Source organism: Glycine soja, chromosome 19 (genome assembly GCF_004193775.1).
Source record: "Glycine soja cultivar W05 chromosome 19, ASM419377v2, whole genome shotgun sequence".
Classification (NCBI taxonomy): domain Eukaryota; kingdom Viridiplantae; phylum Streptophyta; class Magnoliopsida; order Fabales; family Fabaceae; genus Glycine; species Glycine soja.
The window spans coordinates 46,953,032-47,058,784 of record NC_041020.1 but is presented as its reverse complement, the minus strand read 5'-3'; the positions used below and the strand labels follow the sequence as shown (position 1 = coordinate 47,058,784).

Below are 105,753 nucleotides of genomic sequence, written 5' to 3'. Positions count from 1 at the left end.
AAAGGACAAAATTTCGTTGTAATTATTTAAAAACTTTTTTCGATTTCATTTTGCTCTTCTTCTAGAATAAGAAAAGGTATAGTTTAGAGATGAAGTACATTTATATTCACATGCAAATTAGAAAATAAATTATTAAGGCTGTTATTAACTGCAAAATTTTATTATATTTGTACTTTATTTTTATTACAACCTCAATAGTTATTGACTTAATGTAAATACACTTTACTACTCATTTGCTCCTTGTTTTATATTAAGAAAAACTAATAAATTGATTAAGGAAAATAATATTTTTACAAAAATAACCTTATCATCTTTAATTTATTTATTTTTTTAGCCTATATCATTCATATAATAAGAGATACAAGTGAAAAAAAATAATTAATATTAAAAAATTAAGATAATAATTATTTTGGAACAATTTTTTTTACATGAAAATTATAATAGAATTATAATAGAAGGGAGGAAATATTACTCACACATATAATATATAATTATTTTTTAAGGTGTATATCATACAAGAGTAGTTTTTGTTTAGTAAGCTATGTTTATATTTAATATAGACTTTTATCGCATAAGCAATTAAAATAAAATTTTAATTTTAATTAAATAAAAGTATAAAAATTACAAATAATAGTGCAATTTTTTTTCGAAAATGTTTGTTAATTAGTGTTGTATAGTTGTATTCCCTCATGCCTCATCCCCTTACCTAATATGGAGTATATGTGCATAAGATAATACTTTTGCAGACAAGAGAAAGTATGCTTTTTTTTTAAAACGATTAAAGTACCATGTACACCCATATAAAGACACATTATTTTATATGGCAAGATTAAAATATATATTAGTATATAGATGAAATTAATTAAATTGGATATATATTAAGTACTATATAAATAAAATATGCACACGCATACGTCTGAGGGTGTTTTGGGCGGGGAATTTAACCGTAGTTTTATATATGCCGGCGGCGAATTCAGAATCTGGGGTCAGTTTAAATCTTTTTTTTTATTAACAGTGATGATCGTATATATGAAAATAAAACTTGAGATTAAATAAAATATATTGGATAAAGCGTAAAAATATCCCGAAAAAAATTATCAGCACTTACAAATTGGAACCAATGAATTCAAATTATCATATCAGAGGGAACAAAATGATATCAACAATATATATATATATATATATATATATATATATATATATATATATATATATATATATATTCTCTAAGGTGAGGGTCTGAGGGAGTGCATATGCAGCCCCTGAAACATATATAGGTTTGCCCCGGGTTTATGCAAAGACCAAATAGTTTTCACTAGTAGTGTGCATATATGAAGTGAACTAGGTACATCCCCCTGGACCGCCTCATGTCCTCTCTTTGTTTAGCATTCTTTTTCCTTTTTGAGCTTTGCGATCTTGAAAAGAGAATTCAGAGAGCCTTTTGCTGTAGGTTACTTGATAAGAAGAAGCAAAGAAAATGTCGACAAATATAGGAAAAAACGACTGTACAAAGTTATTAATTAATTAAGGGGAAAAAGAAGGGTGGACTTGTGTCATTACAGTTAAAAACTCGTAAGAATATGATAAAAAAAACTTGCAAATTTATCATGATTGCTTGATAGTTTATAAATCTTTATATTCTTAATGCATTCTTAATTAAAAAATTGTAATTAATTATAAAAATATAATAACTAAATTGGTGATCTTAACCCTATACTCTTGAGAAATGAAATTTGAGATTTAAAAAAAGAAGAAAAACAGTAGGTTAATCAATAAAAGTCTATGTTTACCTATAAGCATTTTAAAAAATAATTTGAGGAAGAAAAAAAAGTTAAACCAACTCAGGAGCAAACTATTCACATATATATATAAAAAAGGAATATTACAATCACATACAAACGAGTGATTCGTTTTGGGTTTAACAGGGAATTTATACCAAAGCGAGGGTTCACAAGTAAATGAGATTATACCCCATTACCGATCTAGAAGGAAGAGAATATAATAATAATATATTAAAAGCCTTTGGCTTTGAGGTTTTCTACTTTTTATTTGGCATATTAATGGGAAAGAAGCGGTCGAGTGTTAGTTGAATACTAAAGAATATATAGACGTGTACTTTTCTTGGTAAACCGACCATATCCGAGAGGGAGGCTACACAATGTTTTGGAAGTTTTTTCGGTTTGGAAAAGTTTTTCCACTCAGATAAATAATTAATCTCTTAAAGTATGATCGGATGTTGAGAGAGTAAGATAAGTTCTAAAATGGAATCTATAATTACATGCTATAAGAGTAGTGAAGGATAGAATAAAAGTGAGACTTTTGATTATCTTAGCAGACCCTAATTCAGTGAAGAGGTAAAGATTGTTTTGAATCAAATGCACCCAATTATGGCAGTAGGACCGGATGGTTTACTTTTAATTAATTTGTTTTATCAGAAATACAAGCATATTATAGGTAGTGATGTGACTAAGTTGGTGTTTACTGTGTGCTGAATAAGAAAATGGTCCAATAGAGACATTGATGAAACTTTTATATGTTTGGTTCCTTAAATTAAGAAAAAAAAATTCCTGTGATATTTGACAAATTAGTTTGTGTGGTGTTATTATGAAGCTGGTTACAAACTGCATTGCAAAACGAGTAAAATTCTGGCTGAATAACATCATTTGTGAAACCCAAAATACTTTTGTACTTGGAAGGTTAACCATATATAATGGCACTAGTGGGATTTGAGGTTATTTCTTCAATTCTATTAAAAAAAAAGGAAAGAAAGGGCTTATGACTTTTAAACTTGATATGTTTAAAGATAGGAGTGGAGTTTACTTAAGGAAGTGTTGCTTCCTTTTAATTTTCCAACAAATTTTGTTGATATCTAATAAGCTAATCTTTAAAAACGCATCTTCAATGCAATTGCTTAATTAAGTTCTAGGTTAAGCAATGATGTTTAATTTGTTTTCAAAGTTAAGATGTATATAAATTAATATTGTAATTTATAATGAAAATAAATTTAAACAAAAGTATAAATATGAGAGACTATTGTGAGATGTACTAATTAAAAGTTAGATTTTACTATTGAACTGAAAACTATTCTTAAATTTTATGTGGGAAAAAGGAGTTTATTAAAAAAACAGTTAAAACCTCAAATTAAATTATAGGAGTGTATGGGTCGATTTGAATTAGGTTTGACTAAGTTCACGACTCAATTCATGTTAAATTTAAACAGATTGATTTGGGTCCATTTTTCAAAAAAAAAAATTTAACCTAAATCAACTCATTTGTAAATAGTTTGAGTTGAATTGGATCAATATATCAAAACATTTAATTTGATTTATTCTTTTTTTAATACAATATTTTTTATAAGTTCAGATTTTTATTAAATAAAATTCCATAATGCATTACTTTTAATTGTCAAGTGTAGTCAAATGTGAAATAAAAGATCAAGGAAAAAAATCACATTCTTGTCAATTTATTACCATCATCACATAGGCTAATATATTATATTAAATATGATTTAAAAATTGTAATATAATAAACAAGCATCACACACACAAAGCCTAAAAATCCAAAAATTAAAATTATTACATCATAGTTTGAAATTTTCAATGTTCTCAAATAGTCAAATGAGTAATGTACTAAAATTTCAACCAAAACTAAAATAGTTTGAAATAAATTAAAGAACAAAATAAATGTTCTACAACCTGTTCTGCTGCAATAGACGTTGAAATCAAACACAATGTCGATGTTCTGATGTGGTTGAGGTACGTTTGCCGTTGCCGATTGCAAGTTGGATTGAGTGAGATGGGGGATACGAAGGAAAAAAGATTGGAGTTGAACCCTAATTTTCGTAAGAGACCGAGGATGAAATTGTGATTTGTGAATTGTGAGAATTGAGTGAGAAAAAAAAGAGAAGAGAGTGTTGGAGTGGAGACCGTCTCTTACTCAATCATATTTAAATTAATGTTTGATTTTTAAAAAAAAATTAAAAACATATAAAATACATATTACATATAATAATAATAATTTAATATAAACTAATGGATTAATAAATCTAGGTATCGAAATCTATAATCCAATTTAAAACTCAACGAATTTGATTAGTTTAATTTGATTTAATCCAAACACAAAAATGATTTAACGCTAATTATTTAAGTTGATTTAAGTTAATTTGAGTTCACGAAAGATTCAGACACCTGAAAATTATTACATTAAGTAAATTGAATCCCACAACTGATGAGTGACTTGTACAAAGATGGGTTTTACAGTTGACAGTGAAGTTGAAAAACATATGTTGAAATAGATTCTATTCAAGCAGCCAATATTATTAATGAAAAGTCTTGTCATCCACCGTCTAAGGTTGATTGCTTAGGGATGCATTTGTGTAACTTATTTTTTTAATTATTTTTTCATTTCACGTGTTAAAATGACAACGTATACAGTGGCTCGTAATATGGTTTCGGTAACTGTGTAATTCCATAGTTCTGTTTAGTAGGAGATGTCCCATCCCAAACTTTCTGTAAGTCATTACTTCAAAACGTTTGATTTCATAATAATTTTCTTATTCAATTCTAGCTTCAAAAAAAAAAAAAAAAAACACATGTTTGTTGGTTTCAAGATTTTTATCATACACATATATACTTGCCAAGTATAGAAAAAAATCTGAAACTATTTCAATATGGTTTTTATCTTTCAAACACTATTTGATCATTAAACAAATATATTTATTTGTTAAATCATAGTACAAAAACCACACTACTAATATTTGAATCATAATTAAAACTTAATAATATGTTAACCCTATTATGTGTCGAAATATTAAAACAATGTTTAAAATTATTTTTTAAACCCGAAATGACGGAACACACTTTTAGGAACCACAAACCGTAAGTTGCACACCATATCTAGCATAATCTGGAGTCAGTGGATAAGTCTGTTTTTTAAATGACTTCTCTATCAAATTACATTCTTAGATACGTTTCTTCACCAATTCAACGCACACACGCAGGAAATAGAGAGATCATGCATAGGTAATCACTGATCAGTGATGCGATTAAAACCTTTAGCAGTATGGAAACCCACAAAAGGGGGGGAAATTACATACAAATCTATGGAACTCTTTCCGCAATTCTTCTCCTTTTTGTGATGGAAAAAGAATGATACATTCATGCACCTGTAGTTTTTAGTGAACCACGTGATGCATGCTCACATATATAGTGCCGTGCAGGTAATTAATAATTTACTCCATGAAATTTATTTTAAATGAAATTTATTTTACAGGAAAGATTATCATAGAATTGATTTTGATTAAAGTAAAAATTATTTCAACTCTATCATAATTTTTATACATCATAATTAATTTACAATAATTTTTTAAAAAATTAAACATATAAAATTTAGTCAAAATTAAGATTGACCTACTTCATTATAATTAATTATGACTTTGGAGACTATCCAAACACATAATTGTAAATATACGTAAATATCTCTAAATGCATAGCAAAGTATTCATATGTGGTATAAAGAATCCATACTATGGAAATATTGCTAATTAAATTAGAAATAGCTATAATATTTTGTTGGCCATACACATGAACATTTTCACAAAATGAAAAAAAAAAATCGAAAAGGATCTTATAACCTGAGGAACATTTTCTATATATTTTCTTCTTCTTTGTTGGGCTAGTACATTGTATTTTTGACACTTTCTTCTTCTTCTTCGTATCAGGAAATACTGATCTTTGGAGTAATCTGCAAGGAGTAGCTTCTCTAAAATGACACTTTTTGGCGTGGTGGTACCTGCCTACGTATATGCCCTAAAAAATAGCCACGCCCTTTGGTCCCCTGTCTCTATTTCATCAACCTAATGGGACCCCCTCCACATAGAGCCTACATGTTTAATGGTAGATTCTAACTTAATTTCTTAGACGGTACATTTTAAATTAATATTTTAGAGATTTCTATTTTTTAATGGATGTCATAACATCAATCTATCTTTTTTTCCTTAAATGATAAATCTGATTTTAGGATTTTAAATAACTTTTTATAAGTCTCACTTAAATTCTACTTTTAAATATTTATTAAATTAAATATAATTGATTAAATAATTAAATTTTATTTAAACATGGATCCCACTTTTTATAGGTGACCTTCACTTTTTTTTTTTTTATTCTCCTCCCTTATCCTCTCTCTCCTCTTCTTCTTCCTTTCTTCTATTTTCTTCGACCCCTCCCCCTCTCCCTCCCCCTTCTTCCGTCTTCCTTCTGCCGCTCCCCCTCCTTAGCCTCTAGCTAAGTTCATTTTTTTTGTTTTTCCTTTTTTGTTGTTTTTTTTCTTTCATTGACTTTCTTCCCACGTGTTGTTGTTGATTATGCAGAGATATTTAGAGTTCTTATATAAGAACTCATTTTCACCTTAAAAATTTTTGCTACACCTTTATTTGTAAGATCCACAATATATCAGATCTTGAATTCAAGATCTTTACTTAAAATTTGATACTAAAATTATTCTAATGATTTTATTAAATTGAAAATGACATTAACAGCAGGAAGACAAAAGAAGAAAAACAATTATGTTTATAAAGAAGATATTATTATTAGGATTTTGCTAATCAGTGTCCTTAGATATTAATTAATGAATTAAAAAGAAAAATATTTATTGTATAAATTATAAGAGAGTGTAAAAAAAATCATAAATAACAAATTTTCACCTCTTAGTAAAAATATTTATATTTTAACTTCATTAGCTAATATTCTTGAAATATTAGTTAACATTTGCCTTATTATTATTAGCCTCGGTTCTACATGGAGATCAGGGTGGGGATGAGACTTTTATTCCCTGCTCCAAATCACCACTACACAAATTTATTGCCTAATTTCACCCACCATATTTAAATAACACAGTTGGGATATAACTATATAATAATATTATAACATAAGCGCTCCTTACTTTATATAAAACAAAAAATAATTAATTTTATATCGATTAAGAAAATTAATTGACATCATTTAATTTTACTAGTCTCAAGTAAAAAAATAAAATTATTTCTAAAATATTTTTAATTGTAATTTAATATCATGGATAAAAAAAGTCATTAAAAATAGATTTAAAATTAAATAAAAAATATTTTAAGAATAATAACATTAAATATAACAAAATTAGTTAAATTTAATTATATTTAAGTCCAACATATAACATCATATTTTTTCTTATATATAAGTATTTTAGAAGAAATATGCATGATTGTTACTAAGATTTGGTTGTCTAACTTTTTTAAAATGATATTAATGTCATGCTTTGATCGGAAGAAAAATCAAATACTATATGATCCAAATAAGTTAATATCTATTATTTTCTTTATTTTCGCTTTAAAAAAGTCGGGGAAAATGTAGTTTAATATTTCTTGTTAATAGAAATCAAATACCGATATAATTATCCATGTGTGAACATTTGATTGTTTTAAGAGAAATAAAATTAAAATTAACAATATACATGTCTAAGTCCATCAATATAGTATTTACACCATTTAGGTTATAGGATATATTTAAGTCCCTGTAAGCCCATCCTACCAAAGTATAAGCCTGTTTGAATGTATATATAATGGCTAGATCATAGTTTTTTATTTCTCAAGATTCACAGAATAAAATAATTCATGATGTTGTTTTTAAACTACTGTCATACTATCTCCTATGATTTTCACCCAAAAATTCATACCGCCAATGCAAAGATGTAGTCATGAGACGCTTTGGGAGAGTCAAAATCCCTGACAATTTAACGTCTTTGGCTTTAGGAGATAAGACGCTTAAAGACAGTGAAAAGGAAAGGAAAACAAGGAAGTGTGTGAAGTTTGTGGTTGCACGTAGTTCATTTTGAAATTTGAAAAGTCACAAATTTTCACATTGATTAAAACAATAACAGATAAAAATACTCTTTTTATATCAAATATAATTTTATCTAATGTAAAATGTGTTTTATACATCGATTAAATTACAACTAATGTAGAAACCTTTTAAAAAATTGCAAAATTGTAAATGGATTTTATATACATTGATATCAAATAACCAATGTAAATTCTTGACATAGAATGCCTTTTTTCGTGAAAGGCTCAAGTTTGATTTTGTTTAGCTAATACTACTATAAACTAGTCTTTTTATGGCGCCTGCCATAGCTGCCTTTTTTAAAAAAAATGATGACTTATACAAAAACTTATTTAAAGGTCTATTATATGTTGTAACATTCTATAAATGTGTCGAGTTATTTCTTAAAAAAAAATATCCACCCATGCTTGCAAGTTTTGTAGGTTAATAAGTATGGTTCTATTAAATAAAAAAGCAAATATTTAATACTCTTCACCATCGAATAAATACGAAATTAAAAAATAAACAGCTAATTAATATTAGTACATGCCTATAACAAAAAATATTATTAGTACATGCAAAATGTAAACTTGGTTACAATGTGTTATTTAGGGTTGGCTTATCTGGCTGCTTCACCCTAATAATACATATGCCTAATTGGGTGAACCTAAAATATTCCTCTATTGAGCTATAAACTCATTTTTAAAAATATTAAGATTTTAATTGGTTATGTTTAGACAAGACATTTAAATTAATTTTTAATTTTTTTATTAATCAAAAAGTTTGTTTAAAATGTTAACTTTTATTTTTTATATTTTATTTTATTTTTATCCTCAATGTATTTATCAAATTTTCTTGTTCTCCTTAAATAAATTATTATTTTATTATTTTTTGTTAATTTATATTTTTTAATAATTAATTTTATAAAAAAATTATAATTTAATAAATTAAATTATAATTTTTAGCTTTTAGCTAATTTTTTAATTTTCAACTAATTTTTTTCCGTATTTCTCCAAGATAGTCAATATTTGTCTAACTTGTATAATATTATCATATCCTTCATTAGTGTGAAAAGGTTTAAATGCAAAACATATTATTCAAGTAAAAAATCGATAAAGATTAAGATATTTTAAATGATCCACATGGGAGCTCCTTTGGAGATAGAAACACAAGCCAGGATACACGGTGTCCGGCCTTTACGGGGTGATGGACCCCTTCGTATCTAACTCCTCCATGCATGCGCGAATGTTGACCTGGTTATTATTATTTTTTTCTTTTTTAAAAGCAAAATATTTTCATAACCAAAATTTATGACATTAATCTTCCACATTCTCTTAAAAAAAACTTTCACATTTAATATTAGATGGATAATTAATCATTTAATATATATTTTTTAATTTATTAAATAAAATAATCTAATTATTTGATTACAAGTTCTATGAGATGAGTTTTAAACTCTCTGACATTTGGGTATAAAAATTATATAAATATTAAAATTTAATTTATAAAATAAATTATAATATTTTAAATTGACAAATTAAAACCTACTAAAAAATTTAATGACTTAATTAAAATAAATAAATAAATAATTTTTAAAATATATATTTAATAAACTGAAGACATTAATAAATTATTTTTATCTCATTTACTAAAATTTAATACAAAATTTATAGTATTCATTCCATTATACAATAGACTATTAGGCTATCCTTTCCAAACGTGGTTTCAGTATGCACCTTGTAAGTTATATTTTTTTTTGGAACAAATTACTTAAATTACACTTATTCTCCCTCCTTTCTACACCAACATTAGGGGAGGCCAAAAAAAGTTCCATTTGTCTTCAAGACTCTAAACGATTTTTTTATGAAGCCTCTAAATAAATATACAAATATGATATTAACTATTTTACTATCAATGGGCCTAAGACAAATGTCTAATTCATGTATTATGATGTATTGATTTTAATAGTAATATTTGTTTTACAATAATTAACTTTTTTAAGAGAATAATAAAGATGGTTGTTTTATTATGGACAACATAAAACTTTTTATTATAGTGCATACTTATTGAGTTATTTAATTAATATTTATCTTTAAGGTCCATGTTAAGTATTTAAAAGTGTAATTTTTATGACAAATAAAATATTTATTATACTTTTTCATTTTTAATACGACAAGTTTTTTTAATAAATATGTTATAGTTTTAATTGTTTAAAATTATGTCAAAAGGACTCTATAATTTCCGATTAACACAATATTTTTAATTAATAAATAATTTTTTATTACAATTAAAATTAATAATTTCTTCCGACTTTAAAATGGAAGAGTTTCATGTTAGGCTACTTTTCTCCCATCAAAAAAGGAAAACTTGTTGTCTTGTTATGAAACGACATCGTCTCCTGTATACAAATCCGACTCTGAATGGGTCCCGCGGCAGAAGAATTGACCTGTTTCAAGTCTACGCTCCATGTATAATGAGAATAGTTTGTTTAAATTTTTATATGTTAAAATAGGTATTTATTTTAATAAAATAAATGATTTTTTAAAATTATTTTTGTTTAAAAATAATTTTTATTTATTTTAAGAAATGAATCCTAACTGGTTCTTAAAAAACGTTAATCTAAAAAGTATTTTTTAAGAACTTTTTTTAAAATTTAAATAAACTCATCTAATATTTCTGTCACTTTATTTATGTCTCTTTGTGCTCGATCAATTTTATTTATTTATTTTAAATATTTGCTTATTTTCAATATTATTCGTCATATCTCTTAGATAAAGTATATATCCCAATTAAAAAGAGAATACTAGAAATAAATATAAAAAATATAAGAGTCATTTTATTGTATTCCCCTAATCCATCTTCATTTATTTATTATAGTTGCATGGAAATTTAAAAGTATTGTAAAACACTATAAACTGGTGGGTTTAAAATATATTTCCTTTCTTGTACTTAATTGTATTTCTATTTTATTGTTGTTTGTTTCAAGTATGATATACTCGATCATGAAATAAATCCCTCCTATCACTAGTTGACATTCCCAGTGGGTATCCACTAACCTCTTAAAGCATGACGAACTTATCCTTTAATAATTGAATTAAATAAAATAAAATAAGAAATGTATTTAAAAAAATATATTACTAACAATAAAATAACCAATGCAGCAAATCTTTACTACTATATTCTCTTTCAATCTGCGGGGATACATTCTATAAGATTGACGCAAATTAAGGGAGCATATACTACTGCATTTAACGTGTAATAAATCAAACTCGTGGTTGTGTGAGAAACTTCCCGTTTTGCATGGAATCTTTTGCCTTTTCTGTTTTTCTTGTGAATAATCATTAGCTCACCCAGTTGGCCTTTGAATGAATTAATATTCAAAACCTAATAATAAAGTTGAAATGAGGATGCTAGCTGCACATGGAGATGACAGCAAGAATATATATATAAAAACCATTTTTAGTTTGCCCTGTGTTTGTGTTCAAATTTCTACCTACACATACCTCAATCCATGAATACAATATTATATATATCTGTTTGTAATTGGTGACTCCTTGGTGGGAGTCAAATAGAATGAAACAAAGATCCGAACATCATATATTATTATACTCCATGCCGCAATAATCTCTTTTTCATTTCTTCGTTAAATATTTGAAATCGAATCATCACGCCCTACCACCATCCCTTTCTTCTGTATTCTTTCCGCGTGGCTTGGAAAAATCTTACTATAAACATATTAATTGGAATTGTAGCTATAGCCTATAGGATAGTCCTATCTACCCTCATATATGAACTTTCTAAGAGATATAAGATTAAGAAAATAAAATTACAAATTTAATTTATATGCTAATAAATATTAATAATTAACATTTATCATAAAAAAAGACTTACTCATGATATGTTTTTGGAATAACATGCAGTGAATCAAATTCGATTTTAAAATCACTCTATCTTTTAAGCTATTCATAGATGCTTCAGAAAATTCAAATATTTTATGTGATTTGTTTGCATTCTTTATGTATTTTGGAGGTATTCAAACACACATAATTTGATAGAAAAGAAATCTCAATAAATTCTGATCCATCAATTTTATATAGTAGATATCAATTTAAATATGAAAATACATTTCAATTATATGACAAATTTTATTAGATAATTAATAGTGTGACGTTTACACCAACCAAAATAATTAAGTTCTTTAAATGTGTTGTTAGATATTTGACTCCTAGTCATTTGTATATACTGTAAAAGACTCTATTTAGAGAAATAATATTACTCACTTTGATAATTTTTATAACTTAGAAAAATTAATCTCCAACTATGCATATAGGTACTAATTTTTATGTAAAAAAATGTTACGTCGACATTCATAATTAAATTTGATTGGTCTCTTGGGATATATTTTAATGGAATAATTTTACGCTTTCAGCTGATTTAGCTCTGAAATATAACATGGAAGGGGGAAAACCAATAAAAAGGGAATAGTTGTCAACTGAGGGTTGTCATATTCGGTATGTGATTATAATGACAACAATGGTATCCTTGGTTTTGGACCACACGATCCTCTGGAATTGGGAAATAACAGCATATTGGTGGAGCTTTTCAATTGGAAAATAATGAATGGGTTTAGGCGGAAGTCTCGAACTAATATTGAACTCGAAGAATGCTTCAAAACTATATATACTCTAATCTCTCTCTCTCTCACACACACACACATCCTGAACTAATGGATAACAATGAAATGGTATTTGTAGTTTAAAAGGAACTTTTTAAATAAATAATCAAATAATTTTATTTTAACGTTTTTATTTTAGGCCTTGATTTTAAGTCATTTTTAAGAAAGAAAAACAAGATAGCCACATACTAATTGACCAAAAAATGAAGCTACTAAGAGTGCGTTTGGATAGAAAATTTTAACTGAGGAAAATAATTTATCAAAAAATTTGAATTTCTGTAATTTAGAATTCATTGTTTAGATGTTTTTTATAAAGAATTTAAAATTTTAGAATTTTAAAACAGAATTTTAAACAATTAAAATTCTGGAATTTCAATTTCCTTCTAAAAAGTGAGAAATTGAAATTCTCTTCTTACATTCTTCTTCAAAAAACACCGTCCGAGCTCCTAAAATATCGATCGAGTGTGAACATAGAGGAGGAACACGTATAACTAGCACACCAACCATATTTTCTCTTTTTTTATTCATTTTTTTTATTCTTATAATTTTAATTTTTTTTATCCAAACACAAAATTTTGAAAATAAAAAAATTTCGATTGAAGTATTTGAAATTCTTAAAATTTAAAATTTCTTAAAATTTTAAATTTTTTCATTCAAACACACTCTAAAGTATTTGATTGAAGGTTTTTTTTTTTAAGAAAAAAGGCTACCGATTCAAATACTTTCATAGAGTAATAAAAGTAACATAAAACCTATAAGTTAGGAATTACACGATTTTTTTACCCCAAATGTGCCCCAGTTATAAAAGAATGACAACCTTTTTATCATTTCCTAATTAATATTCTCAATTTTAATAGATTATATGTGTGTACTTAGTTATTTCGTTTTTTCTTTATAAAGCATATTTTACCAAATAATAATAATACATAATTTTACCATATATATATATATATATATATATATATATATATATATATATATATATATATATATGCCCCAGTTAATAAATTTTTAACAATGATATCAAAATATATTTTTTATCATGTCTTATATATCGATCATTTTATATCTAACAATTAATTAATTAAATAATTTATTACATACTTCTAATCAACTATACAACTTTATCAAATTTTAAATTTTACTCCTAGCTTTTAATATTTAATAAATTTTAAATTTTTAACTTATCTTTTACTCCCTTTTGGATTCATAAAATAAAAAAGTCAGTTTGCATATTGAATTTAAATATAAGTAAATTTAATTAATTTTATTCTAGTAATGTTATTATTCTTTGTCTAATTATAATTCTATTTTTAATAATTTTTTATTTATGATAATAAATTCCAATAAAAAATATTTTATAAATAATTTTATCTTTTACTTGAAATTAAAAAAATTAAATAATATAAATTAAATTTATTAAATAATATAAAATTAATTATTTTTACCTATGAATTTAATGAAAGTAATTATTAACTAACTAACTTGTCAGAGTAACATGCCAAACCAAAACTACACACACACAAAATATGATGTATAAATCGTTACTTGATTCAATTGATTGGTTTTAGCTGTAACTGTGCATTAAATGGATCATAATCTTGTGTGGTACATAAGACCCACTTGAAATGCGATGTGGCGTTGGAAATGTTCCATATCCATGGCTTTTAGTGACAGATTAGACAATACTAACATGGGAGAGAGACATGGTGGTCACGTGACATTGTCACCCCGAGATTTATCATTTACTTATTTATGAAACAGAACACTTCTCCTTTTTAGGTAAGGAGAATGATAATGATTATTAAAAAAAATTAAAATTAATTTTTATCAGTTTTGGAAAAAAGCACTTTTTCTTTGAGCTCTGGACCTATATACCAATTCTTAACAGAATCCTGATGCTTTGAGAATCCAAATATTACCTATAGATATAATTTAATTTTAATCACAATCCAAATATTTTCTCCGGTCCCATTGCTTCTTCTTCTTTCTTTTTTATCAGTCGTTGAATTCCACACAATCACCTTTTTCTTCTAGCCTTACTAGTGTATCACGTTTGCTTCCTTTTTACAATCTAGAAGGCGTAACAAGCAACCAAAACAGCACAGAAAAAAGAAATAAAACGAAAATGTTTTACAACTTTCTCAAACTTTGACCGTAGGCTAGTTTAGATGCTGTCATTCAGGGGATAATAGGAAAAAGAATCATTTAAAATCCCCCTGTAACAAACTTTATTAATATTTTTATTTTATTTTATAAAATAGTAGGAGAGTTTGTAGAAGGATATAAAATTACTTTTAAAAAATGATAGCAACCTTTAGTTTAACGTCCATATATATATAACTTGTGTATTAATAAATGAAATTTATGTGAATTTTATTAAATGAAATTAGCATTTTCTTGCACTGTATTGGGTGTCATCAAAAACTTTGAACCCGGAGAAATTCATCAAAATTAATATCTTCTGACATTAGTTGCCTTTGCTTCCATCTTTTTGAGGCTTTAGCAAGCATGCACGTGCACTTCTAGTACCGTGGTTCTGCATATGGCCCATATGGGTAATTCACTAATTCAATTTTCGCCCATTGAATTGAACATGTAAATTTTTGGTTTGTATGTTGTATATGATAAATATTTATTTTTATATAGTCATAATTAATAATAAATAAATATTTTAAACATTAATATTGTATTTTAAAATTATAATAAGTATTTAAATTATAATATATAAGATTGAATAAGTTACACTAATCACTCTTGAAGTTTCATAAAATTATATAAATACTTTATTTTTTAAACCATTATAGTAACTTTTCTTAATTAAAGGGAATGAGAGTGTAATGTTTTAAAACATTAAGTGAGTGTTAAATTTAGTGTAACATACAAGGAAATATGTTTTCAAACATAACATAGGTTAGTGTAGGAATAAAAAAATATTATTATATGTAATTTAAGGAAATTAAGTGTATTTTGTTCTATAAGATCATTTTTAAATTAAAAGAAGTAGTTAAAAAATTAAGTATATAATTTTTTTAAAAAGAAGATAATTTGAGATAATTGAAAGAAATATTTTTTATTAATTGCATAGAAAGTATGTAAAAAGTACCTCTTAAGAAGAGAAGAGTGAATTGTCAAAAAAAAAAAAAAGAGAGAGAGAGACAAGTAAATTAGCTAGCCGGATGCCCGGATTGCTTGTGCTAAGGCATTGTTATTCCTCAAGTCTATCTATTGACTATTGAGTTATCCCAATGAATTGGACCTTTTTTTTTTTTACCACAAAGGATTGGACTTTATGTAAGTGAAAGTCCATAATTAACCTCATAATGAATTGAGTGAAGCGAAAAGAAAATATAATAATAAAATATCATTTTTATTAGGTTTAGTTATAAATTTTTACCTCTAACTTTTTAATTTTTGATAAATTTTACCCTCATTTGACACATTTTACTTCCAACTTTTTAAAAAACTTACAAATTTTAGTCTCTTTCATTTTAATATTACTCTTATTTCAATACCTACTACACTGCCATAAGATTTTAAAATTCATTACCACATGCCAATACCAAAGACTGAAATCAAGAACTGTAGACGTAGTTTAGGTCTTTCATTAGGGACATTGGGTTGATGTATAGAATAGAAAATTACACGAAACTCTCGGATTTAAAATGTAGACAAAATTTTTCTCATTCTTTCTCGTACAACTTTAAAAAAAAGTCTAAATCTAAATTTAGTCTCCTTATTTTTAAAAATCTACAATTTTAGTTTTTTAATTTAAAAATAAAAACATTTGGTCTCCTTATTTTTCAAAACTCACAATTTTAGTCTTCTTATTTTAAAACAGAGAATTTAATCCTCTTGTTTTATAAAATTTATAGCTTTGATCCTTTTATCAAATTTAAAGAGTTGATCAGTAAGAGATTAACTTGATGAAATAATGTGATCCAAATTTAATAATGTGACATAAGATTATTTGTTTAATGTATATTCATAATTAACATTAATTTCTTATCAATCAACATTTTAGTTTGATAGAAGACCAAAATTACAAATTTTATGAAATTAAAAAACTAAAATATCTTTATTTTAAAATAAGGGATCAAAATTGTGAATTTTAAAAAATATGAAAATTAAATATAGAAGACTAAAATTATGAATTTTAAAATATAGGTGACCAAAATTGTATTTAAACTTTTTAAAAAATTAGTCACTGATTTTTCATTTTTCAATATCTTTTTATGAATATTCTATAGAGAATAAGTTCCTGCAAATGCTTTTGTTTCTAGTTTCAAGGTAGCGTTTAACACGAGTCCAGCACAAATCCCCAACTTCTTTGCTATCTGAAAGTCCAGGTCCAACCAAAGATCTGGCCGTAGAGTAGACCCAACCTGAATTCGATAGGCTCAAAAGTAAACCTTCATGGGCTACCCTCCAACCCATTTTTCCCTCCCCAGGTTAGAAGGGTTGGCCACTTAATTAAATAAAATATCATACATGGATTCAAATATGAGTACTACAACCATAAATATTAAGTGTCAAAATTGATCTGACGTAATGCACTGGTTTGATGGCACACTGGGCTGGGCTCTTAAAATATAGGTCTAAATTTGTCTTAGTTTGACGGGCCATGGGAGACAGAATGATCTGAGTAAAAGTAGGCCTAAATGGAATTGGACCTATTTGGTATAATAATAATAATAATAATAATATTTGATAAATATGTTTTTTTAAATAGTTTCTAATTTTTTTAAGATTTTATTTTAAATATTTTTTTTAAAAACCTAGTTTATAACTTTTTGGTTTTTATATATTTTTTTTTATTCTTATAATATTTTTAAAATTTTCTTATTACTTTTGTTTCTTTCAATTTACATAAGGTAGAATTTTATTATTATTTTTATCTTCTTACACTGTTTATTTAAACTAGTATACTATTTATTATATTATTTTAACATTTTACTTCAAGATATTTTAATTATTACACTACTCAACATAATAAAAGTATAACATATAATTGAGTGTATGTTAATTTATATTTCAAGGTATAATACAAGATTAATGGTAAAATGAATAATACGAAAAAGAAAATATTATATGCATCAAAAAATAAAGTTAGCTTTTTAATCAAATCAGCTGGTTAGTTAAAACTGGATTAGCATTGGTGGTCTAACAGGTCCCACTTTTGCATTAATATCGTCATGAAGTTGGTGGTGGGACTTGGGGACTGGAAATCAGATAAAACCGACCACGGAAACTCATCTTTTTATAATTACAATAACTAGCAACTTTTCGTGGTTTGGGGGATGATAAGAGCTTCTGGTTGCTTCCTCTTGGCAAGATTTGAGGGAGAACTCAAGCACCGACAAAATATAATAGAACGGTTGATCCATAGAGCTATTGTACACGTTACTACATAGCTCACAGGTGTTGCTCGCTTGAAATATCAACCCAACAATTTCTCATGTCGTGAACTACAAGAAACTATAGATACTTTGAGGAAATTTCCTCAATTTTCCATTTCTAACTTGCGTGACACTTGTATCCGATAGCTCGGTGCAACACGTACTAGTACTCAGCTCGACAATTGGCAACAATAGAATGCAATTCCGATATATCCTGCTTGTACTGTCTTGTATATATCTTAATTATGGTCCTAGAAATATAATACTACTATATTGTTGTGGTTGTAACTGCCACACTAAGTTAAGTAATGCTTAGAAGACCAGAGGTTGGGAAACACTTGGATCAATCACTGTTAAATAAGGTTATAAATGAAAACAATGCCATATGAAATCACTATGTTAGTGTAAAAAAACAAATTCAGATACTGTTAATGATAATTACATTTTCAATGATAATGTTTAATAATTAATTAAATTCAATCCTAAATATACAACTTTATAATATTTTAAAAATCAATGAACTCCTTTTTTTAAAAAAAAATCAATGAACTCAAAATATGTTTTTAAAATACATTTTGTGGATTTTCTCCATTCAACATCTACATTTGATCACATACAATTACACAGTTAAATACAGCAGTAAATTGAAACAGAACTCCAACGATGGAGAACAGGGCATAGAAAAGATCCTGCAGACTGACCGAATCAAAGTTATACAGTTTTTAGGTCTGATTTTCTGTGGGTGTAATTAAATTTTTCACTCGATCAAGAGGAAAGGAACATTCACACAAAACTATTAGAGTTTTCTATCAAATAATCAACCTTAGAATCCTTTACATCACTATTGAGTGGGGATAAAGCGATTTAGAAAAAATTCAAAGAATAGCAATCTTTCTCGCGTTATTAAGTGTCTTGAAAAAGTTAAAGTAGCCACTAAGTTTGTTCAAATGTATACATAAATGGTATGAACAGGTTTTATAGTTAAAAAAATTTATTTTTTCTAATTACAGGGAGACAGCATACAGATTAAAAAGAACATACACTACAGAGTCATAAGCTACGCCATAAATTGTTTATTTTCTTGGTATGTACGCAAGAGATGTGCATAATATTAATGTAGAGAGCGAAGAGATTTCACTTCATGTTTATAATATGATATAGACAATACAAACGTTATTACATTAAAACAATCAGATTCACTTTACTAAAAGAAAACGAGCTAGTTTCCAATTTTTTAAGTGCAACCAGTTTTTGCTATAAACAACATTCAAGCCTATCAACGGTAGAACCACAGGACAAAACCTAGAAGAAAATTGCCAAATCAGAAACCCCGCCATTCTCTTCAATCCAAGCAAGGTTGAGAGTGAGTTTTCCATCAGGGAGCCACTCAAAAGCAACATCAGAACCATTCAGTTGGAACTTCTTTGGAGATTCACTTGAGTAAGCAAGGAATCTCCCATCACCCTTAACCTTAACCTTTGCACCCTTCTCAACACACTCCAATTCTTGAATTGTCCCTCCACTGTTGAACATGTTTGTGAGCCCAATTGGTGCAAATTTGATGCTGCCACCTAGCTTTTCAACTGGGACAAAGTTGTAGATCTCAAAAGTGGAAGGTTGAATAGTAAATTGGAGTGGTTCAGACTTTGGGGTCATGAAATGCAGTTCCTCAGCCTGATTGAGATACACGACATACTCCTCTGCCTTACCCATGTGAACTGCTTCTTTCTTTTGGTCCCATTCAACCTCAGTTACATGCACAGTACAAGAAATTGGCCTGTAGCATTCAGAGAAACCCTTGATCTTCTTCATCTTAGGGTCCCAACCAGCCCCTTGACAGTTGAAAGCACCAATAACTCCTCCATACTGTTACATGAACAAATTTGTTGTTAACCTAAATGGCAATTTTGTGTAAAAAATGTATGTGAGTGACATAAGTACCTTGTTGAAGTTCCAAATTTTGAGAACGGTTTTTTGGTCAAAGAGAGGGTTCTTGAAAAGGCAATCTCTTGTTGGAAGTGCAAAATGTATGCATTTGGGCACGGTACCATCAGGGAACACAAGCATCTTAATGAGATCAAAGTCATGAGAGCCCACACTGTCACTTACATAGACAGGACCGCCACAAATAGCCCTCGAACCCGCATGAAATTTGGCACACACATGATCCGATTGGAACATGTCCCAATCGGGCTGAATCATCTGCCCCATCCACAAACTGTTGTAGGCACAGTGAATCATGTGCACCCCTTGTAACCAGAACACTCCCATTGGGTCCCCATTGGGGTCTTGGAACCAAAAGTCATCCCCTGTAGCCAAATTTTGTTAATTTCTTAGTCCTTGCATCTGTGTGAATAAAACAATAAAAATGCATCTATGTGAATAGAATAATACGCTTACCAACTCTTCCCATGGGAATTTGCTTGGTTCCAAGGAAGAAAAAGTCGTTGCACTGCTGCATGCTAGCGATGATTCCACTTCCATTAAAATTCTTGACAATAGAGTTTGTCAACCCATCGTAATAAGCCTTTGCAAGCTCGACTCTGCCTCCATATTCCTCGCACACATATTCAAGACTCTGCATGTACAATCAAAGTTAAACGAGTAGTGCTTGATTACAATAGACACCAAAAAGGGTAAATTTCACACTATCATCATATCCAATATTTTTGCCATACATAGCAAGTTTATTAAAAAAGCTTACTTTATTTTAATACTAGAAATTAAACTCCAAAAAAGGAAAAATAAAATAAAACTCACATGAAAGACGTCAATTTTGACTCCGGTAACACCAGATTGGGCAAGATAAGAGTGCATGGAATCGTACAAGTCATTAGCTTGATCAGGATGAACAAGTCCTATGGAACCTTCCACTATTTTAACCACAGCAAGATCTTGCATGGTCCCATCAAGGCCAGGGGAGAGTTTGCAAGGTGTTATTTTGGAATTCAAGTGTGTGGCTCCTGGCCTCACACCACCCCACGAGCCACAAAGGGCATGCCACACATAGACATCATCCAAACCTTTGAATTCAGTCCTCAAGTCCCTTATGAAAGCCTTAATCCCACCACACTCATTTGCTTTGCAACAACACCCTCCACATAATTCTTTGTTCTCCTTTCCCTCCCCACCAAAGAGATCATCAATTTCCTTTTTCACCTTCACAATCCTCGACTCAATCTCGGTCAAACTCAAATCAGAAACCCCAGACGAAACAGCCTCATCACGCAGCTTCCCCAAACGCTCAACTTCTATCCCCTTCGCAATCAACTCCTTAACCGTCTTTGGGTTAAAAGAAGGAGCATTAGGACCCAAAAGGAGCCCCTTTTGGTAACTTCCAAACTTGTCACATTCTTCAAATCTATGAAGCCTCGCAGTCATTTGTTCCCCGCCAAGAACAAGATTCTTAGCATCCACGTTGGGGTCATCACCATCAAAATTCACACTTTGCCAGCCATCATCAATGATAACAAACCTCGGAGCCACCCCACCCTCGGCAAAATCCTTAAGCCCATGCCAAACCCCAACAGGGTTCACGGTTAAGTAGAACGCATCCCAAGTGCACCAACCGAACTTGTCAGCAATTTTTGGCACCGTTTTCTCCTCCAACAACCTGAACGAATCGAGGTGAACCCTGAGAACACTATAGGCTTCTTTCATCACGTTGTAAGGGTTCTCAGAAACGTGGACATAAGCAATTGCACCGAAACTCGATGCTTTCACTTGAGTTGAACCACTCTCAGCACAAATCATGACATGGCCATCAGAGCCAGGGTGAAGTGCGGACCTGAAAGATTTTTCAATGATGGGAATGATTACAACATAGGATTTTATTTCGGGGATTTCTATGAGGACCCACTGGGTTTCCATTTGAAGGTCTGAACCGGAATTTCCTACCCACTGGGTAGACCACCATGTTTTGAACCTGAAGATGCTAAGGAAGTTTCTGCCACTGAAACTACCTAAGGAGTTTGTTAATCTGTCGGAGGGAGAAACCTGGGAGAATCCGAAGAAGCCACCTTTGTGTGACACGGCAATGACACGTTGAAGGATGGAAGGTGGGGCGTCACGGGGTTCACAGATTGAGGAGAAGGAACTGAAAGTGACGTTATTGGGTACCTGAGAGAGTAATGGCACACCTCTCACGGTGAATTTCCCGTCACATAAATCAAAAACCTTTTCCAGTGACTTAAATCCCAAGGTGGAATTCACTGGATTGTTTGGAGGAGCCATGGAAAAATGGGCAACAAGAAGAAACAAGAACAAAAAGAAAATGATTCAAAACTATATAGACGACAAAGACAAGAAATTAGCCTTGCTTTGAAACGTGAAGAAAACTATCAGTTATAATTATGAAAGGACAGAATACAAATATGGAATATTTAACGATGTGTGTGGAAGGTTTTAAAAGAAGAGAAAAAAATACTTTTAGTTTAGCGGTTTCAATGAAAGAAGATTATAGAATGCGGGATTCAAACTGATGTGTGAGTCACGAAGAACATGAGAGTAATGAAGAATAGGGATGGTTAACGTAGTTTATGAAGGAACGCTCGGTTTAAAGGTGTACCTGAAAGACGGGGTTTATGAGAATATATATAGGCCAAAAGTGGAAATGAATTGTCAGCAAAATAAAATTTAATTAAAAATAAAAGCTAGAGATATGAGGCGGTTGTTGGCATTCGGTGACACTGGCTGAGTGATGAGTTCAATGTTTGTCTGGACTTTCTTTTCTTTTGATTTTTTTATCTCTTTTCTTTATCTCTTCTTTTTGTTTTCATTTAATCTATTTTAGTAGTATTACTAGTAATTTCTCTTTACTCCTACAAATAATTAATTTTACATTGATTAAGAAAATTAATTAATATTATTTAATTTTATTAATCTAAATAAAAAAGTATAATTATTTTTTAAAAATTATTAAAATTTGATATAATAAATAAAAATCATTAAAAATAAAAATAAAATAAATTTATTTATATTTAAGTACGTTATTTTTTTCTTATATATTATATATTATTTAATAGAAAAACTAAAAACTTATATGTAACCGTTGATTTAAAAACTAACTGTACAAATCCCTTAGATTTAGGGAAATATGGTAGCCAGACAGATTTTATTGATATATAATTGTGTGGATTGTGGGTTTTCTTTATTTTTTTTCCCCTATCTTTTTCCACGCAGACATGCTGCCATCTTTTCCTAGCCATGCATAATTTCATAAAGATTCATGTGGGGGCTCTCCCTATTTTAAAAAATATAAAAGGAAATTTGACTCTTATATATCAACGGTTATGTTATAGGAGAACTGGAAAGTTCTAATGGAGAGTTCACACGTTATATCACTATATAATGCTATAAGTTAAGCTGAGCAATCATTAAATATATTTTAAGGACATTAAATTAATTAAATAAATAAATTTGAGAATTTTTTATTATGCATAGTATTATAAAAGTTAAGTTGTTGTAGTTTATAGAGCATTGATTACTTTTAATGTATACGTTAAAAGTAAATTCCGGAAACAAAAAACACGAACTACGCAGCACACTCCATATTATATATAATAACTCATGAGTGTAATTTTAAATATTATTCTTTAAAAAAATATATATTTTAAATATTCTAGCATGTTCATCATTGTTTGGAGGGAAAAGGAAGAAAAGAAACCCTTCGCCTTTTTACACGTAAGAAAAAAATGTCTTGAATCTATTACTACTGTCATTTATCAACATGCGAGTTAACCATTCGGTTTTGATTTTATTTAACAATTGTAATTATTTTCCTTCTAATTAGGGTTAAAGAAAGCCACGGTCCTAATTTTGATTTTTTCCCTCAATGCTTTCAAGTTTCAACTTAGGGTAGGGTGGGTGAGGAAGGAGAATTTGTGGTCTTATATATTGTAACATCCTCCGTTAAACAAAAAAACCATATTAAAATAATATAAAATATCAAAATTTATAATAATTTAAAAATATTTCTTGTATAATAATTAAAATTAAATAAATAAATCTTCACATAAGTAAAAATATTATCCTCAAAATATAGACATTTGAATTAAATGAACACTAAAAATATAATGAGAGTGATCGCATTCGACGTTTTCTGTAACTTTTTTCTCGTGCTCACAATACTTGTAATGAGATGATAATCTATTGAATAAAACAACCAACAGAAGTTCATAAAAAGTATTGTTCCTAGTCGGTACAATAATTCAGAAAACCAAGCATAATATCTGCAATGAATCTAATATAAGATTATATCTATATATTTACACACCAATAAAAATTGTATTAAACAATCATAATTCACGAAATTTAGAATAAATACAATATTTAAATAAACAGAAACACTTCAACACATCCAAATAAATATAACAGTCACAACTTAGTGATTCCCAAAATCATAAGATTCAATTCTTTGATTTTTGGAACTAGTGTAGATCTAAGATACTTCAAAGGGTGTATGAGTTCATATTTCATATAATGACATCTCACTGTCTTTACCATCATAGATGAAAGTATCCTAAATCTCTTCCCCATCCAGCTGAATGTATCTATAATAATCTCATCATCATCCCAAATGAAGGTATCTATTATGTAATATTATAATAAAATGTACATCATCATCCATTCTGAGGAGGTGATGATCAACTCACAAGGTTACAAGAATACCATTATAAAAAACCCTATCAGCGGACTCTCTAATTTCATGCACATAATATATATCAAGAAAACACATTCTCAAGAATTCATACATGAAGTTTTAGAAAAAATTGTTTTATTTATTTCTTGGAGCAATAAATTCGTATTCTTTGTTATTCTTTTTCTCTTCTACCAATTATATCGAAAGAATTTTCTCGCCTTCTATCTTTTTCTCCGTTCTTGAACAACCTACTAATATCAAGAGAGACCCTTTATGTGCGTGATTTAAGAGAAATAATTGTCTACTCTTATATAAGAATTATACGTAATTTAAAATTTGTTTAAGTGATATTTTTTTATTTATTATTTCTATTATCTTTAATTATAATTATCTTTAACCAATTCAATATATTATTATATTTCAAAATAAAAATAATAATATAATATTTTAAAATAATTTAATCTATCTTTTTCCTTATTTAAGAATATATTTAGATATCCTTATTTAAATAATTATTAAATTATTTTTGGATGTTACACTCCTTGTGAAACTTGTCCCTTGAAATCTCATGTCTTTTCGTCTTGGACCTGCTTCATGGCATTGCATACATATGGCTGTTGTTTGTTGTTTTATGTACCTCTTCAAAATGTAATTGAAGCAAAAAAATAAAATAAAATATGTAGGAACTAACTTGAAGGTGCAGAAAATAACAGCCCAAATATACTTATTGTTTGTCCATCTATTTTTCGTCCCAAACATACGATGGTCATTCTCTCCTTTTGTTTATTTATCTTTGAAATTAGAAGAAATATATGTCTAAATGTGTTATTTTTTTATCCGTAAGAATTAAAACGACAAAATTTTTGTTAATAACACACATATCATAATCAATCAATTGAATTAGACTTCTTTAATTAATTTAATGTGTCATATGAAAAAGATTATGTCTTAACTATTCTTATTTACAAGAAATTTCTATCACCCTATAGTGTGACATATAAGATCTTAATTTTCTTTTATAACAACTGAAACTTTAATCATAAAAGTTTATAATTTACCATTATTGTTACATTCAATACTTGTTATAATAGCACTATTAAGCTTACTAAAATACTTTCTCCTCCATCAATCACTTGATTAATATTATTCTTTCCCTCTCCTTTGTACTTATTATAGCATTACAAACACCATTTGCATTAGTACCTCTCCTTATGCTGCCTCATCCACCAACACCAACACTTCCTCTTGCACCCACTCCTCCCGCACTTGAACCAATCCCTGTACCTCCACTTCCACCAATTCTAGCACCTCCAACTCCACCAACACCTCCTCCAACACTTACACCTCCACCACCACTTGCTCCTCCACATCCACCAATTCCACCACCTCCTTCTGCACCAACACCTCCACTTCCCCCTGCACTTACATTTCCACCACCACCGACACCAACTCCTGCACCTCCACCACCACCACCTCCACATCCACCAATTCTAGTACCTCCACCTCCACCTCCTCCTACACCTACACTTCCACCTGCACCTCCACCAATTCCAGCACCTCCTCCTGCACCAACACCTCTACCTGTGTCAAGACCAGCACCTCCACCAGCACCTCCTCTTGCACCCCTCCACCACCTGTACCAATTCCTGCACCTCCAGCTCCTCCTACACCTCCACCAACACTAGCACCTCCTCCTACACCTCCACCAACACTTCCACCACCACCTATGCTACCTCCTACATCTCCACCAACCCCAGTACTTCCACTTCCACCTCCTCCTCCACCTATACCAATATTGTTTCCACTTCCCCCACTTTGAACACCATTTTTATCACTATTAAAACCTCCCCTCGCTCCTCCACCACTTCCTATACTACCACAATTTTGAACTTTTCGTCCTTCTACTGTCCCAATGATTATTATCATCAGTAAAATGATATGCATTGTAACATTACGTGAAAATATGGCCATATTTGTTCGACAGTGAAAATGAAAATGTCAGAGAGATTATGTTAGGAGAAAAGAAAATTTATATTTTGGCGAAAGCTTGTAGTTCGATGGGTTAGTTTCACATCGTATTTATAGCATGAGTTTGGAATAGGATGTCAATGATGTGGCTACTGGCACCTAAGTTGCCCGAAATTTCTACTTGCTTTTATGAATAGTTGATGACCACGCGTGCTACCTCTAATTGCACTGAAATCCTCAACCAGATTTAGTGCATATGCCGCCGAACGTTTATCTATACTAAAAAAAATACGTGTCAATACGCCCTTAAGTATGTATAGTGGACTGTCATTTATCTCTGGATGAAATTTTAAGTGATTATTCTATCTATGCCCTTAATTAGCACCGTTGATTCTCCATTATAAGCTTCAGCAAATTACATAATAAAACGTTCCCCTGATACTCGTTTCATTTCAAAATAAGGATTTTGTTTACTCTCGATCAATAATAGCAAGTTTGTCAACCCATAGTGCGAGGGCCCCACCATGTCCATTGAAGCTTTCCAGTAGTACCATGTCTCTTTGCAGTTGGCGATATATTTGAGAATGTTCGTATTAGTCACACATTACCGGTGTTTGAAGGATATATAGGAAGTATATTGTCACAAGTTACGCTCATGGGAAACCATGGTGTGACATATCCATCATATGTATTCTACCCATGTTAGTTTACACACAAATAAATTTAACAGAAAACTGGTACATACTGAACCTGCAGATTTGGGAGGGGGGAGGAATATGCTGCAGCGCTATATAACTTCTCCATAAGCTCCAGTTTCTATAAGCTTGGCACAACAATAACCTCTAACTATTTAGAAGAAAGTTAAAAATATTTGCATAACAATGAACATGCATGGAAACTGGAAGCACAAAAATGGGTGAGTTGGAGTGGCGCATTTCGTTAAATTTCCAGCGCATGTATTTTATTCTGAAGGACATATATATACCTTGTTTGTCACTAACAGTAGTACTTATTAGCATGCATGGCCTGCTTTTTCTAAAGCAATTGTCAACCAAAACATTTTTAGGATCAAACCTTTTGTTTTTTTTACTTCGTCATGGTTTACACAGCAAAGAAAGAAAAATGAATATATATGAGATTTTAAACGTATACTTGTTTACTTTTTAGAAAGAGTATAGTATTATGAGATAATCGAAGTTATAATTTAATAAAAAAAAATTGTAAAAATATAAGTAGATACATATTAGCAAAACCTTGACAGGTTTGTTAACGTATACCTTCAGCTAATTTAAATTTTAGAAAGAATATTTCAGCAAGTTACATTTTGAATATATTTTAAGAAAATAAAAATATATGTTAATTGCTAAACTATTCATTCTAAAAAACAAGAAGATAATTAAGCCTATCACAATCTTCTTCTTTTAATAAATTAATAATCATTAGAGATAAAAAAAACCGCTGTAAAACAAAACCAATACCGCTGTTCCTTTTTTATATATAAGAAATATCGCTGTAAATAAAACAAGGAAAAAAAAGCTATAAATTTAGCATAGTTTGAAATATAAAAAATAATATTCATGTAAAATATTGCTACTATTATAAAAAAATAGTAAACTTAATCACAGAATATTTCTATAATATTTTTCAGTACTCCGGAATTAAATGGTGATGAATTAATATGATATTCTTATGTTCGTTTATATCTATTTCATTAAATATAAAAGCAAGAAAAATAATACTTCAATAATAACTAAAGTTTATCGTAATCTTGTCATCAACATATAAAAAAATTAGTTAACAATTAATCAGTACATAATTTCTAAATTTGCAGATATATTTCTTCATTATTTCTGTAAATATATAAATTGTTATACGAATAACGATACACGTGAAATAATAAGGACTGTTTTATGATTTAGTTTACTAGCATCAAAGACACAGGACTCGAAGGTTCTAGTTGCTACGCACTCGCTCGAACTGAAACGTCAACTCTACATTCGACAGTTGCATACCAATAAAATGCAATGCAAAACAAGTGGCAGCATTGGACTGAAGAATAGAAGTGAACATTTAAAAGCTTTTAAAAAGTAAGCTAAGAGCAGAATATGTTTTCAACACAAACATGTAAACTAGATTTTATAATTATCAAAGTTGTCAAATTAAGTTCAGAATTGAGACTGCTGTGTGTAGTATAATTTAGTTATTTACTAGGTTTTAGATTTGAGTGTTGTAGGAGTTTGTCTAAATTTTGTTTTTAATATTTATAGTTACTTCTTATATGTATATATGTAAACAGCTTATTTTTTTTAAATAATATTTAGTAGTATATCAGATATAATTACATTTATGTTAAGGATGTTGTCTTAAAAACTAATAGTAATGCAATATCTATATGAAATTTATAAAATAACAATGATATATTAATTTCATAAAAACATGTTTTAAAAATGTTCCAATAAATATTATATTAATATTTAAAAAGAATAACTGAATTATTTGATATAATATTATTCCATTCATTCCCTAGTTAAGTTGCATAACCTAGTTTCGTTGTATGATAAACAAATCAGGCACTTCCAAATAGGGTCAAAACGTTCAAGCTCAATACATTTGGCTGCAAAAAAACAAAATAAAACAAAAATTCAGAAGCAACAAATACATATTGCTTCTATTCACGTTTTCTCCTCAGCCAAAAAGTAAAACCATATTATACCAACAATGAAGGAACAATTATTAATTACATCCTATCTTGCATTTTGCCCCACCAGATAAATAAAGAAAAACATCCAAACCTATCAGAGAACGTGAAAGCTATCAAAGTAACTCAACTAAGACTCTCAAGAGCAGTTATACTACCGTATGACTCCTATGGTTGGAAAGGAGATTTAATAAGTCTTCTTTCGCAACATCGGCTTCTTCACGTCTTTTCTTGAAACCGCAGTGAGTCCTGGTGTGGGTATGTCTACCGTGGCTTGATACAAATCCTTCAATCTTCATATAGGGATAGGGAAAGGAGACCAATAAGGATACATGACCATATAAATCCAAAAGTTGCAGTTAAGTTGACAAAGTAGGAAATATCAATCTTACCTTGGCATGCTAAGAAATAGTGCAACAACTAGAAATGCAACTATAAGAGGGAATACTGGTGCCGGAGTCAGCTCCTGCAGTGTACAAGAAATAAGAATTAAAAATATATATGCCACGGCAACAGAAGAAAACAGAAAATAGTTGATGGCGAACTTGGAAAAACAAAGGCAGACAAAAATAGAAAGGGTGGAAACAAAAGAAGAAACCTGCTTCAGCTGATCTTCAATCCAGTATCTCAGTGGGCCAACATGGATCTGAACATTTTTCTCCAAGTCGACCTCAATGAGATCAGATTCAAATTTAAGTGAGCTTGATGGGAGACCAGATTGAAGCTTTAGAAGGTGTCTGCCCTTTGATAAGCCCTTCACTTGGAAGAAGTTTGAAATTGGTAGGGGGAAGACTGACTCTATCTTGTTTAGGTCACTAGCTGACCTGATTTCTACCATCAGGTGTTTACGTAGTTCATCTGTACCATTTCCTTCAACGTGGCAACTTATAATTGTCATTTCCGGCTCCTCAAAAACTATAAAATCCAATCCCTTGATATCCTCAGTTCCAACCTGGGAACATCAACCCAAGCTTACAACAGAGCAGAACATTGACAGCAAATCTAAAGCAGATAGCTACCGGGAACTAACCTTGACAGCAATAGAATCTGGAGATGCACGCTCTATATTAGAACTGCCCACGTCCCTTTTAGCCACTTTAACAACATAGTCAGTATCAGGCAGTAGTCCTCTCAGACGATAATTTCCAGAAGAATCTGTCACAGTTTCCTCAAAATAGCCTTTTGACTCTGACCTTGCTTCAACCGAAACTTCTCCTTTGGGTTGACCAGACAAGAGAGTGACTATACCTGTAGCACTGTAAGAGTTGATTTACCTCAGAATCTTCCAGAGTAAAGTAAGCTCAAGTGTAAAAGGGCAATCACAGGAAAAGGCAGAAAAGGCTACAGGGTGTCCAGCGATTTAAAATAATTACTTGGTAAAAAAATATAAATAATGCAAACATGTCCATTGCTCAATTTGCTCTATAGTTTGGTACTTCGGTTGTATGCAATTACCCTGGACACCAGTTTTATATTGTCTGTGTACCCTATTCACCAGTATAGTTTAACTGTTTTAAGTGTTTTTATATAAGGAAAATTACTCGTTTTAAATAACCTTGAAATGCTGTGTGTCTTCAAGTCTAAGGCAATGTCTAGCAGAAAAGGCAGTATAACATTACACTTTAATCATGCATACTTGAATAGATATGATTCCATCTATTAAATCAACTGCCAATTCAAATGGAATTTACAAAAAAATTCAGCATTTAAGGAAAAAAATATTATGTACTACGTGAGGTATGTGCAAAATCTGGATTATTTAAAATAGGTGAAGTAGAACCAGCCTGACAAGCAAATGCAAAGAATGTGTTATGTGTAACATTATTACTAAAAATATACTTTCATGGAGATGATATCTGTTGTGTGGCTGTTTTATCCAAATTCCACAATCAACACAACTATATCTGATGTGTGGCTGTTTTATCCCAGGGCTTCAGAATGAAGTCTCATTTAAACCAGTGGCGGTCCCTCTCACTTCTCTTAAATGAGAGATGTCCTTGTTTTAAACAGATTACAGTCTATTTATGTATGTCTGTCTCAATTATTTAATATAACTAGGCCTGTCATTACTGAAAAAATATCATATCAATAGGAAATAAAACCTGTAGGCTACACGTGTGGCCCGGAAAACTACTTCTTTGAACTCCCCTGCTCCAAGCTCTATTGCCTGTGCTGGAGGTGAGAAAGCATACTCCTAGGAAATAAGATAATAATAACATACACAAATAAGGAAGTTGGCAAAGATATAACTTCAGCAATGACCAACATACTTTTAATCATCAATTCTAAAAAATCCTGATATTTACAAACTTTGCAACTTCTTATCCTAATATCCTTTATTGTTGAGTTGCACACAAGCAGAAAATTACTAATAATTTAGTACAGGCATAAAGAGGTGACCTACTAAATCTGAAAAGAAACACATGAAGATTCTGGATAAGCAAGCAAAACGATTAAACATGACAGTGAAATGCAATAGTTGTTCTTTTCTTTTTCACGTGTTTCTTTTTGTCAATCAAAGAAAGGCTTTTACACCCTTTGGGGGTAGAGAAACTATGATGTACAGATACAATGGGTATCGGATATGATACTTACCCAATTTGGTGATGTAGGATGCAATACATGCCAGATATATATTTAGATTTGTATAAAAATTTATAAAACATAATTAAATATATAATTACAATCCTTCAAATCAAAATTAACAACATACTTCTTCAACAATACCAAAAACAAAATTATATATATATCATTGTCATCATAAATGATTGCCTATTGCTTACAAATAGGAATAGTACCGATCTCATTCCCTTCTTGAGCATTATCCTTAAAGAGGATAGCTTCCATTTGTAGTTCATCGAGAGACAAGGCTTCAACATTTCTATCTTATACACCTTTCATTGTCTCATATCCAACTCAAATATTTTTTAAAGGCTGTGATGCTTCACAGATACGTATCAATGAAATATCCAAGATTATTGGTATCAAATACATATCTGATATGGATACATGAAAAAAATGCAAGTATTGGTGCTTAATAAGAGATATTCTGGATGCATAATCAAATAAAGTATATTGTTAACTTCAGGTGCAGTAGCATGTGAGCCAGAGTTGATTGATAAAAAGTTGCATGTCAAGGACATGACAAGCAGTACAATGCAACATAATAACAGTTATGTCCAGCTACAGTATAGTACCTTCAAAACAGGACGCAAATAAAACATTCCAGGAAACAAATTGTCAAACAGGAATGTCCCTCCAGCTCCTGATACTGAGTTGTTTCTATAACCATTGTCACCACTCAAAGACAACAGAACAGAAGGAATGGGCTCTTTAGCATCATCTTTGTGATGTATGTGTACTGAAATTTGACTAAGCTTCTGACAAGTAAAGGAATGAGGTGCAACTTGTTTTAAATGATATCCAGGCTGCAAATATAAACAAGAAACAAATAAATCAAATAATGTAAGAAAACAAGATGGCAACAGAAACATCACAGATAAGTAGATAAACTGTACAATTCCCTTTTAGTATTTTTAAAACAAGGCATTTATTTTTTGTTCTGAGAAAGCGACTACCTTTGAAGCCTCAACATTGTAACCAATATCATTGTACAGAGGACCTGCCACAAAGGAACCATCAGTACCAGTGGTCGTTTCAAGAACCAATTCACCACTTTTAAGTGTACTAATGCTGCTGTCTCCAGCAGCAAAAATTCTGATATGGACGCCAGAAAGAGGAGGTGAAACTGATCCTTCAATATATGCACCCAGTTGACAAGAAAATGTAGGAATATAAACTTGACAATTATCATCTGTGACTGATACCTAAGGAAACGGATTTTGCAAATGAAACTCAGTTAGTCCCATAAAAATATCAGTAGAAAAACTAATTTTGATACTTACTTGATGTTCTCTAGGATAAAATAAAAGTTTCTTCTGCCCATCACTCCTGTAACCAAACAAGAACAAGTCAACTATAATTGGCAAAATCGTAGTGCATGAATTAGTTTCATTTCAAAGTTACAGAGACAGGAGGTAAGGGGTAGGAGAAAAGATATTAGTAATTGAAGTATTAAACAAACAGAGTACCCGACCCAACTTCCTAGAATCATAGAATTATGTGTATTATATGCACCAAACACTAATAAGCAACACAGAATCATAAAAAAATGGCAAGCTAATTAAAAAGTTTAACCTTACAGGAAAACTGGAAGCATATAATATAATGTTAAGATTTATAATTACTTTTTCAAGAAATTGGGTGTAACTCCATAAATTCAAAATGGTACAAAATAAAACTTTTGAAAGAGTTTGCATGGAACACAGTTAGCATAAAATGGTATAAGTCCACTATACTGTATTGTATTATTTTACAAGCTGCAGGACAAATAGGCAAAGTTGTACAGAGATAGTAGCATTTGTGTATTTACACAATCGATTTTCATCCCTTATCCAATCTGCTTCTACAAAAGCCTTATAACTAAAAAAGATATTTAACTGAAATTGTTTGAACAACCAGCTAGAATAGATAGATGTACCTTGAGTCCTGAGGAACAAAGGTAAGCTTTTCTCCTAGATTGGCCCAAACGGAATACTCAAATATAGCAGCCCCCGTTTCATCTTTCACATGGGACTTAAGTATGGCTGTAGCATAATCAATAACACCAGTTCTATCATGTTTAATATCAACAACTATACTATCAGGCAATGCATCAAGTGAGCCAGACTGCACATTTATTTGTCCATTGAGAAGATACTTCTCTCCTGTTAGATGGATGGGCTACAAAAAAGAAAAAGTTATGGAAGATCCTCAAAAGAACCAAATATGATAATACATGAAGAAACTGAAAAATATAATCATGGATTTCTGAATTCTCCGTACTGATTGATCAGATGTATTAATTTTCACTGATGAACTCCCAAAGAAGATACACGAGTCAACAAAATGAAATTCATGTACGCCAGGTTGTTCTACACATATATGCTGAGAACCTTTCTGCAGATAAGACCAAAAGAACAGAAATGAATTTTGTGAAGCTGCAATTTACTGACATATTTGGATGGACTATAATTGTTGTACCTGAATTTTAAAATTCACATTTGACCCATCGGGTTGAGTCAGGTAACCATCAACATTGTGAGTGGAGATAATATTGACCCAGTAGCCTTTTTGAACAAAAAGGATTCCTTCTAAGTCCTCAGCACCAACATTTACATCTATGAAGCTCTGTTCCCAGCACCAATTATCTTCCAAGGTCACTGATTCAGGGGAACTATGTTTGACCTAAAACAAATATTATTACAGTGGGGAAAAAACAGGTGAATCAGAACTTTCCAGTAAAAAACTGATACTCAACCAGAAGTAATTTTATAGAAATTTCCAGGCAATAAAACTCAAAACTAAAGGAATTCTACTTAAAAAACCACAAAAAAAGGGAATACAAAAAAAGGCCAACCTCAAGGCTGTATTTTCCAGGAATAACATCTGAAAACAGAAATTCACTACTCTCGGTGGTCAAGCTAATTGTCTTTCTCTCTTCATTGTGTTTATCAACCTGTCTCACCAGAGTAACGGATACAAATGGGCCACATTTCTCCTTGCAGGATACAGCACCATGAATATTGACCAAAGCCTACAATCATGAAGCACAAAATCAGAATAGAACAATATAAAATTAGAGCCTATATCCTGGTCTTTGTGAGGATAAGGTCATAAAAATTCCCAAAGAAAATGAAAAAGCAAAAGATGTTTAGAAGAATTAAATAAAAATTCAACCATATAGAAAATTTATAAACAAATAAAATCTGGGTTAGAAAATAGAAATTCTATTCTAATATGTTGAGATCCCATATTCCCATATTGACAAATATGGCCAAAATATAATAAAGACTTGGACAATCCTCATTTCATGAACTGGTTTTTGGAGTTGAGTTAGGCCCAATCCAAATTCAAGATGGTATCAAAGCCCATTATAGATTTGATATTGGGTCAACCTCAGCTGTCCAAAACTGAACCTGGCCACACAGATTTCCCAGGGCAATCAATCAGGCCCCGTCGATTACCCAGTGCACCTGGCCATGTGGCTTTCTCAGTGTGAAAAAAAAAATCTATAATCTTCATTCTCCAAATGGCCAAGGTAAAACTTATTAAAGCTTGGGCAATCCTCAGGTCATGAACTGGCTTTTGGGATTTAAGCCAGCCCAAATTCAAGTTATCAAATGAATCTTAAAGTTGTGTTTGGATAGAGTTATAAAATTTCATAGAATTTGAAAAACCATGAAATTAAATCACAGTAGTTCAATGTCCACATTTGTAAAACCTACTGTTTGGATAATTATACATGAAATTCAATTTTGGAAATCTGTCTCCTATCTTCTTTGCTTACAAATCTGCCACGACCATAACATTGCATTCACTCTCCGTACCTACCCTCACACTGACAGAAACACCATAGATGACCCACATGTAGCCACAGAAAACATCATTGAGAATGATATGAAGTTTATTTCTCACAGAAAAGACCATTTATACAGTCATTTTGTTTGATCCATCCTTGGTGAGACTATACACTACTATACAGGAAAAGGAACACTTGAAGGCCAATTGTTTTTCTCATTGACAACTGTAGAGCAAGGAGAGCAACTTGATCATTCTTTATCTTAGGAACTCAAACCCCATCATCTCCTGAACGAAGGCATACATAGCCACCTATAGTAGTAGCAGCTTCTATGATCATTTCAACAGCATTCTGAGATACTAATATTTCTGAACCAATCATGCAACCATATAAGACTAATCATCTCATGCTCAACTATGTCGATAAAGGACTCTAATTTTGATCCCGTCCCTACAGAAAAAATTGAAGGGAAAAGGAAGAAAGAACCAAGAAGCATAGATAACATATAGCTATTTTGGGTGAAAAATTACTTGTGAAAATTCAATATTCAACAGGGGACTTTTGACCACAACATCAATATAAGATGGAGCAAACATGAGTCCAGCACCATTCTCAGGAGTAGCAGCAATGGCTGACAAGCGATATTCACCAGGAGGAACCTAGACATTAAACAAACAATTTACACATCAGTGATAAGAAATGAACAATCAAACTATAGCAGATACTCTAGAGACATCATTAAAGAAAGAAGCCATAAAATTATTTTAACACTTGAAAAAATGAGAACTCAAGACATGATTTGGATAGCTATGAACCATCTTCAAACACAAATTCTTCTATGAACTGCAGATGCTGAAAATTGGCCTTTTTCCCTTGCATTTCAACTAAAATATTTGATATAAAATAGTAAAATACTGTGTACCTAGCCCAAACCCCTTAATAACAGCTTCAACTCAAACTGTTCAAACAAAAGACTATATTAGAAAAATCATCTCATAGGCTTAAAACTGCAACTAAAAGTTTCCGATTTTTGCTAGTATATGGTTAATATACTAGCATAAAAGTATATCACAAAATTTTATAGTTCCAAGGTTCAGAACTTTCCTCTCAAAGCTTGTTAAATTAGATAGATTCGATGGTAACATGCTGCTTATTAAATTAGCTAACACTCCCAGAGCATATGGTAAATCCACCACCTCTTCTCTTTCAGCTTAAGTTATTTGTATCCACATGATATTAAGAGATACTGCCAACATTACGAAATGGAAAAAAATGATTGATTTATTCCACTAAGCTAACATACCTCAAAGCAGAAGTTTCCATTTTCATCTGTTTGCTTCTTTTGTGGTTTCACATTATCAGGTCCATGAGTCAAAGCCACCTAGTATATTATCAAAAGACCAACTTTAATTGTAACATGAAATTTTTACTAAAATAATACATTAAGAGGAGATGCATACCTTCGCTTTCAGACCACCACTAGCCATCCTAACCAAACCACAAAGATTGTATGAAATGGCATTGATGTCTTCTATTGAAGCCATATTTGGCAATACCTGAGCAAGCAAACAAAGTTTGAAACAAGAGCTAAGCAGCACCATTTTTCATTATTACAAAATAGGTAGCAAGTCTAAATTCCGAGCTTCTTTCAACCATCTAACCAATTTTGACCATCATACTAAAAGAGAAATATACTAAACTAAAAAATCTGCTAAAACTTTTATGATATATTTACCATATAATTCTCCAATTTCTTGAATTTGTAATGCTCCTTTTGGGCCTCTATGGTATAGTGCGTGGATGTAACCTAATAAGAAAGAGAAAAAAAATATAAATGTTAACTGCAATCAATTGAAAGATCTCAGCATCAGCACAATCTAAAATGAGTTTAAAAAAAAATACACTGGTCTAACTATGCCCTTATTAGTATCCAGGTCCAGGAAAGTTGAAAAAACTCTTACATACTCAGAATGATAGAAAAAGTCAATCTATCCAAACGAAGAAAAGCAGGGAGAGAAACATTATTGAGACAAAAGTAAACGAAAATTCAAAGTATTGCCAATGAATGTTCTAACTGAGGCACATTTACCCATACCAATACCTGATCAAGCTTGTAATATCCTTGATTGTCAGCAATAGACCTTACATGACCATCAACTATGATTTTGACCCCCTCCACTCCCATGCCATTTCCATCAACTACACGGCCTCCAACAGAAAATCCAGTTACCTGTAAGAATTGACAATGATAGCAGATAATTGAGAAAAATAACATACACATAACCACAATAATAGACAGGTATCAGTAATATTACAATATCTTAGAATGTGGGTTTGGGCCTAACTCAACCCCAAAAGCTAGCTTGTAGGGTGAGGGTTGCCTCCCACTTATTTCTATCTTAGCCTTATTTTTTAGCCGATGTGGGACTTGGGTTTTTTCCAATACACACCCTCATGCCCAAATTCCAAAAGCACTATTGGGCTTGGTGCGTGGATGACATGGTGGGTGGCCCGTTTTAATAGATCTAGGATAAGCTCTAATACCATCTTAGAATGTTGGTTTGGGCCTAACTCAATCCCAAAAGCTAGCTCATGGGATGAGAGTTGCCTCCCACTTATATATTCTATCTTAACCTTATCTCTAGCCGATGTGAGACATGGGTTTTTCCCAATACAATACAATAATTATTATTGAACCAAACTTGTTTAAACATACCAAATATTTATAACTTTTTAAACAGGAAAAAAATAGTTAAGATGGTTAGCATGTGAAACATTTTTATCCATATAATCTACCTGAAACTTTTGAGGCACTGTTGCATGCTGGTGCTTAACATTAACTGAGACGCTGGGTGGCGAAACATCAAATACTGTATTTTCACCCTTATAGTAGGGCACAAGTTCATAACTTCCTGTACATTGATAAAAATGTGAGCACTAAAATAAGCAAAATAGGTTCTAGCAGCACGTAATAAGAAGCAACAATTTTCAAGCAGAATGATAAATATTCAATCCACAAAAAAATGAATAGCAACTGTAAAGTAAGCACAAATACAAAAAACCAATTTGAAGTGCAATTTAATATGATCAATAACAAGGAGAGACTAATTGCAGTACATATGAGAAGGGTGAAGTTCCTAGACTTTTTAAAACTAAGTTTCATACATATAATTGCAAGTTGGCAGTGTTTGTTTAAAAGTTAAAATGCACAAACTACAAACATGACAAAAAGCTCTGGGAAAGAATATTCCTTTTCTGTGTATATAGACACCATAAATTCAACACTCCCCATGGGACATGTTGATAACATGTTTCAGAAGCTCCTTAAAGAGCTCCACTTCAGCTGAAACACACACACACACACTTTGACACATCGGGAGGGGGTAGATGACAGAATAAGCACTCAAAAAAGTAATTACCACAAGGTATTGAATTGAATGTGAACTTCCCATCAGCATCTGATACAGCATGACAGAGAGCTACTCCTTGTCGTGGACCATTAGCAGAACCTTTCAAACACTCTACTTCAGAAACATCATCTGAATGTAAGAAAATATAAACTCCTAATATTGGATTTCCCTGGAAAAGGAAGAACCAAAATGAAAGGCATAACTACATGAGAAAGGTTTCAATTAAACAAGTTAAAAAATAAACCACATCAATCTATTTTGGAAGTTTAAGCTGATTGAGAACAGAAGCATCCTTTAACAATCTCATAAAAATGTGCATAGATGAAGCAGTTGCTGCAAACAAGATTTACTTTTTGTTCTGTCACAGACATTGTCACCCGGTGGGATAAAGCTTTGTTGTGGTTGTTGTATGTCAACTATATGGATCTTTTAACTATATTATCAATTTTACAAAGAAAATGATGTAGCAATTAAAAAGGAAAGTGAAATTTTAAGTAAGATTTGTCACTTCAACAAACATTACCTGAGCAACAACAAATCCACTGATACTATACCCAGGGACAAAGAAAATATCATCAACTACCCCATTTCCAAAGCCCAATTCAACCTGCGAGAAACACAACATAAGAAAAATAGAAAGCACAATATGCAACCTCATTAAATGTATTATGAGACTAAAGAGTGACACAAAAGAAATGGGTATGAACTCAAAGCAAAATGCTGAAAGTAAACACATTATTTCAACCTGTGTTGAACCTTTAACTTCAACTTTCATATCAGGATTTGAAGCGCGTAGTTCATATTTTCCTGCACATCACAACAGGAGTGTCCATTTGTTTGAACAATTTTGAGGAGGAAAATAGCAAATAATGAAAAATTGGCAACAACAAATGATTTTAAACCAAACCCATGGAGAACATCAACAAAATTCATAATTCTAGACAGTATTATTACTTGTGAGAAGAGGGAAACAAAGATTTTATTTCCTAAATTTGCTAAAGCGAGTATCACTCAGCAAAGTGATCTATTTATAATAATAATGATGATAACAAAGATAATTACTACTACTAATTTCAAGAGAACAATTAAAATATCACTACTTCCTAAAATACATTGAACTCAGCTAAAAACAATAACTAAGCTACTTGGAAGAGTAATCATCATTAAATGCTCCTATTCCCAACATTACTCATTGCAAAGTGCAGAATGAGAAACTTTTTACCCATTAAACCTAATTATCCAACTAAACTTTCATTCCATTTTATTTTCTTTGGATTTAAACACAATTCTGAACAACATATAATATTATTTAGAACAATCTTGTTCATCCTCAACTACTTCTCAACCAATTAATCCAGTTTGCCTCCTGTTAAATCACATTCTTTTTAGGTGGAAACTTGAAATCAATTTCACTTATCTGTAAACCATATGCATTTTTAATACGCTTCATATCTTCATGTCACATAAATATAGATCCCATATACATGAATCTACGACAACTACTTATATGTGGTTATAATTTCCACAATAGTGTAAGAGGCTCCCTACATAATAAAAGAATTTAAAACCCAAGAACTTTCCAAAAGTAAACATAAACTCCCCTACCTGGAATTATATTTGTAAACAAGTAACTCCCTGACGATGAAGTTAAGACTGAAGAGACAAGATCCCCCGAAAGGGACAAAAGTTCAACTTTTACATTTGAAGGACCTCCATTTTTAACTGAACAACTTTCTCCCCCAACAGCTCCCACAACTCTACCAGATATAGTGAACCTACAATATACAAAACTTAGTAGTTATTTTCAAAATTTAGAGTATAAGCAAAGCAAAGGATGCAACAGGACATACAACAACAACAATAGCCTTATTCCACCAGAAGTTGGTTACATGGATTACATGACGCCATTGGGCTCAGTTAAAAACTAAATTCTCAAGAATACTATCATTCGCCATAAGATTCCTTTTAATAAGTTCCTCCAAAATCAAAAATCACAAAGTTAAAAAAAATAGAATAATAGCCTACCCTGTGAAACGGAAGTTTATATCTTCATTGCCATTGCAACCATTATTGTCAACCACCACAGGAACCTATAGGTACAAGAGGGGGAAAACCAAAGAAAGTGTCAGAATTCATAAGAATACTTTCAGATTATCTCAAGATTCAGGAGAGAGAGATTGCGCTTACAGATAATAACTGAGAAATAACTAACCTTTTCTGGATCCCATGTCCATCCTGGAGGTCCATTAATTTTAATTACAAAGGAACCCTGGAATGAAAATAATTGCATTGAGAAAAACTGAATAATATATTCACATCTAAGGCATATATATGCCATTCTGTATTTATGAAGACAGAAGTTGCCCAAATATGCTTAAATGTGCACAAATTCAAGTAAGTTTTACCTTGTCATATACTGGAATAAAATAGTATCCATTTGGAGCACATTGTGTTCTATCCTTTACCAGTCCATCCACAGTTTGAAGCTCAACCTACAACAAATGGATCAATTGTCATTGAATCCAAGTTGAAACGAGTGCATCATATCTAATAAACAAATAGGAATTCCCTTGGATGTGTAACACAGCATCCTCCTCCCAGTAAATTACCACAAAATAGTATATAGCAAAAATTCAAAAAGGACATGAAGAGGCTGTCTTATGCATGTCTTGTTTTTCTATAGTATCCCTTTTCAACAGCAAACTTTAAGCCAAGCCAGTAACATTATTACAGCTATTGTGCAGAATAATTAGAGTTCAAAATCAAATGCGAATCAAAGGTAGAGTAAGGGGGTCTTTGAAAGAACTTATGGGGAGCTTATCTGAGTTTATGAAAATGGCACATGACTCTCATCGGCTCTTTTATCTCTTTTTAGCTTATCCCAATAAGTTTCACAGTCAAATCTATGGCATAAGCCCTCATGTGTTAAGACCCAATTGAATAAGTACATAAGTTTATTTTAGCTTATTGGAGAAGCTCAATAATATTTTATCTTGTATTTTTCTCCTAACAAGTGTTTATGCAGAAGTTTATCTAAGGTCTTAATTAAGTTATTTACACAAACACACCCCAAGTTTATTGGTGCAACTTATCAAAATAATCTCCTTTTAGCTTATTAAAATAAATTTCACAATCAAATTTATGGCAAAAGCTCTCAAGTGATAAGGGGTGAGTTTGCTTAAACTTAAAAAAAGCAACTTTAAAATAAGCATTTTTTTAAGAAACAGATAGGATTTGTTTCTTAAAACAGAAAACTACTTTTTTTAAGCAGAAGCAGTTTAGACAAACACACTACAAAACAGAAAGCTGCCTATTTTATTAAAATAAGCGTTTATTTCAATAAATAAGTTTAAACAAACTAGTCCAAGAACTAACTTAAGTGGTCAACATAAACTCACCCCAAAGTTTACAACTGGCGTGTACTGATTTTTCTCATACTTTTGGTTAGCTAAATAACTGTTCAGTGCAAGTAAAGTTGATGAAAATATTTACAAATTATAAATAACTAAAAAGAATTTAACATGCACTTACCGTGACATCGGAATAGTCCAATTTGACATCAGTTTGTTTCCTCGACTTCACCAACGATGAGCTCGCCTGCGGCAACTCAAATTTGTAAGCAAAGATAAGCATCGATCCAATATTACAAAAAAGAAGCGAAAAATAAATAAATAAACAAATATCAAACTAAAATATACAACCGAATTCATCATAGATAGATGTAAATAGAAAAACAGAAATCACAAAACGTCAAACGAATTAGAGCACAAATTTCAGATCCGTGCATTTTTTTTCTCCCAATCCGAATGCCTGAAAATCAATCTCGCAGTTGCTGAGGAGAAAGTCAGATACGAATCGCGTTTCAATTCTTTAAGTACGTTTTTCACTACAGAAGCTGATAGAAATGTAAATTACTTTACCTCGACAAATCCACCGCAGCCATAGATGGAATCAGCAGAAGCAGCTGAAATCGAACAAGTTGCTATGAATAGTAAGCATAGAAAAGCATCTCCGATCGACATTTCGGATCTGATGCTCGGCGATGAATTCAACCTAAGGTGGATGAACAGATCTGGAGAATCATACGAATATTTATATTTTTCTGTATTTAATGGAGCCACTTCACTCCCAGGTCTGGGAGGGTTTATGGGATTTTAGAACGAAACAAAAAACAAAAGGACCTCAATTACAATAAAGCAAGTTGGAGTAATGGTGTATTTTTTTATGACATTTTTAGTTTTATTTTTGGAAAATAAATACTTTTAAGAACTATTTATTAAATTACGATTTTTTTAGAAGATGGAGTATTATTTTTAACTTTTGATAGATATTGAAATATTGTGCTTTCTTTTTTAAAAAAATAATATAAATAATGCCTTTTAATTTTAAAAATATTGAAAATTCAAACAAATAAGATCAAGACAAATACAGGCCGTCACTGTTTAGTAAGTAATGATTTACCATGTCTTATAATGTTTTGTAGATAGATTAAAAATGAAAAAAAAAAAAGAGAAAAACATTTTTAGATGTTTGAATACACTTTTTACTTCTTTTATTTTAAAATATACACTCTTATTTTCTTTAAAGATCATTTTAATTTGTTACATGTAAGTTCATTTTAATGTAAATGAGTATTTAAGAAAAAAATATTGTGCAATTACCATTTGATGATTAAAACATTCATAATATGCAGTAATTTTTTAAAATGAAGATTATAATAAACTTAATATATAAAATAATTTAATTTTAAATATAAAAAGAAGCTAAGAAACAAAATATCGAAAAGAAATTTTACATTTTAAATTAAAATTTTATAATTTTATCAATTGTAATTTTAGACCACCATATTATTAATACAAAATATCTATCAACTTTTAACACAAATTAATTCCTAAAAAAAAATTAACTCATCATCTTTAATATGATTTCTTAGATTATATTTTTTCATCTACTGAATTTATTTTTAAGATTTGTATAAAAAATTCAAACTCAAACTAATGATATGTTATTACATTATTGATAATAAGAAAAATATTTAAAGATATACAGGAAAACATTCGGGGGGAGAAGTGAGAAAAAATTTACATCACAATAATACAAAATATCTATTATTTATTTTATAAAAATTAATCTTCACGTATAATTATAACTTTATCTATCATGTTTAATAACGTTTTCCGTATTTTAGTCACGAGACTTGAATCCAACAGTTTGATTAAGAAATTTAAACTCAGCTTTAATTGGTACTTTATCAATTATATGAAGGAAAAAATCATCATATGTTTATTTTTTAAAATATTTATTTAAAATTTGAGATTTTAATATAAAATAAACATTAATTCTAAAATTATAAAAATTAAATAATAATTTAAATTTTTTTTAAAAAAAACATAAATGATTAGTTATACCATTTTTCATAGATAATTAATAACTACAAAATCATATATTAAATACATGATATTTAAATTTCAACATAATTTACACCCATGGAAATGCTGTTTATCAAAAAATAAATATTTTTTACTAATAAAAGCATACAATATTTATAAATTCTCTCTCTCACACACACAAAAAAAATAAAAATTAATTACCTTATCCATACTAATGATTATCCATTTAATCGAAACGTGCTTCGTAGGATAAGAGGCATTTTAGTTGTGCAATACTGCTTTCAAAAACAAAAATAGAATCAAACAAACCTCAAACCTTTCTACATCTTGGAAGCTAAAATAATATAGGTGATTGAAAACTGGAGCATTATTTATACAAATAAAATCAATTCTTGACTTGACCTAAATATAGGAACATTGATACATTTGACAGTGGTGTCATTCAATGTGACAACAAACTATCTATCCCAACCTGATGGCCTCCGCCTTTCTTTAGGTTTAGAACTGCAGCCAAAGAAACAAGAATATCAGCAACCAAATTATGTATTAAGATAAGCATGCAGCAAGTTCAACTTAGAAAACTGACCTGTTCGTGTTCTTCTGACCAGGATTTACTCCAGAAACTTGACTGGTGGAATTTACCGCTGATGTAGCAGGATTGGGTGAAGCAGTATTCTGATAAGTATTTATGTCACCGCCAATTGATCCACCGGATACAAAACCAGGGAGTGCTGGTCTCTTATTAGCAGCCATGCTTGTATTGCTACCGAATCCTTGATTCTGAGAGTTTGATGAAGCAGCAACAAAGTTACTCTTAAATTGTGACATCATTCCTGTTCTCAGAGAATTTACGGCAGCAGATCGACTGGGAGCTGTGGTAGATGGTGCGTTATTTGACTCAGAATTATATCCAATACCCAAGCCAAAATCCACTCCTCGCACGCCTCTGCCACCCCCACCTCTACCTTTGCCTTTTTTTCCACCTGCATAATAAAAACCATGTTAAGAGACAGATTCTCCAAACAAGCACTTGCAAATATCATGACAAATTCATAAACTGGTGTGTGCAGCAACATCATATCTTTTCTACATCGAGTTCTTGCTCAGCAAAATTATTATTCTACAGTCATAATAATGCAAGTCACATCTTACCTCCTTTTCTTGCATCACGTTTTGACCTGAATCTCCCGTCCTATTGAATTACAAGACAAAATATCATTAAATAGAAAAACTAATTTCAAATAGGCAAACCCAATAAAACTAATATATTTAATTTTTACAGAATAGAATTGCGGGGAAGAAGATATGAAAATGCAAGGAAGGACTTGAGTAATAGAAAACTGAAAAAGTAGAAAACCAGAACAACTTAAAGAGGTTATGATTTTTTATCAAAAACTAAAAGAAATATTAGTTTTGAAAACAAATTTAAAAAACTAATCTTATCAAAGTTCAAACAAGGTTTCTTTTTTTTGGTTTTCTTGCTTTTAAAAATAGAAAACAGTTTTCAAAAAATAGAAAACAAACAGTCCCTTAGTTTCTGATGAACTTGGCCTCTTAAACTACCTCAACCAGCATTAATTCAACTCATAACTTTGTCAAGTAAAACTTATTAATAATTAAATTCTTGGCATGCAAATAGCATTATTATACAGACACTCACAAGTCACAACAAACCAACAAATAAAATCTACAAAAGTATCACACAAGGATGAATAGAAGATTCTAAAAAACCTACATTAGCATGAACCAGAAAAAATTACATAGATAGGATAGTCTACAAGAAGTAAATAAGTTGCATAGGCATCAGTACAGATTGATGAATCAAAGAATATCATGGAAGGCATTGTTACCTTCATAGCAAGATCCATCAACTCCACAGACACATTCTGACCAGCAGCAACTAAGCTATTGACCAATTCACCAGCAAACCGTGCTTCTTTCAGAGTTATAAGAGTGTATGCAACCCCATCCTTGTCACCAGCACGGCCTGTTCTTCCAATGCGATGGACATGCATGTCCATATCTTTTGCAATATCAAAGTTTACCACTGACTTAATTGACTTGATGTCAAGACCACGGGCAGCAACATCAGTTGCAATTAGCACATGGTAGAGGCCAGATTTAAACTTCTGTAAAATATCCATACGAGAAGCTTGATCTTTATCACCATGCAAGGCAGCAACTTTAAAGCCTCTTTGAGCCAATTGTGATTCAATTTCATCCACAGTAGCCTTTTTTGAAGCAAAAACTAGGGTATCACCTTGATCAATCATTTCAGGCAGCTTTTCCAGAAGCCAGGGCAATTTCTCAGAATCGGAAGGAATTACATGAACAACTTGAGTAATATCTTCATTTGCCATCCCCACCTCTCCAACAGTTACTCTAATAGGATCAGAAAGGATTTCCCTGGCCAACTTTTCAACTTTTCGAGGCATAGTTGCAGAAAAGAGTAAAGTTTGGCGGTCCGGCCTAATCTGCCCAACAATTGACCTTACTTGCGGCTCAAACCCAAGATCAAACATCCGATCAGCCTCATCAAGCACCAGGTAAGTTGCTCTCATCATCGTCAATGCCTTCATTTTCAGCATGTCTATTAATCTTCCTGGTGTAGCAACAACTATCTCACATCCCGCCTTCAGTTCTTTGAACTGTTCAAGTTTTGACATTCCACCATAGACAGCAGAGACACGCACCCCATATGCTTTTGCAAATTTCTTGGCCTCCAGATATATTTGATGCGCCAATTCTCTGGTAGGTGCACATATGACCCCTATAGGCCCCTCCTCCTTCTGAAGCTCAGGCTGATCCATGATATGCACAATCATAGGAAGCACAAAAGAAGCAGTTTTACCAGAACCAGTTTTTGCTATACCAATGATATCCCTGCCCGAAAGCACAACTGGCAAAGCCTGACATTGTATAGATGTTGGCTTCTCATATCCTTGTTTTTTAATAGCATTCATAATCTGCGAAGGAAACCCACAGTCCTCAAATGTCTTTATTGGCTTGGGAACATCAAAACCCGATACACGAATAGCCAAACTCTTTCTGTATTCACTTACATCCTGCTCACTCATACCTGGAATTAAATTTTAAAAAAAAATGCCAGATGTTCAATCTCGGTTAACTCAATGACATTCTCTTCCATGCTCACAGTTCCACAAACAGAACACGTTCTAAACCACTAAAACTTCATAACAAAAGAGTTATAAATTATAACAGTGCGATTCAGTGTGTTTGAGTGAGCATTTGCAAAATTGATTTTGAAGTGATGTAATGTACATTTGCATGTTTTTATTTGAAATTTGAAAAGCAAGTTAATAGTTAAACTTAAATATTTTTTTTTCCCGCAAAAGCTACATAAGTTGCTTCACCTCAAAATCAATTCTAGACCTATAATCAATCCCTCAACATAAAACCAAACATGTAAACATTTATCTAAAATCACTTTATTGGGAATTTGAATGTAATTCTGAATGAAACGTGAATCCAAACACAAACTAAAACTAAAAGACTTTCAGGGTTATAGTGGAAGTACCTGATATTGAAGGTGTCTCCTCATAAAAATCCTTATTGAAAGGCTCGTAATCAATGGAAGAGTGATCGAGAGCAGGAATGGGTTCAATTTTCTTCTTGTCAATAACAATAGGGTTATCATCAGAATCATACTCAATCATACCAGCATCCACAGCTTTGGCAGCAGCATAAACCTCCTCGTCGGAATCATACCCAGCGTGCAGCGCGTCGGACGCGAGAGTCAACCCTAAATCCTTCTTCGCCTTCAGAAAGCTCTCCAGGGGATCGTCGTCCTCGTCGTCGCGGTACCGGTCCTCCGCCTTCTCCTTCGGCGGCGGGGCAGCCCGCATCTCCTCGTGAATCCCCTCCATGAAGGCATCCAAGGGGTCGATTTCGTCGTCGTCGTCGTTGCCGCCACCGTTGTTATTCTTGCTCCCGTCGTCGTTGTTGTTGTCGTCGAAGTCGATGTTGTCGATGTCGGTGTCTTCGTAGTGGTCGTGGCCGTGGCGCGCGGAGGGAGGGACGTAGAGTCGCTGAGGGGGCTGGGATCGCTCGAAGCTGTAGGTGGATTGGCGGTTTATGCCGAACCCTTCGAATCCGAACTTCCTCTTCGACATGGTGCGGTTAAGGAAGAGGAAAATTGCGACCAGTGATTTTAACGCACCACCGTGGTGAGTGAGGTGTGAAGGAGGTGGTGAGGGGGAAAGTTGAATAACGGAATTTGGGGATTAGGGTGAGTGAGGTGTGGGTATTGTTGGGATTTGGCGCTTTCGCGAGTGGAACGTTGCGACCAGTGATTTTAACGCACCACCGTGGTCGATTTCTGGTTTAAGGAAGAATTTGATGACGACGGGTGCCCGAACCGATGGAGCCCGTTAATTTGGGGAATACGAAACTGGGCCATCTCAAGGATCGCATTGTATTTGGGCCTGCCAGTTTGCGCCCAGAATTACGATTGTTGTTTCCTGCTCTTATTGTTTCTTGTACTTCCTATTACAAATTACATTTCAGAATAGATTAGGAAAGTGCAGAAAATTTTACCCCAGAATTACGTTAGGAAAGTGGTGCTTCTTTCACTTTCTTTTCTCTCTTTAGACACTAATTTTTTAAATGTATTTTTTGAAAAAACGTGACTCGGAATCACTACTACATTATGGAAACTTTTCTATAATGTAATTTTTTGTTTGACAAATGTAATTTAATTTTACAATGGTGCAATTGCTTGAAACAAAGAGCTAATGCAATAATTTACATATTAAAATTGTGCCTAAAAACACTGTTTTACAAAAAGCAAGATTTTGGTTACCTATGCAAACTCGGTTTACAAATTTTGATCCAAACATAAACATATGTTACTTGAGTTGTGTTCAGCGGATTGTGTTGAAGATTACCCAATGTGCAATGCATGGATCGGTTTCGGAATTAAAACAATTTCAGACAATGCATGTACTTCTTTAGGTGTAATTATGTTTGAAAGTTTGAATCTAGACATGGGGTTATTCGATTATTCCATTTAAAGCTTGTCACGCACGATATATAAATATTTTATCTTTTCTTATTTTAGCAAGTGATTTTTGCAACTCAACCTGAATGGTTCCATCAAAAGCATTGCAGAAACTCACCAAAGCCAATCCATGCCTACTTCTGGTCGGAGTAAAAGAACCGAAGAAGAAACGTGATGCCAATGACAATTATAATGTTAATTATGTTATGGCATGTATTTGTTACCTAATTATGCCATAGATGAAACCAAACTCAAGTCTCAATCCATTACTATTATGAATGCACTACCGACACCACACCGCGATATCCCATCACGCAGCAGCCTAGTCAATAGTCAAACCCCACTCTCATCTCTGCAACCAAAAAATAAAGCGAGGCCGAAAACCATTTGAACCCAATTTATTTATTTATTTAAAAAAGAGAAAAACCCACTCTCTGGACTACCCACTGGAATAACGACATCTCCGCTCGAAATCACGGTTCTTCGATTCGACTCAGCTATGGCGAGCTTGACTCGGAGATCACTGTCTCAACTCGGAACTATATTATCGATGAAGAAAATTCCGGGTTTGGATCCACCTTTCTTTTCAGCTATTACTTGCTCCTAGTGTTGCTTCAGCCATCTCTCGCCGTTGATTTCGTCCAAATCCCCTAGATCTGAGCCGTTAGGGGGCAATCAACGGCGTCTGTCATGTCAATTGGTAATGATACGTTTTCGCCTCTTCTTCCTTTCTTTGATTTACGCTTTCTTTCAGTTTTTTACACGAACGAGTATGCATTGGAAGACGCTAGATTATGGAATCGGAGCTTTGTTTTGAGTTATTTGGTTTGTTCAAGTAACTAAGAAACCTGAGAGAGTTACAATTTGAAGTCTCGCGTGTGCTGTCATTTCCTCTTGAGAAATGCTGCTCAATCATCAATAGGCGCTTTGGTTTCAAGTTTCAACTGGAAATTGCAACAGGAAGAGTGTATAAGTTTTTTATTCTGTGCTGAATGGACTAGAGCTTGTTCTGTAGTTAATCTTGTAAAATTTGTTAATATGGTGCAGTATAATTGGCCTTGTCAGTTGCCGCTAGATCCTGTGAGGCTGTGATTGAAGAATGCGTAGAAAACCAATTGTTGAAACTCGGATAACCAGATACAAGATTTGTTTTACCTTTTAGATAGGATCTACTTGAGGTTCTGTTCATTCTATAATCAGTTCGTGCTAACCATCTTTTGATATTTGGATCGAGGGGTATGTGGAAGGGAGGTTAAACTTTTTCAATCTTGCAATTAAGAGAGTTGTAATTTTTTTAGTTTTTATAAAGATGAGGGAAGAATGACTGGAAAGATTACATGGTAGTATCTCATTTTGTTCCTTTCATTTTGAAAAGTATTTGAATGGTAAAATAGTTATTCAAATTGAAAATTTAACCAACCCAAATTCAAAGGTCACCAGAAGGAGCGAAATGCTAGAACCTGGTCAGGTTATTTTTGCATGTGCAGGTTAATGACGAGCTCAAACTTTGGAACATTATCCTGATATTAAATGAAATATACTTATTATACAACTTTGCCTATTGTCTGCCTATTGTCACTGATTTTAATTGAGAAGCAATCACAATTCAGTTCAGAGCCTGCTTTTCTAAAGTGATTTTTATTTTTATTTTATCTTTTTTTTTTTGCACTTTGCAGTTAGTGAAGTGTTCTTAATAGTTGGTTTTGTCCTTTTGCTAATGATGCAGGTATATTGAAAAAGGTTCAAGGCTTGGTGCAGAAATGGATGCTTATATTATCTTGCTTGGTATTTGTGATTGAGGCTGGTGAAAATGATAAAACAATGGAGCCCCCTTCTTTATATGATTCTGGATCACCTTTGCCCTTTGTTGTTGTTCATGATCTACCTCTACCAGCAAATCTCCATGTGTCGAAGCATGTGCTTTCTCATGGTGCACCAATTGCTGCACTGTCACCAGTCAAGCCTCCTTCATATGGTCCTTTCACAAGTAATGGTCACCCCCCTGCAAGTTCACATTTATCCATACTATTCAAGAAGAGTGAAATGAAACCTCCAATTTCTGGCTTTAAAGATATTCATATTGCTCCTGTGCATTCTACTGCAGCTGCAGGCCCTTCCGCTTTGGCCCAGCCACCATTGTCTCCTTATGCTTCTAGTAAGTCATCACTTTTTTTCCCCTTATAGAAAATCTAGCATGTCCTTAAATAGCAAATTATCTTGAATATAAACATTAAAATATATTTAGTGGGATAAGGCTTTGTTGTTGTTATAAACATTACATTATATTTCATGATTTTTGTGAGCTTTGGAACCTGAAATCAATACTGACACGGTTGCTTATTTTTATTTGCCAGATTGTTGTAAACAAGACATGGTGCTGAAAAGGGGCAGTAAGGATTGCCAATGTGCATATCCCATAAAGCTAGACCTTTTTCTTTCAAATGTCTCTCAAAATCCTAATTGGAATGATTTTCTTGATGAATTAGCTACCCAGCTTGGGTTGCGAAATACCCAGATTGAGCTGATAAACTTTTATGTACTCAGCTTATCAACATTAAATATATCGATGAATATTACTCCACATAAAGGCATCAGTTTCTCTGCCAATGAAGTTTCTAAAATAAACTCTTCGCTTTCAATGCATAAGGTTCAACTAAACCCTGGATTAGTGGGTGGATACAAACTTCTCAATTTAACGTGGTTTGAACCACCTCCTCCTTCTCAAGGTAATTGAGCCTTTGTATTTAGACATGTTATTACTAATCAATGGTGCTTTGGTGTCCTTGATCACTGGAAATAACCGAGAGATTATTATTGTATAGATAACATAGGTAGTCTATATTTGTATTTAGTATAGATAACAAATGGGAGATGTATAAATCTTTTTGTTAAAGCTTCGCCTTTATTCATCTCCACTTGTTTTTATTTCATTATTTCTGCCAAAGTGATAGGGAGAAGAGAAGTTATGTTTATGCTAAAGGGGTCATCTTTTTTATTTCATCTCCACTATGTTTATTTCATTTTTTTACTAATGACATTTGATAACTTTTTAAACAAGTCCTCATAGATTTTATATTTTACCAGTGAACAGAAGACAATGTCGATGCTTTTGAAAATCTTTTGCTGCTTTGTTGAATGTGAAATGTAAAGAGAAAATTATGTTTATGCATAAAGGGTCTGCTTACTCTCGACATCTGATGACTGTTGTATCTACATAATTCTTCATAGATTTTGTATTTTAGCAGTGAACAACAGACAATGATGATGCTTATGAAAGTTTTTTTTTGCTGCTTTGTTGATTCTTAAATGTAAATTTGAATAGTGGTGTGTATGTTACTAAAAGGGTGTACTATATGTAACCACTATTTATGTGTTTTATCTGTCTATATTGGTGGATTACATATGCAGTTTGAATTTAATATTTAATATTACATACACTTCAAAGCCTTTGTCTTTATCTAATTTAATGTCAGATACTTTTTTCTACTTTTATTTGAACCAAGAGAATAAAGAAACAAGTCCCTTGTGTATATTAACATATCTTTCTATGTTTCAGCTCCTACTTTAGCTGCATCACCTGTGAATACACCTTTGCATCATTCACCTACTGCTACATCATCATCGAGTTCTCCGAAAAGAGGAAGGCATTCAAATTTGTTTCTTATTCTTGGAATTGCTATTGGCATAATCTTCATTGCTATCATATCTGTACTTATATTCTGTTTATGTACGTTCCTGCCAAAAGCAAACACACCTCCTATAGACACTGGTAAATATCTATAATTTTAGTTCTGTTTTTATATGACATATTTTTGGATTCCTTAAACAACCTAGTAATGATGGATAACTGTGGATTATGTTTTGCTATCTTTGTACAATTTGGATATCATAGCGCCCGTAATTACAGAACATAAACATTAAATATAGGCAAATTAATCCATTTAAAGGTAAAACTACGTGTTATAGAAAAGGAAAACAGGGGGAGAGAGTATTTAAAAGATAAAAATTACTTAATTGAAATTATTGAGAATCTCCTCCTGAATTAGGCCTACAGAGTTTTTTTTTTTAATTTTTACTTTGTTGAGAAACTTGTTTCTTCATTAGGATTTCATCCTAGATGTTTATACAATGAATATTTCCAGTTGTCACCACTCTCACATTTTGAAGTCTGTTTGGAGCAACATCAGACATGACATATACACAAACATTTTGACACCACATATGTGCACACACACAAAGAGAGACTTTAATGAAATGAAATGAGTAACAGAACAAGAGATCTAAATTGATGGAACATTCACCTTTTAAAACCAACCTTCTATGTTTTTTCTATGATAACAAGCCTCAAAAAAAGCCAAGAGACAATATTTTTTAATATTTTATTTTATATTTTAAGCTGATTTATCTAAAAGTTAAAAATGAATATTTTTTAATAATATTAGTGTGTGTCCGTCCATATGAAGGTATCGGCTCAAGTGTCCAAGTTGTGTAGAGGTATCAGCCTAAGTGTCCAAGCCAACAAAAAATATTTTCTTAATTAGGCGCCTAATTAGAAGTGTTTTACACGTTCAGACAAGTGTCGCAGAGTGTCGGTGTTGGAAACTTGTCTGACACTGCGACACTTTAAATAAGAGAGGTGTCCATGCTTCATAGGTTTCATCCTACATGTTTTTACCTTTTGAACAATAAGGTAGTATGTAAGATTATCTTGTGTGGCTTCTATATTGCACTTGTCCCTGCTACTAATGTTTTCTCTCATGCAGAAAAGCCAAGGACAGAGAGTGCAATTTCAACTGTGGGTTCTCTTCCCCACCCAACTAGTACACGTTTTATTGCTTATGAAGAGCTTAAAGAAGCAACAAACAATTTTGAAGCAGCGAGCATACTTGGAGAAGGAGGGTTTGGTAGAGTTTTTAAAGGTGTCTTAAATGACGGTACTCCTGTAGCAATTAAGAGGCTTACCAGTGGAGGGCAACAGGGTGACAAAGAGTTTTTGGTTGAGGTTGAGATGCTTAGCCGGTTGCATCATCGTAACCTTGTAAAACTAGTGGGATACTTCATTAATCGTGACTCATCACAAAATTTACTTTGCTATGAGCTTGTCCCTAATGGAAGTTTGGAGGCTTGGCTTCATGGTAATGGAATTTTCCGAATCATGGTTTCAGCTTTTTAGCATTGAATGTTACATGTTTTTTTTGTTCTATTATTGACTTATTGTTCTTAGTATAGTTTTCTCAAAACGTGTTTTATGCCCTAAATTGAAATCGGCCTTGATTTGGCCCGGCAGGTCCCTTGGGAATCAACTGTCCTTTGGATTGGGACACCAGAATGAAGATTGCGCTGGATGCTGCGAGGGGACTTTCATACCTGCATGAAGACTCACAGCCCTGTGTAATACACAGAGACTTCAAGGCATCCAACATACTGCTTGAGAACAACTTTCAAGCTAAGGTTGCAGATTTTGGTCTTGCTAAGCAAGCACCTGAAGGAAGATCTAATTATTTGTCTACTCGTGTCATGGGGACATTTGGGTTAGTCTTGATATATTCTATCTTAGACTTGTTATTTGCATATAATTTAATTTTGTAAGGTTAAATTAAACTTCTATGTAGGTACGTAGCTCCTGAATATGCCATGACTGGGCACCTACTTGTTAAAAGTGATGTTTATAGCTATGGTGTTGTCTTGCTGGAACTGCTTACTGGTAGGAAGCCTGTGGATATGTCACAGCCAACTGGACAAGAGAACCTTGTTACTTGGGTTAGTTCCATACCTTGTTAGTCACATGTTACTTATGTCAAATTCAGAGCATCTTCCCATGTTTGCTATATTTATACTAGGAAATGTCGAGGATTTAATTTAATTCAAATCCATCCTTTGAAACTTTTAAACTTTTACATTAAGTAGGTAGTTAATAAGTTCATTTTTCCTTTCAGGCTAGGCCAATCCTTAGAGATAAGGAGCGGTTGGAAGAGATTGCTGATCCAAGACTTGGGGGAGAGTATCCAAAGGAAGATTTTGTACGTGTTTGCACTATTGCTGCGGCCTGTGTTGCTCCGGAAGCAAACCAACGACCTACAATGGGTGAAGTGGTACAATCACTTAAAATGGTGCAGCGCGTCACAGAATACCATGATTCTGTGTTAGCCTCATCCAATGCACGACCCAACCTAAGACAGTCCTCTAGCACTTTTGAATTTGATGGAACGTCTTCGATGTTCTCTTCAGGTCCTTACTCTGGTCTAAGTGCCTTTGACAATGACAACATTTCTAGGACCGTGGTTTTCTCTGAAGATCTTTGTGAAGGACGATGAAAACTGAGAAAACTTGGCCATTCAAAATGTTTTTTATTTTTTTCCCATTTTTGTGAGCACTTTCAAGCTTTCAACCAAAAAGTTTTTTAACCTCATGAATCATAAGGCACAGAATTTCCAAATAAATTTAAGCATTTTGTTGGTGAGTGGAATGGTAATGTGAATGCAATAATTAGTAGTTAGCTGATTATTTATTTAAAGATGAGTTGGTAATAGCTTGTATAAATAGAATAAAATTTGCCAAACGGCTCACTAGTTTTATTTATTCTTGTCTTGAACAAAGGAAGATATCACTTGTATTCTTCGATTGGGTTGCTTGATTTCTTTTAGAGAGGATTCTTTGTGACTGCTTTTGCCATCCTGTTTTACCCCAGGAGACAGTGGTTCCACACGCGGATCAAATTTTGTATATTTGCTTTGTAGTTGTTTCTACTTTCAAAGATTGACTTTCAAAATTTCCCCTCCAAAGTCAGGTCTGTTTTATTTTATTTTATTTTTAAATTATTCTTCGTAACTTCACTGTTATTATATTGAATATGCTTCCGTCCTTCTTAGGTTTTTTTAAATGTCAGTCCGAACCTGACTTTTTTTTCCTTTTTTGGATTTGCGGAACTCATTTTTGGAAACATAAAAGAAGATTTGTTGGAATTGAAAAGTGAGAACACAACTTGGTAGCACGAAAGATCTACTTGTTGGAATTTTAGGGGATTCTTAGCGGAATCTAAATTCATAGATGATTTTTTTTATCTATATATTCTTCTTAAGATGTGTTACAGAATACGGTACAGATAATGGATGATCATCCAGTTAACAACATAATCGGATGATTTCATAATTCTTCCTCAATCGGAATTTCTTTATTCTTCAATAGGACCTTTGTTACATTGGCTCCTTATAGCGTGTTAACCTGATAGATTTTCTATTATTCCTAATGGGTCGATATTGCTTATTTAAGTTCATATATCATCAATAAAATTTACTAATGATAAATAATTAATATAGTTGTCTTATAATATTAGTTCACATTAAATATTTAAATAAAAAATTTCAACTTAATAAAAAATAAAAAAAACCACGAAGCACATTCCATTTTGGGTCCCTGTTTCATTAGTCTTACCAAGTCAACATCTTGTTTTCTAATTATGTAACCTTCCCAGCAATGAACACATAAATAAACTAGGTCTAACATGAACCATATAAATGAGAACCCTGCCAAATTTTTCCACAACAATTACCCCACATCCAATTTTCAGCACCCACGCTCAGAAATAAAAATCCACCACCCTGCTCCTTCATTCCAACTCAAGGTTCACATTCCCTTCCCTTATGACTCTCTCACCGTGTATCAACTTGATGGCAGTTGCTTGGCCATCATGGATAGGAAAGTTAATAGTCATAAAAGTTATTTGTTGCCTTGATTATTTATTAATATTATTGTCTGTTCTATCGTCGTTAAGGTTGTTTTTGTGATGTTAGGGGAAAAAACACTGCAAGAGGTGTCATGGGTTTTGAATTTTTGTTGTGGGAGGAAAAACGATGATGAGCGTACTACATGTATGTAGGTATGGTTGGATCAGGAGCTGCACTTTCTGCAGTTTTATTCATTAATGGCAGAGGACACGTCTTTTATATACGCATGGCTTTGATTCCGTGCTCTACACGTCTTCTTTAAATTTTTATTTGATGATCATATGCATGTTTGTTGTGGGCGTGCATATATGTCGAATGTTATGTTCTTAATTTCTTGCGTTAGGTCAAATTTGTGTTCATTTGGAGAAATGGGCTATTATTGCAGCAAAGCAAAGCTTGAGACTAAAATTTGCAACAAAAAAAAATAGCATAAAAAGTATAATTATTTTAGCATGTCACGTTAATTCAACTACCAGAGATAAAATTTATAAATATTTTAAAAAGTTAAAAATAAAATATATCAAACTAATTTGTCTGGAAATATATTTGTCAAAAAATAAAATGTTCAATCTCATGGAAGAAGGGACATAGAAGAAGAGAAGGAGAGTAATTTTTTCCTAAAATAGAAGTAACTAAAATTATCTTCAATCTCATGACATTTTTTTTGGATAACATATTTTTTGTCTTTAAATATGTTTAAATTTATAGTTTTTTCCCTAAACCTTTCAACTAGTCTTAATTCTCAAACTTTTATTTTCTGTGGTGTTTTAACCATTTTCGTCTATTTTGGACGATAAGTAATGATGTGGTGCTTGTTTTATTATTCTGATTATTATTTTATTATTTTTTCTTTATTGGATTTTTGTTATTGATTTTATGTATGCCTAGTGTGTGATGGCATTCATTGTTGTGTTCTGTCTCATGGGATCTTTCGTACAAGAACCAAATTTACATTATAAACGGGGGGGGGGGGGGGGGGGGGATTCATGCGTTCAAAGATTTGGATGTAATAAATGCACAAAATTTATTGATCAAATTAAAGCCCTCATTAGTGAAAATTTGTGAAAAATAATTTTAATAGCTTATATTGACCAATATAATTTGTTATCAATGAAAGTCATAATAGAATCCATCTAGACTTTGTTTCTATTGTGTGCCATCAGTCCATAAACACACCAAAATGCTAGTTTACTAAAACACCAATTCCAAAAGTACCATTTTTCTCTTGCACAAATTCAATCTAACATTAAACATAGTAGCAGAACAACATACGTTTATTACTTCCACAGCATGGATCACATCACAACAAAAAAACTTATGACACGAAATCAAAACACATTATTTCTTCTTTTTTAAAAAAGGAATTTAAAGGAAACACATTACTTCTTTTTTTAAAAGGGAATTTAAAGGAAACACATTACTTCTAAATCCATCAATCTTCTAAAATATATCAAACATCTCTATTGTTTAAACCACAAAACATCAACCTAATCCTACCCAATGCATTTCACAACACGTCAACCCAACCATTACTGTCACTAGCCACAACATAATAATCACCCTTATTAGCACTTTCCCCTTCATTCTTTATTCACCTAACCTTTTCAGCTTCATAATTGTATCCATTTCGCCAAATAACTCATCCATAGGTTCTGCTTAATTGGTAACAATATCATTCATACCTTCCTGTTTAGTCCTAGGTAACTATACATCACAAACAACAATCATAGGATACACAAAAAATGCTTCATCTCTAAAACATTAGAACTAATAAAAAAAATATTATCCCAAATTGAGTAAGAAGACCAAATACACTTGTTAATTAGGGCATCTCCATCAATAAAAAAGTAGGACATCTCAAAAACATCCTTTCAAAGTTATGTGTGCTTCTTGCATTGAGAATATTTCTCTCACCACATGCACAACATCTCCACCTTTTAATTGATGAAGAATATAACTTGTATGCAACTTTCCTCTTCTTTGTATCTGATAATGCCAAAGCTTGACCATGGAGCAACATATTAGGGAATAGAGATCACAGAAGAAGGAAAGGCTAAGGCAAACATTTAAGTGAACAATTTTTCCAATTAAAATTTGATGTTTTTTGAAAGAAAAAAATATAAAATCCAACTCATAATACTTGTGTTCATGAAAATTCAATTTCTTACATGACACACCACGATAAGATGCAATTAAAGTTCATGTCACCACTTAACACAAAAAATATGAATTATTGATACGGATAAAATTAGGAATAGAAATTATCTAAAAATTTATTTAGATACTAAAAACATGGAGATTGCATAGTTTTAGAGAATAAAACTTAATTAATCCTAAAAAAATCAAAATGTTCATATTTAATATATAAATTATTTTAATTTAACAATAAATAATTTAACTTATGATATATGTTATTTTCCAAAAAAAGAAACTATTAAAAATAAAGTCAAAATAGATTAAAAAACACGTGATTAGAAAATTTAAGTATATAGATAACTATAACAAAAAGTAATCAGAGATGGTAAAGAGAGAATTTTATTTTGCTAATATGAAATTTACACTAACAAAGAGAAAAAGAGGTGTTTAAATGTTTTTGATGAGAAAAAGGGATGGAAAAATGAAGTTTTGTTTTGACGCATGCGGTTTTTTGAGTGTAATCGGTCTTCCAAATATGGCTCCTTGAGAAGAATGAGTAGCAGATGACCCCTTATTTGCTTCTATTACAATTACAAAAGCTCATCTCCGTTTTCGTCATCTTCCCCAAACCCTCGCCGCAAAGGCCAAATACTCCCACACCCAAATTCCTCAACTTCAACACACCACACAATAATAACGGAATCCCTTCTTCCGCTTTGATCCCACTCCTATGCCCAAAAGGGTTAGCGCTAACAACAGAGAAGGAAAATAAAATTCGCCCCAAGATTGAGGTCTTTACCAAATTCGCCCCTCGCATATTCTCAATTTTACTGAATCTCCGTCTCTTATGCGTTTCTTTTTCCTTAAATTGCGTGCTTAGGTTTCCAATTTGCTGTTTTTAAATGAAGGATTTCGTATATTTCGATTTTGACTGTGAATTGAACCGCAATGTTATGCACAAGTGCCGCCGCGTCACTCCTACTGATTCGAGTTTTGTATTCAATTTTTGAAGCCGTGTTAAAGAAAATAATCTTAATTGAAATTCAACTTTGAGTTTGAGTTTAATTCACTGTGTTCAAGTCTTTTTTTTTTTTTTGTGAAAAGTGGAAGAAAGAAGTTATAGTTAGGTTAAATTGGCAATATTGTGGTTTTTGGTTTGATTTGTTTTGTTTTTTTAGAATGATCAATGTGATTGCTGATGGTTTCGTGTAACTCAATTGCAGTTGAATAAATAGTGGTTTGTGAGGGTTTTCTCTCGGGAGTGATTGGAAGTGCATCAGAAGGAACCTGTGCTGTTGTGTAATAAGAACATTTAATGGAAGATTTGGGAGGTACCCGGTTTGATGGCCTCAGCAATGCTGTGAGGAGGAAGAGGAGTCAGACTTCGCGCAGGCCTCGGCCTGATTCGCAGCATGCTTCTGAAGGTCAGGAACTGTCTCCCTTGTCTTCGACACCTTCGGAGGATACTGGTAAGGCCTCTAGTGATGAGAATGTTGGTTATGATGCAAATTCCAAGAGAAAGGAATTCAATCTTAACCATTGTGTCTCTCAAACCTCCTCTGGTACTGGAGCCGAAGATGATAAATCCCATAAAAAGAGTAAAAAAGATGAAGGATTCCACACGTTTTATAATAATGAGCCTGTACGGAGCGGTTTGAATAATAAACGCTGTAGTGAAGGTGTTCTTGCTCCAGCAAATTGGAAAGGCTCTAGCAAAGTGAAGGATAGCTTGGATTCAGAGTTGAGAAATGCAGATTTGTATGGTGGAAGGAATCCTGAGAGCATGGGTTTGGCACAGTTTGGTGGCTCTCAGGATGGATTGGGGAATGAGAACCGGGTTAAAAAGGTTAAACTCAAGGTTGGCGGAGTGACACGCACTATTCAAGCCAATTCAGCAACCAATGGTGCTTCGGGAAGTGGATCAACAATGAAGAACTCTCGTTCATCAGATGCCTCCAGACCACGCCAAAAGCAACAGGTATTTCATTTTGGACACAACCGTAGCTGATATCAGAACTTATGTTGTCATCTGACTCCTCAACATTTATAGTTATATAACATGTTAGAGATATAAAACCATTCAAATGCTTCCATATACAAGCTTAAACTTTTAGGAGAATTGGTCTTTGACTTGTTATCTGAGCCTCTATGGCCAAGTAGTTATGAATTTGATCCCTTTGTCCTAATTCTTCTTAATTACATAAAATTTCAATGAAAGATACTATTATGGGCACATGCCTTGTCAATGTGCCAGGCCCAAAGAGCTCTTGTGTGAAGGAGAGTGTTAGATTTAGAATTATTTAAGTACTTCCACCCAAAAGCTTAGTTTCTCTGAGATACCTTATATGGGTTTTGGTTAGAGGATATTTGTCTTTTTTATAATTAACCATTAATAGGTGAGAAGTCTCTATAAAATGTTATTTCATGGGATTATTGAGGCATATCTTATCTAATTTGTCTGGGAATGGGAGGTTGGTACCAGCTTTTTAGATCTCACTCTTATGGAAGTGTATCTGTGATCTTGATTTCTTATATAAATATTTTCTCATTTCTTTTTTACTTATAGAATCTGATTTGATCACTCTCATCAATCTGTTTTATTACAGAGTAATTCAGACGATAATAATTCTCCTTCTGATAAGAGGAGTCGTCTACAAGGTGTTCCGTGGAAGGATTTCTCAAGGGGTGGTTTTGGTCTTGGGAAGGAGGAATCATTGATGGGGAAGATTTCTGGAAAGAACACATCTAGTAAGCTGGGAGACAAGTCTGAACCAGTTCGTAAGAGCAAGCGAGTACCAAAGAGACGTGTACTTGATGGGGAATTTGGTGATGATGATGATGAGGATGATGAGATTCGGTACTTGGAAAAGCTGAAAACGTCAAAAGTTTCTGCAGTCTATAGAGATGAAGAAGAATTAAGCAAGAAACATCGAAGGCTATCTAGTGTCTCTAATTTGGAAAATGCTGCCCCAAGGTCAGCCAAAGATGGTAAGAAAAGGTCTAGATCTGATAGAGTGTATGAGGACACAGATTATGAGGATGAAGAGGAGTCAGGGTCTGATGGTGAGCTTGAGGATAAGAAAAAAAAAAAACAGAGGAAGGAATCTGTTGACGTATTGATGGACAGTAAGAGGGAAATGACTCTTACGACTCGTCAACGGGCCCTTCAATCAAGCAAAGATGCCTCTGCATCTAGTTCTAGTTTAATTGAGTTTCCCAACGGGTTACCACCTGCCCCACCAAGAAGTGAGCATTTATCTGTACTGTATTTTTTTTTTTATCAATGTCATACTCAATCATTAACCATGTTGCTTAACTACAGAACAAAAGGAGAAGCTTTCAGAGGTCGATCAGCAATTGAAGAAAGCTGAGGCTGCACAGAGGCGTAGAATGCAAGTTGAGAAGGCTGCCAGGGAATCTGAGGTTTGTTTTTGTTCTCTCCAAATTACAGTTTTTTTCTTCTCAATATGTTTGATTTTACACTAACAAGGCATGTCCATTTGATTTCATTTTGTAGGCTGAAGCTATCAGGAAAATACTTGGTCAAGACTCCAGTAGGAAAAAGAGAGAAGAGAAAATAAAGAAGCGCCAGGAAGAACTGGCACAGGTATTGCAATTTCCTACTATCTTCCAATTTTTTTGTATTGCTATCTGTTTTCTTATATTAAATTACTCTTTGCAGGAAAGGGCAGCCAATGCACTAATGCTTGCATCGAATACCATCAGATACACAATGGGTCCGACTGGAACGTTTGTGACTTTTTCCGAGGAAATGGGGCTTCCTAGCGTATTGAACTCCAAACCCGTCAGGTATAAGACCATGCTAATTTTATGTATTGGACCTGTTAGACCATCTTCCTGACAAGTTGCTTATATATTTTTGGCAAATAAAATGAAAAAAATGAAAACTGATTTTAAAAAACTGTTATATCATAAAGAAAACTCAGTGTTTGGCTTTACCTTTTTCTATGATTTGACTACAATAATTGGACATAAATTAGATATGCATGCATCTATCACGCTTTGTTAATTTGATGTGTGGGTCTTTGTCAGACTGGCTTCCTTAGAACTCTCTTTAGAATGCTTGACCAGTAAAATAAGGAGAGAAAATGGATATTAAAAATTTGTGCTGTTTTATCAATAAAGAAATCTTAGCAAAGTACATTTGGCTTTAGCTGTTCGCTGATTTTTACAACTACAAATGCTGGTCAGAAGTTTGAAACTCGTGTTGTTTGTTTGGCAAACACATCAAAACTTTTCTTATCTGCTAATGATATCACTGCGTATTGTTTCAGTTATCCCCCACCTCGTGAGAAGTGTGCTGGTCCATCTTGTACAAATCCTTATAAGTATCGGGATTCAAAATCAAAGCTTCCTCTTTGCAGTCTCCAATGCTACAAGGCTGTCCAAGAGAAGGTGGTGGCTGAAACTACCTGTTGATGTTGTCAATGATCTTCTATCACTGGCTTCTTCCAGTTAGTTATATGGAGCCATTGATGTTTTTATCTTTCACAGGGGCTTTAGCTAAGCAACTGTGAGTTGAGCGTTTGGTAGAGAGCTCATATTGCCGATTGTGTATTTGCTTTATTATACTTTTCTTTTTAATGCTGATATAATAGGTTGTGATAATGGCATGCAGTTAATTAGGAATGATACATATATAGCACAGACAAACCTTTCTGGTTATTATTGCCCTGGCTTTTTTATTAGCAATACTAGACGAGTCATTTTGCCACTTGCCCCAGTAATTTGCAAAAGGGAAAATAATAGAAACTTATATGATTTGTGATGAGTGCATGGTTACTCCTTATAAAATAGTCAATAATGCATTGTTAATTTGTTATGTTGCTTTGATGTTGCCCGTGATCCTGTCGGTATGACAGTATCACTGGCTTATGCTATTAAGTAATATGGCACATATTGCTTAATCACACTTATTTTAAATGCGGATGCAAGAGTTTATATGATCCTGGTAATAGAAATGGAGGGCATACAGTCGCACATGTTTTTTGCGTCTTAATGCTCTTTTTTGCTTTTCTTAATTTAAAGGATTGCATAACAGCATCACTGACACTGAGGTGGGCTCAAATAAAAGCTTGGCATTATCTTTGGAGGAGCGGAGAGAAAAAAAAATTGAAAAATTTGAAATAGATAAAATTTTGATATTTTTATTTCTTAAACTTTAAAAAATTATTTTCATTCTCGTCGTTTGAAACTTTGAATATAGGATACACGTATGAAGGCAAATGGAGAAAAGTGATGGTAGACTGAAATGTGAATTTTAAACTTGTTCATTCCTCTTGTATGTAAAGAAGTAAAAAAAAAATAGTCTAATTTAGTTGATTAACATAGAGTATATGACTTATTGTAAATTTTTTAATATTTGTTTTTTATTTTTACGTATAAAAAAAAGTCTCAGAAGTATTTATTTGATAAATATTTATCAAGTATATGCATTATTTATAATTAAATAAGAAATAGAGTTACATTAGTTTTATATAAATTATATATTGTTTTCACAAGATAAAAGAGCTTATTAAAAACAATTTATTAACAATCATTAGATTTTTTTTACTATAAACGAATTTTTTGAGATTATGATTAATATATTATCTTTCAATTAACTTTTGTTTCTCCATTTTACCCCCAGTATTTGTTTGATTTAAATATCAAACTAGCCATTATAAATATCTTCATACTTTTTCTTTGTTATTTTATTTATTATAATTGTTTTTAGAAAATATATAACTCAAAATAAGTTGTAAATAAGTTTTTCCAAAAAAATTATATGAAAAATTAGTACCTAATTAGATTAGTTTGGATACTTTTTAAAGAAAATATTTATAAGAAAATAAATAAGAGTATATTGATTTATTTTAAAAAATATATATTTTAAGAATGTGCAGAAAAAACATTTTTTTATAGAATTTTTATGAAAAGTACATTTTTCATTATAGCATTAAAAGTACTTTTATAGAAAAGAAAGTGATAGTTATAAATATTTTAGAAAACAATCAAAGTAATTTTTTTCAAAATAATTGGAAAACTATATTTTTTTACATTTACAATTTTTAAAAGTTTAAACTAATATATTTAATTTTTTTAAAGTGATCTTTTATGAAAAAAAAAGTTAATAACAATAATTTTGTTTATAAATAAAAAAAATATAACTCTATTATACATTAAATTAAATTTATATAATAAATTATCAAGTAATTTAAATTTTTATGAAGGCATGTAAACCTTATTTTTAATAAGAGTTTTTAATTTAATATTTAGTTTATTAAAATTATACAAATGTTATTTTTTTGCTTTATATGTAACAAAGTAACTCTAATAAAGAAAAATATTTGCGGATTATTCCTCCCCTAAATTGTAAATTTGAAGTAATAATTAAAATGATTAAAGAAAATAAGAATTTTGCATTTCATTCAGTATAATCTAGTAGTATAACTTAGCTTTATATTAAAAAAAATCTAAAATAAAAAGAATTATATTAGTAGCTTCTTCATAAAATTGAAGCAAGCAAAGCAAATAGTAAAAATGGCGAACGCACCCTGCCTTCGTTGCAGCTCTCTTGCTCTTCACTGCTCAACGCACACTTCTTCTTCCTCTCACTCTCAGAGCCTTTCTCTTTCTTCACACACTTCTCGCCTCTCCTGGTAACCTATACGCCACACAATCTACATTTTACTTTTCGTTTCCATTTTTACGTCAACTCAGGTTTAGGGTTTATGAAATAAATAAAAAATTCATCATTTTTCTATTCTTTATTTGCGCATAAATTTCTACAACAATCCCTCCTGCAATGACTTGCTGGAAATTGATAGGGAATAAATATAGTACTAAGAAATCTCCTGGGAAGGTGAAGGCCGTGTATGCTAATGAATTTTGGGCGCCTGAGAGGAGTTCACGTCAGGGAATTTGGTCTATCAGGTGTTTTATTTATCTTATTTGTTTTATGTTCTTCTGTTAGGAATTTAGGATAATTTTTTGCACTTGCAGGAGAAAAATATAAGGGGGTAAGATGAAATAAGTTACCCTCACAAGTTAAAAATAACTCATGCATAAGCTAATTTTAGCTTATAGTAGAAGATTAATTTATTTTGTCTTCTTATTTTCTTTTTCTGTAAGTGTTTATTGAAAAGTTTATCCAAACAGTATTTAAAGTTTTAAGCTTTTCAATATGCACAAGGACATGGACCACCACCTATGGTGCAGGAGCGGTTCCAGAGTGTTATTAGTCAGCTTTTTCAATATGTAGGCCCTTTTTCTGCCCTAAGGTTGAGTGCTCGCCTTCTGTTTAGTCTGTCTTTCAACTACTAACAATATGTTTTGATATTTAGAGAATAGTACGTTGTGGGGGAGCTGTAGATGATGATATGTCTAACATCATAGTTGCCCAGCTTCTTTACCTTGATGCCATCGATCCTAACAAGGTTTGTTCTTCATTTTTAGTTCTTAAAAACTCGTGGTTTATCTTCTTATAAAGTAGTTCTTTTGAGGATGACATTCAAATTTCAATACTTATATTTTGGTTTTTCCTCATTTTTAATTTGATTATTACCCTTTGTCTGCTTTAATCTTTTTGTGTATGCTTTGAACTCAATTTTGGTAGTGCAAAGACTTAATCAACTACTAATTATGTTGTTCAGGATATTGTCATGTACGTAAATTCTCTGGGAGGATCAGTTGCAGCTGGTAATAATTATTTTTTGTGAATCTGCCCTGCATTAGTTTACTGTATTCAATCTATGCCTAGACTTAAAAATGCAATGCATTATTTTATTTTAAAATATGATGTGCTTCACTTTTCCTTTTTGTCAGCCATGGCAATATTTGATACGATGAGGCATATTCGACCTGATGTGTCCACTGTTTGCATTGGACTTGCTGCTAGCTAATGTTTAGTTTTTTTTATGGCAATATCACCTTAATTTCCATAGTTACCCCCAGTAAAATAGTCATCCCTTGATCTTTATGTGTGGCAGAATAACTTGTAATCTTAACACACTTCCTCGCGGTATTTGTGGCATGATGTTAGAAAGGAAGCCAATCCTTATTTGACATTGGGTAGAGTCACTTATTTCATTCACTGGGATCATAATGTTCACTTGGAAGGGTTCCAGGATTTCAAATTCCTCATTAGATTAGCATTGACAATGCAACAACCAAGCTTTTTATTACTAGGTGGGGTTGGGCACATAGACCAAATGATGCCATAATATTTTATTGTGAATCATTGACCTCTAAATCCCTTTTAGTAGTTTTTCTATAGTATTTCATAGTTTCCCTCTACCTCTAGTGATAGGGCTTTCCTCTATCTAATCTACTCTCCTTACTAGGGTTTCTATACGACTTATCCACACACTCCCAAATCATCTATGGTGATATTTTACCACTTCTCCACAATAAGTGTTACTCCAACTTTCCCTTTGTTGCATTCATTCCTAATCTTATCTTGTCTCTGCTACATTGTGTTTTCTCTACTGTTGGCCTTTCACCACCCATTCCTTAGTTCCATACACCATCATAGATCTTATGCTTGTGTCTTGAAGTTTCCCCTTAAGCTTAAGCGGTACCTTTTTGTTGTTAGTCTCACAGTCACAGGTAATACTAAAACTGTCCTTTATTTCATCCACTCCCCTCTTGAATCCTATGGCTTATATTTCCCTCTATTTCTTGTTAGCATTGATAATATGACACTGAAATTGATTTTTAGTTGATTGTACACTTGGCATTAAATCTTTCACGTATCCATACTTATATCTATTGACCTTTTCATGAGCAGTATGGGTGCCATTCTGCTTAGCGCAGGGACTAAAGGTAATGATTCTTTTAACTTGCAGTCATTTTGTTCCTTATTTTTGTTTTTTTTTTTTTTTTTGGTGTTTCTCATTTCCCTGTTTTCTCGATAAAAGAAAAATGCTTCTTCTAAGTTCTAATTTTATATCCCTCCTTACTTCTGAAGGAAATAGATATAGCTTGCCAAATTCAAGGATAATGATTCACCAACCGCTTGGTGGAGCTCAAGGAGGACAAACTGACATAGATATACAGGTATAGGCTCCATTTTCATTTTTCCACCTTATTTTTTTACATAAACATCTTTTTTTGTTTCTAATAGTTTATATACTATGATCATTTGAAATTAAAGCATGTCTAGGTATTTGAAGCCGAGTAAGTGTTCTGGTAGAAAGACCCAATTTCTTTTTTAATTGCGCTTGATGAAATTCCAAAATAGAAGTGCATTTTGTTTATGTAGCAAATGGACCAAATTGGTCCTTAGCAGTATTTAAGTTCTGATGTTTTCAATCAGAAATGACTTGACACTGTGCCAGAGTTATTCTCTTTGTGACAGCTCACTTTAAATTACAATTTACAACTCTGAGGTTTGTTCCTGTGGTTCTAGTACAATAAGCTAAAATGCTGAGTATTGGATTAAGTTGCTGGTTACATCTTGCTCTTGATTATCTTATTTTGAGAAAGTCTCTTGGAATTGAAAAATGAAAAACTTGGGTCTGTTCAATCAGTAGTATAGTTTAATGCAATTTTTGCATTTTCACCAACCAAATCAACCTAATCAGCTCATGAAAAGTATAATTTATGCAATCCAATTGTGATCTGATGAAGTTCAAATCCAGTACCAAATTAGTTTTTTGTATATGTAAATTTTTTATCAGTAAAAGAAACCCTAAAAACCCTATTATAGTTTTTCTTTTCCGTTCCTTACCATTATAATGTTTTGGTTTCAGTAGGATTTTTGGTTACATTGAATTCCAATTTGTTTTGAGCATCTTACAATTAAGCAGTGATAACACCCATGAGTTTACCCAAGGAGGACCTGATGGATTTGATAGTTTTATTGCCTTTTAAGTCAAGTAATTCTTATTAGATATAACTGATTATCAGCCATGATCCTCAGGCAAATGAAATGCTGCATCATATTCTTTGGCTTCTTATTAGACCGTGATTTTTTCTTGAGTGCGAAAGAAGCCAAAGAATATGGATCTCATAGACGGTGTTATCATGAATCCTCTCAAAGCTCTCCAACCATTGCCGGGTGCAGCAGAGGGTAATGATCGGGCTAGCATTTGAACTTGAGACTATTGCTTAGTATTTAATAAGAACGATCATTTAGATGCATGTTTGGGAAAATTGGTGAGGCCAAAAGTAATTTTGCCAATAGATCAAGACCATTGCTTTTGTGTTCATTTTGTGTTGGACCGTTAGATTTGTGCATCACAATAAAAGCAACGGAAAACAAACATACCCTAGGTTGTCCACTCTAACTTCATTTTGTTACACAATAAATTATAAGTAACAGGGGAAAAAATGTGTTGAGAAGAATGTGTTTTAGAGGTTCTGTTAGTTTACCACTTTCCATCCTTACTTTTTTGGCGGCTCCTAGTGGATAAGTTTGAGGGTAACATTAACAACTAATTTCGTGTTTTTAACTAAGAAATCTACATCCTTAAAGTCTTTTCGTATGTATCCATAGGTAGAAGTAGAATGGAGCCGTGCACGTGTGTTTTGGCCTATGTATTCGTGTACGTCTGCTTCGGGATTTGGATTCGCACGGCTATTGGATAAGGTCTCTGCAATTGGATTCCCTCATAATAATAATAATGGAAATGATGCGAGGCAAACGTGACCTTTTCTGTGCGTGTTCATGTAACCGGACATTAAAGTTACGGGATATGATAATAAAATCTGAAAAAACGATTAGGTTAGATTAGTTACGTATACTTACTTTAAAACTAGAATGGATATGCATCAATAGTTAATGTAGTCGTGCTTTCTGGTACAACAAACAATTAATCATACAAGAAAGGCAAATCATGAAACGATTTGCTTATAGGGTGTGATAAAAAGAATTATTATTTAATCAATAAAAAGCAAGATTACTATTATAAATGATGAACTTAATTAGAATATTCTCCGTGTAAATGTTTCCGATAAGATCATTAAGTTTCATGATAATTATTTTGAATGTTATATTTTTTTAACCCTTTGATGTATCAAAAGAGAGAGTTTATCTGGAGTTTATTTGAGAAGTAACTAAAGTCCGATCAAAATTATTATTATTATTATTATAAATGTTTTCGATTAGATCATTAAGTTTGATAATAATTATTTTGAAAGTCATATTTAAGATAATTTTTAATTAATTCAAAGTTAACAATCTTTATACTAACAATGTATTAAAAATAAATTCAAATGATTTTTAAAAATAAAATATAGTATTGGGTACATGGATGATTAACACAATCAATAATTATATGAAAACTCATACCTAAAATGCTTGTCGCATTGCTTGTTTTTAGTTCCCACATATTTTCTTTTGAAGTGAATCATGTTTTTCACATTGACATCCAAGAAAAAATTATTATTTATGATAAATTTATTAATTTTTATAATAAATTATTTTAAAAGTCACTTATTTCTTTATCTTAGGAGGTAAGTAAAATCTAATAAAAAATTATTTTCGTGTTAGGTGTCTAAACAATTCAATCTTAACTTAAGTACATTAATTACTTGTATGTAGTTTGATTAAAAATCATGTATTTGTAATTCTTGTTGAGGGGTTAAAAATATATAGCTTTTATTTATTTATTTATTTATTGAGAAACATATTACTTTTATTGAAAGTAAATAAAAGAACAATGTATTTTCAAGTACCAAAGGCATACATTTAATCCGTGCTAAATTATTCTGTATTTACATATGTATCTCGTAATCTAGTAATGAATGATAATTTAATCCCTTTTTATTTTTATTATTTTTATATAAATATTTTAGAATATTTTTTTTAAAAAAATAAAGTGAAAGTAACATAACATTTTTATAATTAAAAATAAAATAAAAAAAATTCTCATTCGACCTTTGAAATTGTTTCATCAAACTGTGGTCTATGGATATTGATTTCAGTTGTATGAGATAGATTGATTATCAATGAAAAATTTCATCCCTACAAACCGTGAAAGCAAAGCATACACATTAAACGCAGAACCGCAACGAACTTAGTAAAACCATGTGGGTTTTGGCATCTTGGGTAATGGAACTTTCAACTTTTAGAGGATCTAAACTTGAGTACTATAGACCTTTTGGAAGCATATTTCTCCATCGATGATGTTAGTGCTACCAAAACGAAAATAGGGTGGCACTGGCAACTGTTCCACGAAACGAACCACTCAATATTCATGATAGCAAAATATACAATAAATAAAATAAAGCATGTCACAACTGCCGAAAGAAAGCAACCCAGGTTCTGCTGAGTGCTCCTTAGACACCAGCACTAACTCGAGAACCTCGTGCCTTCTTTTAATACAAGTAAATGACAATAATCCCCCTACTCCTCAATCTTCTTCAGTTTCCCTTCCAAACAACTTCATTACCACTTCCGTGGATTATGATCCTTTGCACAACATCTCCACCCTCTAAATTTTTTTTATACGATCAAATACAAAATCATTTCACTATTATATAATTTTTTTTAAGAGACAACATGTACACAATACTCATGATCTAAGCGCAAATAATTTCCCGCTAGTTAATTTTCACGTTCAATGTTACCATAATTGGTACATGAGTTAAGCTGTTAGAAATATTTTTCATTAAACAAATATTATAGCAAAAGTTTTTTTTTTTACAATATGTTTTTTTTTATGCATGTAGTATAAAACATTAGAATTTAATAATAAATGTACTGATTGTAAAATACTTTTAAAATAATTATCATAAAAACTAACAAAATTTATCATACATAATGAATAATAGTTGAATGATAATATAAAATATTATACAACTATTTATGTATAACACTTTTTCTCATTATTGTATGTTCTTTTTTTTTAGCATCTATTGTATATTCACAAACATATAAGAAACTTAAAATATAAAATTTATTAAGAAATATTTATGTATTAATGTCAATATTAAGATCATTCAGTAAAATGTATTTTTAAATTTTTTTACACTACATCAGCATATAACAAAAAATGGATGCTAAAAAAAGAACTTACAATAGATAGTTCCAGTATCAAAATCATGAATATTATGTATTACATGAAAACTTGTTATATTCTACCTAGCTAATGCATAATATAGAAATTGAATACAGAAATAAATTGTAAGTCAAGCCATCATTCTTTAACTACAAAAGCTGATGATTTTGTCTACACACTAACTCTGCTCATGCCAAAGTGATGAACTATGCTTAGTTGTGAACCAATAAAAGTATAAGATATAATCATATAAATAAAGGGTACAAAAGAAAGAGAAAAAATTCCGAATTGAAAAACTAGATGAAATTAATGGATATATAACATGGATGAAAACAATACATAAACTAGCAAAGCAAGCACCGAGAAAACAACACTTGAATCAAGAAGGGGCAACGGGAATCCTTTCATCGGAAAAAATGTTTCTCGTAAAGTGCAAGAAAGATGAAGACATGGGTAACTCCTCAAGCTCATCGAAAAAGTCAAGCTCTTCGTTTTTGGAAGCAGACAAGTTCTTAAGCTGTGCAAAACAAAGAGGCTCTTCCTCTAAGAGGAGATCCATTCTGTCATGGCTTTTCTCCGTGTTTAGTTTGAAAGGATCTTCTTGTTCTATAATGATGTCTTGGCCGGAGCAACGTATAGGAGATTGCAAGTAATGAAAATTTTCTTCATTTGTAACTTCATCACTGGGCTTATTATTATCCCTTTGCTCTTCTTCTAGTTCTATATGTTCTTGGTCTTCCTCCTTTGTGGTAGCTGAGAGGTCTTGGGTGGTTTCGGATTCGGATAATTCTTTTGGTTGTTGGGGTGAATTTGTGGTGATGGCAGTGGGGCATGGATGGTTATGTGTAGAGGTATATGTGATTATGAGCATTGAAGCATCAGTTCGGCATCTCTCTACTTGCTTTTTGGCGGAACAACCTTTGGATGTGCTGCACTTGTAATAGCCCCTGAATAATTGTAGCAAAAACAAACTTATAGATCTTGCAAAAATTTAGTAAATAATTGAACTTATTTTAATTACGATTTGGAGACCGGCTCGAGTCAAGTAGAGCTATTATACATGTTAAAATTCTTTTTTCACGCGGTTACATATTCAGAGTCGAATTCGAGACCATGTTAAGTTAAAATAACGTCAATTGATCCATGTGATGGATGGTTAATTAGCTTGTGTTTAACTTAATTGTAGTGTGAAAGTAAAACAAAATAATTAGATTTTGCTGCCTCTTGGGTCTCAGGGTCTGTGAGTGTGAATGTAGTTAGGTGGATATCCTAACCGAGTGATTCAATTTGACTATAATGCAATGAAATGCAACAACTAACAAGAACTAAAAGGCACAGACACTAAATTGATAAAAAAAAAATTCTTCTGAATTATAATTTTTATGTGGGTTTGGAATCACGAGGAAGGACAAGCAAAGACTGTGAATATGGACTATAGACCACCATCTTGTAGCAGAAAGAATGTACACCTTGGATATGGAGACCCTTTGATCGGTTTTTGTCCATATTTCCTCCAAGACCAAAAATCCGAAGGTAGCCCTTCATTCTTCAGCTTGCCAACATTCTCTCCTGTCCTCACTGCCACAACTGTTTTCTCAACCATTTTCCTGTCACATGCACAACATATATTATATATATAAAACTTCCAAGCACCAGTTTAACAAAATTAGAAGAAAAAAAAGGTAGTTTGAATATTTCAATTTGTTAACCAAGTATTTAACCCACCTTTTCTTTGATGTTTGAGTTTCTGATTTGTGCTCAAAAGATGCTTCTTCTGACTCAAGTTGGGAGGAGGCACAAGTATTATTGTCCATAGCTATGTATGTATTTCTATTTTTTAATGTCTTCGTGCAAGCTTGATCTGAGAAATGGAGGTTTCCGGGGTAAGTGTATGAAGATCAGAACTATGATTGATTAGAGAGAGAAAATATAGTATAGTAGGAAGAAGGACAAGGGAAGAGATAATAGCAAAGCCTGCAAGTTGCTTTCTCGCTTTCTTTTCACTCATTTAATATAAAGTTATGAGCAAGTATGCACATATCACTAACACCACTCTTACAATGAAATTCGTATATATGGGTATTGGTTTAAATTTGTCTCCATTTTGATAAGGAATATCTAAGTTGACTGGATTCAGGTTTAGATTTTGAGTTTATTCGATCGGGGACGGAGATGTCACTACTCATTTCATACTCATCCCGTAATTGCTTAGTTATTGAAATTATTAAAATTTTATTAATTACTTGTCAATTTTTTTTATAATTTTTATATAATTTAATATTTTGTTTCTTAATGATTTTTATAGATAAATGTAATGTAAATATAAATATTTAAAAATAAATGTGTAATAATTATTTTTTTTTAAATAAGATTTTCAATAAAAAAATTTATAAAAAAAAAAAACTTTTTTATAAATCTGAACCAAGGAATGAGTAGGGATGGAGATACGCAAAGGATACGAATTTTAACCCATCAAATATCGAAAATAGATATGAATATATATCAGAGAGTCCAAATAAGAGATTGAGAAGGTAAGGCAATACCTATTCTCACCATGCACCGGTTGTCATGTCTAAACACCGCCTCCCGAGTAACCCCACTGACAGCCTTAAATAAATTAATTTAAGAGATATTTTCCAGAATTGGCTGCACCAAGGTTGGCCATGCTCGTTACTACAGAGAATACACAACTGCCACGTGGAATACATATCCTATGTGAAACCAAAAATGCAATCCCATTTGTGAGGAAATAAGCGAGAGCTTTCATTCAGTCACATACTAAAACTATGTTCGGTGGCTACACTAGTAGTCCAAACAGTCCCATTTCTTTTTTTAGTTTTCTTACATTTTTTTAACGTAATTACTTCTTTAACGTAAGTTAATTTAAATGTGTACCGATAGAATTGATTGTTGATCAATAATGGGTACACCAGTGTTGCGTTGGCTTGACCAAAATGGGATGAAAATGTTATTTTAGTAATTTATCAGTTTAATTATATTAGCATTTATTAAGAAAACAATTTATTTTAAAAATTAATCAAATAAACTATCTTTTATATATATTATGAAATACTTATATATAAAACACGTATACAATATGACAAAAAGTAATTTCACCTTCCTTTTACTTGGGCAACTTTTATGTGTATTGTGCGTTTAAATGTATTATATTAATTTATTATTTGATATGTTGTATAATATTAAAATATTAATTACTGTTGATTTAGTAATGATTCAATTACAGTTAAATCAACGTTTCATAAATTTTAACTCATTTTTTTAAACTTAAAAAAATGTGGGATATAAGTTTTTATACTTTTTAAGTTAATATTTTTAACTTTTGGGTTAAATTTTTTTTAAGTTTTAATTTCTTTTAGAAAAAAAAGCTTACATAATTATTATAAGCTTTTATTGAATATTCCTTTCAATAAAAGAAGATACAAAAAGACCTTAAGAATTATTCTAACGAAATAAAGAATTCTAATGGAGTAACTTTCATGAAAATTAATCGAAAAGAAATCTATTATTTCAACACAATTCCAAAATAAAGTCAAGCGACACCCAAAACGAGAATCTACTTTCCGTTTAGGAATTTCCAACCTATTTTAGGAAGAACTTGGTGTAAGTGAAGATAAATTAAGATAAAAAGATAAAGAAAATTAAAGGCAATAAAGCTCAAATTAAAATACCGTGGAGATAAATACAATAAGAGAATTTCGAAAGTTGAATTTGATCGAAGGTCCTTTCAACATATCGTAAAGATTATTTATATAAAATATATTTAAGTCTATTTTTTATATAAAATTAAATTAATAATATCTAAGTTATATTATTATAAAATATTTTTTTCAAATATATTATAATTTTGATTTATCATCACATTTTAATATTTTTGTAATTATTTTACTTTATCAAAGTTTTTCTTAATTTATATTTATATTTTATTTAAATGTTTTATAACTATTATATTTGAATTTTAAAATTTTACATATCAATATTAGAATTGTTAATTATATAATACATGGACAAGCAATTTTATTAATGTAAAAAATATACTACTAATTAAATAAAAAACTTATTAGTATAATTTTTAAAATAAGATAATAATTATTTTTAATTAATTAAGATAATAAACTTAAGTTTATTATCTTTATAATAATTATTTTAAAAATTATACAATAAGATTTTTTAATTAATTAGTAATATATTTTTTACATTAATAATATATTAAAATTAAGCTCTATAAACCCCGTTTCAGTATGGGGCTATCCTGTTTTTCTTGGATTGGAACCTCATTCATCTTTGTCTCAATTTCCAAAGATCCAGTGATATGACAATTGAATTTCATGGAATATATATTATGATTAGGTGGGCCTACTTACTTTTGTGGATGAGAAAGCAGAAAAGGGCCTAGCAACACAACTTGGAAGTCCAATTTAGATTGTCAGGCTTCAAAAAAATGATTAACCAATCCATAACCTCTTGTCCCAAACAAGATAGAAGAAAATAAAATAATTCACCACTCCAATCCAAGGACTCTCTACCTTTGTTCTATACCAACTGCCCACCTTTTTAAATTAATCCATTAGCAGTTAAAACTTCACCCTTCACCTGCTGCTCACAGTCACTTTCCATCGTCAAGAGATGAGTTTATTTTACTGTCGATTCAATTTAAAATTTTGATAGTTATTTTATTCAAATTTGGATTCAATTCAATAACAACTCATAATATAGGAAATTAGATGCAAGTCGATCGGACTTATAGACATTATATATTATTTTTAATGTTATGTATAGCTGAATTATAAAATAAAGTAAATGATATTAATATTCAGTATATTTTACGGTATTAAAATTTGTAGAAGAATATATAATACTAAGACGGATGAGAACAACTTAAAATGTATTTTGAGTTCATTTCAAAATACACTGGTACTGTGATGATCACAAGTTAAAGGAATAGTCAATATCTAACAGCAAATTTATAATATTTAATATTTTATTCTAATTTACTCGTTTCATAAATATAAGGTCCACTGTTTTAGAATTATTATATTGTCTTGTTCTAAAAACAATTAACCTAAAAAATAAATTATTAGGACTTTTTTTCTTCCCTTAAGCAGTAACCAACCAAGATATGTAGTACCCAGATGAAGAGATTATCAATATTACATTTACAGTGACACCTATATTTTCTCCTTATGATTATGAATTATGAATTTATGATAACGGAGGCTCAATCATTCACTTTGTCACTCATCCTTCTCTCTCACTAACCGCAAAATGTGTATAAAAATACCGAATCGTGAAATAACGATCCATCTTCCGGTTACTTTATATTAAAAAATTCTAATATTTAAAACACAGAAAAGATTAATTATGGATGTGAATTTTGGATCAATCTTATATATTATTGAAAGGTGGGAACCACATAACTGTTGATAATCGTTAAATATGAGTTATTTTTTATAATAAAAATATCTTTAAAAATATTTATTTAGCAGTTATTTTTATCTTAAATGATATGAATTGATATTTTTCTTATTTATGACTTGTAAATATGAAAAGGAAACATTAAAATAAAAAAGATATAGAAAATATCAAAAATATAAATAATGAAGATTTTTTGCATTAGCTCCAAGTTTACCCCATCAAGTCTACCTCATCAATTATATAACAAGAGAGTCAAGCCAACTCCACTCTAGCAATTATAAAAAAACAAGTTAAGTCAAGGAGAAGAAACACACGAAGTCTCCGATCACTCAGAGAATTCTTTATTCTCTTTCATTATTCTCTATTCTCTTTTTCCATCCCTTATTCTCCATTAGTTCTTATACCCCTCTTCTAGTGTAAGACCCCTTATAGATATGAGAAGCTAAACCCTTAGTTAGGGTCTGACTTTCCTATTATCTTTTTTTACTTTTAATTTCATACATCATTCATCCTTGCATCATTTTTAAGGGTTAGGTGTTCAATAGAGGATAATCTTTAATAGAAATACAAGAAAGGTCCTGCATGCATCTGTTTTAGAAATTAGTCATTTGACATATGATAATTTCTAATAAAACTAAAAAGAAGGGATATATTAATAAAATCATTGCTAGACATAGACTGACTGCATTATGCCCATGCATCAAAACAAACATATAGAATTAGAACTTCATGCATTGCATCTATTAATTCTTTGCAAAGACATTTGACAGATAGGTAGATAAGATAAATTTATCATCATGAGACACTAAGGGCGAGTATGTTAATAGATGTGGGTAGAAAAAATTTACTTAATTGATAGAGAAAAATCTCAAATAATATATCTTAAACAAATAAGACATATTAGGTTCTAACATTTATATCAACACTTACTTTACTACTTGAGACAAATTGATACACTTAGTAATGAGTTAAGAGACATTCTCTACATTTCCAAATTGTTGATTCCTTTGTCCCTCAAACTACGTAAGTATCGGTGAGATCACGTTGCTTTCATATTTTAAAATCACTTATATATAATTAAAAGGGACTCTAGCAGATTATTATACGTATTTTTGACAATATTATAATTCATTTTTTAAACAACAAAAATGTACATAAATTCTAGATTTTTTTTTCTTGATAAGAAGACAATCATATTCGAAATATAATTAGATCTTTAAAGTAGATATTTCTCTTCCGCTAAAAAGTAAGCATCTAGAATTCAAATTTTATTTCATGATGTCATAAGTAACTGCTTCAGTTAAACTCAACTAATTGGTTTATGAAATTTTAACATTATCAATTATTTGTCAAAAATATTAATTTCCTGTGATTTATAATCCTGAAAATGCATATAGGATGTGCATATTTCTAATTTGAAATATATTTATAGTGGATACAAGTTGCAAAACACCTATAAATAATTATAGGCCTACATTTTGTAACAAAACGAAGACAAGTTTTATTTAATGAATAAAAAAAAATCACAGAATCGATCTGGTGACAAAGCAGAGATTTCCAAATGGCAGTTTCATTTATGTTTTTTTTTTTTTTGTGTGTGACAATGGCAGTTTCCTTTTACCCGTCAAAATTGGAGCCAAACAGCTCGAGTTGAATCGATATTCCACAGTACTACCAAACCAACGCGCAAAAGATATAATAAAAAGAATGAAGTTTATATATTGGTCTCTATGGACAATGATCAATTGAAGACCATGTCCTGAAAAATGTCAACTGAACAAACAACGGACGTGGCAACCACTTTTAATTCCTTTTCCAGCAACAACTAGTTGTTAAGTCACGTATATAGAGATTAGAAAGACACACCTCAATAATATTGAACTTAATCTATCCCCATACGTAGCTTGTGAATAAAAGGTGGTGTTTAATTTGTTGCAAAGACCCACCCACTAATGGTTGCTATGGGTAATCTGCAGCAAAAAGCCAAAGAGCTCTTCAAGTTCAAGTGCTTAACTCCAAAAGAGATGTTCTACCTCATCACCTTCACCCTCCTCTCCCTCCTCTTACCCCTCTCGTTTCTTCTCCTAGCCAAATTCTCCGATGCGCAATACTATCTCCAAACCCTCGCTTGGTACCATTCACCACAACACTTTCCCTATGTTTTAACTCTCGCCCTTCACATCAACCCTCTCATTCTCTACGTTCTTGTGTCCATTATTAGCATGGCTTCCTTAATCCACGGCTTAACGGGAAAAATCATCATTTTGAGTGACTCGTTATCATCATCAAGCACTTTTCTTCAACCTCGTATATTGACTGCGTGGATTGTTCTTTGCACGTTCCAAGTTTGCGTTGGTTTGGGCATAGAGGGGAGCATTGAGGCGGGGCTCTATGACTCTAATGATGAGTCGATGAGTTTTAAATTTGGTGTTGAGAGAATCTTGTTAAGCAGAGTTGTATTCCTCTTGGGGTTGCACGAGACCATGCAGGTTTGGGCCAGGATGGTGGTGAGGCCCGTGGTGGACGACACCGTGTTCGGCGTCGCGGCGAGAGAAGAGAAATGGGTGGAGAGGGTGGTGGTGGCGGCGAGCTTAGGTGCATTGTGGTGGTGGAGATTGAGGGAGGATGTGGAGAGTTTGGTGGTTATGGTTGAGGCCAAGACAGAGCAATTGATGGATGTGAGAGTTAGTGATTTTGTGGGGTGGTGGCTTTATTATCTTACTCTTACAATTGGGATAGTAAGGGTTCTAAGGGGTCTTATGTGGATGGTCACTGTTTGTCTATGCAGAAGAAGAAGAAGAAGGGCAACAGGGGTTTCAACGGTGGTGGAACATTGTCAGATTGATGATAAGGTGTAATTTCTTTTTATGCATGTTCTTTAACTTCGATAAAGTGTAAATTTGATTTCACCAATGCTGCTGTAATTGTATTTATTTATTTTATTAATGTACTTGTTTAGCTGTCTCCAACTCACTAATTAATTGTCATTGTAGTCTCTGTTTAGAGACATTGCAAGATTGCATTTACACTTTCTTGAAATTGTAATGAACTGGTACTCAATTTTTGTATTGACAGCACGTGCATAACGTTATGATAATTTAATTCAACAATATTACTTAATTATCTAAGTTATGCTTTCTTCTTGGATACGTCATAAATATTGTGACTGTGGTATGATTCACAGGTCACATGGCAAAGTAAAAATAGAAACATGAGTATTGACTGTATTGTTACCCGTACATCATCTAACATGATAAATGATTGTATATCCACATGACAGGGAATTGTATAGAGAAAATGATGTAATAATTTTCTTTAACATACTCTAGTAGTATTTGTTAAAATTTATTAGAAAAATGTAACATTATGTGAAAATTTTATTAAATAAAAAGTGTAATCGAATTTTTTTTGAAATTTTTAAAAATAAATCAAACTAATAAAATATACATTTAAATTTTAAAAAAATATTACTAAATTTTCTGATAAAAACATGACTATTGTTGTTTTCACTCTCCATTGCTAATCCGTGGCCAATGTTTACACAAAGGTTGTTGAAATGATAAGCAAGCCCCAAACAATAGTCCACCACAATTTGGATATGTTGGCTGAAATCCATGCTTGTTCCTTTTTAAAAGCTTCACCCATGAACTAACTCATTTTCATACCCTATTTTATTTTCCACTCCGGGGCATACTAATCAAGGTGACTAGAGAAAAATTAGTTTATGATAATTTTTTAGTAATTTACATTCATACAAGGGAAAAGCAAATGACTATGTGTAAGAAAAAAAGTTCTCATATCAGAAGAACATAAGAATTTTTCATTATTCAAAATATGGCATAAAATGAAACTAGATTCCGAAAAAATAGAAATAGAAACAAGTGGAAAAAAGAAAAGAAGATCCTTTTATAAGTGGAATTGCAAAAATTGATAAGAAGGAAACACTTTATTTAAAAAAATATTATTTTTAGTCATTTGAAATGAAAATAAATCAAATCACTTGTCAATAACTTATTTAACATTATATTCCTTTTACAGTTTTTATCCCGTAGTTTCATGAGCAAAGTTCGAAGCGAAGTCCCTCGGAATTCTCATAAAAATAATACGGGGATGAAAAACTTAACTTGACTAAGAGTGTAGTGTTTGTAAAGAAGCAAGTGAGTCACACTCACACATACACAGTAAGAATAAAATTTTGTTGTCGCCTTCAACCCTTTTCATAGAGTAGGTCCTAAATTCGGGTAAGTTGTTTTAGGAGATTTTGATCTCAATCCAATTTCGACCTGAACTAATTAGGTGAATACATCTTTTTAAGTGAAAAAAAATAAGTGATCATGTGAGGTATCACAATCTCACCATTTATTTATTCTTTCAAAATTAAAATTATAAATATATTATGCTTATAACATTTAGAACAAATTATATTAAAAGTTCCTGATTAACACTTATTATACAAAGTTCCTGATTAAAATTTGATTCAACAATATGGGTCCAATCCAAATGAATAAATTAAGTAAGAATTTGAAAAAAAAAATCCAAAGTGTGTTAGTTCAACCTGATTAGACCCAACCGACCCACCCGTAATCTGCATAATCCGAAGACAAAAAACGGTCAGAATTAGGCCTATTTTGTAACTTATCGGATTGGTCCGGATTGCCTGAGTTGGACCCGAACCCGACCCATGCTCGGCCCTAACTGACGGTGTAATTAATTTTGAATTGCCCATATTAGCCTTATCTGAGTGAATTTCAAAAGCCCCAATTTTATGTGTTAGGGTTTGCAAAAATGGTAGCTCCGATGGCGCTATGTGAACCTTGAGGAGGTCTTCGACCCTTGATCCCGAAGTGGTGCGACGCCGTTGCTATCATGTGGTGGTGCGACGACGACATTGTGATCTTGGTTCTACGATTTTGGGTTCTGCGATTTTTTGGGCAGTCTCGTTGTGTGAACCTTGAGGAGGGCTTCGATCCTTGATCCCGAAGTGAGGTGACACAGCTGCTATTGTACGGTTGTGCCACGAAGACATTGCAATTTTGTGTTCTGCGATTTCTTGGGCGATTATTTGAAGGAGTTTGTTGGTAGGCAGTAGTGGTTAGAGATTTGCAAAGGTGGGGATTTGTAGCTGGTTCGAAATTTGGAAAGGAGAATCGTTCATCTAATGAACAAATCACAAATCAAAGCGTGCTTCAATGGAAGAAAAAAAAAGAGGGAAAATGCAAATCTTAAACTTGACTACAAACCTTCAATGTGCCAAGAGACCTAGCTCAAGTAGTGCTTCAGAACAATCCTTCGCCTACAACAACTTGAAATCCACGAAGAAGAACCAGTCAGTCATGCGCACCAATTTTTCAAGAAAACATTGTTGAATGCTTTTAATGGGTAAAGTGAGGAAGATAAAGGTTTTTTGTCCTAAAATTAAATTAAAGAATCACGTGCCTAGCATGTGATGGGTTTGAGTTAACGGAAAAATTTACTTTACAGCACACGGGGTGTATCTGTAATGTAAAAGGTAGAAGAAATTTGTGTAGGGATGTCCATGTAATAAGTGTTAAATTAAGAGGAGGTCGGTCTAATTTGTTCAAAAATTTATTGAAGGATTAAGATCTTATGTATCGATAAAGTCACTTTGGTGTTACACTGTTGTTGGACTCCCTTGTTTTCTTGGAAAAGGCCTATTTCTCATTTTATTTAAATCCCTCCTTCATTTTCTTGGACCGTCTAATCAACCTTGGCTGAACTTCTTATGAAAACCTTTCAGATATAACACTCCAGATGCTTACCATTGTTTCCACAACAATAAAATTATTGATAATTAAATACTAATCTGTAATTTGTCATGGCAACGTTTTTATTTGATCAAGATATTGCTGGCTGACGACTGTAATGAAAATATCGAGGACATCACCATCAAAGTTACACGTTTCAATCACTTTCATAAATTTCGTCATGTTGAGTTTTTTATTCAATCATTTATACGTTAAAGTATTCTTTTTCCACCTTGAAACATGATTATGAATACACTCACCTCGATGTTTATCTAGATACGCACGCTGTCTTTAGTATAAATTGCTGAAACCTTTCTTGATTTCTGTTGTAATCTGAAATAATCTGAAATGGAAATTGACCAATTTTCTTCCACAGATTTAAATTTCAAAGGAACCCAGATGGGTTATGGTTCTACACAAGAGGATGTGTTCCAAGGTAAAGAGAGTCTCTCTGGAATGGAATTGCTGGGAGAGATTGATCCTCTCCCTGCTGAGAATGGAAAAGGAGTCAAATTGTTCAAATATCAAGATCAGAAACAGCTACAAGAACCCAAAGCTGATAACTTGATGTTGGAAGAGGTCAACTTTGACCCTGATGTCCAAATGCAACCAACACAACTATTTCAGGAAACTGAAGGACTAATGAAACATGGTGTGGCAAGTACAGAACCAGTTGAATACAATAAGCAGGTGGCACCAACACCATCATTAGCATCTTTAGAACTCTTGAGAAATTACGGAAGCCGGTTCAAGAGGCTAAGCGAGCAAAATATAAGCACCTTAAGCAATATTGAAACTTCCTTTGATCGCCAGAAGATGTCAACTGAAGAAATAATAAGAGTGGCTGGAGCAAGGTATTGTTGCATATATTAGTTGAATTGATTAGGAAGCTATAGTTGGATAGTTAGATATGGTTAGTTATGGATAGTCTATAGTTGTTATTCTCCATTAGTACATTAGGCACATATAGCCTAATTGTATTTTCAATCAATAACACATTTTTAATAGGACAAAACTTATGTGTAATCTATATAATAAAAGTTTGTATTAAATATCAACATATGCCATTACAAAGGTAAAATTTCAATGCTTATTGACAAACAACATAAATAACACTTAAAGAACTATATATATATTTTGTTCAGTATGATATTTCTCAATATCTCTCTTATGAATCTTAGGGCTTTGCCATGCTTCTCAACAGGTATATCCAATATTCTGCGCATTGGAATGATAGTTTTTACATCCCTATGCATCCATACGGATTGGATCTTGGTGGTTTGTCTGAGGAAGAAAATAGAGACATAGAACTTGCTCAGTTTCTCCTAGCTGCAGCCGAGAGGGTAGGCTGCCAACAATTCGAACGTGCAAATGGGTTACTTCTCCATTGTGAATGGAGTTCAAATGCCAGTGCAAACCCTGTTCAAAGAGTTATCTTTCATTTCGCTCGAGCACTTCGAGAGAGAATATACAAAGAAACAGGAAGGATGACAGTTAAGGGATCAGGGAAAAATGAAGAAAGGGAGTTACTTCAGAAGATGGACACCAACATTGCCCTTAAATGCCATCTAAAAGTTCCTTTCAATCAAGTAATGCAATTCACTGGGATACAAGCTATAGTGGAGCATGTTGCATGTGAGACCAAAATCCATCTTATAGATCTTGAAATAAGAAGTGGTGTACAATACACAGCTTTGATGCAAGCACTGGCAGAGCGCCGGGATCGCATAGTGCAACTTTTGAAGATAACTGCCATTGGACTTAGTTCATTGAAAACCATGATAGAAGAGACTGGCAAAAGGTTAGCTAGTTTTGCTGAATCCTTGAACTTACCCTTTTCATATAAGACAGTTTTTGTGACCGACATTGCGGAAATAAGGGAAGATCATTTCGAAATTGGAGAGGATGAAGCTGTGGCAGTCTACTCTCCATATTTTCTAAGGAGCATGGTATCGAGGCCTGATTGTATGGAAAACTTGATGAGAGTTATAAGAAATATCAAACCAGTTATAATGATAGTCCTTGAAGTAGAAGCAAACCATAACTCGCCCTCCTTTGTGAACCGCTTCATTGAAGCATTGTTCTTCTACTCAGCATATTTTGATTGCCTTGAAACCTGCATAAAACATGAGATTGAGTGCAGAATGACAATAGAAGCAGTATTATCTGAAGGGATAAGAGACATTGTTGCTATGGAAGGAAGGGAAAGGACAGTTAGAAATGTGAAGATAGATGTTTGGAGAAGGTTCTTTGCAAGGTACAGAATGGTTGAAACCGGGTTTAGTGAGTCATCTCTGTACCATGCTCACTTGGTTGCCAAAGGGTTTTCTTTTGGGAAATTCTGCACTATAGAAAAAAATGGAAAGTGTCTTATAGTGGGATGGAAAGGGACCCCAATGCATTCAATCTCAGCTTGGAGGTTTCTTTGACAAATAGCATGTTTGTGTTACCCTTTGAAAACTTTAAAAGTGTGTTGCTTCTCTCAAATGGACAATGAATATGTTTTCACTGGCTCGGAAGGGTAATTCAAACAGGCATAAAGTTATTTAGAGATACTGGCCGTAGAGATATTCATTCATTTGTAAAATACAATGCCAAGTTCCCTTCTTATTTCCTTTAATCGCTTGTGTGTGATTTTAAGGATCTTGTGCAAATTATCCAAACCGTACAAGGCCTATTCTGGTGACTACTTTGATGATACTGTAGCTTGTTTGTTGTACTCATTTTATAACAAGCTTGTCCCAAGTTGTTGATCTCATTTCCGATTTAACCTGTTCTTTACTTGCAAATATTTTGATTGCAGAATGTCAAGTCTTTTTAACAGAATTAACTCGTCTAGGTTATAGGTCGTAAACAATGATTTAGCCTAATAAAGATAATGGTTTGAGACGCAAAAACATAATTTTGTCAAACAAAACTATAATTTAGTCAAATATTATTGTTAAGCGTCACTTTTATTCGTATGAAATATAGCTAGGTTTGATTTTGATGTGTATCAAATGAAGAAAATTTCATTACTCTTTTTTAAAAATAATTTATTTACGTAAAATATTGTGGAAGTCAAATTTATTATTAGCGGTAAAACCTAAATGTCAATTTCAACAATGCTTGCTGGTGCATATCCAAAGAGAAGCAGATAATTTGGCAGATTCTTTTCCCAAAGCTGGTTTAGATTTGTTATGTGATGTGTGTTTTTATAATTCTGTTGCTCTCTTTGCTGAACACTCCTTGATGGAGGATGATTATGTAATTTCCTCCCAATTGGGCATTAATTAATTTTGTCTGGGGCTTTTTGCCCAGGCAATCCAGCAAAAAAAAGCCTACTTTTATGAAATTATATCGAACAATACAAAAAAGAGGAAGGGTTTTAGTAGTGACTAAAATTAGAAATCGTAAAAAAAAAAACTAAAATTAGACAAAGTAAGGATGATAACAATAATAATAAGAATTTATGAAATTCATCAATAAGGAGACTAACGGAAGGTGGAATATGAGGTTCTTAGGATTGAAACTTTTTATTAATAAATTTTACATGTAATAATGAAAACATTATTAAATTCATTTTTCATTTGAGAGGAATAAATAATAAGCTAAATTTAAATATTAGTTTTGTGACACATTTTTATATAATTAATTTCTATATCCTCTAGTAAAGTAGACTTGAGAAGAAATATTAAATGTAGCATTTAGTACCATGGATGTAATATTATATAATGTTTAAATATAATTAATTGTAGTGATATAATTAAATATTATATGTTGACCATATATATTTATTAAAGTTAATAAATGTATGGCTTTTGACACACATATTAAATAAAAAGTAAACAATAAAGAATGCAATACCTGAACATATATTTCTACGTATAAATTAAAAGGAAAAATCTATTTTTAATTTCGGTTAAATGTGTTTAAGATCCTTTGGGTTTCATATTAATGGATTTCGTATTCAAACTTTTAAAAATTATGTAGATTTAGTCTCTTATAACTTTAAAAATTGTGAAAAATTCTTAAAGAGAAAGGACTAAGTCCACATATTTTTAAATATTTAAGAATCAAATTCATGGAAATGAAAGTATAAATATACCTTGGTGAATACAAGGATTAAAAATATTTTTTTTTTCAATTTAAATTTGCAATACTTATACTGTTGTTTAAAAATTAGTTCAATATACATATTTAAAAATATAACATTGTATATTATAAATTATTACATTTATTTAATATATTATTTCATTAAAACATATTCATTACATCTTAAAATAAGTGTCATATTTGAGAAACATTTGTCTCAAAATAGATATCGCATTGACTTTTCAATATAACGTTAATTGATTTTATTTTCATAAATATCCCTAATAAAAAATCTCATTTTAGTTTTAGAATCCAATATTAATATTTTTATCTTTCATCTATTTAAAAAGGTTAATTTTGTAAATTTACTATTCTTTATCTATTTATTAATATTTTTTGTATGTATAGAATAATCTAAGATGAAACTTATTTTAGGATGAATTTTGTTCCCGTACATTGTGATGTTTCATATTGCTTAAGAGTTGAGGCTAAATATTGTTTTTAAATTATCTCTCTTATCCAGGCATGGATCCATAAATTTTTAGTCGTGGAGACAATATTCATATACATAATTAAATCACTATTTTAGTTTATGGGTCATAAATAATAAATGTATATTTTATAAATTTAAAATTTAAATAATAAATAAATATTTTTAATATATAAATTATATTATAATTAATTTTATAATAAAAATATAATTAAATAAATAATTTATAGTAAATTACCCATATCTCCCGTGAGATTCAAGGAAATTACAGATGCATCATCTCCCTTTTGTAAAACCTACATATGTCTCTCCTGAAAATTAAGAGAATTACACATGTCTTCCTTCTATTTCTAAAATTTACATAAATCCTCTAAAAGTCATCTAAATAGTTGATGGTAACAAATCATGTGCTTTGAGAATTTTGATTAAAAAATGTCAAACTATATTTATTATCATCATAAATATGGAAATGTTTAGAATCCACTACTGTACCAAAAAATCTATTTTTGTACTCATAAAATTTAAATTTGTTACTTTTTGTTTGAAGTTAGATTTGGGTACGTACATCCCAGTCTATATGCATATTGTTGTAAAAAGTGAGGTTTTTAAAACTGTTTTACATTGTTTTTAAACCATTTTTTCATTAAAATTTTCAACAAACATGACTTGCTATTATCAAATGCTTAGATAACATTTAAGAAAATTGTGTAAGTTTTAAAAACAAAAGGGAGGTGTATGTAATTTTTTAAAACCTCACGGGAGAATATGTAATTTTCTTAAATTTCAAGGAAATATGTATATGTTTTTCAAAAAGATGAGAGATATGTGTAATTTACTTAATAATTTATATTTTAAATTTACACCGAAGAACTTATATAAATTATGATTTAAGACTATTTAAACTATTGATAGTTTTATTTTGAAAAAAAACTATTGAAATTTGATTAAATTATGAAGATAAAAAAAGATAGATAATTAAAAAAATTCAAATATTATATGTGTGTGCAAATAAAAAGAAAGGTAATATAAGATGAACAAGAGAGATTTCTTTTTATTAATTACAAATATAGTATGTAAAATACACATAAAAAATAAAAAGAAACAATAATATAACATTTAATTGGGAATATAAAAAGAGTGAGAGTAAAAATAAATTTGTGGGGCAATATTTATATTAAGAGTAGACTTGCTTTATTATATTTTAAATTATAAGGATAAAAAATAATTATGCATATCTATTACATAAATAAAAACTAAAAAATTAGTGGTGACAATTATCCCTATAATGGTGAATGTGCATTCGTGTGTGCTCTTAATAGGGGTGGGAATAGGTCAGGTCAGGCTTTAAAAGGCCTGAGCCTAGCCTACGATTAATTTTTGAGGCCTAAGCTTGACCTATAACTTATCAAAGGCTTTTATTTTGGTTTGGCGTGACCTTTTTAAAAGCTTAACTTGACCTGATAGCCTTTTCAAAAGCATTTTTATATTTGTTTGCTTTGAGGTAGGAACGTAATAGGAAAGTTAATGGAAAAGGAAACGTTAACTACAATAGTAAAACCAATAAAAATAATGAGTAATATAAAGGGACACATGACTTACGCCTAAATTGTAATTAAAGTCTTACTTGATTATAGGAATGAAAGTTATGGAGCAGTAATATGTAATCAAAGTGTGTTAGTTTCAAAAAAAAATTAATTGTACCCAAATCAAAGTCTGCTGGTTTTAAAAAAAAAATTAATTGTACCCAAAAAATAATATAAGTATAAATTGGTACAAAAAAATAATATAAATATATATACATATATATATATATATAGGCCGGCCTATGAGGCTTATAAGGCTTTTTAACAAGCCTAAGCCTGATCTATTTAATTTAATAAGTTTTTAAGAAAGTCTGAGCCTAACCTTTTAATTAAATAGGTCAGTTCAAGTTAGACTTTATGTAGGTCAGATCGTAGACCCCTGTAGGCCGATCTGACCTATTCTCACCCCAAGCTTTTAACTCACTTAGATGTCTTTTAAGCAAAAAATTGTGACAATTTTTTTTATTAGATACTTATGTGACAAAACTTTATATTGAGGGATCATAATTCTGTTTTACCAAAATTTTTAAGTATCACACTTATTTTTTAAATGAAATATTTTAACAAGAGATGTATTTTTAAGAAAATGAAAATTATAGCTTACTAAAATATTTTTTCTCAAGAAATATGAAGGTGTATCTTAACATAAATAAATAAATAAATATATATATATATATATATATATATATATATATATATATAATAGACTTGAATACAAATATTATATATATAGAATGTTATTAACGTAATATTTATATAAATAAAAATCCTTTACTTTATATAATATTAATAATTTATTTATTTAATACACCTAATGTCATTAAATACTCTATCATTAAATAATATAATTAAATTTAATAATAACATTAAATATCATCAAAATTTGAATAATAGCATTAACTATTATTTAATACATTTAATATTATATTATTTCGTAACATGAATACATATAACGCATATAACATATTATTAAATCAAAGCTAATTGTTACATTATTTAATACTGTACCAATGTGTGTATAATATAATATACTTTCTTCGTTCTTAAATAAGTATCGTTTTCAGGAAAATTTAATAAATAGATAAAAGATAGTAGTAACTTTACAAAAATTAAGAGAATAATATTAATATTAGTTTTGAAAACTAAAATAACATTTATTATAGGTATGAATAAAAAAATGCAATTAATATTACATTAAAAATTTAAATGTGACACTTATTTTGGGAATTTTTTTTTCAAATACAATAGTTATTTTGGGATAGAGAGATTAATATATATTAAAAGTTAAGGAAGATCAAGTTATTTCAAGAGTAATTTTAAAGATTTATTCTCTATTGACATAAGTGATAATAATTTGTATTTTTTAACCGAGTGATTCAAAATTCAAATTTTAACATTGGGTATGAAGTAAATTATATTGGAAAAGATCCATTTTGTGTACATTCAAGATCGCCGACAAACATTAGTTGACAATGAATATTTCTTACTAATATTATGATTAAAAAAAATTATTCAATATTCTCATTATTCGTTTTCTTGTAATATAGTAGTTTTATCAAGTTTCTCACTTTTAATAGTTCAATTGAAAAGAACATGAAAAATAGGAATCAAGTTTAACTCTTTTAGAAAGTAAGAGTAACTTGATCTCTCATCTTAAAAGTTTATTGACTATAAAAATAAAAAATATTTATTATAGATAATAAATATATAACTTTTGATGATATATATATATATATATATATATATATATATATATATATATATATATATATATATATAAAAGCAAATGTTAAGAAATTAAATGCTTAAACATATTATATATATATATATATATATATTAAATTATTTATTTTTGTTGATAGTGTAAATTTCTTACAAGAACGAAACATAAAAATTAAACTCTCGTTGTTTTTCTTTTGAGGGCAATCAAAGCTGATGTTATAAATATAATAAATTTAAATTTATTTGTTTTAATAAATATTTAATTTTTAGAAAAGACTTTTCAAATAAAACATGCAATGATGAACATAATAAATTAATATGTTAAATTTATTAAAACTTTATTTACTAAAAATTCCCATTAAAGTATCCACACAAAAGCATCCCAGATCAGCAAGTTTGACGGAGACACATCCTAAATCTTAAAAACATTAAAAAAATACTAACAACGCTCTTCCTAATACATTTTTAATGCACTTTTTATTCTTAGAAAAAATATATTAAACATCCCAAAATTATATGAACATCACTTCTTATTTAATAAATCCTACTCATGAATTTATAATTTTAATAAATTTTAACTAATAAAAATGTGTTTAATGCAAGTGTGTAAGAAAATGTTTTTTTAATTTTTCCATTATATGAAATTCTTAGACCCAATATAAATAAAAGTTAATCTCAAATGTTAAGAAATATTTCCATTGAGAGCGATGATCCCCATGTAATATAAAGAATGAAAGAATAGTAATTTCCACATAAATTATAAAAAAATTGACTCCATTATAAACGGCGATACTCTTAGTTCAACTCACTCACTTCGTCCTTCTTTCATTCACTCATCCCATCTCCGTCTCCTTTGATTAAATTGAGTGTGCAACCATGGTGAACAAAACTACTAACTCCGCGTCCAAACATCAAGTTTGTTTCTCTTTCCTCTCTCTTGTTCCCTTGTTTTCTTCATTTCCTTTTCACGTAGATGTTTTGTTTTGTTCTCAATTTTTTTCTCTCATTCCATTTCTTTGAAACATATCCCATATTTTTTCTTTATTTTATTTTAGGAGAAATATGCATAAACTTTAATTGTATGATAATATTGACAGAAACGACATGAAGAGGCAACAAAAGATTCTACTAGAAGAACCTTGAAGACCAAGATAAAACAATTGACAAATCAAGTCCATGCGGAGCGAGAGACATCAATTAAAGTATGTGTTAATTTACTATTTTTTTTAAAAATTATTTTGTAAAATTTGTTTACCAACATAATTGAAATTGTTTGTCTCTTGAACATCTATTTTATAAAAGTGTGTCTCCTGAATATTTGAATAGAGCACTCGAATATAACCTCACAAATAGAAAAAAAGAGGATGAAAAGTACTATCTCAATCGTTATGTTTTTTATTTTTAAAATTTAATATTTTTTTCATGAAAAATTGGTTATTTATTGATTTGTGTAAATTTGTTTTAGAAAAAAAATTAAATGAAAATAAATAATGAGAATAAGCATGTCCTAAGTTTACAATTTGGTGGCTTGATTCTTGGAAATGCATTGTTGTTCTTTTACCATTTACAATGCTAAATTGATTTTGTGGATTTATTGTGCTAGTTCTTATGGATTTTTTTGTGAGCTAAAAAGTAATGAGAGTTTAAAAAATATGTTGCAAATTGGTAATTAGGATATTGTAATGAACTCTTACTATATTTTTTATTGCAACTTGTTCTTTTACTCCATTGGTGTTCTGGTGGCTTATTTAAATTTTTTTTCTTCAATTACAAAATGCAAGGTTGAGAATGACTTGCTTCGTACACGTTGTCGATTAGTCTGTAGTTAATCTCAATTTTCTTTTCACAGGAGCAAGTTCAAAAACATTTGGAAAATCTTAAGCCTTTGTTTTCAAAGGTCAACTCAGCAATTTCAAGGAGAGAGTCTTTGCAAGATGAGAAAAATGTCAATATGCTTTCATCAAGAGTTAACAAGCCATTTTGCAAGCATAATGGTTTCCCTAAAGGTGTGGAAGGGAAAGATTGCATGAACAAATTGGACATTACATTTGCAAAAAGAACTAGAATTCCACACCCACCAAAATTACCACCATATACGGCTTGGGTATATGTAGCCAGGTGCATTTGAAGTTTAATTTTAAAATAGTTTTTCTTGTTCATATGTCTTAGGTGTGTAAGGCAATTATCACCAAAGTGAAAAATAAACACTTCTTGTATTTTCTTTTCAAGTAGAAACTTCTCATGTCAGATATCATTGGTAAATCCATATAGAGATTGTGTGTATCTTCTAAATTTTCAAATCTTTCATGTTGAACAGAAACGTAAGAATGGCTGAAGACCAATCTATCATTGGAAAAATGCAGATGTACTATGACAAAAATGGTGGTGAAATGATGATATGCAGTGACAATGAGGAAGAAATGGTGAATCCCAAAGATGCCAAACATGACTTTACGGAGGCTGAAGATCTAATTTTGCGGTAAATTGAAATAGATATGTTGTAAATGCATGTAGAATTTTTATTTGTTTATGAAGAAAATGAAATTACAACTAAAGGCATAGATCTTGATAGCAATTTTGATTTTAGCCATATATAAATCCTTAATGCACATTTTTTTGTTGAGATCGAAGTTTTATTGGACTTCCAATGGTTTTCCTTAAGAAATAAAACCTTTGCCATCATCACACAAGATGTTTAAATTTAATACCTAATTTAAACTCACTGGGCATCAATTTTCTTCTTTATTAAAATGTTTGAAGCTTTCCAATTCTAAAATTGCAATCCTAACTCTTGAATATATTAGGATGACACTTGAGGAATGCAAGTCTTCTGAGGAGGCATTGAGTATCATACAAGAGTTTGTTAAGACTACTGATTCACAAATTCAGGTAACCTAGGATAACTTGTGAACATGAATATATTCTTGATGGTTGTTACTCCTAATCAATTATAGTAAAAATAAGTAGCACTAAGGATATTTTGAGCAACCAATTTTTTTTCTCTAAATATGTAGGAAAGGTATAAAAAACTCAAGAAAAAGAATATGGAAAGTCTAGATGATCATTCTGAAGATTGTCATTGTAAAGGATGCAAGTGTCACCTTGGAATATGTTTGGAGAAAAGCTTGAGTGCTACTTTAGAATCTTTTGATAACATTTTTTGTCGTCAGTGCTTGGTACATACTAAAGCACTATACTTTTAACATTCTTGTTGCCATAATGTTTGATATGACATTAATTATTTTGGGTCTATGTATGCTTTTATAATTTTCTCAAGCAGATCTTTGATTGTCCTATGCATGGCACTTTCCAACCTTTAATATATACGGTAAGGAATCGTGCTATATGTTATTTTCAACTTAATATGTTTTCTCAACTTCAATAATAAGTCAATTTGATGATTTACTTCACAGAGTGAAAAGCAACAAGTGTGGTCTGAACATGAAGGTGATAAGCAACCATGCAGTGACCAGTGTTACCTACTGGTATTCTTCTTTTTCTTTATTTGATATTTTAAGTAACTTTTATATTTTCATGTTGGGGTCAAGGAATAATATAGAATTTTTAGTTGTTTTCAATTTCAAAAAACATCTTTCTCCATGTTGGTATTTTATTTGAAACATTTTTATTGCTTGAAAAGTCTTATTGAGCATACTTCAAAGAAATTAATAGTTTATGTTAACTCTGGATATGGTGAGCAGGACAAGGGAGTTATGGAAGGACAAAAAGATATTCAGTTGTCTAATTCAACGAAAGTGCAAGCTGATGAGATGACAAATAACTCAAATTGGAAACAGCTAGAGAAAAATTTATATTTGAAGGGAGTAGAATTGTTTGGAAAAAATAGGTATGAGTTTTTTACATTAAAAAATTATTGGACCACATTATGTAATTAGTTTGTTACTATTTTTCTTCCAAAATTTGGTGTTGTGCTCAGAAATGATGGCATCAAATCTAACTTCAATTTACATGACCTTAGGACATTTGTCCATAATTCCTCTAAATCTTTATTTTGTTTATTTAGCTTTAATTGTAGTTAATCTTTGCCTGGACTAGAGAGTAGTTATGAAAATGGAATTACACACTAAATTTGAAGGAGCTTGTAAAATTAATTATCTTTTTATATACATGATTTGTGAGTATATTCAATGTTTTTATTTTCTTGTGCAAGAATTAAACTCTAATAATGTATTTTGTTATTGTAATAAGTAGTCAATGTTTTCTATTAAGGTTTGAATGCAATCTTAAGTTATTTGCTCCCTACTGTTGTTGTAATTAAGGCCTTTTAAAATGTTATTTGAAAACTATTTGCAACTAACTTTCTCAGTTGTGACATTTTTCAAGTTTTTGCTTATATGGTTCTACTCATGCTTTGCAGTTGCCTTGTAGCTCGAAACTTACTTCCTGGCTTTAAGACTTGCTTAGAAGTAGCTAGGTACATGTTTGCTAGTGGAGAGTCAATGCCTTATGAATCCATACCAAGTTCAATCACAGACATAAATGATAAGATTAATGCAGAGTACATAGTGAGAATTTCTAACATTCATTTCCTCATCTTCTCTATGTTTTATTTTATTGTCTTGATCCTTTTTTTTAGATGGGGTGGGAGAAGTGGTTTGATGATGATGGAAAATTAAGTATTCTACATACAATGTATGTAACATAAGTTATGAGGCAATTTATTGAAGGAACAAGTTTTTAAGTACGAAACATTAATACATTATGAAATGTCTTGCTCAATTAGCATATTTTATATCAACTTCAATAGTTGATAATATTTAAATCCTCATTATCATTGATGAGGGGATTTCCAGATTTTATATTCTATGTTGCACAATAAGAAGGATGATTTTTGGTCAGACATGTAAAAGGGATTTGGTTGAACTTTTAAGCTAATGTGTGTTTATATATACCTTTATACTCTTAGATCTTGGTAACTAAGATTCTTGTATTGTACCTGTTTTAATGATTTTTTAAATCAATTAAAGGAAGAACATAAATCTGAATATTAAACTTCTGGCACTTGAATATAATTTAAAATTGATCTGTCATTTAAATAAAGGGTCAAACTAATTTTGAATATGGATTATTTTGTTAGGACCAAGAAATGCCATCAAGATCACGGTTGTTGCGAAAGAAGTGCAAGACTAGAAAGTTTAGTTATTCTCATAAATCTATTGCTCTCTCATCTAGATGCAGAAGAATTGATCATGGGAAAGACCAATGTGATAAGCAATATACTCCATGTGGGTGTAAGGGAATATGCATAGAGGGATGTCCTTGTCTTAGTACGGGAACTTGTGAAAAATACTGTGGGTATGTGAATTTTCATATAATAATGTGTCTCGAAAGCTTTTATACTAATGAAGTAGACACAATAGTGGCATGATATTTCATATTTTTCAAGTACATGTATTGGTCTATTTAAATTACTTTGTTAATAATCTTTTTTGGGTATTTAGCTTAAAGGTTCAAGTGATAAATTAATATTTCTTATTTTACCTTTAGGTGTTCAAAGTTATGCAATAATCGATTCAAAGGATGTTATTGTTTTAAGAGTCAATGTAGAAGCCAACTATGTCCATGCTTTGCAGCAAACCGTGAATGTGACCCAGATGTCTGTCGAAATTGTTGGGTTAGGTAATGTCATTATTTTTTATGTGCCTTTGAACTTGATTTTATGTAGCTTTTTTATATACATTTCTTATATTTTACTTCACATCATTAAGTAAGTCATAACCAAGGCAATGCTTTTGGTCCTAATAATTGAGTTGCATATGCTAATCAAGGACATGATGCAACATTTGTATATCTTACCTATTTTTTAGAAGAAAAATACAATTCTCCAATATTTTTTTGTTTGTTGTTGATTTATGTAAGTTGTGTCTTGGTTTTAATGAATGCTCATTTGTTTAAATAATATAAATTAAAAGCATTATAAATGTATTAACCATGTAAGCTTTAAGTGAATGGAACTAAGTTGCATCTTTCACAATGTTAAATATGATATTTTTATACAGTTGCGGTGATGGTTCATTAGGGGAGCCACCTCGACACGGAGATGGTCAATGTGCAAACATGAATCTTCTTTTAGGGAAAAAAGAAAGGGTTAGTAACTAATTTGATTTTCTTCTCATTTTTTGTTTTGAAAATGTTTTCTATAACAATTTCATTAACAATCAATCTCTCAATCAAAATCTATGAATTTTTAAAAAATTTTCCAAAATAAATGTTTTAAAAACCAAAAAATATAAACATTTGGATATGTTTTCACCATCTTATTCAATCATTCACTAAATTCCACATGTTCTTGCACCACCCTCTCGCTATTATTTTATTATAAGCACCCTAATTCTTTTGCCCGTTAAATTATTTTGTATTTAATTGATTGATATTAAATCATGAATACATGAGTATCTCACATTGTTTTTCTTATATATCAGATTCTTTTGTCAAAGTCAAATGTTGCAGGATGGGGAGCCTTCACAAAGGTTGAGATGTTTGTACTTATTTTAAAATAATGTGAATGTGTTTTTCTCACTAATTGATGATGAATTTCAGAACCCAATTATAAAAAATACTTGTCTAGGAGAGTACACAGGTGAACTAATCACTCACAGAGAAGCAGAGAAACGTGGGAAACTATATGACCGTATAAACAATTCATATCTTTTTAACGTCAATGATAAGGTAAGTGTATCTTATCAAATGCACTTGTGCATGTTGTGACACTTTTGTCATGTACTTGAACATTCTGACAATTTACATGTGTTCAAATTATATAAGATGTAAAACCTAGTAGCTATTAGTTAACATGTACAGCATAAAGATATTATTTTCCATTGATTTATTAATGTTTCCTTATTTTGTTATAAGTTAATGAATTAGAATAAATATATTAATTGCCTTATTGATTGTATAGTTAACTTTGAAATGTACAATTACCCTTTGAAATACGACTTAGCCTAGAGTTTACATCTTTAGTCTCTCATTCATCATAGTTTAGCTCAACCTTAATGGACTTTACCAATGTTTTTAGTGTTTAGTGACTGAACCACATGAATAAATATATATTAAATATGTTGACTTTTATAGTACAAACTTTATATATAACTTAAATTTTTCATCAATATAACAAAATGAATGGGTTGGTTTGATAGCCATAGTATTTTTAGCATTGCAACAGACTAGGGTTCAAGTCCCTAAAAGGTTGAAATTTTAGTTTTTCTTAATATTGGTGAGAACTGGATTGATCCAAACCAGGTTGAATGCAAATTTGATTAGATAAAATGACCAAACCATTCATCGGTTCAATTTTTTTATATTAAACAAGTCACATCGGTCGGTCCAAATTTTAAAACACTGAATGTAACCTTCCATCTTATATTGATGTACAACCATGGAGAGATAATAGCTGAAGAATATTTTATACATCTTTTTATAGATCTTTTTTCGTGTGTGTATTACAATATGGAAGGTTACACCCACAGAGACTGAGCGAAACTATGATGAATAAGAGCTAAGAGGCTAAATATGTCACGCTGGTCAAGTCTTGTGCCCGTTGGTCAAGACTTGGCTTATCAACTCCATGGACAAACTAATGACACATTTTGTGCAATGTCGAATTACCGAAGAAGTTTAGGAAGTTGTATAAATTGATTAAGAAATCATACCAATCACATCAAGGAGGTGCCACTTTTAGAATATTAAAATGAGTTGAATTCCATATTTGTGGAACTTGGTTATCATAAGCCAAATGACACGGAATGTCCATGTGTTATTGAGAAATCAAGGAAATGCATTGTTGACGATAGATTTTACATATTCCTCATTGGACAAATTTGCAAAACTACTAACTGTTTTATTATTATTATTAGTTTTCCTGAACTTACCTTCTTCTATCATCTCTTTCGTGGAAAGTATAATATATTGTGATTTGAAAACAACGATTTTTAGGGTATTTTTCATGCTCATCTCTCTTCAACTTACTATCTGGCTTTTTCATAGTGGGTTATTGATGCACGCCGCTTTGGGAATAAGTTAAAATTTGCAAATCACTCATCAAAACCCAACTGCTATGCAAAGGTCAGTCAAGATACTCTACTTTTTGAGAGATATGAAACTTACCCTTTGATCTCCACACATTGAACTCCGTTATGAAATTATCATAATGATTGGTTTATTGTATCGATTGTGTAGGTGATGTTGGTTGGAGGAGATCATCGAGTTGGCATATTTGCCAAGGAAAACATTAAAGCCGGTGATGAGCTTTTCTATCATTATTACTATAATGAAGAGTGTGCACCACCATGGGCTCTTCCACCAAAAGTCGAGGCTTCTAAGACACATAAATATGTTTCTCAGGGCAGGGCAAAGAAACATTGATCTGATTGATGAAACCTAGCTAAGGAACCAAGGTCTAGTATCAATGATATCTTTTCTCTAGAAATGAATATTTGACATCCTACCGGAAATAATTAGGAGAAAATGTCATTAGGCTAATAATATCAAATGTCATTGTTTTAGGCATATATATAACATTCAATTTACTTAATGCTAATTTGGCAATCTTTATTAATATTATTAATCAAATTGTAAGAAGGAATGCATAATTTCAATTTCCTAACGTGAATCATGAAAGAATAGGTTATATGATATGAAGATTAATGCTTAAGCTAACATCACAACCCTCGTCAATTCTACAGGCTTAGCTAAAACAATGACGAGAGATTTAAGGCTTGATATAGCCCATCCAATCAAGAATACCAACTAAGTTCTCAATCAAGATTTTGTATCGAAGAACAAAGGTGGAAAAGACGGTGTTGATTCTTCTAAGTAAGTCCATTCTAAGAGTCCAAAGACAAACAAGGCCCCAAAAGAGGCTTGTGTAAAGAGAACATCGAGCTTGAGCTTGATATTACTTTAATTTCCCTTAAAGCTTTCAATTTTGATCTGAAAGGGTATTCTAATGTAAAAACTCATTTTTATCAATAGTCCGAGAAGAATTTGAAGTAGATAAAATTGACCCTTCAAATCATGTGTGTTGGATGATACATTTTCAAGTGATAAAGGTAATCGAAAGGGAGGCTAAAGGTCAATTAAAGCACAATAGCAATTTGTGCTTAAGTCTTGTTGCTTGAGTGATTTGAGTCTTGCTGACATTCGCGTCAGGGGACATCGAATGAAATAAGGAGTTATTCCTTCATCAAATGAATTACATGATTTCAAATTCCTTATTTCATTCAATTACTAATGAAGGAATATGCAAACTCGTTGATTTCCTCACCAGTTTTAATGTTTTCCTTGGCAAATATGCCAACTCGTTGATCTCCTACAGCAAGCATGACCTATGCAATCAATATAATAGTCCAACCATTATGACAATTCCATAATGGAGTTCAACGTGTAGAGATCCAAGGATAAGTTTCATATCTCCCCAAAAGTATAGCATTTAGAATTCTAGAGATTTATAAGTTATAAGGAAAACTAAGTTTTGAAATTGTTGGTAGGAAACCTTGAAAGATTTTCAAAATGTTATGCCAAAATAGTTGAGATGTTGACTTTGCTTAGTACCACTTGGAGGACGACGGTGTGATGCCAGACTTAGAGTTGCCATGACTAACCCATAGGATAAGGTTTAAGTGTTAAGCAAATTTGAGAATATGTTGTTGAGATATGATGGTTGGTACATGCATTCATGCATGAGTCTACAATTGTGATTTCATAGAAGTAGGCATGTAGCTGGAAGATTAGTGGAGGAACCTTTCGGTAGTCATGAGGATACGTAGACAAGCAAGTCCATAAGTGGGCAAGGTCATTGCAAACCTTGAGTAGCGATGCGCTGCTACCCAAATATGTTTATCCTGAAGTTGACACCGATTGTTTCACTAATGATTTTAGGACACGTGCTGGCTATTGTTATGTTATCATGTTTAAGGGACACGACAACATTGGTCGCTAAATTATTGTGAAATCTCAATGGAATCGAGTCAAGGATTACTACCATATTGTGTTGTTATAGGTATCACTTAATTTGACACTATGATAAGGTTGATTGATTGTTGTGTTGGTGAAGATAGATTGAAATCTTATAATTACGATTATTAAATACATTTGTATGTTCCATTTATGACTTTGTTACATTTGTGAGCTTACCTTTGTGTGCTTGTCTTTTGCGTGACAATGATGAATGATGATGGTGATAATGTTCATAGGGCAGGCAATAATGATTCATTAGCAGGCAGGACTATATCTAAGGAGGAGCCTTAATTGAGTCAAAGGATACCATGACGTCGTATTATCTTTAGTAGGGGTAGGGTTTAATGTTGTGGCCAACTTAGGATATGTATATATTCACAAAAGTTGGGGCGTTATAATGACATTCTTTGGTGTGAGAATAACAACTCCCCGGAAAGGAATACACACCTCATGGATCATGGATACAGTTCAACCCACTTTATTGTACTCCAAAATTTGAAGTTTCCTTCTTCGTTAACTTTTAGAATGAGGTGAACTGCAATCGTACTATGTTAAAGAGAACATAAAAATAAGTTAAACTCATGATGGAAGGGAATATATTTCACAAGGTGTAGTATATACATGTTATAGAAAAATGAAGGGAACAAGAGTTTGAACAGGTCGCTCTCATCTACTCTGTAAATGAAAATATAACAATTCATTCCATGTATCTGGAACCCCAGGAAGGCACCAATGGCTACAATCTTGAATCCTAGAGGACCGTGTTTTTCTCCCATAAATTGATGGGTGGCCATCGATCCTATATGCTGACAAACTAGTTATATTCAACAATGTCACGGGAGTTTTCATTTGCTTTATTACCTCCTCTACGATTATGTTCTTCTCTGGATAATTAGTGCTTAAGGTTTCATTGAGAGGAAGAGTGGCTTCTGTACAATGCCCTCCGGAATTCCAATCACCACCCCTGTTGCAAAGGATCAAGTTCTTACTAATCAGCTACTCTGAGCATCTTAGATTTGGGAAAATATAAGAGCTATTGTAGAATGAGTGGATATCAGAAGCAAACCTGAAATGTGATGGTGCTGAACTTCGAAAGAAAATGCGGGTTTTTCTATGATTAATGCGTTTGTCCACCCATGAAGCCCAAGTCTTCAAAGCTCTTCTGAAAGCTGTAGAAACATTTAGCTGGGGATGAACTACACTTCCTTCTTGGTAGTAATAAATCCTGTTATACAATCAAAGGTTTGTCAAATACAGTACTGAAAGGAAAACTAGAAATATAAGGGACAGATTTAATGATTAAGCTATGATTGGTCATTGTTCAAAAATAGGATGTTACAGCAGAAGCCAAAATTTTCAGCCCATTGAATTAGCACACACCCTCCCCGCAGTCAATTTTTTTAAGCATTTATGCATTCAGAAAATTAGAACCACTAGATAAATATCAGATGACTCGGATTTCATCTCAGCAAATGGGACTTAATGCATTCATTCATCAGTTTTGATTTGATGACTATGTAAATGCATGAATTTGGGCAACAAATCCATTACTTGAATTGGATTCTCTGCACTCTGCAGTCAAACAGAATGTATCGAGAATCTCTATCTATATATATATTTTTTTTTCATACATTAGAAGTTTATTTATAAGCTAAAAAAATTTCAACTATTGGATTATGAATGCAGAGAATTCCGGTCCATACATTACCAGAATGGAACACCACCATTCTTCTTCAATGAGACATTTTAGGCTACATTAAAGTTCAAGACTTTCTATTTTAGTGATTAGGAATCGTGTGGTGTTCAATCCTTTCTTTAACATAATTACACACTGGAATGCCCTACTTTAGAGATGAAAAGACTGAGTATAAAATGCAAGCATTAAACGACGCACACATCATCAAAAGGTTTCAAGGCCTAAAAAGTAAAAAACATAAAGAGAAGTGCTAACCCAGCTTGTGTTTTGGAATGTGACCACCAATGTGCAGTGTTGAAAACCACAATATCAGCTCCCCTCCATCTCGATGAACCATGATCAATGGCATCAATTCGCAAGGTTGGTCTTCGTTTCTGCCCTATTCTTGCCTTGCTTTCATGAACTAAGAAATGACTAACATAGTATTCAATTGTACATTGATAATCCTGAGAGATTGAAAATGCAAATATGAAAAATCGAATACTCCAGGACCAGCCATATATACACATTATAAAATCCAAGTAAGGTTCCGCAGAATTACCAGAAACCTGAAACTATAATTTCCCTTCTCTTTCGTGATTTTCCTTCCATGGGTCTCATATACTCTCGTTGGATCTTTAATAGCACCCAATAGCATGCACAACATTGATTCCCATTGGTTCCTATTAATCGAATCACCCACAAAAACAAGCCTTTTCCCCCTTATCAACTCCAGCATTTTTGTTGCATTGAACCTTTGCCAAAAAAAAAAACAAACACAGTACCCAAAAAGAAATCATTTTCTTCCTAAATACTGCATCAGTAGAAAAACAAAGCAGGAAACACTAAATTAAGAAATTCAAAAAAATAATTGACAAATTAATTATAAAAAAAAAGTTCCAAAAGATTGAAATTGAGAGTACCTTGGAAGGTCACACCCTTTGGCCTGCCATCTCCACTTAGTGTAGCTTCTATCCAATCTTCCATTTCCCTCACAATCAAAACCTTCATCTATGAAAGGACATGAATCTTTGGAATAAGGGGGATAGCTTTCATCAAAAACCCAATACCCTTTTGTTAAATCACACCCTTCAACTCCCTTCTGCTCAATCTTCTTCAAAATAGGAACTTGAGTTTTCCCAACTAAACCACCTGCTACTACCTTCTTCTCTTCCTTGCTGGGTACCCTCTCAGGTGAAGTTCCATACTCTTGCATTGACGTGAAATTAGCATTTGAGGCACCGACATGATGTCTTACAGGTTCAGATTTGAATCCAGAGATGCTTTTCTGGGTCCTAGCAAGACGGTTATCGATCAAAGTTGGAACTTTCACAACACTTATTACAGTGAAGTTTTTTGTCAAGGAATGACCAGTTAAAGGTGGAAGAACCACACTATCACCGACAGAAGAAGAAGTAGAAGTGTTGAAGTAAAGATGAATATGTTGGTGAATTGAAGGTGTGTAATTGGTGAGCCAAGTGGTGAAGGTGGAAAGGAAGAGGACGGAGGAAAAGATAGTGAATGAGAAGACCAAAAGCCTAGTGGGTTTGAAGGAGAAACTTCTCTGCCTCTCCATTGTGCTTCAAAACAGGTCAATGGTGGGGTGGGCAGTTAGAAGATTGTTAGTATCATGGTTCATGCACCATTTGATAATGGAACTTGCAAGAGAAAAATTAATAAATTAACTAAACCAATGTAGAAATAAACAAGTTAAAGCCACAAGAAGCCATTTGAGACACGGAATAATAAAACCTCATCTTTCCTGGTAAGTACTGTCCATCAGTTCACGGTGCTGAACTGGTGAATGGTGATGAGGCAAAAAATATTCCTTAGTTTATATCATAACTAAAATGAAAAAGAAAGAAAAAATATATATTTGTAGGGACTGGGTAGCTACGTACCTACGTCCTTATCTAGTGTGATTTGTCTAGTAGAGGTGATTTTCCATACTTGAGAATTGAGATATGTGTGTTTTAAGTATAATTTTTTTTTTTTGCAGTAAAAAAAGTATAATTTGTTTTAAAACAAAAATTAACTTTAAATGTATACATTTTATTTTTAAAAAACCGTTACAAAAATTTGTCTAATTAAATTGTATTCTTTTAGAAATTTAAAGATGTGTAGTGTTAAAAAATTAAAAAAGAAAATAAACAACACTCTTGATATATAAACTAAGAGTTTATTGCAAATGTAATGTTGTTTAAGCATTCATAATGTCCTAACGTGAGCTATAATGAAATGACAATAAAAAAAATAAGAAGAGAGGTCTTCAAAAAAGGAAAATTAGGAAAGTCAACAACAGTATTTATTTAAGAAAAAAGTTGAAAAAACCAACAAAAAAAAATGTTAGTACTCCACGCGTTCCTCATGAAGACGACAGTTTTTAATTGAGTATGTTAAAAATAAAGTAAAATTTTAATTATTTTTCTTCCTTGGAGATCATGAGTCATGTTTGTTGTTTTTTTGTTTTGTATATTTTAGGAAAAGAAAGTGAAAAAAGGAAATTTTATGTTTTTTTAATTTTTTAGGTTGACAAGAGATATGTTCTTGTTCCAACGTATCTTCAAGTGCACTACGGAAATCAAACTTAAGTAATTTGTCGGATAGAAAATAACTTGTGTGTTGAGTTATTTTTAAAGAAAAATACTTGTTTTAATTGTGTGACAAAGAGTCACTAAGGCGTTAGACCTTGAAACGATGTTGAATTTTAAGAAAACAT

General features: G+C 31.5%; 11 protein-coding genes and 1 pseudogene across 12 annotated transcripts; 6 read left to right on the top strand and 6 right to left on the bottom strand.

The window, feature by feature from the left end:
* Positions 1–19,008: 19,008 nt before the first annotated feature.
* LOC114400532 (stachyose synthase) lies at positions 19,009–22,497 on the bottom strand. The gene is made up of 4 exons (XM_028363021.1): positions 20,682–22,497; positions 20,322–20,499; positions 19,863–20,230; positions 19,009–19,787 (listed from the first exon to the last, which is right to left on the bottom strand). Exons 1-4 carry the CDS (start codon positions 22,152–22,154, stop codon positions 19,224–19,226), a joined length of 2,583 nt encoding a protein of 860 aa, XP_028218822.1. The 5' UTR covers positions 22,155–22,497; the 3' UTR covers positions 19,009–19,223.
* Positions 22,498–25,780: 3,283 nt separating this feature from the next.
* LOC114398889 (glycine-rich cell wall structural protein-like) lies at positions 25,781–26,532 on the bottom strand. Its single transcript, XM_028360994.1, has 2 exons — positions 26,202–26,532; positions 25,781–26,124 (listed from the first exon to the last, which is right to left on the bottom strand). The coding sequence occupies exons 1-2, from the start codon at positions 26,530–26,532 to the stop codon at positions 25,781–25,783; spliced, it is 675 nt and encodes a 224-aa protein (XP_028216795.1).
* Positions 26,533–29,074: 2,542 nt separating this feature from the next.
* On the bottom strand, positions 29,075–43,225 carry LOC114399067 (nodal modulator 1-like). The gene is made up of 27 exons (XM_028361167.1): positions 42,958–43,225; positions 42,569–42,634; positions 41,443–41,529; positions 41,250–41,306; positions 41,063–41,127; positions 40,643–40,812; positions 39,783–39,844; positions 39,561–39,644; positions 39,047–39,206; positions 38,424–38,539; positions 37,729–37,857; positions 37,363–37,434; positions 37,088–37,183; positions 36,931–37,008; positions 36,158–36,286; positions 34,686–34,862; positions 34,310–34,513; positions 34,112–34,225; positions 33,768–34,009; positions 33,133–33,178; positions 32,806–33,054; positions 32,425–32,655; positions 31,330–31,421; positions 30,258–30,483; positions 29,826–30,179; positions 29,620–29,693; positions 29,075–29,520 (listed from the first exon to the last, which is right to left on the bottom strand). Exons 1-27 carry the CDS (start codon positions 43,057–43,059, stop codon positions 29,415–29,417), a joined length of 3,588 nt encoding a protein of 1,195 aa, XP_028216968.1. The 5' UTR covers positions 43,060–43,225; the 3' UTR covers positions 29,075–29,414.
* Positions 43,226–44,614: 1,389 nt separating this feature from the next.
* Positions 44,615–48,901, bottom strand: LOC114399709 (DEAD-box ATP-dependent RNA helicase 24-like). Its single transcript, XM_028361925.1, has 5 exons — positions 47,966–48,901; positions 46,278–47,506; positions 45,580–45,619; positions 45,014–45,410; positions 44,615–44,931 (listed from the first exon to the last, which is right to left on the bottom strand). Exons 1-5 carry the CDS (start codon positions 48,558–48,560, stop codon positions 44,886–44,888), a joined length of 2,307 nt encoding a protein of 768 aa, XP_028217726.1. The 5' UTR covers positions 48,561–48,901; the 3' UTR covers positions 44,615–44,885.
* A 654-nt stretch (positions 48,902–49,555) lies between these two features.
* Positions 49,556–56,229, top strand: LOC114399820 (proline-rich receptor-like protein kinase PERK3). 2 transcript variants are annotated; one of them, XM_028362040.1, is made up of 9 exons: positions 49,557–50,147; positions 51,174–51,434; positions 51,552–51,602; positions 51,802–52,173; positions 53,004–53,216; positions 54,211–54,582; positions 54,735–54,978; positions 55,060–55,207; positions 55,384–56,229. In XM_028362040.1, the coding sequence occupies exons 1-9, from the start codon at positions 50,138–50,140 to the stop codon at positions 55,759–55,761; spliced, it is 2,049 nt and encodes a 682-aa protein (XP_028217841.1). In that variant the 5' UTR covers positions 49,557–50,137; the 3' UTR covers positions 55,762–56,229. The 2 variants fall into 2 exon arrangements, with proteins under 2 accessions (XP_028217840.1, XP_028217841.1); XM_028362039.1 differs by having other exon boundaries at positions 49,556–50,147; positions 51,174–51,602.
* A 3,550-nt stretch (positions 56,230–59,779) lies between these two features.
* On the top strand, positions 59,780–64,104 carry LOC114399543 (calponin homology domain-containing protein DDB_G0272472-like). Its single transcript, XM_028361750.1, has 7 exons — positions 59,780–60,098; positions 60,531–61,285; positions 61,914–62,553; positions 62,630–62,730; positions 62,825–62,914; positions 62,990–63,117; positions 63,603–64,104. Exons 2-7 carry the CDS (start codon positions 60,623–60,625, stop codon positions 63,745–63,747), a joined length of 1,767 nt encoding a protein of 588 aa, XP_028217551.1. The 5' UTR covers positions 59,780–60,098; positions 60,531–60,622; the 3' UTR covers positions 63,748–64,104.
* Positions 64,105–65,835: 1,731 nt separating this feature from the next.
* LOC114399544 lies at positions 65,836–69,643 on the top strand (annotated as a pseudogene).
* Positions 69,644–72,437: 2,794 nt separating this feature from the next.
* LOC114399121 (probable WRKY transcription factor 65) lies at positions 72,438–74,359 on the bottom strand. The gene is made up of 3 exons (XM_028361235.1): positions 74,040–74,359; positions 73,784–73,921; positions 72,438–73,261 (listed from the first exon to the last, which is right to left on the bottom strand). Exons 1-3 carry the CDS (start codon positions 74,126–74,128, stop codon positions 72,694–72,696), a joined length of 795 nt encoding a protein of 264 aa, XP_028217036.1. The 5' UTR covers positions 74,129–74,359; the 3' UTR covers positions 72,438–72,693.
* Positions 74,360–79,564: 5,205 nt separating this feature from the next.
* Positions 79,565–80,817, top strand: LOC114399685. The gene has a single exon (XM_028361895.1). It carries the CDS (start codon positions 79,700–79,702, stop codon positions 80,603–80,605), a length of 906 nt encoding a protein of 301 aa, XP_028217696.1. The 5' UTR covers positions 79,565–79,699; the 3' UTR covers positions 80,606–80,817.
* A 3,013-nt stretch (positions 80,818–83,830) lies between these two features.
* On the top strand, positions 83,831–86,270 carry LOC114399931 (DELLA protein RGL1-like). Its single transcript, XM_028362162.1, has 2 exons — positions 83,831–84,366; positions 84,717–86,270. Exons 1-2 carry the CDS (start codon positions 83,861–83,863, stop codon positions 85,939–85,941), a joined length of 1,731 nt encoding a protein of 576 aa, XP_028217963.1. The 5' UTR covers positions 83,831–83,860; the 3' UTR covers positions 85,942–86,270.
* A 7,438-nt stretch (positions 86,271–93,708) lies between these two features.
* Positions 93,709–100,402, top strand: LOC114398888 (histone-lysine N-methyltransferase EZ3-like). The gene is made up of 13 exons (XM_028360993.1): positions 93,709–93,860; positions 94,186–94,270; positions 94,795–94,866; positions 95,083–95,228; positions 95,760–95,907; positions 96,480–96,697; positions 96,890–97,021; positions 97,402–97,489; positions 97,825–97,872; positions 97,943–98,071; positions 99,389–99,466; positions 99,581–99,798; positions 100,087–100,402. The coding sequence occupies exons 1-12, from the start codon at positions 93,709–93,711 to the stop codon at positions 99,764–99,766; spliced, it is 1,482 nt and encodes a 493-aa protein (XP_028216794.1). The 3' UTR covers positions 99,767–99,798; positions 100,087–100,402.
* A 1,526-nt stretch (positions 100,403–101,928) lies between these two features.
* Positions 101,929–104,855, bottom strand: LOC114398389 (protein trichome birefringence-like 6). Its single transcript, XM_028360574.1, has 5 exons — positions 103,958–104,855; positions 103,597–103,789; positions 103,311–103,501; positions 102,426–102,584; positions 101,929–102,323 (listed from the first exon to the last, which is right to left on the bottom strand). The coding sequence occupies exons 1-5, from the start codon at positions 104,608–104,610 to the stop codon at positions 102,026–102,028; spliced, it is 1,494 nt and encodes a 497-aa protein (XP_028216375.1). The 5' UTR covers positions 104,611–104,855; the 3' UTR covers positions 101,929–102,025.
* Between the last annotated feature and the right edge of the window lie 898 nt (positions 104,856–105,753).

What these genes read in the sequence shown, in the direction of transcription:
- LOC114399067 (XM_028361167.1), bottom strand. Translation starts at nt 43,059, where the DNA reads ATGTCGATCGGAGATGCTTTTCTATGCTTACTATTCATAGCAACTTGT. An exon ending in TGAATATTGAATTTTCACAA is followed by an intron (nt 34,863 to 36,157) that starts GTAATTTTTCAC and finishes TCATGATTGTAG; the next exon opens with GCTTTGGTCAATATTCATGG. An exon ending in GCCACACGTGTAGCCTACAG is followed by an intron (nt 30,484 to 31,329) that starts GTTTTATTTCCT and finishes CAACTCTTACAG; the next exon opens with TGCTACAGGTATAGTCACTC.
- LOC114399709 (XM_028361925.1), bottom strand. Translation starts at nt 48,560, where the DNA reads ATGTCGAAGAGGAAGTTCGGATTCGAAGGGTTCGGCATAAACCGCCAA. An exon ending in GGAGACACCTTCAATATCAG is followed by an intron (nt 47,507 to 47,965) that starts GTACTTCCACTA and finishes ATTTAATTCCAG; the next exon opens with GTATGAGTGAGCAGGATGTA. An exon ending in TGATGGATCTTGCTATGAAG is followed by an intron (nt 45,620 to 46,277) that starts GTAACAATGCCT and finishes GTAATTCAATAG; the next exon opens with GACGGGAGATTCAGGTCAAA.
- LOC114400532 (XM_028363021.1), bottom strand. Translation starts at nt 22,154, where the DNA reads ATGGCTCCTCCAAACAATCCAGTGAATTCCACCTTGGGATTTAAGTCA. An exon ending in TCAAAATTGACGTCTTTCAT is followed by an intron (nt 20,500 to 20,681) that starts GTGAGTTTTATT and finishes TTGTACATGCAG; the next exon opens with AGTCTTGAATATGTGTGCGA. An exon ending in AATTCCCATGGGAAGAGTTG is followed by an intron (nt 20,231 to 20,321) that starts GTAAGCGTATTA and finishes ATTTGGCTACAG; the next exon opens with GGGATGACTTTTGGTTCCAA.
- LOC114398889 (XM_028360994.1), bottom strand. Translation starts at nt 26,532, where the DNA reads ATGGCCATATTTTCACGTAATGTTACAATGCATATCATTTTACTGATG. An exon ending in AGCTGGAGGTGCAGGAATTG is followed by an intron (nt 26,125 to 26,201) that starts GTACAGGTGGTG and finishes GTGTTGGTGCAG; the next exon opens with GAGGAGGTGCTGGAATTGGT.
- LOC114399931 (XM_028362162.1), top strand. Translation starts at nt 83,861, where the DNA reads ATGGAAATTGACCAATTTTCTTCCACAGATTTAAATTTCAAAGGAACC. An exon ending in ATAAGAGTGGCTGGAGCAAG is followed by an intron (nt 84,367 to 84,716) that starts GTATTGTTGCAT and finishes GCTTCTCAACAG; the next exon opens with GTATATCCAATATTCTGCGC.
- LOC114399685 (XM_028361895.1), top strand. Translation starts at nt 79,700, where the DNA reads ATGGTTGCTATGGGTAATCTGCAGCAAAAAGCCAAAGAGCTCTTCAAG.
- LOC114399121 (XM_028361235.1), bottom strand. Translation starts at nt 74,128, where the DNA reads ATGGACAATAATACTTGTGCCTCCTCCCAACTTGAGTCAGAAGAAGCA. An exon ending in ACTCAAACATCAAAGAAAAG is followed by an intron (nt 73,922 to 74,039) that starts GTGGGTTAAATA and finishes TGCATGTGACAG; the next exon opens with GAAAATGGTTGAGAAAACAG. An exon ending in AAAGGGTCTCCATATCCAAG is followed by an intron (nt 73,262 to 73,783) that starts GTGTACATTCTT and finishes ACAATTATTCAG; the next exon opens with GGGCTATTACAAGTGCAGCA.
- LOC114399820 (XM_028362039.1), top strand. An exon ending in TTTGGAGGCTTGGCTTCATG is followed by an intron (nt 54,583 to 54,734) that starts GTAATGGAATTT and finishes TTGGCCCGGCAG; the next exon opens with GTCCCTTGGGAATCAACTGT. An exon ending in CGTGTCATGGGGACATTTGG is followed by an intron (nt 54,979 to 55,059) that starts GTTAGTCTTGAT and finishes ACTTCTATGTAG; the next exon opens with GTACGTAGCTCCTGAATATG.
- LOC114399543 (XM_028361750.1), top strand. Translation starts at nt 60,623, where the DNA reads ATGGAAGATTTGGGAGGTACCCGGTTTGATGGCCTCAGCAATGCTGTG. An exon ending in GCCAGGAAGAACTGGCACAG is followed by an intron (nt 62,915 to 62,989) that starts GTATTGCAATTT and finishes TACTCTTTGCAG; the next exon opens with GAAAGGGCAGCCAATGCACT. An exon ending in TTGAACTCCAAACCCGTCAG is followed by an intron (nt 63,118 to 63,602) that starts GTATAAGACCAT and finishes GTATTGTTTCAG; the next exon opens with TTATCCCCCACCTCGTGAGA.
- LOC114398888 (XM_028360993.1), top strand. Translation starts at nt 93,709, where the DNA reads ATGGCTGAAGACCAATCTATCATTGGAAAAATGCAGATGTACTATGAC. An exon ending in TTTTAGGGAAAAAAGAAAGG is followed by an intron (nt 97,490 to 97,824) that starts GTTAGTAACTAA and finishes CTTATATATCAG; the next exon opens with ATTCTTTTGTCAAAGTCAAA. An exon ending in AACCCAACTGCTATGCAAAG is followed by an intron (nt 99,467 to 99,580) that starts GTCAGTCAAGAT and finishes TCGATTGTGTAG; the next exon opens with GTGATGTTGGTTGGAGGAGA.
- LOC114398389 (XM_028360574.1), bottom strand. Translation starts at nt 104,610, where the DNA reads ATGGAGAGGCAGAGAAGTTTCTCCTTCAAACCCACTAGGCTTTTGGTC. An exon ending in ATTATAGTTTCAGGTTTCTG is followed by an intron (nt 103,502 to 103,596) that starts GTAATTCTGCGG and finishes TCAATCTCTCAG; the next exon opens with GATTATCAATGTACAATTGA. An exon ending in CATTCCAAAACACAAGCTGG is followed by an intron (nt 102,585 to 103,310) that starts GTTAGCACTTCT and finishes ATTGTATAACAG; the next exon opens with GATTTATTACTACCAAGAAG.